At 35.7% G+C, this 144179-nt stretch overlaps 9 protein-coding genes and 2 non-coding genes across 13 annotated transcripts; 3 read left to right on the forward strand and 8 right to left on the reverse strand.

Moving 5' to 3' along the window:
• Positions 1 to 27881: 27881 nt before the first annotated feature.
• On the reverse strand, positions 27882 to 31162 carry LOC132314362 (protein NRT1/ PTR FAMILY 5.6-like). The gene is made up of 5 exons (XM_059813238.1): positions 31138 to 31162; positions 30783 to 30923; positions 29606 to 29823; positions 28964 to 29508; positions 27882 to 28755 (listed from the first exon to the last, which is right to left on the reverse strand). Exons 1-5 carry the CDS (start codon positions 31160 to 31162, stop codon positions 27882 to 27884), a joined length of 1803 nt encoding a protein of 600 aa, XP_059669221.1.
• A 2624-nt stretch (positions 31163 to 33786) lies between these two features.
• LOC132312097 (ras-related protein Rab2BV-like) lies at positions 33787 to 37164 on the reverse strand. The gene is made up of 3 exons (XM_059810348.1): positions 36982 to 37164; positions 36591 to 36783; positions 33787 to 34637 (listed from the first exon to the last, which is right to left on the reverse strand). Exons 2-3 carry the CDS (start codon positions 36753 to 36755, stop codon positions 34149 to 34151), a joined length of 654 nt encoding a protein of 217 aa, XP_059666331.1. The 5' UTR covers positions 36756 to 36783; positions 36982 to 37164; the 3' UTR covers positions 33787 to 34148.
• Positions 37165 to 49402: 12238 nt separating this feature from the next.
• On the forward strand, positions 49403 to 51688 carry LOC132312100 (uncharacterized). Its single transcript, XM_059810351.1, has 6 exons — positions 49403 to 49966; positions 50223 to 50301; positions 50528 to 50700; positions 50934 to 51009; positions 51155 to 51211; positions 51449 to 51688. The coding sequence occupies exons 1-5, from the start codon at positions 49832 to 49834 to the stop codon at positions 51169 to 51171; spliced, it is 480 nt and encodes a 159-aa protein (XP_059666334.1). The 5' UTR covers positions 49403 to 49831; the 3' UTR covers positions 51172 to 51211; positions 51449 to 51688.
• Positions 51689 to 52028: 340 nt separating this feature from the next.
• Positions 52029 to 52679, reverse strand: LOC132312102 (non-specific lipid transfer protein GPI-anchored 21-like). The gene is made up of 2 exons (XM_059810352.1): positions 52312 to 52679; positions 52029 to 52196 (listed from the first exon to the last, which is right to left on the reverse strand). Exons 1-2 carry the CDS (start codon positions 52667 to 52669, stop codon positions 52180 to 52182), a joined length of 375 nt encoding a protein of 124 aa, XP_059666335.1. The 5' UTR covers positions 52670 to 52679; the 3' UTR covers positions 52029 to 52179.
• An 85-nt stretch (positions 52680 to 52764) lies between these two features.
• Positions 52765 to 54634, reverse strand: LOC132312099 (uncharacterized). The gene has a single exon (XM_059810350.1). The coding sequence runs from the start codon at positions 54240 to 54242 to the stop codon at positions 53703 to 53705; it is 540 nt and encodes a 179-aa protein (XP_059666333.1). The 5' UTR covers positions 54243 to 54634; the 3' UTR covers positions 52765 to 53702.
• Positions 54635 to 55639: 1005 nt separating this feature from the next.
• On the reverse strand, positions 55640 to 56495 carry LOC132312098 (uncharacterized). Its single transcript, XM_059810349.1, has one exon. The coding sequence runs from the start codon at positions 56332 to 56334 to the stop codon at positions 55759 to 55761; it is 576 nt and encodes a 191-aa protein (XP_059666332.1). The 5' UTR covers positions 56335 to 56495; the 3' UTR covers positions 55640 to 55758.
• Positions 56496 to 57686: 1191 nt separating this feature from the next.
• On the reverse strand, positions 57687 to 57758 carry TRNAD-GUC (transfer RNA aspartic acid (anticodon GUC)). Its single transcript has one exon. It is a non-coding gene; the product is annotated as a tRNA-Asp (tRNA).
• Positions 57759 to 57841: 83 nt separating this feature from the next.
• Positions 57842 to 57913, reverse strand: TRNAD-GUC (transfer RNA aspartic acid (anticodon GUC)). The gene has a single exon. It is a non-coding gene; the product is annotated as a tRNA-Asp (tRNA).
• Positions 57914 to 58666: 753 nt separating this feature from the next.
• LOC132312103 (rop guanine nucleotide exchange factor 5-like) lies at positions 58667 to 62623 on the reverse strand. Its single transcript, XM_059810353.1, has 7 exons — positions 61924 to 62623; positions 61607 to 61723; positions 61334 to 61488; positions 60772 to 60846; positions 60391 to 60681; positions 59490 to 59846; positions 58667 to 59385 (listed from the first exon to the last, which is right to left on the reverse strand). The coding sequence occupies exons 1-7, from the start codon at positions 62207 to 62209 to the stop codon at positions 58867 to 58869; spliced, it is 1800 nt and encodes a 599-aa protein (XP_059666336.1). The 5' UTR covers positions 62210 to 62623; the 3' UTR covers positions 58667 to 58866.
• Positions 62624 to 69467: 6844 nt separating this feature from the next.
• On the forward strand, positions 69468 to 87996 carry LOC132312104 (guanylyl cyclase 1). Of its 3 annotated transcripts, none has more exons than XM_059810356.1 (10): positions 69468 to 69579; positions 76063 to 76477; positions 76687 to 76811; positions 77919 to 78030; positions 79596 to 79670; positions 82825 to 82913; positions 83164 to 83225; positions 85121 to 85193; positions 86262 to 86386; positions 87616 to 87996. In XM_059810356.1, exons 2-9 carry the CDS (start codon positions 76310 to 76312, stop codon positions 86362 to 86364), a joined length of 807 nt encoding a protein of 268 aa, XP_059666339.1. In that variant the 5' UTR covers positions 69468 to 69579; positions 76063 to 76309; the 3' UTR covers positions 86365 to 86386; positions 87616 to 87996. The 3 variants fall into 3 exon arrangements, with proteins under 3 accessions (XP_059666339.1, XP_059666337.1, XP_059666340.1); XM_059810354.1 differs by having other exon boundaries at positions 86262 to 86345; XM_059810357.1 differs by having other exon boundaries at positions 86262 to 86337.
• Positions 87997 to 91310: 3314 nt separating this feature from the next.
• On the forward strand, positions 91311 to 91865 carry LOC132314363 (uncharacterized). Its single transcript, XM_059813239.1, has one exon. The coding sequence runs from the start codon at positions 91311 to 91313 to the stop codon at positions 91863 to 91865; it is 555 nt and encodes a 184-aa protein (XP_059669222.1).
• Positions 91866 to 144179: the final 52314 nt, after the last annotated feature.

The following is a 144179-nucleotide window of genomic DNA, read 5'->3' on the forward strand; positions in this document are numbered from 1 at the left end:
CGACAAGGTCGCAGAGATAGCTTCCGGAGAGGTTCCATTCTACTATGTTGGGGCTGATGGAGGTTTAAGGTACAAGGGACGGTTAGTGGTACCTTCTGCTGATAATTTGAGAAAATATGTGATGACTGAGACTCATCACTCTGAGTTCTCTGTTCATCCAGGAGGCGATAAGATGTATCAAAATATGAAGCGGCAGTTTTGGTGGGTAGGTATGAAGAGGGATATTGCTCTTTTTGTTTCTCAATGTAGTACTTGTCAGATGGTTAAGATTGATCATCAGAGGCCGCCAGGAGCTCTACAGCCACTACCAATTTCGGAGTGGAAATGGGAGAGCATATCTATGGATTTTGTGGAAGGGTTGCCAAATTCTTTCAAGGGGCATAATTCCATATGGGTCATTGTGGATAGGTTGACCGAGTTAGCTCATTTCTTACCTATTTGCACTGACTACACTTCGGAGCAGTTGGCGAGGCTTTACATTTCAGAGATTGTGAAGCTACATGGCATTCCATTGTCTATTATATCGGACAGGGATTCGAGCTTTGTATCTGAATTTTGGAAGAGTTTTCAGCAGGCTTTAGGTACGGAGTTACACCTTAGTACTGCTTATCATCCTCAGACTGACGGACAGACTGAGAGGGTGAATCAGATTATGGAAGATATGCTTCGGTCGTGTGTTCTGGATTTCAAGGGCCACTGGGAGGAATATTTGCCACTTGTAGAGTTTGCTTATAACAATAGTTTCCAGAAGACTATTGGTATGGCACCATTTGAGGCATTGTACGGTCGACCGTGTCGGTCACCTGTTTGGTGGATGGAGGTTAGAGAGAATCGATTCTTAGGTCCTGAGTTCATCAAGGATACCTCTGAAAAGATTGCTCTTATTCGAGATCGCATGCGTACTGCCCAAAGTAGGCAAAAGAGCTATGCTGATCGTCGTACTCGGGCTTTGGAGTTTCAAGTTGGGGATCAGGTTATACTCAAAGTGTCTCCTATGAAGGGTGTTATGCGCTTTGGGAAGAAAGGGAAGTTGTCACCGCGATTTGTTGGTCCATTCATGATTGCGGATCGCATTAGAGCTGTTGCTTATCGGTTGGCACTTCCGGATACTTTGGATCGCATCCACAACGTGTTTCATGTTTCCATGTTGCGGAAATTTCTTCGAGATGAGGATCGGTATCAGCATATCGATGTTGGGGAGATTGCGTTGCAGCCGGATGCAACTTATTTAGAGCCACCGTGTCGTATTGTCGATCGACAAGATCAGATTCTTCGTAATAAGGTTATCTTTTTGGTTCGTGTTCACTGGAGTCATCACAATGAGTCTGAGTCCACTTGGGAACGAGAGGATGTCATTCGCTCACGGTTTCCTGAAATATTGGAAGAAGGTAAGAGTGAATTCCGAGGACGGAATTCCTTTTGTTAAGGGGGAAGAATGTAATACCCCTAATTTTAAAAAGGATATTCCTGGTATTTAATGGTATTTAATTTATTATTTAAGTGCATTTTATTTGATTATATGTCATTATTTTTTTATTAGGTGCTTAATTATTTCTTTTGTTGTGATTTAATGTATTTAAATGATATTTATTTTTAGTTATTTGATTGGAATTACTTGTTAGTATTTTAATTATTTAATTGGCATTAATGGTTTAAGTGTAATTGGTTTAATTATTCTATGTATGTCTTATTTTATGTGTGTCTTATTTGGTTTAATTAGGTTTACTAATTATTATTTTGTTCAATTAGATTATTTGTTAAGTATTTAATGGTGAATAGGGTAATTAGGTAAATAAATCTAACTAGGGTTTTAATTACAGTATAAATTAGGGTTTTATATTATAGCCGTCGTAGGTTTCTACGTTAATTGGATGGGCCGGTTAGGATTGTGAGTTGGACTTAAATGAACCTAGGGTTTAGGAAAACTCTATAAGTATAAGGTAGACGTCTGTGTAGGGTTTTTTTTAAACAAAGCACACGTTTTGTGGAAGTGGAGAAGGAAAAACGCAGTTTTTCACATTCTGCCAAGGTTTGATCAAAGCTCCGATTCCGCTTCGTCCGTGGTCCGATCGAGCTGAATTTTGGAGGAGAGGTTCACGACTCAGTGACGCACAATCTGAACGGTGCAGATCAGAGTTTGACCTCGGGAATAGTGTTTCGTACCCGTGAACAGCAACCTGGTTTTGGAACTCACCAGGATTTTTTAAGAGGACGACGTTGAAACTTTGAACAAAAGTTTCTGAGGCAAGATTGACCTCATCTCATATATCTGAGAAACCAAAATTTGATTTGATTCCCCCACCTGAGACCTTACTTCACCGATCTGTGCTTTCTGGGCATCAATTTTCTGTATAATCGATTCCAGTACCCGACCCAAAGGAAGATCGGATGGAATAGATGAGTCGGCATCATCACCAACGCCGAGTTGCTGGTTCTCCTCGTTAGCATTGTCACCTGTAGTCACACCTTTCGAATTTCTTAGCTTTGGAGGCATCTTTACTATAATTTCTCACCTGATGGGTCCCACCGAGCGTGCCAAAAGTGTTAACCCTAAAATCGACTCCTAAGATCTGATCTTAAATTGATGGAAAATGAGCGTGCCAGAACCAATTGTATGGTTCGATTGTAAATTGTCAACTTGTAGTCTCTTTCAAGGGCTGACTTTCAGACGATGCGAGGATAAAGAGAATAGTGATACTCCTCTTAGAGTTCAAGAATTGCCTTAGTTAAAAAGACTTTTCAATGAATAAATTATAGTAAAAGATTAAGAGAATAGAAAAGGGAGGAAAACAGATATAGCAAGAAAAGAAAGGGAAAGAATGAGGATAGAGAGAGAGAGGAATAGATAAAAAGAGAGATTGAGAAATATAAAAGGAAAGAAAGAAGAAATAGCAAGGATGCTATTCTTGGAAAAGCTTGAGAAATCAAACAAATAATAATAAAGATTCTGAGGGTGCTGGACCACTAGTACAACATGCCTATTTGTTTATTTATAGAAAATATTGTAAACAAATTCCTACCAATTAGTATTCTAATTACAATAAAACTCTCACTAACTACTAAATTTAAACTCAAATTGAGATTCCTAGATAAAGATTAATTCCTAACTAAAATCTGGTAAACATATAAATCCTATCTAACATAAAGTGTCTCAAAAAATTTCAAAAAATTCCTATCCGATCAATAAGCCCTTGCGTGCAGCTTTGCCTTATGTAGAACCTGCCACATCACTGTTCCTTTATCTGTAATCCTTTCATGTATAACACTGGTAAGCCTTGTTTCAATTGAATTGTTGATCCGAATTACCTTCAGCCCAATCACGACCCAAATTCAGTGCTTTAAGGCCATACTTCCAAACCCGAACTAATCATTGCACCCTCAACCCAATTTTTATGCAACCCGAGTGCCTAAACATCATCATTCATCAGGCCCATGTACTCTTGGCCCATAATACTATGTTAATGTTTATCAAGCCCAATTAGAGCCCAGATCCAAATTACCAAAATGGGTGCCAACATACACAGACTCTCACCACTCCACTCAACATTCTCCGAAATGACTTTATGGATATTATTGCGGGTGTTTAATCCTTCCACTTAATCATTTAGACAGTAGTTAAGTCTTCACCACTGATAATGTATTCCATCCACGATTGATATGGATCAATAATAAAATATAATTAAAAAAAAATTAAAAATAAAATAAAATAAAAAACAAAACACATTCGTTTTTACTTATAAAGATTAATATTTTGATCTCACTAATGATAATGTATCACATCATCTCTAATTTTTTAGTAAAAGAAGGCCTGTTACGGTGAGGGGGAAGATTTAGAGTCCAAACTTCTAAACATAACAAGAGGAAATCACCTATAGAAATTTTTTTTAATAATTGCTCGGTGTATGTGCAATGAGGAACTCTATACGTTTAGTGATGTATCATGGAGTGCTTTAAGAAGTCTGACACTCCTATCAATATAAATTATATTCTAGTTGCTTAAAAACATGATCGTTCAAGAAAAAAAATACATTGAGATAGAGGAAATGGAGAAAATGATGAGTGCAACTGAGAATGGGAAGAGTGCAGAAAAGGTTGGAAGTTGATTGTGGATTATGAGAGAAAATTTTCATTTTCTTCTTTTAATGATGATCAGGCATTTAAGCAATGAGAGCATAACGTGGGAAACACCCACATTACCATGGAGCGACTGGTCTATTTTGACTTTTGAGGGCACTCGACTATATTAATATATATATATATATATACACCCCCAGTGCGACACTAACGTGATAGTAACTTGTAAATGTACTAACGAAATCCTATCCTATGGAGGCCGGTTATCTCTATTGATTCGACAACGTTTTAATCAGAGTGAGGTTTTGAGAATTTTTGGATAAAATGCCCAATTAATGTCATCATCAAATCATAATTTGATGATGGAATGATGAAGATTTGCAACCAGTGGCATTATAATGCTAGCGGATCATATACGGAGTAATACAATTGATTGTAAAAAACTTTTAGGTGAAAGCTAAAGGTTGTACAGGTAAGCACCAAGTCAACAAAAAGTGGTTCTTAGGGAGTGTCTGAAACTCCTGAAGGGTTTGGGGGCATCAGAGCATCTGGTGTGCTACAAAATTTTAATCTATCTATTTTTTAAAAGTAAATTACTATATAAGCTTTATTTTAATAAAAGGTGATGATATGGTATTTTATTTTTTGTTATCCAATATGTTCCACGGTTTGGAATTTAATTATTTTATTGTCTATTTATTATTTTATTAATTTAATTTAAAAAATAAATTTTTAAAAAAATAATGGTTGAAACTGAGATGGTTGGAAATGAAAAGGTTGGAATTGGGGATGTAAAAAGTAAGAGAAATAAGAGTATTGGGGTTGAGATGGATTTTCGGATTGAAAAAATAAAAATAAAAATACAAATTATAATTGAATTGTGGTGGTAATTCGGAGTTATGAGATTGGTTGAGATGGGGGCGAAAGAATGGAGGTGGAGGATTCATGGAGATGAATGTTAAAGAAATATTGAGAGAGATAATTGTTGAATATGAGAATTGTTAGTAAAGTTGAATTAGTATTTATAGGGTGTGTTTATTTTTTAAAAAATAAAAAAATAAATAAAAGAGCCGTTTGAGTAAATGATAAAAGAGCCGCTGAGATAAAAAAGCTGTTTGAGTAAATGATAAAAGAGCCGTTGAGGCAAAGGGTATAGTTGTTGTGCAAAGATATAAAAAAAAACAATGATGTCGAGAAAAGAGACAGATAGGAGTAGTGGAGCACATAGAATATTCTAAACAAATGGATAGAACATATCATATGATTCTCTATCAGTAGACAATAGGATAGATATAAGCAGGTGGGGGCCACAAAATTCATACTCCATCTTCTGCATATACCATCCTCTCTCTACTTTTCACAAATCTTATCTATTTTGAGCCGCACCCCAAATGCTCTCATAGTGTCATAGTTGAAATTGACAGCTGGCAACAATGAGGTTGCAAACTAGGGAATACTAGCCGAAATTGTGAACAAAGGACAGCAAATTTCGGTGGATGGTCTCGGTTAAAAGATTAGGAGTAATGCTATTACAAGAATCCATGAATTCTCCTTATTAATCAATGAACTAGGAAATTTATTAAATAACTCATTACTATTTTAATCGAATAATTAAAAAAGTAGAGTTTATTTATCTTATTATGAGAGGCTTTTATCCTCTTCATCTTACAATGCAATTCAATGTGTGCTTTCTGTGCCTCAATTCTCCTGAAGCTAACTCTTGCAATTTTTTAATTTTTTATTTATATCACATTTGGAAGGAGAAAAACAATTGAATCTTTCAAAACAAATCTCTACCTCCTTCCTGAACACACTCTGAAGGAATGTGATCGATGCAATTCGTCTTCGGCTCTTCTCTATCGAACGCTGTAATAAATTTTAAAAAAAAGAAGAAGCATATATATAGTTTGCTTGCCTATATAAAAGCCCAAATTGGCACATTTTAATGGCCCAACATGACCATATATAGTAAATGGCCCATTACCGTGGCTAAAAATAAAGTAGCCATTGGAGAAACAAACTTACCGATGAGTAATAGTTATACCATGATAATGGAAGCCAATCGATTGCTGGCTTCAGTTTCCCAGGCCATGGTGGTGGTCGGAGGCAAGAAGTTGGGATCTCCTATTCCTGAATTAACCTTCTGTTGATTGTCGTGTCTCAATTACATTGACAGCTTCTCTTTAACAACACTTAGAATTTGATAAAGAACTTATGATTGTATGGATGAATTGCCTGAGAAGAGCCTGGAGTATCGTTCACAACTGATATGATAGACACATGCTCTAAATGCAAGCTTGGATGTGAAATGCGTGGCCTTCGATTTCCAATGGAAGGAGGTCCAATTGACAAATGAATTCCAATTCATTGGTGGAGTAGTAAGATCCATAACGTGTTTGTAAAAATGACCAGATGGGCTATGAGAATTAATAAGCAAAGAATAGGTGATTGTGGTTTTCGGGGAGATTTGCTGACGGGGCAGATGTTACGTGATCTAAGAAAGACCGTAGAATATATATATATATATATATATATATATATATATCAAGGGTGGGAAGACTGTTATGGAAAGCAAGGTGGTCCCGATTGAGGACAGGGGCATTGGCTAGAAAATACGTAATTGTATGTTTAAGTGAGTGAGTTCTTTTTGGAAATGGGATCCAAATAATGGAGTCATTAATGAATGAATCAGGGCATGGATTGGTTAATAGTGATGGGTTAAGGTTGGGGATAGATGGTGGGAAAGACCAAGATGTACCAGTGATGAATTGTTCAACCTTTGCAAATCTATCAAGAGAAGAATCAATTACTTAGATAATTACAGAGAAGACCATCCTTAGGGATGTATAGGAAATACAATATTAACAGTTGGAAACTGTAGGGGTTGTTTTTTATCAAGCCAATAAACAAGTATATAATGGTGATATCAAAAGTACAACTGTGAATGAAATAAAGAGGTGCTTAGTGTAGGAGGAGGAGAAGAAGATCAATTGTCAAGATTGAGATGGTAGTAGGACAAATATATAGTATCTTATGACAACTCACTCTTCTGGTGCTTTATTCCTTCATGGGATAGTACTATTTATAGGCCCGGATTCCATTGGTCATTATCCAACGGTTTTTTCCATGCATGGTTTCTCGCATGCATTGCTCCCAGTCAGGATTACGTGGGTAATCTTGGGGGTTTAGGAGCCTGAAGAGTCTAATCCTTTCATCGAGCCTTGTACTTTGTTGCCATGTCACTTCTCCCTTAATTGGGGCATTAAATGTTGTTTAGCCGCCGGTTGGTCGAGCCTAACACAACATTAAATGTGATTTTAAGGTTTGCTGTCATAATGTGTATAATCCCATCATCTTGTTAATTGGGCATTGCTAAGAGCGGAGGCACTTCTTGACTTCTCATCCACCAATCCAAGATCTTCCTAAGTTTTCCAAATTTAGATTCTTTACAGCTGTGAAGGCCTTACCTTCGTTTCGTGCTATACATGAACCAATTAGTATCCTGATCGCGAGCCCTCTGGGGCTCCAATCTTTCGGATGCGTTACTTCCTGGCTTGATACCGAGGCTTGGGGTGCTCGAGGGTTAGTCCCTCAAGGCTTGATGGGCCTGGAGTGATACTAGGGCTTGGGGTGCTCGAGGGTTGGTCCCTCAAGGCTTAATGGGCCTAGAGCGATACCATGGCTTGAGGTGCTCGAGGGTTGGTCTCTCGAGGCTTAATGGGCCTGGAGCGATACCACGGCTTGGGGTGCTCGAGGGTTGGTCCCTCGAGGCTTGATAGGCTTGGAGCGATACCAAGGCTTGGGGTGCTCAAGAGTTAGTCCCTCGAGGCTTGATGGGCTTGGGATGTTCGAGGGTTGGTCCCTCGAGGCTTGATGGGCCTGAAGCGATACCAAGGCTTGGGGTGCTCAAGGGTTGATCCCTCAAGGTTTGATAGGCCTGAAGCCATGCTAGGGCTTAGGGTGCTCGAGGGTTGGTCCATCGAGGCTTGATGGGCCTGGAGTGATACCAGGGCTTGGGGTGCTCGAGGGTTGGTCCCTCGAGACTTGATGGGCCTGGAGCGATAACAGGGCTTAATGTGCTCCAGGGTTGGTCCTTCAAGGCTTTTGACTTTTCAAATCACTACAGGGGGTTTGGTTAGGGTCGTATTAACTTGTCAACGTGCCATGTTAGCCTTTAATAAGTGACACCCACATTTTGTCCCCCTGCACGTGCGATGATTTATGTATTGTTGCGCGTGCAAGTCTAAACTGTTAGGTCATTTATTCGTTCGAGGAAATTGAAAGGACGCGAGACCGAAAGGTTGCCTCGGGTCATTAATGATACGTCTGCTGCTGCTTTGATTGTGGGAGTTCCCAAGGTGAGGGAACTGTTTAAAAAAGGGCCAGGTGACGGTATGAGGGCCTATTGTGAAAAGGATTTATTTGAGAGGGGACTTAGCCACTGTGATCATTGCCTCCATTGTTTCCAGCTAAAGGAAAGCTTATAAAGTTAGAATTTGTTTTTTGTTTGTGCTTACTCCGTTTGTGGTAGTACCGTCATGGTGACTAAGAAATAAGAGTTAAATAAGAAAGATTATCCACCACCGAAGGTGCCAATGGACTCGGAATGGCGACGGGCACCATTTTTGGGAAAAAAATTATATGTTTTGGTACCGAGCAGTTTCTGGCGAGCCCTTAGAAGTTGTAGAGTTAATGGAAGAGGAGGTTGACATTCCTTCCTCTTCGTGCATCTCTGCAGACACTATTATGAGATTTAGTGTCGAGCAGGGGAGATACCCATGGTCTTATATGAAATTTACCAATTACATTAGCCCTGGGCATGGTTGGGAGGCTTGGACTGATGCGATTCTTACCAATCCGTTGTATAAGGCAATGTTGACCGCAACGAGTCTTTTACTTTGCATAAAATTGTTTCGCTAACTACACATCCCTTGCGATGTTGCTGGCTTATGGGAGCTGATCTCGCGCTGGAGCTCAAGCTAGCACACGTTTGTCACGGCGTAGGGGGAGTTTACGCCCACGATTGAGGATGTAAGTCAGTTGGTGGGTTTACCTTTCCAAGGTATAGAGAACCCGGGCTCATAGGTGTTTACAGAAAATGAGGAAGCGTTGAAGGAAGACCTCGAAATAGCCCTAGATAAGACCAAAAGCTTCTTTACCTTATAGGGAAAGGGAGGAGTTTGCAATACTGCCCGAGGTAAAGGTTTCGCGTAAAGCCACGATTGGGGCTCTGGTGCGCTACTACTTTAGGGATTTTCCCCTTTCGAAGAAGGACCTCTCTGATGAGAGTAGAGAAAGGATTCCTGGTCCTTGGGCTAACCATCCCTCTAGTCTCGCAGCCTATTTACTGTGTTGGCTGTCGAGATATGTGTTTGGAGGGTACCCCAGAAGATACTCCCCTACCACGCTTGGTGGACCTTGCAATGAAACTGGTGAGTGAGGTGAAAGTGGCGCTCACGCCACTATTTTTAGAAACGCTGTACCATCGCCTGGACATGGTGGTGGAGGATATGGTGCGCTCTGTGGAGTGTTATGTACATGGATCCTATGTTTCTACCTTATTTTTACAGATATTTCTGTATAAGAGATTTTAGTCCTACGCCCCGACACCTGCAGGCTTGGCTGTGGACGAGGAGGTTGTGCGAGGAATGAGGTGGCATGGGCGTGCCCTTCGAGGACGTTTGGGGTATGCATTGGACCAGAGTTTTCAGTTTGTTCCTCGCCCCTATGTTGCTATCTTGCCTAGGGCGTTGATTATGCCCATGGACTTTGACAATGATGAACATATTCCTGTAGGGGCTCAACGTCTGAATGCGAGTGAGGTGTTGATTTTTTTGCTATGCACCACTCTTGGCTATCTGCCCGCGATTTGGGAAGGTGGTCAATTGATGAAGACATACAACCCTCGCCGAGTGCCGCTGCAGTTTGGCTATCACAAAGGGGTTCCCTCGCAGTATATCTTTGCTGGGGATGAGGATTCATATGTGTGATACCCCTCGATTCTAGAACCACGGGTAATCAAGTTCGAGCACAGATCCGAGAGATATCAAACAATTAATATGTAAACAAGCAAGAAAAAACTGAATTAAGAATAAGATAATAATGCGCTGAAAGAAAACTAAAATGAAAATCCTCGAACCTTAAATAATAAATTAATATAATTTAAATCCGTACAACTCGGGAATTCACCTAGTGGACCCCTAATTCCAAAACTTTAAATAAATTGACAGAATTAAAATCCAAAACCAAAATAGAAAGGAAATCCTATGTAACCGGAAGAGTGAGTGTCTGTATCTGCATCAACACGATCAAACTCTAAGCCTGGTACTGGCGAATACCTGAAAAATAGAAGTGGGTCAAGCCCACATGCAAGTTCCAATCTACTACAATCCGTACATAAACTCGATACGCAGATACATCCTTGATAACTTGACAATATCTATAATAGTCCATATATATATATACACACTATAGGATGCTCACTAGCCTATAACATAGTTCAGCCTAGTAGAAGGTGACATATAAAACACGCTTTTCAGCGGCCAAGTACCTAGACTTATCAGGGAACATTAGCTATATCTAGCTACTCAACCTTTGCAATATACGCACCCTAACCATGATCAGGAGACTCAAGCTCGTATCACGGTACCATAAATATATATATAAATTCCCTTCTAATGCAGAAAGATAAAACAAACATCCGTTATGTCGTTCAACTGTTTTAGTTGACAGGACATGCATCCATGTAGGATTTAACTGTTTTAGTTAATCCATTCCATATGTATGAAGGGATAGGACTTAGCTTTTTGATCTAATCCATCCCTGATATGTCACCGTCCCATACCGGTACATATAATGCAAATGATCCACCAGTGATACACATTCATTAGAACATCAAGTATATCCATGAACCAGCATAATAGAAAACAGGTATTATTAAGATCCTATTATGCATCCAGTATATGATTATAATCATAAAACTCCTGTTAAATTGTTATAGTACTGTTAAACAATTTAAATTATCCACATCCATCCAATTGACAAAACAGAAACTAAATCAGTTCATCAATTAACAACCATAGCAAGATATAATGATTATCAGACTTATGAACTGAGCACAATATACCATTCAACCCAAACCATACCCTCATACTAGTTCATTTAAATCATTAAAACAAAGACTAGTAATGCAAACCTCTTTAACCCCCTGACGGCATAAAAATTTATGTTTGCATCATATGACGTCCTTTTAATCCTCCAACTTAAAACCTATGCTTGATATAGTATAACACAGAGAAGTCAAACTGTACCTCATATAAGTCCCCAATGGTACAATATACTAGCCCATTTAACTGGTGAAAACAACCCAGTAGTTAGAACATCCTCCACTCCTTACAGCATACAACTATATATATTTAAAATTACATGTCAACCACAACCATAACCCTCTTGAGACTCATATATATCCTAGATATCATTGCTATAAAATCCCAACAATATCCGTTATATCAGTTCATTGAATTTGCGGAAACAACTAACCTTTCCGTCTCCCTTCCTTTCTTCCGGACAGCATACACATTACTAATGTTTATGTTCATTATGCCCCTTAGAATTAAACCCTAGCATAAACCAACTGTTTAAAGGTTCTAATAGGTAAATTTTTAAGTATTTAGAACCCCCTTTATTTTCCAGAAACTCTGTTTAAGGCCCCAAGGTCAAAATAAATACCGAAAATACCCCCGAAGGGGTATCTGTTCAAGGGAGCCGGCTCCCCCCCATGGGAGCCGGCTCTTTATCTTCCAGAGCCGGCTCTCCCTCATGGAGAGTCGGCTCTACTTTAATGGGAGCCGGCTCCCTCACTTAGGGAGCCGGCTCTCTCCCCCTGAGAGCCGTCTCTACTCCATGCGTCTTCTCTGCTCCGTCCGGTTGCCTTCTGCGCTTCCGGCGAAGCTTCCAGCCCCTGTCCCAACACTTTTAACGTCCTTAGGGTCTAATTTAAATCTAAACAGTCCTAGAAACTCCTCACATTCCATTAGGAATTAAATTACAGAAGTTCAATACATAACCAAAATAGTTTATGCGTGAACCAATTTCAGTTATTTAAAACCGGCAAAATTGCAAGTCTCTGTCCGAATTGTTTTTAAATTTCTTAGGGTCTAATTTAAATCCAAACAGTCCTAGAAACTCTTTAAAGCCCTTATGAATTGATTAACAAAAACTTAACACGCTCGGAATAGTTTTAAGACCAAACCAGTTACAGTTTAAACAAAGGCAAACAACGGATTACAGTTTGATTTAATTATGCATAACACATCCATTTTTAATGTTTAATTAACGTCCTGGAGTCTATTTAGAATGCACAGAACACAAGTTTACAGGAAAGAGATAGACTGAAACTCGCCTTGAGATTTCGGTGTGAAACCTTAAGCGTCGTCTCTAAGTTTAAGTTTCAGGATTGTCCAAGTCTGTTTCCCCTCTGCTCTGCTCACAGTTCCATCCAGAAGCAATCCCTCTGTTCTTTCTCCAGTCTTCCTCTTCCTCCTTTAGCCTCCCAGATTATATTCCAAAACTCTCTTTATTTTCCTCTAAAAAAATACTATTTCGTGAATAGGATTTTTTTTCCTAACAGACGTAAAAGAACACACATATATATAGCCATCTATAATACCCTAACCCTATTTCCAATCCTAACATATGACGGCTAAAACTCACAAAAGAAAACCCTAAATTTACACTCTATATAAAACCAAAAACAAAATAATCCATTTAAACCATAAATTAATCAAATAATTAAATTAACTCACAAATAAAACAATTACAGTTAAAACCACAAATTAATCATATAATTTAAATTAAAACAATTTCAATTCAATAATTAAATTAAACACATAAATAATAATTAAGCAATTTAAATTAAATAAACACAACTAATAATCAAGCAACTGAGCAAATACATATAAAATAAAGTTCCCACATAAAACAATCAATTTAAACACCTAAGTCATATAATCAAATAAAAAAAATAAAATAAAAACCAAAATGCAAAATTAAATTCCCATTTTGTCCTTTTGAAAACTAGGGGTATTACAATATGACAGCAGTTTTGCAAGGTTTGTGGCCACGCATATTGGACTGCTAAAGAAAGGGGTTGGCACACTATTTATGCCAGGGAGGGATGGGGTCCCTATGTGTACAAAGGCAGTGCGCTCGCTTTGGGCTATTGAGCTTGCGAGTTGGAAGGATTTTTGTGCAAGTCCTACTCAGGAAGTAAAAGCTCAAGTAATATATGCGGGGGACTACTCGTTAAGACCCCCTATGGAGTTTGACAGGGGCACACGTTGTAGTTTCGCGCCTAAAAAGGGGAGTTCTCGCAACCTGCAATGGTAACGTCCGCTCCTGAGGCTAAAGCAGCTCCAACGCCTGCCCTTAGGCGTAAAATGAGAGCCACCTAGCGTGTGAATGCCAGACCCCCCAGAAAACAAGCAGCTGTGAGTACTGTAGTGCCGAGAGTTGCTACCGTGAAGGAGGAAAGTGTAAGGCCTCCAGCACCGAACACAGCTTGACCCATGACCTCTACTAGTAGGATTCCACTTATGGATGAGTTATTGAAAAATGTGGATACTGATACCTCTTCGGAGGATCATGGGGAACAACCTCTCACTAGAGAGCATGGCTCAATGGCCACTGTCTTTAGACCAAGTCGAGGTGGGGCGCGTAGGTTTCAGTATGTGCGAGATGGTGGAGTTGATGCCACTATACATGATGTAAGCTCTGGCAAAGTACTAGCTTCTGACAGTGAATTTCCTAACTTACCCACTTTTGACTTTATGGTAGCCTTAGGCGAGACTGCTCTAAATTGTTGTGCTTAGAATGATACATCAGCACAGGCGAGGGAAGAAGAAATTGAGAGTCTAGCACTGGACGTCTCGTCTCTTATTACTCTGCGAGATATGCTCATTCGTACCCATGCGGCTGCGGTGGCAGAAATGATGCGAGGGTATCACAGCACAACAGAATTACCTCATGATGATGTGGACACTGAGGAGAAGGTAGGTCATGCGAGGGAGGAGACAAATGCTGCTCGAGACGATACCCAATTAACTGAGGAAAGTAAGGGGTCCGAGTCCCCAACTCTCGAGGTGTCAAAATATTTGGGTGAGGACTCTTCTGAGGCAGTTATGGGCGAGAATGTAGAGATGTCCTCTCGAGATGTGCTAGGTCAAACTGAACAGGTAGAGGAGACCCAGACTTCTCCTTTGGGAGCACCAGAGCCCTTGCGTCCTGAAGAAATATAGGAAGTAGAGATACAGGGAATATAATAAGATTTCCCTGCGAACAAGGTAAATATGGGTGGGGAAGGGGGCAAACCTCGCCCCTGGGAGATCTGCAAGCCTCGCTGAACCTCTTGAGCCACAAACAGATATGCAAATGGGAGATGCAATCGAAGCTCAGAGGAAGCAGGTCTCGCCTCTTGGTGACGAGCAAACCTTTCGAGATCCATAGCTGCCAGAGAGTAATGAGGAAGAGCGAGTTGTTACAGCTAGCCTTGGGGCTCAGGGAAGGAATAGCGTAAAACGAGGTGTCGTTGGTGCAAAAGTGGAGTGGATGGGTATGCCATTCCCGCAAGCCTATGTGAATTTGCTAGAGGTAGCTCTGGCTTATCATCCTGAGGTGTTGTAGTTCCTATCTTTGTGTCATGCACTTGTGCATCAATCAATGTATTTATGCCTTGGCAAGATTTTAGAGATATTCGTTGAAATCGAGCAAGGTTTAACTAATGAAGATCTCGTGAAGGAGGCTGCACTCCTGCTAGAAAATGTTTTAAAGCTCAAGGTTCATGTTCCGTGGCTGCGAAGGAGACTAGTGGTGGCTGAAAAGTGCCTAAGGCAAAAATTTCTCGCACCACGTCTTCAGGAAACAAGAGCTCACATTGAGCAAATGAAAGGGGAGCTCGCACGAGAGCGAGAGAGCTTGACAGTGATGGTGGCACATTCACAAGAGCTTGATGATAACTATTTGCTGCTATCCTCTTACATAAACTAGGTTCTTTCTTTGTTTTTAAATGTTGTTTGTAACAGTCGAGGACTCAACAATTGTAATTGGAAATATTGAATGAAAAGGTTGTGATATTTCATTATCCCCTTTTTTTTTTTTTTTTTTTTTTTTGAATGAATAAAAAAAGAAAGAAAAATAAGTTATGAGGACAGAATCGTGTATGTGCCATTAAAGGGTTTTCTTGAAAATTTTGTTACAAACACTTAACAAGAGTAAAGTTTCAACCAGACATTGTTAATTAGGCTGTGATCAGAGCCTTTGAGAATGCAGTACCAACTATCGCTAGACGTTCTTACAATATAAGGGCCCTCCCAATTGGTTGTAAACTTTAGAGCTGAAAGGCCTTGCATGACGTGTGGGAGGCCTTAAGGATGAGCTCGCCTGGCCTGAATTATAGGGGCTGAACATGTCTGTTATATGCTCGCACTGTTGAAGATGTTGAAGGGTTGCTTCGCGTCTTTCGTTGAGGGCCTCCAACTCGCTATCTCGAGACATGTGAATCCCACTTCGCGAGGTTACCTGCGTTATGGGGATTGCGATGTCTACTGGTAATACGGCCTCAATTCCATAGACAAGGGAGAACGGGGTCTGGCTAGTAGAGCGTTTGCTAGAAGTGCGATAGGCCCAGAGTGCGAGGGGCAACTGATCGACCCATGTGGTGGGGCTTTCTTCAAGAGTTCAACTCAAGATTCGGAGGATGTTTTTGTTTGAGGCTTCGGCCTTACCATTACCTTGCGGGTAGTAAAGAGATGAGCACTTATGCTGGACATTGTATTGCGCGAGCAATCTTCTGACCTTACGGTTCACAAAAGGGATACCATTGTCAGTGAGGAGTCAATGAAGAATTCTAAAGCGGCAGATGATGTTTTCTTGTATGAAGACACTAATGGCCCTACCGGTTGCATGTTTGATGGGGATGGCCTCGATCCACTTAGTGAAGAACTCGGTTGCCACAAGGATCCACATGTGACCTCGCACTGATGGATGGATCGATCCAATGAGAGCATGTCCCCATGTGTGGAATGACCAGGGGGCCTCAATGGGATAAAAGGATGTTTCTAGAGTATGTATTTGAAGGTGGTGGTGCTGGCAAAGCTTACATTTCTGTACGTGAAACTTGGCATCGCGCTCCATGGTGGGCCAGTAAAATCCCTTGCGCAATAAATGCGCAAAAAGTTTGCGAACGCCTTAATGCTCCAGTTGGTGAGCCGTTTTGAGTGTTTTCATGGCCTCGCTCTCAGCCAAGCATTGCAAGTAAGCGTCATTGAGAGCTCAGCAGAAAAGCTCGCCTTCCCTAAGCTCGAATCGTACAGACTTTCTTTTTATTTTTGCTGCGGTTTGCTTGTCTTCAGGGAGAGCACCATGTGATAGGAACTCAATAAATGGGCGACGCCAATCAGTAACATCAATAACACAAGACTCAATCTCATCCATCATGGCTTGGCACTATAAGCAAGTGGGCTGAAAGGCGTTGGCCTGTATTGCCATGTCTGGCCAGTAATAACCTTGACGCTGGAGTCGGCGATACAATGCAAAGGGGTAGCACAGTGCTACTCATGAGTTGTCTTGAGGGTTATTTTTTCTTCTTAAGGGTCCAGACACCTAGCCAATGTTCCACATAGTAAACGGAAATATAGCAGCCCCTGCAAGAGTTGAAATGATTTCAATTGTGTGATGGGTAATGGTCCCGTCATGTACTTAAGTTGATTAATGATTGGGGTTCGCCAATCGTTACTCGGAATAAAGCTCGGTGACTGTGGCTGGACCAATATGCTTGGTGATATGGACTTGAGTCATATCATCTGCAATTGTTAGTTTAGAGGCCAACGTTGCGAGCACATCCGGATATCGATTACTGGAGCGAGGTACATAAGCAAAACAGATGAAAAGGAACCTAGCGAGAAGCCTCTAAATGATTGTACGGTAAAACGCGAGCGAAGGCTTGCGAATGGCATACTTGCCAGTTACCTGCTTGATAACTAATTTAGAGTCCCCACAAATGCATAGTTTTGAGATGCCCTTGTCTAAGGCTGCAAGGCATCCAAGAATCAGTGCCTCGTACTCAGCCTCGTTATTAAAGCAGCGAAAGGCGAGCTTGAAGGCCGCGGTGACTTGCTGAGTTGGAGATATGAGAACAATTCCCGCCCTTCCCCCCTTAGTAGTGGAGGACCCGTCGAAAGCAAGTTAACACTCACCTTGATTGTCTTGTATGACAACAACCTGGAGCTCGTCGAGGGGTAAGGTGTCATCTAGGGGTTCGTGCCTCTGCTTTGGGAACTGCGCCAGTAGATCAGCTAGAGCTTGGCTCTTGATACCTCGTGGTATGTAACATGTGATGTCAAACTCTGAGATGGCTAAGAGCCAGCGTGATGCTTTGCCAGAAATGATGGGCTTAGAAAGGAGGTGTCTGTACGGGTCACACCGTGTAATCAAATGGATGGGATGGGCAATGAAGTAATGCCTGAATTTTGTGTTACGCAGACAAGCGCGAGGCAGTGGCGCTCAATGGCTGAGTATCGAGCTTTAGCCTCACGGACGAGACGGCTAAGATAATAGATTGGGCGCTCCTGCCCTTTAACCATTTGCGAGAGAAGGGCACCAATAAACTTGTTAGTTGAGGTGAGGTAGAGTAACAGGGGCTACTCTCTGATAGGTGGGTGCATCGTGGTCGAGGAGGTAAAGATGGACTTGATCTTCTCAAAGGCTACTTGATGAGTTGCTGGCTAAATAAATTTGGCATTGCCTTTGATCAGGGAACTGAAAGGGTGAGAGACTTCTGCAAGTATTGGTATGAACCTGCGCAAATATGAAACCTTGCCTAAAAACTCTTGAGCTGGTTGAAAGAGTAAGAGCGGGGCATGTCTGTAATTGTGATACCCCTCGGATTCGAGACACGGGTTGATCAGGCCCAGGCCCAAACCCGAGGGAAAAATCAAACAATTAAAGTATTTCACAGCGAACACAGAATATAAAGATTTAAGAATTTAAATTACAAAACTAAAAGAATTAAGAAATATAAAATCCTCCAAATAAAACAAAATAATAATACTCCAAATCCAAAACCTTCATGAGTACAACTTGGGAATCCATCTAGTGGACCCCTAAATAAAAAAATGCCAACTGAACAGGAAAATAAAACTAAGCTAGATCATAAAGAGAAGTCCTACGTAATCCGATGAATGAGAAACTATCCTTAACCAGCACGATCAAGCTCTAAGGCTGGAACCGTCCTGTACCTGAAAAGAATAAAGGAGTGGGTCAGGCCCACGAACAAGTTCTAATCTAACTGCAATCTATACAATGACCCAATACGCAGATACACCCTAGATATCTCACAATATCTACTTAGTCCATATATATATATCCACACTAAGGGACATTCACTGGACTATAATAGGGGTCTCAACCTGAATAGAAGGTAACATACGAAAACGCACCCAAAGCTGGACATGAGTACCTAGACCTAACAAGGTACACCTCAACCTACTATATCCAGCTACGCATCCACTACATATACACACCCTAACCAACGAGCTTGAGACTCAAGCTCATCTCGTGGTACCATAATCATATATCTAAAGTCCGTCCAAATCCAGAGTATATCATTCCATTATTCGTTGAGGTGACATACGAAACATAGTCCAGTTAGACATTCAACTTATTCAGCTAATATGACTTAACTACAACCAACTAATTCAGGGAGTCACTCAACTTAGTCAGTTGATTTGACTCAAACACAAATAGGATTCAATATTTTACAATCCATTCCTTTAATCCGATAGGTTAGGTCTTAGCGTTTTGAGCTAAACCATCCCTAGTATGCCACCGTCCCATACCAGTGCATACAATCATCCATATCCATATAAATTACAGAACCAAGATAACAGTTCAACAACTTAAATCCAAATTCATAATCCAGCTACCAACCATAACTCTCAAGTAATTACATAATATGGTATAATATTTTAGCAAGTTCAGTTAAAAACATACTCCAGTTAATTGCAAAATAAGATTTACTATTTCAATAATTAAATTTCAAAACCATTATCCAAATCCGAAGTCCCGTTAATTGAAAAATAGTGTGTGACATTACAGCAATTAAATCCAAAGTATAATCCAGTTTAAAGAAAACCAAGTAAACTACAGAATTATGAACAGTAGCTTAGCAACCAAAGTCCAAAACATGCATAAGGCAAAAATAATAAATACATGACCCTATCATGCATTTAAAATAAGTTTTATAACATATTAAGTCCTATTAACTTGCTGAAATTTAATTAAGCAATTAGTCTATCTTTCATCCATTAACAGCATAGAGGGTTCGTTAATTCTTTACTATTTATCCCATTCACTTAGAGGTCATCCTAAATCAATTTAAGATCATAATGACACCCAAAACCAACTTCCTAGTCCCTCCGTGAAATCCTAGAACCATTAGAACAGTTCAATCCTCGCACAATTCAAAACAGTGCGTCAAAAACAACATCAGGAAGCAAATTTGAGAGAGAGCCTGCTCCAAGACTTTGGGCACAGGCTCTATTTAGCCTGGAGCCGGCTCCAAGGACCTGGAGCTAACTCTACATGTGTAGGAACCGGCTCCCATTTCTATAGAGCCGACTCTCACTGTAACAACCCACTCCACCACATGGTATGATATTGTCCATTTTGGGCCTGAGCCCGCACGGTTTTGCTCTTAGGTTTCACCCCAAAAAGCCTCATACCAATTGGAGATGATGCACTTACATATAAGCATTTCACCTTTCCTCTACCTAGGCGATGTGGGACTTGTGCACCCGTAGCTCGCCAGTGTGGTAGCTTGACAGTGTCTCTTGCACCCGCCCACGACACACCCGCCCACAAGGTCATCACAATCCACCCCCCTTGGAGGCTCGACATCCTCGTCGGCACACTTCCGGCTGGGTCTGGCTCTGATACCATTTATAACGACCCACTCCACCACATGGTATGATATTGTCCGCTTTGGGCCTAAGCCCGCACGGTTTTACTCTTGGGTTTCACCCCAAAAGGCCTCATACCAATTGGAGATGATGCACTTACATATAAGCACTTCACCTTTCCTCTACCCAGGCGATGTGGGACTTGTGCACCCGTAGCTCGCCAGTGTGGTAGCTTGACAGTGTCTCTTGCACCCGCCCACGGCACACCCGCCCACAAGGTCATCACAATCCACCCCCCTTGGAGGCCCGACGTCCCCGTCGGCACACTTCCGGCTGGGTCTGGATCTGATACCATTTGTAACAACCCACTCCACCACATGGTATGATATTATCCGCTTTGGGCCTGAGCCCGCACGGTTTTGCTCTTGGGTTTCACCCCAAAAGGCCTCATACCAATTGGAGATGATGCACTTACATATAAGCACTTCACCTTTCCTCTACCCAGGCGATGTGGGACTTGTGCACCCGTAGCTCGCCAGTATGGTAGCCTGACAGTGTCTCTTGCACCCGCCCACGGCACACCCGCCCACAAGGTCATCACACTCACCTCCTCTGAGAGCCGTCTTCAACCTCTGCAACTTCTGCGACCTTCTGCTTCGTCTTCGGTCGCTCCCAACCTGTCTATTTGGTTTTAAACTATTCCTAGGGGTCCTAACTGTGTTTAGTATAATCCACATGGTGTATTTACAGCAGTTGAAATCTAATATAAAAACTACAAGTTCTACAGACTAATCATGCTTTAAGAACACAACTGAAATCAAACATGCACGAACTATAATTGAACAGATTTTAACACATATATATCATCAATATAGCATCTAATGTACATGTAAAACTCAGTTAACGATTAAGTAAACCCTATAGACTATCTAGGTGCACAGAACACAGGCCAATGGGAAGGAGGAAGAAAAGAACTTACCTGTGATTTCAGTTATGAAATCTCGGCGTCGTGTCCACTGTTCTGACAACACAACAATACTGTCTAGCCTCTTATTACTTCTGCTCCTCCCTTCTCCTAGGTCTGATCTTGAAGCCTCAGTCGAATCCCTCACCGAACGTGCTCTGTTATCTCAAAACCTCTCTCTATATCTCTCTGTAGCTTTGATACGTGAATTGAGTTTTTTCCAACTCTTCCTACAGACTATAACCATATATATATAGGCACACGTATAACCTAATTCTAATGGTAATCCAAGATAGAAACCCTAATCCAAGTTAAACCCTAATCGGCCCATAGGATAAAACCCACGTTATAACCTTTGTCTTCCACCTACCGGACTTCTAACAGAAATCCTAATTATAAAAATACAAAACTTACCCAAATTTAACAATCGAATCATAAAACAGTGAATTACAAATAAAATAATGCAATTAACAATTGACGGAAAATAGCACACAACAATTAACAATTCAAATAAATTAACAATGCACATAAAACCATTAAATCAATTTAATTCAAAAAAATCAATTAATAAATGCAATTAAACAATTCAACAAACAAAAATAGCAATTAAACAAATAAAAAACCAATAAAATTAAAATTAAAATGCCGAGACTATCCTTTTAAAATTAGGGGTATTACAGTAATTGCGCATGCCTTGGTGGGTCGAGGTCGATCCCCTGACGATGCATTGAGAAACCCAGAAAATTGCCTCGACTTACCCCAAATGCACACTTAAGGGGATTCATACGTAGGTTGTACATGCGGCACCTTTCGAATACTTGGCGTACATCCTAGAGATGATCTTCTTGTTGCTTAGACTTCACCACTAATTCATCGACATAGTCTTCCATTGTGCGATGTAACATATCATGGAAAATGGCAGTCATAGCTCTGTGATATGTGGCACCTGCATTTTTTAACCCGAAAGGCATGACAGTGTAGTGGAAATTGCCAAGTGGTGTTCAAAATGCAGTTTTGTGGGCATCCTTTTCAGCCATCGGTATCTAATTATAGCCACTGTAACCATCCATGAAAGAAAAAAAAAAAAATGCCTTGCCGTTACGTCAACTAATGTATCAATGATTGGGAGGGGGAAATCATCTTTTGGGCATGCCTTGTTGAGATCAAGAAAATCAACACAAATACGGATTTGCCCATTTTTTTCTTTACAGGAAAAATATTTGCCAACCAAGTTGGGTGTAAGATTGGCCTAATGAAACCTGTGAGAAACAAGTTTTCAACCTTTGTTTTGATCAGAAGCTCGTGCTCTGGACGGTAAACTTGAGGTGCTAGTTTACTAGGGTGCGAGCCTGGCATGGTGCTGAGATGATATGTCACGAGCTGGGGGTCTAACCCTGGTATCTTTCTGTAAGTCCAAGCGAAGATGTCTAAAAACTCTTTCAAAAGACAAATGAGACTGTCTCGCAGTGACGGGTCCAATTGCGAGGAGATGAAAGTGGTCCGCGGTTCTTGTCCAACAAGAGCGAGATTGATTTCTTCGAGATCTGGAAGTTGTAGCCGCTCCACTTCCGTAGGTGTGGGCTCAACAACTGGGCTAACCGAAGCTAAGCCCATACACCATCATAAACGGTAGAGTATCACCCGTCCAGTAGCCGGACCCCGCTTGTATTCTCAAGGGGTAGTGACCTCTGTACAGCGGTGAGGGACTTATGGTTGTGGAGGGTAGAAGATTCCTTGTTATAACTCTTCCAACTTAGGCAGTAGGGTGCGAATGATGTTTGCCTTACCTTTTCCATCCTCATCTTCTAGCTCATCAAAGAAGAGTGCCTCAGCAAAGTGGGCCTCATGCTTAATAAATGGTTTATCTGAGCATGAGACATTGATGACTTTATTGCCTAATATGCCTTTGAAACACTGATGATAGGTTGAAACTACTATACCAAAGCAGTGCATCCACGCTAGCCCGAGGAGCACATGGTAAGAGGTGTCGGCCTTAATGACATGAAACTTGGTGGGAGCCTGAAACTTGTTGACTGCCAAATCGACATTCACATAACCGAGAGTCTGGTGGGACTCATTGTCGAACCCATATACCTCTATGGCTTCCTTGATAAGGCGATCATGGGGCAGACCAACCTTCAGGAAAGTTGTCCAAGGCATGACATTAATGGAAGATCCATTGTCAAAAAAAGCACGTCAGAACTCCATACCATTGACATATGCGGTGACATAAAGAGGACGATTGTGAGGAGTGGATATTCTCTTATCAAATTCAGAGAAGGAAATGGTCAAGGGAGCTCGCTGGGAAGTGGGTTGACTTGATAAAGCTGATGCATAGCACTCGTCCTCACTCTATCGTGTCTGAATCTGTGAATGCGGGGGATTAGTTTCTTTAATTTCATCATAGTAAGTGACCATGGCCACACTGTGGTGGCAAGGATAAAGATTGCGCCGCACATCCTTTGGCGTGGTCACCTCAAGGTCACCACCTTCAAGTTGTTGCTGAAAGATTTGCCTCAGAGTTCAGCAGGCATTTGTCGGATGCGTGGTGGCTTGATGAAAGACGCAGAAATTGAAACTGGCGCGATCTTGCGTGGTTGGCTCCTTATGAGGAATGGGTAGTGCGACCACACCGTGTTTAACCCACTGCTCAAGGGTGCTGGCAACTTCCTCCATGCGAACTGGGAATGGAAGAGGATCATTAGCTTGCTCTGTGCGAGGTCCTTTAACCTTGGTATCTGCTTCGCTGCGTTTATTGGCTTTGTCATTGCGAGAAGTGACTGGTGTGTCTTTACGAGTGGCCTATCTAGCGACTTCTACTTTGGGAGGTGCAAGGTCCTTGCAGTTATTCTGAATAGCTGTGGTGAGGTTGCTGAAGCTGTTAAGTCCCAAACTAACCAAGTGTACCCTGTAAGTTCTGCTCATGCCTTGTATGCAGATGTCAACCAGATCTCTCTCGCTTCTACCCTCAAAACATTCCCTCACACAGGCTTGGAACGGGGAGATGAACTTAAGGGGTTCTTCGTGGGACTTTTGTGTTTCTTTGGTGAGGGAGAGGGTAGTGACCTGCTTGATGGCTTGGCAAACTTGGCATGGAAATTTTGGGAAAGCTGCTGCCACGTGGTGATCGAGTCTGGCTCGAGACTCCTAAATCACCTGTAGGCGAGCCCCGTGAGGGACTTGGAGAATTCTCTAAGACGTAGGACCTCATTGAGGCTCTACTGACCTAAAGACTCTATGAATCTCTGTAGATGCTCGTCAGCATCTCCTTTGACACAGTCATACTTGGGGAACTTTGGGATGATGTACCCTTGTGCATATAGAGTCTGAGCAAGACTTTTTAGGTATGGTAGCTCGGAGCATAGTACCAACGCGCGCGCAGCAGACGGGGCATACTTCATAAAGAAGTCCCACAACATGGATTCAGTGATGTACTCTGGAAAGGGGTTGACCGGAGGCACAACTTGCACCGGGGTAGGCTTTGGGGCTGTCTAACCCTGCGTCGGTGGGTACCACAGTGGTGGTACATGAGTGGATGAACTGGCTAGTTGGTCATGTTCAAGCAGGGTTGTTCTGGAGAGAGAAGTGGTTCTGACCCGTGCACTTTCCATGATCATGGTTTCCAGTCTATCAAGGCGCTCATTGAGATTACGGTTGGACTGCAACAGTTTCTCATGGATGGAAGGGGCTGCTGAGCTCTCCAACAGTGTGATGTGAGGTGCACAAACGTTGAAGGCACGTGATGGCGCTTAAAACTAGAGGGGAACGTTACTACCTCCCCCAACGGAGGGCTCTGAATGGTGAGTCGGCATATCATGTGATTCCATCTGCTTGTACTGATATCCCCAGCAGAGTCGCCAAAATGTAGAGGTTCTTTTTTATCAAGCCAATAAACAAGTATATAATGGTGATATCAGAAGTACAACTGTGAAGAAATATAGGAGGTACTCAGTGTAGGAGGAGGAGAAGAAGACCAATTGTCAAGATTGAGATGGTGGTAGGGCAAATTTATAGTATCTTATGACAACTCACTCTTTTGGTGCTTTATTCCTTCATGGGATAATACTATTTATAGGCCCGGATTCCATTGGTCATTATCCAACAGTCTCTTCCATGCATGATTTCTCGCATGCTGATAAGTGCTTAAATGTTGCACATTTCAGCACCTAAGCTAGGGTATTTCAGTCTTTGTATCTATCTTAATTTCATGTTTTAGTCCTAATTTATGTTTATGTGTATTTCAGGGCAATAAAGTTAAAATGAGCTAAGAACGGTCCATTAAAGCCTTTTTAGAGTCAAGCAAAGATATTCAGAAAAAGCTCAGAAAATGGCAAAAAGGAGGTCGCAGCCCATTGCTCGTATAGTGTGTTTATTCTTCAAAAACGGTCAATCTCAGGCCTTTGATGATGTTCCCAAAGATGAAGAAGCAAACTAATGAGCTCGGGGCTAAAATGGAGCTAAATAGGGCTTAAAGGAAATTTCCAACTCTGGAAGGATCGATCCCCCAGGACTTGACAATATTACAGATTTTTTTTATTGCTTGGGCTTATTTTGTGAACTATTAGGCTTTAATAGGGTTGTTACTTAAGGTCCAATGAGCTATTAGATTAGGGTTGGTATTTATTTTATTTAGGTGAATATTATTAGAAGGATTAAGTTTTTTTTAATTATTATTCTGTATCGTTTTTTTTTCTCTCTGGAAAAACACGGGAAAGAGGAGAAAAAGTAAGAACAGGCTAGGGTTTTGAGAAGAAGCTCAGAGATGATGAATCCAAGGATGGAGATTGTTCTGTCTTCAACTCCATCAATCATGAGTGGCTAATTCTCCTACTTAGGGTTGGATAAACCCTAAGCATGTAACCTATTCTCTCTCTATTTTCATACTTTTTGGGGATTTATTTATGTAATTGATGTATAAGCTTGAATAACATGATTTAATTCTTTCAATTGTTTATTCGTATTAATCTCATGTTGTCTTATGTGTTATTGATGAATAAACAAGCTATACACTTGAATTCCTTGTAAATTGATTTTTGTGATGTCTATGCATGTGGTTAATTAGTTGTAATCGTGTTCAAATTGATGGAAAATTACTTTTATTTGATGGATGGCACTACATGTTTAGGTTAATTTATTGTCTAATTAGTTTTAAATTCATGTTTAATTAGTTTAATGTAAGATTAATTAATTTAATTGCAATTCAATTATTAGATAAGTAGACCATCCATACTTATGTTTGAATTCTATACTTTCTGTCACAATTGCATTATCTTCTAGATTAATGTAAGCTAGAATTGTAACTTGAATTGATGGACCATTCTTTGGATTAGTGAATTGCACTACACTTAGTTTATTTGTCATTAGGTATGCAATTCAAGCTTGAAATTGATGCTTCATACTTTTCTTTGCAAGTATTAGCTACATTAGAATTACATTTAATTATTTCCCCAATTAGTTGAAAGTGAGTGAGTTAAGGAATGTGCTTAGTGGTGAATCCTACACCCTAAGTCTCTTTCCAATCTTTTATACTCTACTCTTTATTTGCATTATTAAGTTTAAAATTAGTCTAATCACAAAACCAAACCTTTTTAGTAATCACATAAGCACTAAAGTAGAATTCAATTATGAAAAACTTATAATTGTTTAGATCTCTTGGGACGATCCATGTTCACTTCATACTCCATAGTATAAGTGTTTAGTGGTTTTATAAATTTTAAAATATGGTACCCACTTGACATTATTTCTAAACCTAAAGTATTGTGCATTATTTTGTGCACACGCTTGGTCGCACTACATGCATTGCTCCCAGTCAAGATTATGTGGATAATCCTGGGGGTTTAGGAGCCTAAAGAGTCTAATCCTCTCATCAAGCCTTGCACTATGTTGCCATGTCACTTCTCCCTTAATTGGGGCATTTAATGTTGCTTGGCCACCGATTGGTCGAGCCTGATATAGCATTAAATGTGATTTTAAGGTTTGTTGTCATAATGTGTATAATCCCATCATCTTGTTACTTGGGCCTTGCTAAGAGCGAAGGCATTTCTTGACTTCTCATCCACCAATCCAAGATCCTCCTAGGTTTCCCAAATTTAGATTCCTTACAGCTACGAAGGCCCTACCTTCGTTTCGTGCTATACATGAACCTATTAGTATCTTGGTGGCGAGCCCTCTGGGGCTCTAATCTTTCGATGCGTTACTTCCTGGCATAATTCTAAGGCTTGGGGTGCTCAAGGGTTAGTCCCTCGAGGATTGATGAGCCTGGAATGATACCAGGGATTGGGGTGCTCGAGGGTTAGTCCATCAAGGCTTAATGGGCCTGGAGCGATGCCAGGGCTTGAGGTGCTCGAGGGTTGGTCTCTCGAGGCTTGATGGGCCTGGAACGATACCAGGGCTTGGGGTGCTTGAGGGTTGGTCCCTCGAGGCTTGATGGGCCTGGAGCGATGCTAGGGCTTGGGGTGCTTAAGGGTTGGTCCCTCGAGGCTTGATGGGCCTGGAGCGATGCTAGGGCTTGGGGTGCTCGAATGTTGGTCCCTCGAGGCTTTATGGGACTGGAGCGATACTAGGGCTTGGGGTGCTCGAGGGTTGGTCCCTCGAGGCTTGATGGGCCTGGAGCGATAACAAGGCTTGATGTGCTCGAGGGTTGGTCCTTCGAGGCTTTTGACTCTTCAAATCACCACGAGGGATTTGGTTAGGGTCGTATCAACTTGTCAACGTGCCATGTCAGCCTTTAATAAGTGACACCAACAGAAACTAAACAATCCTACTTTTGGAAAGGTTTGCATTCTGATTTTAAATTTTTTTCACATTCCCAAACATCTTCCACATTCTTAGTCCAGAAAACAGACTTCACCCATCACTAGAATTTTTTTCCTGAATGTACTTGAGAAATCTCAAGCCACAGAATCCATTTCATCACCTATATGGGTATCGGCTACGTTCACACCCCTCTGCACATTCTTGTAAGAGTACCTCCTTGCCAACAACACAAACACACAAATGTTCAACCCATTCATGGCTGCCAACAACCAGTAGAAATTATCGATACGGCTGGTATTCAAGTCCTTGCCAAACCAGCTAGTCCCGCTGGACTTCTCAGTGATATTGTTCACAACAGTTATCAGGAAACTGCTCAAGAAATTTCCAACGCCCATCACACTGAGATAGAATGCTATGCCCAAACTTCTCATTGAATCAGGCACTTGGTCATAGAAATACTCCTGCAAGCCAACAAGAGTAAATGCATCTCCAACACCAAGAAGAAGGAATTGGGGTGCTAGCCAAAACACACTCATAGGGACAGGCCCTATATTCCCTAGACTAATTTCATTGTGTGCAATGCTTAGCCTCTTCCTCTCGATTAGTGCTGCAATTCCCATGGATAGAACTGAAAATATCATGCCGAAACCAATCCTTTTGAGGATATTTAGGCCTCTTTCATTGCCTGTAGCTCTTCTTAGTGCCGGAACTAGGACCTTGTCATAGATGGCGACAGCAATAATCATTCCAACCGCGGTGAGAGAGAATATAGTAGCCGGTGGGATCTCAAAATGGTGACCTATCTTTCGGTTCATTGTGCTGCTTTGCTTGATGAAGAATGTTCCACTCTGTGCTACACATGTCCCGTATGCTAAGGAAGTTAACCATATGGGGATCATGTTAAGGATGAGTTTCAACTCTTCGACTTTTGTCACTCTTGCTAGTTTCCAGGGACTTGGTATTTTCTCATCCTCATTCCCTTCAGTTATTGCTGCTTTGTCAAGAAATCTGCAGATTGAAATGCAATACCAAGTCATTTCAAAAGCTGATTAATTTTCAAATAACGTAAATTTATCCTCTAGAATAAAAGCTACAATTCGAAAAAGATTATCCTAGAATGATCCTCTATGCAATCAGGAAAAGATAGACTCATTTCAAACTATATGAAGAAGCAAATTTCAATCTATAATCTTGTACATTATATATATATCCATACCTGAGATTATTTGTATGACATAGGAGCCTTCCTTTGGGCTTTTGTGACTTGGGAGCTTCATATAACAAACTAGTGTTGGATGGATAAGGCATACTTCTTTTCTTTATGGCTGCAACCAAAACCTGCAACATGGGTGTCAAAGGGCTGCCCTCTGGCACCCTATATCGATAAAACGACTTTCCGAAATAGTAGATTAAGATAGTAATTGCCATAGCTATTGTGAGCATAAGATCTGCAACACCCCAGCCGACATGCTCTTGCACGTAGACAACCAATGTCACGCCAAGCACAAGCCCAGAACAAAGAGAAAAGTTCCACCAGTTGAAATAGGACATCTTCTTTTTCCTTTCTTCAGGGTGATCGTCGTCGAATTGATCAGCTCCAAAGCTCTGTAAGCAGGGCTTGTATCCTCCAGTTGCTACAGAGATACAGTACATTGCAAGAAAGAAGATTACTTCATGAGCCTTGCTAGGATGTTGGCATGAGTCTGTGTCACATGGCTTTAGGCTCGGGATGTACCGGGACATGACCAAGAGACCTAAACCCTGAATTCCATATTAAAAAAAAAAATGCACACATATTAAACTTGACCATGGTAAGTGTTAATTTACATTTTACAGTTAAAAGATGAAATATATATACCATAAGGTATATGGTTGATGAAAGCAAGATCATAGGAAATCGGCCAGTGTAGGCATCAGCTAGGAACCCTCCAATTAGAGGCATGATTGTGGTCACTCCTGCCCAATAGTTGACATTCTTTGCTGCTGTCCTGAGGTCTTGCTGGATGACTTTGGTGAGGTATGTGATGAGGCTTGTTGAAAGTCCAAAGAAGCACAGCCTCTCGCTAAACTCAATTGCTATTTATACCAAAATTTAGAAAAGAAATCAATTAGTAAAAAGTCCATCCATTGTGGAGTATGGGGAGGGTGAAATGCACAGTCTTACTTTCATGTGAAAAGGTTGTTTTCGATTTCAAATCCGTAACCTCCAAGACACAATGAAGCAACCCTTGTAAGTTTTTCTTAAAGAGTTCATCACACATATTTTTCAAATCGATATGTTTACTCCCCACCTTAAACTAGGATTCCATAGGCCAAATTGAGTCCCACAGATTGTTTTAATGACCATATTCAGTAGCAAAACACTGGCATCTGAGAAACCCTGATATGTTTATTTCAAAGCCATTTCTTTGTGGAAAGTGTGCCTGCCCTAATCCTTTTCCTTATTCCACCATTTCGACAAAAGATGTTGCTCGTGCTCATTTATAATCTCAACTCCAAACTCATAAAACACCACTTTATACAGGAAACAAATTACAAGCTATTGCCTTCAATAAATTACAAGCTGTTCAAAGTAGCTGTCTAGTGACAATGGATGCTTGTTGGGGGACAATTCTTGTCTTTTAATTTATTTTATTTTTTATTTTTAACCAAAACAAAGAAATTTCATTGACTCTCTTTTTTTTACTTCACCGAGTGTTGTGCTGAACCGTAAATTCGGATATCCAAATTCCCAAAAATATTTCGGTTAAAACGATGTGTGTGATTTGCAGGTGATTGTACATATCCAAAGGTTGTAAATCATCAGAGAATTTGAAGTGGCTACCGAATGGGTTGATTCTTCATTGTAAAAAAAAAAATGAGGGAAGAAATAAATAACACTCAACTCAATCCAAAAGAAAAAAATAGGAGTAACTTTGATGATATGACTTATTAGCTATATTGTACATGTATTACTTGGTAGCATATATAAGTTACATATAAATACAAAACAACAAACACACACACACACACACACGTATTGATTCTAGACTTACTAATGATAAAGAGGGCTGCTTTCCACACTCCAGTTGAAGCTCGGCGAGGAACTCTTCCTTTATGATCAACAGAAGAATCATACACCCATTTCTCTCCGTCACCTTCTCTTGATACAATTTCTTGCTCCATTTTTAATTTCACTACTTTTGAAATATTATAATTCTTAATTTTTGTACAGAGATGGAGAGGTCTGTGGAGATCAGAAGTTGGCTTCCCTTACAGTGCTTTTATAATGTTATAAAGGTTTCGTGCTTGGGTCACTAGGGATAGGATTTCCATATCATGGGATGAAAAAAATACTAGTTAATTTGACCTTTAGATTAAGAGAGAAGTAAAAATGTTAAAAGAATTGACCTTCAACTGAGTGGACCCCAGTCATAAGGTGTGCCTTTTTTAAAAATGAAAACTTTTTTTTTATCATGTACAAGCATGTTAGATTAGAATTTAGATATGTGAAAGATACTTTACGACACTGTAAATTATCTCACAGAATTGATGGTGATCCCATACACTGTAGTGAGATATTCATCGCATTATGAAACACCGAACAAGTATTGTATATCATCGCTCTTCTCAAAGCGATACACTTTTTCATTTTATAAGATTGTAACACTTGGTCCATATGTGTTTTGTAAAAATATTTCAAAATTACAAAATGGATGTATACAATAATACATGGGGCAATTGTGTGACGAAATAGTGGAAGATCAGATCTCACATGTTGTCGGTCCATCAACAAGTGTGAGTAGATGCATGCTCAAATTCAACATTAAGTCATGTTCATGTTTGGTTTTGGTGCAACGATAATATTATTTCATTAAGAATGTCATAATATTTTGTACACAAAAGTTTCAAAATTTTATTACAGTGCACAGACTCTTTGTCATAGCTTATTTCTGTTTATATCCTCAACAAAAGAATGATAAAATAGAAAAGAAACCAATCATTATAACCGCGAAAAACTAAACAATTCTATGTTCGGTCTATCTAAACCTTAATAAATTGAAAATTCAATCCAAGAATCTACACTTTTGATGGCTTATTCAATAATCAAATACAACTTTTCTAGTTATATAAAAATTTCTTTGGTTAGGCTTACAACTTAAGAACAATGTTAATACCTTCATTAGTCCCAATCAAATTACCAGAGGTTAAAAGGTACCATTGATATGATCTACCAGGGGTTAAAGTTTTGAATCTTATTGTAGACGAGTAATGAGTGTATATTTGCTTTAACTTCCAAAATAAAGAGGAAAAAATTTTAAATAAACAAATAAAAAATAAAAAGAATTCTCATTTAAAAATTTATAATTTTACTTTGTTGACGTAATTAGATTTTGTCCTTTTTGAGAGTTTTACGAGTCTTCAAATAAACATTTGAACTCTAAATTTAACTAATTTCTTCAAACAAAGCATGATCAATTAAGAGAAGTTATTGTTGGATTGCGGGAGTGTTGGTTGCGGGCAAATCAGCATTAATTGAACCAGTTTCGTTTTTTTTGCCCCATTTTCTTGCAACAAATGATGAGATAAGAAAATCTAAAAGTCTGTCAACGAAGGCCCCAATGTTGTTGTGACACACAACACATTAACAATGATTGTTTACAAAGCGAGCTATTGTGGAATGTTGGAAGTGGTTAGGGTGCGTTACACCGTGAGTGGTGAATGAAAAGGATTCCAATTATTGATAGAGTTAATGGACAGCCCCGTATGGAATGGACAAAAAAAAATATTATATATATATATATATAGATATATACACACACTACCATAATACGGAGTATAAGTTTTGGGTCCTCAAGTATTGGAGCATTATTGCTCAGATTGTCACTCTGTTGATTCGTTTGAATTGGAGTGGGATTTGGATAAAACAACTTGAATGCCATCATGAAATCAAAGTTTGATTATAAAAAGATGAAATTTTGATTTTTTTTTTTTTCTTTTCAATAATAATAGTAAAAAAAAACCCCATCCTAGCCAAGGCACGCACTATAAACAATACTGGACCACATAATACAGATTGATTTAAAGGAGGACTTTCGGTGAAAGCTAAAGGTTGTAATAGTAGCTCCAAATCAACAAAAAACTGAGAAGGTTCAAGATATAGGTGCAGCACAAACAATGACTGGTTTTTTATGCGACTCCAATAACTCTCTTATTAAGAATATGTGTTTTATCACATTTAAGAGTAATGATACTTGTATCATTTGTTGCAGTGAATTATCAAATCGAATGTTTTTGATTGGTTATTTATGCATAATACATGTAAGTGGAAGGCTTTACTTCTTTATTTACGCAATTTGTTGTAGTGAATTATCAGACCTTTTTCTTTTAATTGGTTTATTTATGCATAAATAAAAAAATGGGCCCTACACTTATATCTATTGTGCATAAATAACCAATCAAAAGCATTCGGTTAGATAATTCACTGCAACAAATTAGTGCAAGTATCATTACTCCCTCTTTAAATATTTCATGTCCTAAAGTTTTGACCCAATGATCAATCCATGCCATCAATCCACCTTTAAACAACCTTCCTTTTGGGAGTTCCATAAAATGAAAATGGTTTGATTACTAAACCAAATAAAAGAATCTAAGGAATTAAAGTCTTAATTTTTGTTTTTTTTTTTTTTATATAATCGGGGTGTTCGGGGTTTTGTCCCGACTAATCAGGTAAAACTCAGACTATATCCGTGAGCGTAGCCCCTAAGAAATTGTTTGCTTTTAAGAAGAATCGATCCTGAGGTCTGATGTTTCGTAAGACACCAAGACCTAAATCTTTTTCAACTAAGCCAACCCCTTGGGATTAATTAAAGCCCTGACTTGGCCATCCAGATATCACACTTTAAAATGCCTTTTAACACTCCATCTCATCTTAAAGCCCTGACTTGGCCATCCAGATATCACACTTTAAAATGCCTTTTAACAGTCCATCTCATCTTAAAGCTACACAGCACCACTCAAACATTTATTACATTTTTAAATACAATGTCAAAAGCAATCTGAAAGCTTGAATTTAATTCGTGCTAATAAAAAAATGAACAGAAAAGTTGATTGAAAGATTGAAAAATACTGATGATCTTAACAATAATATAAAAGTAAAACTACAATTACAAGGTTTTGTTTTTGTATACCTGCCTATAATGTGACACAAAATTTCGAAACATTCTTCTTTGTTCCAGTGAAGTAGATGATTAACATTGTGATATCTAGCTCAACAGTGGTTCTTAGCAGCAATTGGTGTTCCCTCACATGATCACTATTCAAAAAATTGCTAAAGAAGGCGGCACATATCCCACATTTTCTATTGCGGTTGAACAAAATTTGTCTTTGTCACGCTGGCACTTCTTTCATGTCTGCCAGTGTCAATTAGAACAACAAGCTTTCTTTCCCGAATTACCTGAATAATCCCCAACATTAATGGTGGTGCCTTGACCGGGAAGCCCAGAAGTACCAGCTGCCTCCTGAGCTGCCAATGCCTTCCTGCTTATTATCTGATAAATCTCCAACAAGATTGTCTGGAATGCTTTTTCCACATTAATTGCTTCCAATGCTGAAGTCTCGAGGAATGACAACCCTTCCTTCTCAGCCAATGATTTAGCATCGTGTTCGGGGATTGCTCTAAGGTGATTCAGGTCGGACTTGTTTCCAGCCATCATGATGACAATGTTGGAGTCGGCATGGTCCCTCAGTTCATTGAGCCACCTCTGGACATTCTCGAACGTTTGCCTCTTGGTTATGTCATAGACCATGAGTGCACCAACTGCACCTCTATAATAAGCACTTGTGATGGCTCGGTATCTCTCCTGACCAGCCGTGTCCCATATTTGTGCCTTCACCGTCTTGCCCTCTACCTGAACCAAAATGTTTTAAGCTAAATTGGCAAGAAATATCATCAGACGCATGCAGAGTAATGCTTGCAAACACATACATAAATGGATATCTAAATGGATGGGCTCTCTCATATTCTTAGGCATAGAAGAGACCTAGGGTCCTAGATAAAGCAAGTGGCAAACACTCGATGGCTCTATAAAAAGAATCTTCCTGATCAGTAAGCAGATCAATGAGTAACTGCTGAAACATAAGATACAAATTGATATAAACCTCCAACATTGCTTTTATTGATCATTTTACTTTGATTTATGCTTGTAATTCTAGAGGCTGTTGAATAAATTTTACGGATTCTTTCATTTCACCGATTTGTACTAAATAACGAGCAAATGAATCCCCCTCTTTTTGCCATTGGACTTCCCAGTCAAATTGATCTTAACACTCATAATGAGCAACTCTGCAAAGATCCCATTGTATTCCGCAAGCTCGCAGAATTAGTCTTGATAAACCCCAATCCAAAGGAAAGCTCAATATTTACCACAAACACCTACTTTAAAGGTAAAAAATAGAGGTCAGATTGTAAATGAAAAATCACTCCATTTCACCATATTACTTCAACAGTTCAGGGTAAAAGTACATCAGGTTGTTCACTTTTCATCCGCAAAACTCTTGAACTGAAAAAAAATACTATCCATGATATTCTAGAATGGATCAATTCATCCCGTCCAAAAATATGTAACATGCAAATTCATGAAACAGAGAGAGCATATTAGATTTATGAATACTGTTTAAATGGACGGTATAAGCAATAATTTACATTGCTATCAAAATGAGGCATGGAGTTAAATTTATGTAAAATTCTCATACATGTTCTTAGCATTGTAGAAAAAAAGGAAAGAAAAAAAAAATTTTGATTCTCATGGGTGATTTTGAGCAAGAAAAAAAAATTAAAACTAAAAAAAAGGTCAAGAGAGGCCAAAGTTTTGCTCTATATGGACTAAATAAAAGAAGTGTGATCCATATCTCAACAAAAGAAGTCAACAACATTTTTTATGCCAATCCCACTTTCTGCACCTTTTCATTAACACAAATTTCCCGTCAATATGCCAGCCACTGTTATATTAACATTCCATGATTCATCATCATCCAACCAGTTAAACCAATGAGCAAGTCAACTGGCATCCAATTGACTGAAAGATTGATGGTTCCTCAGTGAACATCAAAAAACAACCCATTCCAAACAACTCATTTTTACGGGCAAATGGGACAGCAAGTCCACCTATTGTAAAGTCCCCCATGGTAGCACATCCAAATGGACTCCTCTTTTTCTCTCACACATGCATATGGTGATAATGAGACCTTAATATCCTAAATAATTAGACCATACCAAACTAAATTATTGTATTTGCTTCTTCATTGATCGAGATGGTTCTATACGTGTTCCAATCACATAAGTGAAGTTAAAAATTTTGGTACAGATAAATCTATACCTCATTTGGTTTCTAACATTTCTTGACCAATTTAATTCCAAATTTAAACTGTCAAACAATGCCATTCAAACAGAAAAGAATTCAAATGCGTTCCTATTATAAAAGCATAGAAAATTAAAAGTAAACAACAAAGACAAGATAGATATCAATTAATCACATACAAACAAATAATACATACCAATTCCATTTACATCATAGTGCATAAACAATTTATTAAAAGAACAATTAACTGACTAGTTAATGCTGCATTTGGTAACATTCATGTTTCTATTCACTGATTTTAGAAGTTTTCTCTTCTCTTCATTGTAACTTTTATTCAAACACCTAGCTTACATTTCATTCAAAAATTGCAATTTCTCAATTGTTACAATTATTTTTCCAAAAAGGTTTCTAAATCAAATAGGTCAAAGGATCTACAAGTCCCAATAAACTGAAACTACATAAAATACAACCAAAAAATTGGAGATCATAGACATTGAAATTGACCTGAAGTGTTCTGGTAGCGAATTCGACACCAATGGTGGATTTAGATTCCAAGGAGAACTCATTCCGCGTAAACCTGGAAAGAATGTTGGATTTTCCCACACCCGAATCTCCAATTAAGACGATCTTGAATAGATAATCGTACTCGTGATCAACCTTGTATGCCATTGATTCTTCTCTTCACTCCCCTACAAACCTATCAAGATCCAATTACAATCAATTAACAAAAAAAGTGTATCAATTCACACAATGCTATAAAGCAGAAACCAAATCAAAGAAAACAAAAATCAACCCAATCTTTCGTTTGTTTCTAAGGAAATCAAAGATGGGTTCCCTTGTTAGCATTTTCTTTTTTTATTTTCCTGGGAAGGTGAGAGAAACAGAACAAACTAACCATAAACAGATGGATGATTTGAAAGATGAAAAAACACACGGTAATGGAGATTTTCGGTGCCGAGAATTGCAGAGAATTTTAGGGGGAAGAGAATGAAGAAAGGGAGAGAGCATTTGCAAATCCAGAATAACCGACGGAACAGGAACTAAACGGTCATTCAGTGGATACAATCAGCAAAACTCGGAAATTTCAAAAAATAAAAAAAATGTATATGTACATATATTATATATTTTTAATATATGTGGAATTTTCTCATCTTCTTTTATGAAAATTATTATTATTATTTTTTATTTTATTATTATTATTATTTTATGTTCGAACCTTTATTTGGTAGTCAATTGCAATCCTATGCGATATGTTTTCGGGCCTAATCTGTACACAATTCAAGGTTTTTATAAGAATGGGTATTGGTACATTTTTTATGCGTGTCGTAAACTTGGTACATGCCCATTGTATTGTGGATACAGGCCTATAATGTTGTCCATATTAGAAACCGGCCCAATAATGTTCGCAAGAGCATGCCTAACGAAGAGTGAGACAGTAGCCCATTTGGTATAATTTCTCTTCCCTCCAACGGAACTAAAGAGAGTGAGGGTGCAAGTCCCGAATATTTGTGGACTCATATAAGATATGAATGACTATTTACTCCCAAAAAAATCATACATTTTAATGGTCAAATAGTCTGTTGTGATAATCATGTTGTCTCACATTATATTCAAATGGTGGACTTGGACATACATGAATGGGTAGACAACATTCCCTTCTAGTTTAAGTTTTTGAGTTATAGGGCAAACACCCGGCTCATTACAAGTGGTATCAAAGTTAGACCACATCCTTGATACTTGTTATACCTAATGCCCAACTAAGTGGAGTCCGAGTATAGGTCATTACTGGGTCCTCCCGTCATTACGAGTAAGATTAATAATTTCTTTACTCTAAAGGGTAACTAATTTTTTTTTAGTCATAGGATCGATTGCTACTAAGTGCAAACAATTTCTTGGAGGAAGTGTGTGAGAACCAACTATTAAAAAAAAAAAAAAAACTCATTTTTTTCCAAATTTTTCCACTCAAAATTTAATTATTTTTTTAAATATATATATAAGTCAAATAAACATTCATTCAAATCAAATTAACCAAATAACATTAACATCTGTGATGTTGTGGCCCGAATTTAGTACCGGGTCATGTTGCGACCACCTTACAATCCGATAATTAGTTTGTTGAGCTTTTTGTGAGTCGTGTATCCTAAGTAGTACTTTCTTGTAACCCAATATATAAGGGCGTTTAGAGTTTAGAGTTAAGAGTGAAAGAGACTTAAATTCATACAGAATTTAGAGTAGGGTTGGAATTTTTAAATACGTGGTTCTGACACTCAAGTTTTGTCGAAATGCATATAAATCTTTATATTTTTTATACGGTGTATTTATTTTTCTATCATGTTTCGTAATTATTACTTAATTCGTCTGCATTTACCGTAACAACATTAATTTTTTTTAAAGAATATTAACATTGATAAATTTGAAACTTTCTAACATATCAAAGTAAATTATTCAAAACAATTTTAAATGGAGCAAGGTGGACGAGTGCAAATTGTTTTGACTTTTAGTTCCTTCACATACCGACATTGAAAAAAGCTGGCACTGTGACAATTTGTTCCCTCTCATCAAAACGTAATACTTATTGGCGTCAGAAAAAGATGCAAAGAATGTAATCTTTAAAGAAAACTACAAAATGGAAAAACAAAATCTCCTTTTTTGACTATTTTGGAAACTCGAGTGAAATTCTATGCATCCCCCCAATCTAATCCAAAATTTTCCATGGAATAATGGCCATGTTCAAACAATCTGTGTGTTTGGATCTCTCAAAGTGGTCTCAATGTATGAACAAAGAATAAATATTTGATAAAGCTAGAAGTTTCCCTAGTCACAGTACATGCACTCTAGAATCTTGAAAATTCTGTTTGGATTCCTCTTTATTTTCCATTCTCTCCTTGAAATTCCTTTCTTCCTTGACTATGAAGGAAGTCATCATTCCCTTACCTGGAATCATTCGGACTTTATCTGTTCCATTAACATGGTCCAACCCGTTCACGGTAGCAAAGTCTCAATTCTATTACATGTTCATATCCTTTACTGTAAACAAGTCTATAGTTTCTAGAATAAGTTTAATTTTTTTGGTATTATATTCTAAGAATGACAAGACATTATACTTGATTATAGTAATTTTTATCCCTTCATCCCAGTCTTCCAGACTTTACATTGGAATATCGATGAGATATTCATTTAAAAGAAAAAAAAAAAAAAAAGGACTAGGGGTTGGAGCAACAAGGATTGTCTCACACTAGTGGTGTATTGCAGAAGATTCATGCTCAATAAGAAGTTTTTGCGTAAAAATAATAATAATAATAATAATAATAAATTAATTAAAATTAAATTCAATGTCAAAATCTGAATATAATGATTCAACGGCTCCTATTGTCCCGGTACATATCCCCAAAGTATTTAATACTTTCTTTCGGTTTAGACTGCTTAAAGAGCTAAATAAGGGAAGAGGCATGTTAAGGACAGTTACTCTTCTCATTGGCTACTTTAACTCTCATTAATTACTCTTTCTCTATTATCGAGAAATGTGAAAAATATAACTTATTTTAAAACAAAACTCACTTTTTAAAGACAAAACTACCCTTTAAATCTCTTCTCATTACCTTTTTGTATCTCCTCCCTCAATCCATATACGTGTATATAGATATATTTTTTACTGTCTTTATTTATTTCCTTTTTATTTCAATTGTGGCCACTAGTTATTTTTTTCCTTCCTTTTTTTCTTTATTTCCTTTTTTTTTTCTAAATTGTTGCCATTAGCCTTTTTTCTATCCTTCCTTTCATTTTTTTTTTTTTTAAACCAGAACAAATAAGACAGGGGAATGTTCACCAAATTTAGAAAAAAATTATTAAATTTAAGAACAGGGGAATGCTCACCAAATTTGTTATTAAATCAGAGCAATTTAGAAAGAAAAAAAATGAAAGGAAGGACAGGAAAAAGGGCTAATGGTAACAATTTAAAAAAGGAGGAGGTGGAAAAAAATAAGTAGTGGCAATAATTGAAATAAAAAGGAAAGAAATAAAGGTAGTAAACACGTATATGGGTTGAGGGGGGAGATACAAGAAAGGTAATGAAAAATGAGTTAAAGAGTAATTTTGTCTTTAAAAGGTGAGTTTTATTTTAAAGTAGGTTATATTTTTCACGGTCCTTGAGAAATGAGAAAGAGTAATTAATGAGAGTTAAAGTAGCCAATGAGAAGAGCAACTGTCCTTAACATTCCTCATAAGGGAAGAAGATGGCATGTTTTTCAATGCAATTTGGCAGATCTATTTTAATTTGTGGAAATTAAAAATTAGAGTAATGAATGTTTTTGATTGATTATTTATGCATAGTACATGTAATTAAAACGCTCCACTTTTTTTATTTATGCGACTTGTTTGTAATGAATTGTTAGACCTATTTCTTTTAATCGATCCATTTATACATAAATAAAGATGTGGGATCCTCCATTTACATATACTATGCATAAATACCCAATCAGAAACATTCGGTGCAACAAATGGGTGCAAGTATCATTACTCTAAAAATTATTAGATGGTGTTAAACCATTGACATTTTGTGATTTATTTCAATTAATAGACTCTCGTTATGAAACATGAAGTCGTGAACTACGTTAAAAAAAATTAAAAAAATAAAAAATAACAATAATCGACTAATTTTTAGATTTTTTTTGTAAAATCCTGCTACAATAAACAATAACTGACTTCAGAAAAATAGTACTTTTAACAATAACCGACTCAGATTTCCACTTTCGATTCTCACAACAGTGGTTCAGAACAATTTAATAATTTATTAGTAAAAATTATTTTTTCATGATTTAGGGCCAATTTTTTTTTGCCTTTTTTCAGTAGGATATGAAGACAATCAATTTTTTTTTTTTTTTTTTGTTTTTTAAGACCAAAATGTGGGGTTCCAATTGATGATTGTTTTGTAGTTATCTTATTTTAGTCCTTCGAAACTCTTTTTTCTATTTTTTTACCCTAATTTTTAGACTTCCAAATTGAATAGTCCTTCGAAACTCTTTTTTCTATTTTTTTACCCTAATTTTTAGACTTCCAAATTGAATTGTTTTAAAATTCTCTTGCAGTCTTGCCCATATAAACAATGTTTATGGTAGCCGACATAATAGTTTATTCACTCACATATAGTTTCCGCTTTGTAAAAATTAAAACAGAAAATTTGAATTTCAAACATGTGGAATTATCAAATATGAATCGGATATAATTAAATTATGGTGACATTGTCAATAACAATCATGTGAAAGCAAATCCAAAATCAAATCAAATTAAAACTATATTAATGAAGACAAAATAATATTAAACATTATTCTTCATTTCCCATAAACTTCTCTCTGGTGGGTCCACATAAAACTTACGGAGTAATTACTACAACAAATCAGCAGCCTACTGGACCCCACACCTAAAAGACTAAAAAGACTTCATAGAGGTGCAAACGCGTGGCATGTCACTCCACCTCTGGAGTCTTGTTCTAGAAAGCTCACACAGTTCAAAGAGAAACACCCACATTTCATCATTTTAAAACTAGCCTTCTTTGTCCTGCGTTTCCAATACAACAACAATACATTTTTGTATCTACTTATATAGCAGAAGAGAATATGAATATGCCCAAGCATTTTGAACTCCTTATCTTGCTCTTGATGATTGTCACCATATCTCATTGCCCAAAAGGTGTTGAAGCAATGCCTATAACATCCCAAGATTCACAGAGTAAGCACTCTCTCTCTCTCATCTTCAATTAATTATGCAAGAATTGTGATATAGAATCCGAAAGTCGGACACATTTATCTATCGGACTGCTTAACTGATCTCGAAATAACGATGATCTTCTTATTTGATTATAATAGGGTATGAGAAGCTGTTTGCTACTCTTGGTATGGTGTGCAAGTGTTGTGATGGTGTGAATGATGAATGCAGACAAGCATGGGAAGGAACTTGCTCTAAGCTCCAATGTCTTCCATGGAAGAATTATTGATCATTAATCCATTTGCGAACGTGGTTTTTAGAATGGCATATTTCTAATATATATTTCTACGATATGATTATAATTAAATCGCAAGACTTTGCATAATAAAAGACATTTTGCTTTATTATGTTTTATATCAAGGTTTAGTGATTTATCATATATGTATGTTTGTTCTTATTTCCTGGTATGAACTATGAACCACGGTGCTTATTAAGAATTGCTGTTTCTCTCATAGAGTTCGCTACTGATAGTTCACTTCTGTTTCTAAAAAAAAAAAAAAAAAAAATTTAATTTTAATACAAATTATACAAAACCATGGTCAACTTTATTGATGGTTGATTTGAAATAAATCGAGGAATTTATTAAAAAAAATATATATACTTAACTTTTCACATATCTCAAAACTTATTTCAATTTAGTGATTAATTAAGGGAGAGTTTTTAAAAATATGAGGTAAGATAGACCAACAAATCTAAAAAACATGTGGTCTAGTATAAATCATTATTCATTAATGAACGTGTCACAGGGCTAACAGAATGATGCATGCATTGCCCCCATAAGGCCAGTACACTCCTTATATATATATAATAGTAAACTATTCTATATATGTAAGGGTGTGCGCTTAGTTTGATTTATTTTTTATCATTTTATTTTTTTCACATGAATGTGTATTTATTGATAAAGTCATGCAATGATAATTGCTACAAGTTCACGAACGAGAAAGTATATAGTTGTGAATCATAGGTTAGTTGGTAGTCCAATCAAAATTCAAGATCAAGTTTCTTTCTTGTAGATTTATTGCTTCATAGTTAAGCAGTTTGATTGAACAAGATTATATAGTTCAGAACTATTTAATATTTTTGTAAAATAAAAGAAAATAGAAATAAAAATAGTTATTGCATTAGATATAAACTACTCCTAACAAAATGATTGTCTGAATTGCATGCATTTCTTAATCAACATGCCTTTTTTTTCCCTTTCTTACCGTGCAAAAAGCCTGAAAATTTTATGTGAAGTGTACATATTGCAAATTTGCAATGTATTAATAATTTTCTATTATTCTTCATTCAAAAATAATATATATATACATATAATCTTGATCTAGCTCTTGTTCCTAGACGAAATCACTCACACCCTATTTTTAGTTTCTATATTTAATTTTACCATACCATCTATGTAGCAATAAAAAGTAAGGAGATAATATTCGCATTCCACTTTTCTACAATTGCACTACATTTACCTTTTTTCTTTTAAAAAAAATGATAAGAAGGTCCTTGAATTTATTAATACTCTATTCTTAAATTTATAATGTCATAACTACCATTTATACAACTTTAACATTTTTTTTTTTTTTTTTTTTTTTTTTTTTACTTTCTTTACTTTATTTACTATTTTTTTTCCTTTCTATTTGTTTTTTCCAGAGCTCCTCTCAAATAAAATAATTTATTCTATACTAATAATTTATTCCATAATGACTTTTTTTTAATTTATATATATATATATATATATATATATATATATATATATGTATATTACAATTGAAAGGGATATTTATTTAACAAAGTTAACTTTTTTTCAGTTAAAAGAGGTAACTTTTTTTTATAATTTTTTATGGATCCTGTCAAAAGAAATAATTTAATAGCTAGATAAAAATAACCTCTCTATTTTTTGGGTATTATCAAAAGAGATAATTTATTCAATATAGATAAAAAAAATTTAAAAAAAATTTAATCCTCTTCTTTTCATACTTTTTTTTTTCTCTTTTGGGGATTTGACAAAAATAATAATTTCTTCAATAAATATTTTTTTTCACGTCAAAAGACATAATTTTTTTAATGGTTAATTTTTAATTTTTTTTTTCCAACCAAAAGAGTCAATTTATTCAACATAAATTTTTATTTCTTGGTCCCATAAAAAAAATTTTATTCAATTAATTTTTTGTCTTAACCGAAAATAATATTAAATATTAGAGTTAAGGGGAGGAAATTTAAAAGGATAGTTTTGTCATTTAAAAAATTATTATTATTTACTTGTAAAGTTAGAGTTAGAATTGTCATTTCATTTAATAATTATAGTGTAAACGTTGAAAAGTGAAGTGCCCCCCCTAAAAATAATACTTGTATATACTACTAAATTTTTGTTTTACTGTAGATGTTTCTTTGAAAGAAATATAGAAACACAGTATATATTACTAAAATTGTGTGTATCTTTCAATTTTACAACAACGGTATAATATTAGAGCTTTTTCCTAAGAAACAACAATATTTACCAACAAATATATTGTAATGTTGTTTTCTCTAGTATAAAAGTATGTGGTCTTTTTTACACTTGCACATACTATAATTCAAATAAATATACTTCTCTAGTATGGTAAATTTTTGTAAATTTACCAACAAATATAGTGTAATGTTGTATTTTGGAATATTAATTTGATACATTAGAATTGAAATTGGAAAAAAATTTCATTTAAAGTTTGAACAAAATTTCTTTCTATTTCAATTTTAAGACGTCTCCGTGTTCCCAAACTAGCGTTTGGCACAAATTCTCTTGTTGAATTTTCTTACCTTGTATTCAAAGATATAAAACAAATAATCTCTCTTTATCTTTTCTCAAGTGAACCATCTAAGGCTTGTGTAATTCAATCAAAGAAAGAAAATACACATACATATATATATATATATATAAAGAAAGTGTGGATTAATTTTTTAACTTTATAGAAAGCAAGAGATTAGAACTATATATATATAAATATTATATTTAGTAGTATTATAGTATACAATCGTATGACCCACAAATTAGAAGATTGAATGATAGAGTGACTTGGTTGGACGGTTGTGACTGCGCGACTATTCTAAGAGAGTGCAAGCGAGACCCATGTCACATAGTCTAGGAAATCGGATAGTTGTGATTGTTCCTAGCACTTTCTGGCTCTAGAAATGATAACATCCCACAATTGAGTGTTGAGTGTCTCCCAAAATTATGAGATTCACGATAATTGTTGTGATGTAAGCCCGATAATACTTTATGAAACACTCAATTAGTCGGCACCGTTACAAAAGCCGTGTTCATTTCAAAGAAGTGGTTGAGTGAAAGAAATGCGCATCCATGTCGACTGTTTGAGCTGATAAATGAGCTCACCATACTCTTTACAAATTTGTTAATAAACAATTATATTATAAAAACTCGAATGTTCTATGGTTAGGAAGTGTCAAACATAGTATAATAGCAAATCTTCCTTTAATTGAGATTTAGTTTTCTATATAAAGCCGTGGTGCAGTACACGTAATTAATTAACACACCCAAACTTGTCCATGATTACATATAAAGCATATCATGAAATTAACTTTATGTCATAGCAAAGCATATTCGGTAAGACACTCTCTTAATTAAATTGGTAATCATCCTACACAAAATTAACTAGATTCATCGTTTCAATCCTTTAGTGAGAACCTCATCAAGAAGAGATCATCTTCATCTAGATCTTTTTAACAATCTTCTTGTCAATATTTAATATTGAAAAATACAAACAAATCACTCTATATAAAATAACAAGTATCTTATCAATGTAGACAATGATCTTATCTTGATTCCATCAATAATCATGAAAATAATTCTTTTAATAAACAACAAGAAGTATGTGTTACCACGTCAAATTTTTAAAAAATTTGAACACAGGATGCTCAATATATCCATGATTACATATTAAACATATCAATCATGATTATACATAGGGAGCTGATATTGGCGCTCCCACAAAGTCCTTAGGTGCTCCACTTTAATTCTTATATTAATAAAATGACAAAAGTAACCCTAAACCAGATTGTATCTCTATCGACTTCTATTTCTGGTCTCTTTTCATCCACAAAGCCGACACCAGACTGGATCATTAAAAAATCTACCGTGTGTGTAATTGAAACGAAGGTAAAAACTATAGCCCAAAATATTAGCAAGATCAAATCATTGAATTCACTGAAGTAGCATTATTGTTGTGTTCGTAGTCCACCACTTCTTCCTCGTAATACTGCTTTCCTGCAATCATCCTCAAACGTGATAATATAACTCAGCTTCGAAAGCTTTGATTTAAGCTCAACTTTCACGAATTTTTTGGATGAGTTATGAACTTATGGTAGCAAAATCTTAATTTCATCCCTTCGAATGGATACAAATGCATTGATCGAGTTGACTCGCTGAGAAGATCACAAGAGCACTAAGGCGGTGGAGCCTTGGAGGTTGCGACAGTGGTCGCCATAGGCGGTTGTGACAAGATGTGGTTGTAGCCCATGTATTTCCCTATCGCTAAGGCTGGGTGGTTGGCAAAGATTTTTTGTGAAACATTCTTCCACCGCGGACAGGGATGACACCTCTCAAACTTGTCTTCAATCCATTCGGGATCTTTTTTGGTTTTTGTCATGAATTTGATTTTGCTAAACCAGGCTATAGTTTTTACTTTTTGCATTACACACATGTAGATTTTCTAATGATCCAGTTTAGTGTGATGGTGGAGAAGTAGTAGATAAAAGACGGTTATGGGTGAGTAGATAAAGAGTAAGGCTCCATTTGATTGGACGTTATTTTTTAGTATTATGTTGTCGTAAAATATTTATAAAAAAATATATATATAAATTATCACTAAAATTTAACAAAAGTAAATGATTCATCAATTTTGGACAAGTTATTTAATATGTTCCACCACTACCAGATGGATTTGTCAAACACCGACAAAATAAAAGTAAAAGAATATTTTACCCAAAAAATATATATATTTTCTAAAAAAAATATTTTACGTCAAAATAAACTAAGCTTAAGTGGGGTTTAAGAATATTTTTGTAATTTTATTAATATGGGAATAAAGATGAAGTGCCTAATATTTTTTTGGAGTGCAAATATCAACTCCGTATATATATTAAGCATATCACGATAGCTTAACCTTAATGTCATCTACTAGCAAATCATATTTATTCATTCCAATCTTTATATCATATTTCATTTTTTTAACTATTCAATTTAAAAACTTTTAGAGTTTCTTAATTCAATTTTCTAAAAGCAGATAACTTAAAAAAATAAAAATAAAAATTATTTTTAAATAAGTATAAAAGATGATTATTTAAAAACTGTATTTTTTAACTGAGCTTTCAAAAATAAATTTACTTTTGTACAATATTTTTATTTTAATTCTCAAAAATAAATTACTCAAATCATGTTGCAATGACCTTTAAATGATGAATATTGATACTTTCTGGGGAAAAAAAATAAAAATAAAAAAAGGTTTGTACTAGCCAAATTGAGCTGTCCCTTACAAACATCCTTGTCTTACAAGTTTGTTTTTTTTTATTTTAATTAACTTTCAGTTGGTCCCTTTTAATTTTCTTGTAAGATTTTATAATAATAATGTGGAATTGACAGCTGGTATAGTGGTATTGCTATACCCACAAGAACAGTGTTTTCTTATAATATTATTTATACAAATATAGCAATGGACTACTATAATGTGATTGGTGCCGACATGTCAAAATGGATCATCATAAGAAATTGAACCCCATTAGTCGACCCGATTAAAATATCATCACCATTTTACTTATAATGCCACTCTTCTAGAAACACATCATAATGATTTATAATTTCATATACACATAAATACATTAGGATGACAATTTCTTCTCACTCGGCGGGTTTTTGCTCCCACTCCGTCCCTGACGGGTGAATTTGGTAGCCTCTAATTGGGTTTGGAAGAAGTATGGTAAAATCATTGAAAATCTGAAGTGAGCTTGGGACGGAGGCGGATTTAATAATGACCCAGTCCCATTTAGATATGTACCTTTAAAAATTATATATATATAATATATATTTAATATTTTTAAGGCTCTTGTTACTTTGCGTAAAGTGTATTTAATATATTAATATTTACTTGTTTGTAATTTAAAAGTCAGGCCAACTTATTTATCAGTCTAATTTGATCACATTAGGCTAAAAAAATTTGTACTAAATAATAAAAGTGGCATAATTTGCCCGGTTCCGTAATTTAACCAACTATGCGAACAGTAGTACTTTGTCTATCAAAAAAGGAAAAAAAATAATATACCAATTACAAACTCGTTTCAAAGTAAAAACAAAATTAATATTACGAATTTTTTTAACAAAACAAAATAAAACTTAGTCAAACCCAACCCAACTTTGCCAGTTGCAGTCCCTAAATTGATAGTATCAAATATGTAAGCAATACATGTGTGTGTGAGAGAAATTGTGAAAATGTAAATGTGCCTCTCTGTGTGCGCGTAACTCTCACCTCTTTCAAAAAGGAAAAGTTATATGTCACCCAATTTAACAAAATGATAGTAGTATTCTTTTAATTTAATCTATATGAGAATTTAAATAATAATAATAATATTGACTAAACGAAGGAACCAATCATTCAAATGAAGAGGCCAAAGTCTCTCCATTAGACAACTTGCACCATTTTAGGGGTGATTTCAGCCACTCTATTTAGAAAGATATGATTCCTTTCAAATGAGTGACACTTTCGTTATCATCATGCCAGTTTTTATCATTAAATATATGTTATCAAAACCTCAATTTTCATTCACATAGAATAATTTAATTATTGGTCATATTATTGTTCTTATTTGAATGACAGGTGCCGTTTTTATATCATTGCTGTGATAGAATGTATGAGATGATTTTGTAAGCATGTCAATCCAATCTTTTACCTTTCAGCCTCCTGGTATAAAAATAAGAGAGAGGAGAAGCAGAAAAAAAGTTTCAAATATGCTAAAAGTGTGCTCGGTTATATGAAATTAGAATTTATAAAATTTTAAAAAAATAATTAAGAAAGTTGAATCAAAAAAATTTCAAATTTTATCAATTTTAATTCGAGCACACTGTAAACATAAATAATATCCTCAAGCTCATTGTTTCAACTCAAATTTAGATTTTATTTTTGAGAAATGAATGACATGTTGACTTTAATGTAGCAACTAAAAATTAGTTCTGCTCCTCCAAATTAAGAAAAAGAACGATTATTCTTTGGTCACATGTTTATATCTCCTTCTACAAAATCAAATATTCCATCGATGCTCAGATTCTTGCAAGTAATATAAGCAAGAACATCTTCCATTAATTCGATCCTGGTATCTATATCTATCTAGCTCTGTTTTTTGCTAGGCAAATAGAGGAATAACCATTGTCAACTTTTTGGTTAAAGACCACCATATCCGAATAAGCTCAACTTGAGAGAGAAAGAGACGTCCTTATCCATTAACTTATCTTCTCACTTGTAAGATTATACCCTACCATATCCATGGTCTCTCTCTCTCTCTCTCTCTCTCTCTCTCTCTCTCTAAGTTAGTAAGTTGGACATGGAGAGTCTACAGAGAGAGAAGGAAGAAAAGGGTTGTTGACACGTGGTGAGAAGGGTTTGTAATAGGCAACATGTCCACTTGGCTGCCACTGGTGAACCCATGTGTAGAGAGAGAAAGAGAGACATTGAATGTAGAGAGAGAAACAGGGTGTAAGGGAGCTCTGAATGGCTTCACATGGGGGCCTATAAATAGCAGAGACCGTTTCATTTTTTTTTTACAGTAAAACATACTGCGAACTTCACGTGCTCTGCCTCCTCTGTCTCTGCCTCTCTGTTTCATCCATATCTGTGTTTCTCAAAATCTTATCCATTTGTCTGTTTTTTTGGTCGTCTCTTAGTCAGTTGATCTTTAAAATCCAAGGTAGTTAATATTGTTAGTTGTGTGCCAAAAGGAAAGTGATCATAATACAAATGGAAAACACAAAGAAGCAACAAGTGGGTGGTTCATCTTCGTCCTTTACAGTGGATCTCTTTGGTCCCAAGGACGTCTCGCCATCTTCTTCCTCCACTGGGCTTTTCGATTCTGTTTTTGGCCCACCATCGACGGTACTATATTGACCATGCATTTTGTTATTGAACTTGTCACATATTAATTTCGAACTTGTGCATTTTTTTTTTTTTTTTTTTTTTTTTTTTTTGTTAATCTTTGGATAAATATTTTGTCTATATATCGCAAATCTTGAGCTTTGAGCTAGACAATCTTTGTATATTTTTGCATGTTCAATTGTAACATATTAAATCCCGTGCATATATGTAACTTTTAATATCGTAATGTTTATGAAAATTTATTTTCTGATTTTAGGGGCTAGGAAGAGACTCTTCTCACTTGAGAAACCAGGATTTGGGAAGTCAATATGGCAATGCCAAACATGGACCACCAGGTTTGTAAACTTTTCTTTAGTCACAATTTCTACTACCAACTTTAGAGGTTTAATTACCAAAAATAAATAAATAAATGTGTCTGTGTTCATCTTTACATGTTATGTATGTGACTAGTTTGTAAAGAAGGGACTCAAATGGGATGTTTGGGGTTAAAATTGTGGAATAAGAGCTTCTGCATACATGGACAATACTGTTATGTGACCACCATTTGTTTGTCTTTTGTAGCCAATGCTTCTCAGAGAGGCAAGGGTGAAAGTAGTGGCATGTATTCCGGCAAGAACTCGAGCTCTGTTTATCAGAATGAGACAGTAGAACCGTGCTGTTACAGCTCATCCATCTACTATGGTGGCCAAGAAGTTTATTCGCCGAACAGCAAAACCACCACTTCTCAGCATATAGTAAGTATCACATCTCCATTCAATTTGTTCATGAGACTAAATATATATATATATATATATATATATATATATATTCCTAGTTGATACTAACCCACACGTCTATCTTTTGAGACTTGAACCCTGACCTCTCTTTGAAAAGTAAGAGGCTGATGCCGCTAGACCATTGGCCCGTTGGTAATATCTATATATATATCTATATAAATTTCTGATGTGACATTTTCTAACTTGATTAGATCAAGAAAGATGGGGGAGATGATGATCCGAATGGAAGCAACTTAAACAGCGCTTCAAGAGGAAATTGGTGGCAGGGTATGATTGTTATGAAATTACAGTTAACATTCTACTAAATTTTCTCCGGTTCCAATTTCAAGACCCCGAGTGATGTTTAGGGTGCCTCTGTTTTGGGCCTTTTGGCAATACCCAAAATTTAATCCATCCGATTCTGTTTATGCAGGTTCACTCTATTACTAAAAGCGACCCTCTACAACATGCAAATTCTCCATCTTCAAAGGTATCTCGATGTTGAATCCTCTCGAGGATCGGTTTTAGGGTTTTTAATCGTGTGTGTTTGTCTTTAATTGAGTTCTTCCAGGGACGGACTTAAAGTCCCCCTCAAACTTTTTTTTAACACTAAATATTTAAAAAAAATTCCATAATACAATTATATAGCAATGAAATTTTAGTGTCGCGCCCCTAAAATTATAAAAACATTTCAAATGTTAATTGTTGAACATTGAACATGTTGCAGGGATGGTAACATTAGCGATCTACTTTTACGTTATGGGAACACGGGATGGTAGCCAAGCAAAGCCACGGTTGTAACATGGAGCGTGTTTTTTTCCTTTGCAGTTTCGTGTTTTTGGTTAATTTTCAAACAATCTTGTCAAGTATATGAGCTGATCTTGTTTAACAAGAGTTGAATATATATAAAACTCTTCCTACATGTAGCTCTGTTCTATGTAATGAAAGTTGTTTTTGGTTTTCGCAATTACACCTTTTAAGGTCTCATTTCTTTCTGATCATCTTTGGAGCACCTTAAAATAATTCACATGTATGTATATATATGTGTGTGCGCGCGCCCCCTAACCAAAGGTTGTAGTCTAGTTTTACTTCCTCGCCTTCAAAAGTAAAAAGGTTGAGTGTTCAAGTATTATATATATATATATATATATATATATATGCCCTAACTCAATCAAGAGACATACCTCATAGCCACTCAATCCAACAGTTAGATGACCAACACAAACTTACTACACAAATTATAAACCAAATTCATCCACACACAATCCCTCGTCAGCTACAATAACAAGCACCTCATTATCCAAACATGATAAAAACACACTAATTTTATTTATTCATTAGCTTGGATGACAGAATTTATTAGCCAGATAAACTAGGTAACCTACAACTTAAGCAAGACTTGCGTACTGGTGAGACATACTCCATATCCACAACGCCATCCATAGCGGTATTCGGTCGTCAAGGTAGTGTATAAGCTGCAAAACAGAATGCAGAGTTTAACAAGTGAAGGTGGTAAAAACTAAAAACGAAAAACAAAATTGAAAAGAATAGAGGGTGATAAAAAGAAACGAGAGCGAGAAGCTAACATACCTCCACACTTGTAACCAACAGGACGGTCAGCAAGGTTGCAGCGTTTGGGAATGGTTATGGCAATTTCTGGGTTGACTCCGGAACTTTTAGCAGTGTTGGAAAGCATAACAGCACAGAGGCATTTAGGGCTCTGCCCCAACTTCTTCACCTGAAGGCAGCAGCTGCTAGAAACTGCAGCATCCTCACTCTGTGCCGCTGAGGCACAAGGAGCTAACTTAAAAGCTTCCATATCAGGGGATGATTTTCCACATTCACCAGCCCCATCAACCTCATTGAACCTAGCAATCCCCAAAAACACAACGATCACGAGAACCAAAATGTACTTCAATGGAGTTCCCATTTCTTCACTGCAATGCATGAACACACACACCTCCACATGATTTATATACTGGAACAAGACAAACAAGTATCTAACACGTAAAACCCACGATGACAAAGTGGAGGAAGCACTAGAGGGAACTCATTTTGCCTATTGCAGCACTCACTCCATTATAAAGACTATCACTATAATTCCATTGCCTTTTCAGAGTTGGAGATGAAAGAAGGTTTTAAGTAACCATTTACAAATCCTACCACTGAACTCTCCACAACACTCATCCCATCCCATCTCACCAACCCACTGACAAGAAAGCAAAAAATCTAGCAAGAATCCAAAAACACAGACCTAGTCATAAAATCCAAGAATTGAGTATTGCAAGATTTGTATGCTGTTACACCTCAGCCCGAAATCTGTGTATTAATCGAAAGTTTATCGAATCTTCCATCAAGGACAATGGAAAATGTAGGTGTTCCATTCACATCCTCTGGCAATTTCTGATGTGTAGTTTTTTGAGAGAGGAACTTCGAAGATTCAGAAAACGAAGATAAAAGAAGAAGGGAAATGAGTTATGTACAGAAACAAAACAGAGGTGAATGTTGCCATGTGGTGTGTTCTCAATAAATTTATGTAACATAGTCGGGTGACCCTATTCATATAGAATTAAGGCAGGGATAATGATCTATAGATATTACATTGATGTAAACAGTTCATGTGCACTTCTATAAGCACACTTAGAACATTTTGGAACCTAAATTTCTCAAATGCTGCTAAATTTTCTTCAAGTGACGAAAATTCTAGAAACAATTTTGAACTTCCGCACACAAATACTTTCGTTTAGGCTTTAGAAAGTTCAATGGTAGGTTACAACATGCTTAGACCAAGAGACCTCTAAATCAGAACCATTCCAGCTACATCAAGCTCGCCAAATGACTCAAACAAACAACTGGATCATTAACCATAAAAATTTGTTGTTTAGAAAAATAATATGATCTCATTTCATTAGTATTGTCCAATCATAAACTAAAAACAAATTGAATAATTCAAATTCAACCCAATAACGATTACACAAACCCTAGCAAGCAAAAGCATGCAAAACAAAGCACACATATATGGAAAGCCCACAAGGAACTAAGACCATGAGAGGAACAATAGCACCATAGCTAAGAGAACTCCCACACGACAGCGTCCCGAGCTTGATCTGAACCACATCCACCAACGCCATCATCAAGAACAGGCACCCGGATACCGAACCCGCCGCGGACACCAGGTACCCGACCCGAAGCGCGGTCTTGTTGACGTGGGCCATGTCCAACGTGAAGACGTGCAAATGGGTGGTTTGGACCATCCGGAGGGCCTGCTTGAGGCCCAACGCGACGAGGCTGGAGAAGAGGAAGGAGCTGAAGGAGAAGACGTGGAAGGTGATGAGGTCGGCGGCGACGTCGTTGCCGGCGGCGCAGAGCGGATCCTCGACGAGGCGGTTGTTGGGGTCGCTGGGGTCCCAGGCGAGGCCGACGAAGACTGCTAACGTGAACAGGGAGTTCACGTGTACGATGCCGTCGAGGGCCGCGATGTGGATGCTCGTGTGGAACTTGGTCGGAGGCTTGTCGCCCATTTCCGGTTACCGGTGAGAACGTAAACGTGTTTTTTTTTAGCTATAAGAGGATCGGATCCGTGGATTGCGTGTTATGGGTTTTTCGATTTGTGGTGTTAAAAAATAAAAACAGGTGTTTGAAGAGGCATTATTATTCGATGCGTAGAGTGCGTAATGTCCATAGCACTGAGGTGCATCATTGGACATGGCATTGTAACTTGTAAGTCGAGCTTAAAGCAGTGGAGCCTGAACCAAGATTTCAATTCTGATTTAAAGAATTAAAATCCCATCCTGGCTTAATCAATGGTAATATAAGAATACACAATTTTTTCGAAGTAAACTCAAATTCGTCAATGGGAGAACAGGAGGATTATTTTAATTTTTCCTTTTCCAATCTAATTCCATTTTGACGGGGATTGTTTGTTGAAAGCTCTAACTTCGTAACAGTTTACGAAGTGGACAACTATATTGAAACGGAGTAAGTAGCAATTTGGTTCTTTATCTCCGAAACCCAAGTAAAATTATCCAGGCATATCTCATTATGAGATGTAATCTATCTACAAGCTGTTCTTGAAAGTCCTTGTAAACCGATGGAAGATCCTCTTTCCTAATCTAATTTCTGAAATCTTGATGTGACCAAGGCATACCACCATGTGAAATGTGATTTCTTAGATTGAATGTTGAGGAAATTGGTTTTTGAATGCATTCTGTTGAGGATTGGAAACTTAGACAAGGAGACCCCTTACCTCCACATTGCTCAAGAAAGCAAAGAGGAAGAAGCAGATTAAAGGACTTTCTTTATTAAATCCAAATTTCAACACATTTATTGTAGACTGCAACAAATGCGTTATGTGTTGAAATCATTAACAATTGTATTGAAATCTAATTGTAATATGTTAAACATCATTATTTTTAGTTTTAACACACTTAGATTGTGTTGAAACGGGATGTAATGTGCGTTTGGAATGGAAATGCAGTCTTATAAGTCTTTTATTTATTTGGGAGGATGCTCCATTGTTTTGTAAGGCCAATGTCGGGCTAATTTTGAGAAAACTGGTCTTTATTTTAGCTCCTGATCAAAACATTCAATAGAAATATCAGATTCATAGATATTTGAAAATTAAAAAAAAAAAAAAATGTGGGTTGGATTAATAAAGTTGGGAAATCTAAAACTAATTATTGTTATGCAATTATCATCTAAGATTTTGTCAAAAAAATTATCATCTAAAGTGATGACTCAAGTAAGCACTAAATCAGAACCAACTTTAAGTACCACTCAAACCAACCATTCCATCTACATCAACCTCACCTAATGATGATTCAAGCAAACAACTGGATCCTATTACTATGTTAAATAAATTTCTTTGAAATTTTTTTATTCTATATTATAATTAATCAGACTCGTCAGAGCACCACTGTATTCACACACTATCTGCTTAAATTTTAACATAATTACTGCATACAAACATCTACAAATATTCTCAAATCATACAAAAAAAACCATCTTGAATTATTTTAGTTTTTCAACACACAAACCCTAGCGAGTAAAAGCATACAAAACAGAGCACACATAAATGAAAAGCCCAGAGGGAACCAAGATGACAAGAGGAACAACAGCACCATAGCTAATATGAGAATTCGCACACGACAGCGTCCCCAGCTTGATCTGAACCACATTCACCAAAGCCAACATCAAGCACACGCACCCGGATACCGAACCCGCCGCCGACACCAGGTACCCGACCCGAAGCGCCGTCTGGTTGATAACGGCCAAGTCGAAAGTCAATAGGGTCCGATAACGGGACATGATGCCCAACTTGATGGCCTGCTTGAGGGCCATTGCGATGAGGCTTGAGAAGAGGAAGGAGCTGAAGGAGTACACGTGGAAGGAGACAAGGTCCTCGGTGACCTTGGGGCCGGCGATGCAGAGTGGGTCGTTCAAGAGCCGGTTGTTGATGTCGCGGGGGTCCCAGGTGAGGCCGACGAAGACTGCTAACGTGAACAGGGAGTTCACGTTTATGATTCCGTCCAGCGCTGTTATTTGGATCTTCGTGCCGAACTTAATCGGAGTTTCCGTGTCGTCTCTGATTTCCGTAACCGGCGAGGATTCCATCGGACGGCGAGGATGTGGACGGATTTTAGCTCGGAGGATCAGATCTGCCGGTGGCGTGTTTATGGGTTTTCGATTTGGGGCATTAAAGTATTAAAGTCAAGTAAAGTGAGCTACGCTTTTTATATAAAAATGAGAAAAGCAGGTGGTAAGCACGCTTTATTCGATGCGCGGAGTGCGTAATGCGCATACTGCGATGAACGTTTGAACTAACTGATAAAGTGAGTGGTGTGAAATCAAGGAGAAGCCCCAAACTAATGTTTGGTATGGACTACGTAAAATGGGCTTTAGAAAATAGGGAGTTGGATCTTGTTTGGGATATTGGGCCTAGCGGCTTATGGCATTTTTGTTGATCTTGTTTGTATTGCAATTGGCTTTATGAATTAATCTATTTTTTGTTGGCTTAAAAAAAGAAAAACTAAAAGTCATTCATAGAGTTGTAAATTAACCATGTTTTTCATGAACAATTCCCTCCACCTTGTTCATCAAATAAACAACTTGACCTTGATGTCGGCTAGTTGTAGTCTTGTAGATGAGTCAATTTTAAAAATTGTTAGGCTCGCAATGCTAAGTTCATGTAGGACTTCAATGGGTTCATGATCAAACTCATAAACATAGGCTAGTATAAAGTTCATGAACGAGTCAAATTCATTTAAACAGAAGGTTAAATCGAGTCCAAATGACTTTTTATTATTAAATGGATCGAATTAGAGTTTTTTAAAATAATGATGAGTTGAACAAATTGAAACTCAGCCGGCACAACTTAGATTTTTTGTAACTCTATATGGAGTGCAATGGTGGAGCCAAAAATATTCATTTGGGTGAGGTGGAGAACTAGTAATATGAAATTAAAATTTAAAAATAAAATAATTGCAATAATTTTTCTTTCAGTGCATTTTTAGTGTATATTTCTTGAAAGCATGTCTATGAGAAGAAAATTTTGGATAAAATAGTAGGTGACAGCTAATAAATCAAATTGCCTTTGAACTTTTTTTATTCAATTTGAATTTCAAAAGAAAAATTAAAAAAGTTCATTGGATTTGAAAGAAGGAACCAAAAGTAATTTCTTTTGCAAACCACATCTAATAACCATAGATTAGATAATAGTAAATAAGAATTAAAAAAAAAAAAAAAAAAAGAGAAGAAGAAGAAGAATGGACGACTTAACTTTAATTTTCATATATAAAATCACCATAAATAGAGTTTTAAAAAAATGAAAAAAAAAATTGGGGACCTTCATGATGATTGATGAGCTCACCATAGCAAAAAATGGCAAACAAATATACGCAATTAGCTCGAATGATACGGTGGCGTTTGATGGTTGAATCAGGTGGTAAAGGACAAAAATAAGATAACGCCGTTGCCGGGGATCGAACCCGGGTCACCCGCGTGACAGGCGGGAATACTTACCACTATACTACAACGACTTGCTTGTCCAAAGAATCGCCCTAATATCTAACACTCATAGCATGATTTGATGATTAAATTTTAAAAAAATAGAAAAAGCTTACGCCGTTGCCGGGGATCGAACCCGGGTCACCCGCGTGACAGGCGGGAATACTTACCACTATACTACAACGACCTGCTTGTCCTTTTAATTGCTCTAATTATCTAAACCTTATAACATGATTTGATAATTATATTTAACAAAAATAGAATGCATATATCTGGCACAAGAGTTGTTTGGGAGAAAAATTTTAACTTTCACAAATCTTAACATGAACCAATATTTGGGAATACAAAATATTAAAACTAGAAGAACTAGACCGGTCCACGAAATTCTTCAAGGGTTAGATTAGATGTACACAAATTTTCGTTTGCAAATAAGTTATTTTTTTGTTTTGAACTCATGATACAATGAAATAATTTTCCCATTGCGCCAAACTTCATCGCACAAAAAATTAAAAATGAGATTAAAAACTATTGTCATATTTGTCATGGTTAACTTAGAAATAATGAATTCCTTTCTCTCCTTAAACCATGCTCAAGATGAGGTTAAATTCAACCTACATTTCTGGAGAGTTGGCATTGACTGCTTTGGAAAAGCGTCTCCTGTGTCCTGTCTAATATAGTAGTTTATTTAATTGCAGCTATATAACTATATGTGATATGGATTCAATACACCAACTACTATGCCTGATTCTATAATGACACCACCCAAATTATTCAATGCATTGGCGCCCAGCTCATAAGTCATACAACCACTAAGAGGCATTTTGTTCTTTCTTCTCCTGGAATTCTAAATTTGCTGTGACCAGTTGAATTAACAAAATGTTCATAGTTTCTATATGGTTGTTGCCTATTGAAGTGAACACATGAATTTTATATAGTCCTCTTGTCTTACCAAAATACTGGTAGATCTGAATAATACTAACAAGACACCACAAAATCAAGCAATAAATTAAATTCTGAACTCATTATAATATAAAACATAATCAATTACAACTAAGAAAGTCAACAGTAAATTTTTGTATTGAGGTATCTTTTCTCTATATGTCTTCAACCTCAATGCCACTGGATTAAGCAACAGAATTCTCAGCGATCAATTTGCCGCAACCTATTCCCATTTTGGTGGGCTGATGTCTCCTTTTGATGCTCCAGAACTTCCATGCCAGTTTGAGATGTAGGGACTTCAATGTTTTTGTTTGGAACTGAACCTGACCCTTCTATTAGATATCCACAGTTTTTTACTTTTGCTTCAACACCAAGATAATTAGTCAAGACCTTTTTTACCCCAAATCCACGGCGAGGAGGCTTGTTGCTATTGCCATGGAGGAACGGTGTTCTCTCCCCCCTTGCAGGGCTAATCAATGGTGCAGGTGAATAGTTCGGTGTGGCAGAAGCAGTTTTATATGGAGTGCTCGAGATAGGCACTGAATATGGGATTGAAACCCTCTTGTGAGCAATTACACTGACTGTAGAAACTGATGAGAGCTTACCAGAATGTGTTGTCAAGTCATCAACATAGAGAAGATCATCGATACGTGCCACAATATTAAATGCCAGGCTCTCCAAAATTCTTGAGTAGCCCTCCAAAATTGATTTTCCAACATCCTGAGAGGTTGCAAAAAATAACAAAGAAAGTAGTCAAAATCAATGATAGGGGAAAAAAGAAGCACTTGGAAGAACAACATTTTTTAATGTAAGGAAAAGTTGACCTTGTTGAACTGAATCTTGCTGGTATCCAGGGTAGTTTGGGTTAATCCAGGGAACCGTTGTTTCAAGCAAATGAGGAGGCTTTCAGCTCTTTCTGCAAGCAATTCCCTTTTATCCACATCAACCATTAGATCCTTGACCATCTCCCATGATGACTTAGCAGCAGATCGGCTTGGATTAATTATGGGTTTCGAGTGCATTCTTTTACGCCATACATATATTGATGCCTCCACACGGTTTGCTATCTCTAGAGCAACATGTTCTGAAGACAGGTCCAGGAAATCAAGCAAGCACTCCGAGGAGAATTGATCTGAAGTGATATACCGGTATACAACATCTCCTAGACAGGCTCTCCCATTCTAAAAGTTGGAAAAACAGTTCCATGTTAAGATCTCTTATGTGTAATGATAAATTCAGGATTGAAAATATTTTGAACAAAGTTTGAAAGAAAAAGTTACATTCAGTGCCAAAAAGATTGCATTTTAACTACAGAACATGTGCAGTCCTTTTGAGCTAATCAGTATAATACAATAATCTTTTGCAAAATTTAGCAGCACAGGATCACATTTAACTAAATGCATTTCAGCAAAATGTATGAATAGTGATGCTTTACGCGAGAGGTTTCTTGTGATGTTCCTTCAAGCACATGATATTAAAATTTTAGTGCCATATTGGAAATATCATGAATAATTTTAAAAGGAACCAATTTTGAATTTGTTCGGCAAAAAGTATAATCAGCATAATCAAGAATCCTTTTGCAAAATTCCGTGATCAAGTACCAAGTACAGGACAACATTAAATCCGATAATTTTCAACAAAAAGTTCGGATTGTTGGACAATTTTGTCGCAATGTTGTTTTGATCGTCTAAAATTATAAAATCATGCCATGTTGGAATTTCAAACCTTTGGAAGACCTTCCAAGTATGATTCAGGTACTTCCATTTCGGCCAAAGCATTGCTGTTGATTGCCATGGCAGCTTTTAATATTTGATTTGTGCATTCACGCTTGTGATGCAATTGCTTCCTTGTTTTTTCATTGAGACCGCCAGCAGGAACACGAGGCACTGGAAGCCACCACTTCTCCTCTTGCCGCTGAAGGGGTTTAATTAAAGTGGCTGATCCATCAGCTCCTGGGGCTACAATCCCTTGATCAACATACCAAAATTCTGTATCGCTGAAACTATCTAATATTTCCTGAGATAGAAACAAAAGGGGCTTTAAACTTCAAAAAGGACTTTCAGACTAGTGTGGGTGGATAACAAAAGAAACCAAGTTGAATCTTACAAGTAGCATGTTGTCTAGCTTCCGGAGAGCTGGGAGGTTGACAAAAATATCAGATCGCGGTCTGCAAGTCATAACCTAAGGAGTAAATTGGAACATATTGTGAGACATGTAACATATATAATAAATCACAAAAGATCCAACTCCTTATACAAATTCTATTTTCGGGAGTTTTCGCCCACCTTTTCTTTACTGATATTAAATCGCCAAATATCTAACTCCTTGTAAAATTTTATTTTTTATTTTGTGGGGGGGGGGGGGGGGGGGGGATTCACTGATCAAAATGGTGAATTGGTTACACAAATTACATAATTGGTAAGACTTTCAATAAGTTTAAGCTTCCACACTATCAGAGTATCCAAATGAGATGCGAACACCAAATTGTGTGTGACAACTAAAATATCAGAATAAATCTGTACAAGTGAAGAGATTTAATAGACCATGTAAATTTGATTAGCTTCAAGCTTACTATCATTGGGCATATGAATCATACAAATGCAGAATTTTTTTATGAAAATTTAAACTTAAGTAATGAAATGTTCTTTGAAACTAGGTTTGTAATTACCTCAAGCTTGTTTCCGTCAGGAAAGTTTTGAAAAGAGGGTATTAATTCAATGATGTGATCACTAACACAAACAAGACATTCCATTTCTCTTCGCCACATTGATTTTTTCTCAGGAGGCAAAGGTTCCAATCTCCAAAGTTGGCCAAAAACAGTAGCTGCAAATGACATTGACATAGCACAAAAAACCATTAGAATAGTATCAAAAAGAAATAATTGCAAACACAAAAATAGCAATTTTTCACCAAACCCTAAAGTCACAGAGAGAGAGAGTACCACAGAGATTAGTAATGGCGTTTGAAATCGCCAATGCTGTGCAAACCCCTTTACCACTTCCTGACATGTCTTCACCAAGCAACAACTTCGCAAACCTCTGTTTCATCATCTCAATTTCTGTTCACAAATTAAAGAAGAGCTGTTAAACTACAACACCCCAAATTGCTTTAACCAAAAACACTAAAAATTACCCAAAATTGAAATAGTAACAGCCATACAGAAAGGAAAAACAGAACATCTGTTATTATTTGTTTGTGCTTTGCTGAACTTTCTCAGCAACCAAACGGAGGTTCAAAACCCAAAAGACCATGACTCACCTGAAATTTCCGAACCCAATTTCTTCTTCCTCGAATCATCCAAACGGGGTTTGTGTTCATCTTCAGACAGATCAGAAATCAAACATTTGGACACTTTGGCCTTTCGAATAGGCCAACCCAATGGAGGAGGAGATGAACATTTCGTAACCTTGGCTTCGTCTACGGAAGCATCGGAGCTGGATTTACTCGAACTTGTGCTGCTGTCTCTGCACTCGGCAGCCGAATCGGTGACATCAGACGACTCAGACCCATCTTTTCTCTTACTCTTCTCAGCTGAACTTTCCATCTTTCAACTATTTTCCTAGAAAATCAATCGAGGGCTTGAAGAATATTTTTGAAACGCAAAAACCCCAGAAAAGAAAATGGGGTTTGATAATCAGATATGGTAGATTAAGCTGAACTTCTGATCTGTTCTTCGTTTATCTTCTCTCACCATCAATGAGGGTTGAAGTCCAGACATGTCTAATGTAGAGAAGGCAAATTTGAAATACCAGGGACTCATATAAGGTTTAATTTTTCAAATATACACACGAGAAGAGTGAAGATGGCGATGATTGCTAGAGGTGGTCTCACATGATTTCTGAGAACGAAGGGCGGCTTCTCTCTCTCTCCCCCCTCTCTCTCTCTCTCTCTCTCTCTCTCTTTTTCTCTCTCTAAATTTGATTTTCAAGTTTAAGGTAGTGTTTGGCTGATGCCAACGTCTCTCTCTCTATCTCCATCCAAGATTCTACGCCCATTCAAAAAAAATTTAATAAAATAATGCAATGTAGCCGTAGGGGGACGGGTACGTCAACAGCATGAAGTTACAAGTTTACCCTGCTGCAGATTGATGTTTATAATCCTCTACTGTGATGTGATTTAGGGAGATTAGGGAGGTTTAGGTAAATTATTTGAGTTTTTTCAATCCAATTAGATAGATTTGGACATCGCGATGATAGTTACAATTTTTTGTTTTATATCTTTTTTCTTTTCTTTTTTTTTTTTTTTTTTTTTTTTTCAGACGCACCCTTCGAAACAGAAATATATTAAATAGTTAAAAGTACCATTCGTAAAAACTTACATTCTAATTCTGTCAACGTCACTATACCTAAACTTCTTTTTTATAGTTAAAACTATCATCTATAATTACTACTAATTTCTCTTTGTTTACTTTCATTTTCAACTTCTATAACTACTAAATAGAGCATTTATGTTGTGTGAATGTACTTTAAAAGCTCCATTAATACATGCATGAATAAACACATGTGGTGAAGAAGTATTTCTTCTCGTTCCCAAGAGGAATGTGTAGAGTTCAAATTTTCTCAAAACCTTATTCGCTAAGAATAAGAAAAATATATTATTTTCAAATAAAAAAAGAATAAGAAAAATATATACAATAACTTTAAAATTGTGTCTGCATAGCAATATTGTGTATCAGGTATGCAATTCGACAATTAGATAGGGATACGACTTTAACGGATGTATAGAACAACAAATTGGAATCTCAATTTCAACAAGTTCAATAATTTATTTATTAATTTTTGCAAGTACCGCATTGTCCAAATGACTGACCTACTTTTCGTGTTTGGGCATTTGTACTTGAACCCAAGTTAAATTTGATAAGTTTATATTAATGAGATACAAATTTAACTTGAGGGCCGTAACATGATCCAAACTTACTCAATAATCGCCAACGTTGTTGCATTCATATTGCACCTTACTTTATATTTTTAATATGCGAAAAATTATTTTCACACTTTTAAGTTTCTTTGCTTGAACTGTATTTTGATTGTTTATTTGGCCTTTACAAAAAACTCAATCATCACCCTTTGGGATATCCCTAATATTCTATTGTGAATAATTTATATTCACAAGTAAAAAAAGTTACTTATACTTTACTTTAAAAAGTAAGTATTTATTTTCTCATTTTTTTGGTTCTTTTTCTTTTTTTTAGAATGATGAGGATAAAATGGTAAATGTAACATTTAGGTTACGTAAAGTTTGACAGAGATATTTTGGATGGGTTTGCATTTGGTACGTGCAGCCCCTTTAAATTAACAAGTGAGAGTGCAAGTAAATGATACGGTAAAGGCTTGTTTAATTTATCGTTTTTTCGATAATTAAAAGATTGTTTAATTTTTCATAATGCCAAGCCCCAACAAAATAAAGGCCCATTTAATTGGGCTACCCACCTTTTAAATGGTTCAGAGCTAATTTTTGTCAGAGAGACTAGATCATAGCCTAAAGGCCGAATTGTATGCAAAATAAAGTCTCAAAGGAAGTAATCGCACTGTCTCACCTTCTTTTTTTCTTTTTTTTTTTTCCGTTTTCCCTTTTTTTTTTCACGAGTCTCACCTTCTTTTTCTTTTTTCTTTTTTCTCGAGAAAAAAGTTCAATTAAACTCGTACGAAAGATTTAACAAATGTCTCGATAGTCCAATAAATTAATGTTTTTGATGGACTTTGGAACGCCAAGTTTTAACTCTCTACATCTACTAACACGATAAAGAAGCAAAATATTTATTTCTTTTTTAAATTTATATTTTTCATCTAAGTCTAAGGAAATTCACGCAAACCATATTATGTCCCCATCTGTACTTGGACACTCAATTTCTCCTTTTAAAAATGAGTTTAGATCATCCAAAGTAGAGCTTATGGGCCAAATATGTAATTTTTCATAATCTCCTTTAAGGTACCAGTGAAGAAGTACAAAATTGAATCATTCACAAAGAGATGGTTTAAAATTAAGTGGTCCTCTGCCCATATGCACCTACCCGTGACATAAAATTTTGATTGTATTGACGGAGAAGGGTATGCACTGTATGTTCAAAAGTGACATTAGTAAGGGCAATTAGGTCATTTACTATTTTTTTTTTTCCTTGGTCTGAATGCTTCAGTGGGCCTTTTTGCCAACCATTAGTTAATTGCATTTAAGTATAAGTGGTCTGAGGAAAAAGAGTTAGTTGAACCCAAAAAGGTTGTTTGCATTGGGTGACATTAATTCATCATTTTGAACCTAACGAGGCCCATTAGCCGTTTTAGGGCTATAGCCTATACGATATCATTATTATCAGTCAGCAAAATGACTAACCTTATACAGTACTTATGTTACCTTACTCTTCCCTGAAAACAAGGCTCTTTACCAGAATTTTGTAGAGGGGTATTTTAGTAACAAAAAAGTGGGCTTTGGAAACTGCTGGATTGTAGACTTTAGGACATATAATGGAACTGTTTTTGGCCAAAAAAATATATTATTATATGATCAGAGTCAAAAGAATTCTAAAATTGTTTTATATTATTGGGTTAATATTTAGTGTAATTGAAGTTATTGTTGTAATCATTGTTTGTTGGATTATTATTTAGTGTAGTTGAAGTTATTATTGTAATCATTGTTTGTATATGCATATTGTTTGATGGAAAAGACCAAACACACATACAAACACACACACATATATATATATAACCCTAAGTAAGTTACCTGCCAAATACTACTACCTAGTGTTGGTTTTTGCCATGTAACCATGTAGGTGTGGAGAAGGAATACTATAGAAGAACTTCAATACATTCTTTAACCAGGGGAAAAAAAATAATCTTATAACAAGTTAAATTGGGAGGCATTATCTCGGTTAAAGGAAAAAAAATGAACATTTACTAAAAAAATAAAAATATTTTTTACCACCAACAAATCAGTAGTCTAACGGTACCGACTCCTACTTCTCAAAAAAAAATTAAGAATTCAAACCTCCATAAGTGTGACTATCAACTATCAAAAAAAAAAAAAATCTGTTCACCAAACAATTTTTTTTTTTAAAAATCAGGTAAAGACTTTCTTTAGGAATGATTAGTCAAAATTTGAAATTCATAGAAGTTTTGTGCAACAAGACCAATTTTGTTGTTTCATCAACTTGATTTGAAAACTATTGTGAGTGTGACGGATGTGGTCCCACCTTCACACCAAACATTTGAAATAGGATAGCGGGTGTACACATAATTCCAATTCAAACAACTCTTTCCCTTACGACCTTACCAAAACAAAACTATTTCCAGTACCTCCTAATCACCTTATATGAGGAAAAAAATGTATTACATGCCCTAAACTTATTCATTACGATTCATGAAGGAACATGATTAATGTCATGAAACTTGCAACTTAACGGAGAATCGAACTGTTTCCCATCCACGGAATGGGAGAAGTGAAATTTATGTTTAGATTCCACGTACACAATCCAATGAATAAGAAGTCGTTCGACGTGTGAATCCTCTATGAATTTCGTATAAGGTCTCTTTATTTTTTCTTTTGTGCTTTATGTTCATGCATGTTAGGTTTCAGGTAACTTCCAACTAGAAAAAGGAAATGCAAAAAGGGCGAGCAACGGCTAGTAAACTTTTTGTCTAAAACACTATTTCAAAGTGAAGCAACTAAAGCAAACGCAGGTTTCTTTTTCCAACAAAAGCCATACACCCTTGACTTTTTTCCTGTCTAAATTGTGCCTCTTTTTTCAAACTTTATTTACTTCTTCTCCATCATCTTTCACCTTTTTTACTATTCATATATCTTTTGAGTTTTGTTATTATAAACGGTGATTGCATTAGATTTTCATGCAACGAGGGCAAAAATTCAAAATGCAATGTCCGCAAGTTTGATTTGTCACCTTTTGAATTCAGTGGCATGAAAGTTCAGTGCCTTGATGGGTCACTGAAGAACTTTCGGTTTGATTTTTGAAACAGGACACAAAAAGAGATGGGCTTCAGCATGGAAGAAAAAGCGTTCTATGTTCATTTTCCTTTAAATTGGGCTAAGGAATGGGCTGAGGTCCATTTCTGTACCTCTTTGCAAGTTATGGAATTATAGCCACCAAATTGACATTGGGATGACAAAATGTGGTCCGTGAGGGTTTAAGCCGAATGGTATCATATTTATAGCTGATTGCATTTGCGTGTGCATTAGGGCAATAAAAAGGTTGAATAGTTAATACTATGACAATTTGAGTGCTACTTCTGCATGGATATTGAATAAGGTATGCGGTGTGTTTAGTGCATCAGACTCATCAGAGCTATCCGTGCACAATACGTATGAGAATGGATGACTCTAATAGTCTGGTGCACAATGCACTAGACACACCGAATATATTTTTCACAAAGAATTAAAAAAAAAAATTCACTTAAAAGGCAATAAAATTAGCTACATAATTATACTAAGGTTGTTGTCTTGAATGCTACCCCTAACCAACCACACCTACATACAGGTACAGGGGAGCCAAGATTTCAGTTTAGGGGGCAGTGTTAAGGAGGAAAAAAAAAAAAAAAAAAAAAAAAAAAAGAAACAGAAGAAGAATTTAAAGAAGTAGAAGGGAAAGGAAAAAAAGGGATGAAAAAATGACATAACTTAGAAGGGAAAAAATTAAAGTTTAATTTAAGAAGGAAAACTTAAACTTTTTGTTTTTAAAGGAATTTAAAGAGTAATAGAGAAAAGGAGGAGAAAATTAATAGATAATTTTAAAAACTAATTATTTTAGGGAAACATTATATTAAAATTTTCATATATGTATACATATATATATGTGTGTGTGTGTGTGTGTGTGTGTAAAAAATAAACCATGGGCATAAACAGGCTCCACTACCTACCTACATACATACATACACAGCAATAAATATTAGCAACCACTCAAATATTGAGAAAGTACTTAGTATTCTGGGTACCAAACACAGAACCTGTCCAATAGTTAGTTGTTAAATTTTTTTTTTTTTTTTTTTTTTTATCAAAATAAATACTCCGTAGTGAATATTGATTATTCAATATTTTTCCCCGATAAAAGATCAATTACATTACAATTTTACTTTTTATTCTCTTTGGTTGTACATATATGACTAAAGTTAGAAGTATGAGAGATCAAGCTTCAAGCTTGAGAACCCATTTGATTAGTGAGGAAGTAGTAACTTAATTTATGCCATGTTAGATATGTAACTAGTCTAACCTTTTGTTACCGTGATAATACTGGAAACAAATAATTACTCGAGGTAAAAATAGTTACTACGTATAACGGTTATAAGCATATGCAAATTCAAAGAAGGCTTTTATCATTATTACCTGAAGTTCATAAACTTTTGAATTTGAATTAGACCCATCTTGTTTGGATCTTAGGCCCACCCTTTCCTCCTCTGCGTGGGATGATGGACTTTTGGGACCATGAATGATCCATCTTCTCAAAGACTCATGACATCTAATAATATTTCTTCAGACCAGTTATGTTCAACATCATGGGTCTGTCGTTGTCTTTTACTACTGATTTTTACCAATGTAAATTTAAATTTCAGGAGTTATTATCTATTCCATGAGCACAGCAATTGCTAGTTTTGAACATAGGGCTTGGACCATCATCAATCCAGTAACATTGGGCTTGCATCTACAGGCCTGAGTCCACAACAACACTGGGTTGGTAAGAAGATATTTAGATCACACTCGGTTTAGGGTCCACATACACAAGTAATCTGAATGGAGTGAGGTTTTTTTTTTTACTTTGGCCTGTTACCAAAGTAGCATTTATCATGAACACCATCACATGGCTCAAGCAAATAAAAAATGAGTAAAGTCTGTTTGGTTTCTCACTCATAAAATGATTATTTAAAAATCAAAAAGTTATACAAAAACTCTGTTTGATTCAATTTTTTTAAAATTTAGATATAAAGGTCCGTTTTTAGAGAAATATCTTTGGATGGTGAGGATTCGAGTCTCCAAATAAACAAAGTGTGTGTGTGAGTGTTGCATGAAGTCTAATTCTGTTTAGTTCAATTTTTTTTAAAAATAAAATTTGCAGCATATAAAAGTTTTAAGACATACAAACACTAAGGTTGGATCGAATTAAGAGGCAAGTGTTGCATGAGAACCCTTAAAATTTTGTTAGGCAGACATGCAAGCAAGCTTAAGTAAAGAAGGATTAGGAAGGTCATGGTTATAGCATTGGGGAGGGAGTCTTATACTAAACAATATGCATACATTGTTTTCCTTTTATTTTTTTGTTTGCTCCCTAAATAAACATGCATTTATTGTTACGATATTTAATACCAGTTTAAATTAAATCAGAACCAAACCAATCTCAAAATCACAACTGTTGAGACTTTAAACCCAACCAATTGCGTTTCAAACCACAATTCTCACTTGATAATTATTTTTAAATAAATGATTGTTGCACTGAATAATTGTATTGAATGGTTAAACTTATTTTTTTAATTAATCAATTATATAACAAATAAAAAAATAGAGTCAGTATTTTATATAAATAATTTATTTTTACTTCTATTAGAATAAATTGATAAGTACGGAATATTTTCTAAAATATATTTTTCTTATAATGGCTTCATCTGTCAATAAATACTGTAATCCTTTTTAAACAGGACTCGTGAGCTGTAGACAACAATGATTAATCTCCAGTTTCCATTTCGACCCAGTCTCTTTCAGACGCGTGTCATCGAGGCTTTTGGTCTTCCATTGACCAATGCATATATGCATCAGTCTCACAAAACATCAAAGTCTAGGGGCCCACGTGAAGGGGGAGTACATTAAGCCGATAAACCTTACGTCCATCGTATAAAAGCTCTGCACATTCAACAACCGCGAAAGTAAAGGCAACGAAGACCTTCTCCGACAACTGCCTCTTAAACTTTCCGATCCAACCCAAAGGTACCTTCTCTCTCTCATCAACCTTTTCATCTCAAACAGCTGATTCAAAAAATTTTTTTTCTTCCTTTTCCATTTTTTTTTTTTTGTCTATGTATATATGGGTTGTGTTCATATGATTAAAAAATTTTATTGTGCAATAATTGTTGATTCTTTTTCTTATTGCTTTATTAAATGCCTTGTAAAGATTTTTTCGCATTTTCTTTTTTTTATTATTATCGATACATCGTCTAATTAAAATGTTTAAACTGTTCAATTTTCTCTGATGGTATTTATCAAATCATGTTTTGTGCCACTATTATTGCATCTGTAATGGCTCATATGTTCCTCGATGTCATATTATGATCTAATTGTTTTTGCAGATTAGGTTTAATTGATTACTATCCTTTTAATGATTAATTTTGAAAGAGTTCATAAACTGAGTCAGACAAATGTGTAGCTCAGACAATCACTGCATCAGATCACCAATAGTATAAATTTTATAACAGATTAGGTTATATATTAGAAGTCTGTAATTTCAGCAGAAGGCATACTTTATCTGTAATGTGATCGTTGAAGAATTAATGTGATCGCAATGTTGTGTTCATTGCCCTGAATTTGTTGAGATCTGGTCTGGTTTTAGACAAGGACTACCTATACATACCTCAATTTACAAACACTTGATTGATGGTTCATCTGGGATGTGATTTTTGGTCCTACTAACAAATAAATTAAAAGGAAAATTAAGAAGACAGTTAAAAGTCAACTATCTTATAAGGAGAGAATGTTGTGTTAAAAAAAAACACAAGAACAATGCATTCATGTAGCTGAAATGAGAATGTTGTGATGTATGACGGGAGTGACTAGAAGAGATAAATTTACAAATCAAAGCATAAGGGAGAGAGTAGGAATATCACCTAGTATTGGCAAAAGAAAGAAAGCAGGCTTAAAGTTGTATGGACACCTACACGTAAACTACAGATGCACCCATAAGAAAATGGAGATTAGTTACATAGAAGGTAATAGATAATGAGGCCAACCAACACTAAGTTAGGATGAAATAACTAAAAGCGACTTAAAAAATAAATATAAGAGGAGACATTATGTGTACTATAATATATTGGAAAAAGAAAATTCACGTGGTCGATCCCATTCGTTATAAAGGCAAGGAGGAGGATGACGATGGCAACAAACCAGTACCCAAAATGTTTGTAGTCATCTAAGGGTTATATAATTCTAACTATAGTTGTTAAAGACTCAAGGCGCACTGAGGGGCCAAAGGCCTTCTGGAGCCTAATGTCACGCCCCGCCTATGGAGGTTATGCCACGCAGGCGACACGCAGACGCTGAGGAGGACGCTGAGGAGGACGCTGCATGGCAACTGCATGGCAAGTGGAGTTTCTAGAGTCTTCCGGAATAGTCTAGAGTTATGTGGAAGTTTCTAGATATGTGTAGAAATGTGTAGAAGTGTGTGGAAGGTTCTAGAGTTCTCCAGAGTTGTGTGGAGTAGTATGGAGAATTCTAGAATGTTGTAGATACTAGTAGATAAGTATGGAAGTGTGAAGAAGGTGGGAGAAGATTCTAGATAATCAATCTCCACCGTTGGTTAGAATGCATCCTAGCCGTCCATTAGGGATGGGGATGCCTATAAATAGAGGTAGGACTTCATTTTGTAGGCAACAAGTCCTAGAGTGAGTCTTGAGAGCCTTGTAGAGAGCTTGAGTGCTAGCCTTGTACAAAGCATTCTTTGAAGTAATAGAAGTGTTCTTTCCTTGCCAACTTAAGTGCCTTAGTGTGTGTGAGTGTGCAAGCCAGGTGAGGTGAGGAGAGGGCGAGGGCAACTACAACACTAGTAAGCGCACGAGGGGAGTGTGTTGGCTAAGGTGTGCACGGGAGTTAGGCTGACCAAGTACTTGCGAGAGTGAAAGCAACGTCTTGGTGCCGCACGGGAGCAGCTAGAGTGGTACTGAAACTCTAAGCCCGTGACAGTTGGTATCAGAGCAGGTTCGTCAAGGGAGCTTTGTTGGAGTAGACATGGCTAGCGGAGGAGACCACCAAGTCCACATCTTAGAGCAGAGCTTGGAGGAGAAGCTTGCCACACACTTGGTCTACACGGAGACTAAGTTTAATAGGCTCGAGAGAAGGATGGCGGAGCTCTACGAGCTGATTGATGGCATCGCCAACAAGGCGCAAGAGAAAGAAAGGGACTTGCATGATCGGGTAGACGACTTGCGCATGGAGATTGCCGAGTGCAAGAAGGAGTTCTCTCAGGCGCGCGAGGTCGTAGTGAAGCCAAGGAAGAAGAAGGCGCCGGAGCCCAAGGAGTACGATGGGGCAAGGAAAGCGCGCCAGATTGACAACTTCTTCTGGCACGTGGAGCGGTACTTCGAGTGCATGGAGATCGAGGATGATGAGGAGAAGGTGCAGACAGGCACTATGTACCTCACGGACACTGCCGCTCTATGGTGGAGGCAGCGCTTCACCGGTAGAGGCGCAAGAGCAGTTGACACATGGGAGGAGTTTAAGAGGCAGCTCAAGAGGCAGTTCTATCCCGAGTGCGTTGAGGACCTCGCCATGATCAACCTAAGGCGCCTGAAGCAGAAGGGGAGCATAAGGGAGTATGTGAAGGAGTACTCCAACTTGATGCTGGAGATCCCAGAGATGCCGGAGCGGCAACGTGTATGCTTGTTCATTGATGGGCTGCAGTCTTGGGTGGCCACGGAGCTAAGGAGGAGGGAGCCTAGAGACTTGGCATCCGCAATGGCTATAGCGGAGCGCCTCGAAGACTTTAGGCGCGATGACAAGAGGGCCACGTCTCCCAAGAGGGACCACGGCAAAGGTGGGGGAGACCGGCGCTTCAAGAAACGGGGCTCGCCCAAGTCTAGCGATGATGAGCACAGCGATGAGGAGAGACGCCCACGCCATGATAAAGGTAAGGACCATGGAGAGAGGTCTAAGGCTAGTGGCAAAGGGGAGCGCCGCGATAAGGGCAAGTGGGAGCCGAAGTGCTACTTGTGCGAAGGGCCGCACATATTGCGACACTGCCCCAACAAGAAGACCATGAGCGCCCTTGTGAAGGATAAGGGCAAGGGCAGGGTGGACGATGCGGGCAGCGATGAAGATAGGTGCATGGGGGCTATGCAGATGCTGAGTAGCATGGCTCATGACACCAAGAAGAAGGGCAAGGCAAAGAAGGTAGCTGGGGTGCGCTATGTGGATGCGCAGGTTGGTGGCAAAGCCGTGCAAGCGTTGGTAGACACGGGTGCTACACACAACTTCATTACCCCGGAGGAGGCGCAACGACTTGGCTTGGAGATGCGCAAGACGGAGGGCTGGATCAAGGCCGTCAACTCCGAGGAGGCACGCGTGAGTAGAGTGTGCAAGGAGGTGGAGCTATGCATGCAAGGATGGAAGGGCAAGGCTGACTTCCAAGTTGCGGAGATGGACGACCACGACATGGTGCTGGGGCTGGAGTTCATGGACAGGAACAACGCCGCGCCACTACCATGCCTTGGTGCGTTGATGATACTTGGAGGCGAGGAAGGCAAGGCCGCATGCATGGTGCCGCTCGTGGGCAGGAAGGAGAGTCCAGAGGTGGCATTCAACACGATGGAGCTCGTGAGGACTTCACATCTCCCGAAGGGCGCTCGTACGTTTGGGCCAAGGACATATGCGCAAGTGCTGATGACCTATGAGAGGCTGGGTCAGCTGAAGAAACCGTGACGAGGGCGTCACGGAAATGGGTGGGGGAGAATGTCACGCCCCGCCTATGGAGGTTATGCCACGCAGGCGACACACAGACGCTGAGGAGGACGCTGAGGAGGACGCTGCATGGCAACTGCATGGCAAGTGGAGTTTCTAGAGTCTTCCGGAATAGTCTAGAGTTATGTGGAAGTTTCTAGATATGTGTAGAAATGTGTAGAAGTGTGTGGAAGGTTCTAGAGTTCTCCAGAGTTGTGTGGAGTAGTATGGAGAATTCTAGAATGTTGTAGATACTAGTAGATAAGTATGGAAGTGTGAAGAAGGTGGGAGAAGATTCTAGATAATCAATCTCCACCGTTGGTTAGAATGCATCCTAGCCGTCCATTAGGGATGGGGATGCCTATAAATAGAGGTAGGACTTCATTTTGTAGGCAACAAGTCCTAGAGTGAGTCTTGAGAGCCTTGTAGAGAGCTTGAGTGCTAGCCTTGTACAAAGCATTCTTTGAAGTAATAGAAGTGTTCTTTCCTTGCCAACTTAAGTGCCTTAGTGTGTGTGAGTGTGCAAGCCAGGTGAGGAGAGGGCGAGGGCAACTACAACACTAGTAAGCGCACGAGGGGAGTGTGTTGGCTAAGGTGTGCACGGGAGTTAGGCTGACCAAGTACTTGCGAGAGTGAAAGCAACGTCTTGGTGCCGCACGGGAGCAGCTAGAGTGGTACTGAAACTCTAAGCCCGTGACACTAAGCTCAAGATGTAATATAAGGTGCAAGCCTGATCGAAGTAAGGTGCATATGTAATAATATTGCATATTTGAGCATATATTATTCTATATATTCATAATCAAGCTATAACTACAATTAATGTATGTAATGAACTATAAATTTATTAATTTTGTCAAATATTTAATAAGGTTAAACAATACGATATATGATATAGAAAATTTTAATTTAATTGCCATTAAATAAAAAAATGATTAAAAAATACAAGGTGCATGGAGCCTACTATAAAGCGTGAGCTTGGTTGAAGGAGTTTAGTTAACGGGCTAGGTGTGTCGTGGTCCGACCCAAAAGTTTAAGCTATTAGGTGGTGCTAACACCTAACCCATGTATACCCATTTTACTTCCCATTCGAATCCGATGAGGGTTCAAGATCCCACCTTGTAACATTCTCCCCCACCTGAACTCGCAACGCCCTCATAACAATAGGGCCACCTTGCCTACCCAAGCAGCAGGGGCGGAGCCAGGATCTTGAGGTTGGGGGGGCCAAAATTATAAGCAACATTACTTAGCTAGAACTTTTGAGGAAAAAATAAAAAAATATTACGTGGGCAAAAATATTTTACGATTTATTATATTCATACAAAAATATATCTATCTAAATTTAACAAAGGTAAAAAAAAAAAAAAAAAAAAAAATAGACACACCCCCACACAAAAATACGTATATACATACAAAATCTATATAGGGAGAGGAACAAAAAAAACTTTGAGATTAATCTGGATTGTAATGTGCATAAAAATTATCTACATCAATGAGAAAGAAGTGATTTCTTAGGTCAAACTTTGTTTTTTTTTTTTTTTTGTGCAGAAGTTGCATTGAAATAACTTAATAAGAAATTGTAAGGATATAATCTTTCTTTGTGTGTCAAACTTGTCTTTCTGTAGTCTCCTAAAAAAAACAAAAATAACTTTAAAAAAAAAAGTAACAATTGAAAATTTAACAAAACAATAATTATGATAAAAAAAAAAATAAAAAAAATAAAAAAAAAAAAACACACACAAACAAATTAATAAAATAAGAATTTAGATTCTTCAATCATCGATTTTTATTGATTTTCAGAACTTCAAATGAAGATTTTGTTCTAGATTTTGTAAAAAATAATTTCTTATAGAATTCTTATAAAAGGATTCCAATAAAAATAAATAAATAAAAGTGGAAAGAATCATGTATGAAATGGAATTTTAGGATAATAAGGTTATGGTAAGAATCGTGATTGATTTGGAAGGTTTTTAAGATAGTAACATTATGGAAACAACTGTGTTTGAGTTGAAATTTTAAGATAGTCACATTAAATTTTTGTATGAGTCAGTTTTTATCGGGATTCTATAGTCGTCATTTAAATCATTTTCCTTTAGATTATATATAAATTATCTTTTAAATGCTAATTAAAGAAAGAATTTGTTTTTTTTTTCCTTAGGGGGCCAAGTATAGATTTTATGTCATATATGCTATATTATTTTTATTTTTACCTATACAAAAAAAAAAAATCCAAAAAATTAGGTGGGGGCCATGGGCCCCCCAGCCCCCCCTTGGCTCCGCCCCTGCCGAGTAGCCCACCTGGACACCTCCAGACTAGGCGCTTGGCATGACACCAGATCATAGACCAGGTCTTACTTTGATACCAATTGTAACGGGCTGGGTGTTTCGCGGTTCGACCCAAAAGCTTAAGCTATTAGGTGGTGCTAACACCCAACCCATATATACCTATTTCACTTCCCATCCAGATCTGATGCGGGACAAGACCCCCCTGTAACATTTGGCCTATACTAGGTTGAGGCGCTCTACCCTTGGGGCTTTTTTGGAGCCTAGGCGGGCCTTTAACAACTATACTTCTAACTTGTACGAAAAACAAAAATGTATAGTGTTACATCTCTATGTGATTGAGTGCCTTGTTATGCTGCTTTATAATTAATGTTATTTGATCTGAACATGTAAAGCACTTGTGGCTAGTTATGTTACTAAATATCAAACACATAGAATTATAATTTTTTGTTCAATTTCACTTATTATTGGTTATATTTAAATCAGGTAGGAGATATAGGACTCTTGGAATAGTTTTGGACAGCTACAAGGCAAGGATTACTGCATATACTATCGGTCAGACCGTTTTTATGTCTGAATTGGTTGTATTTACATCAGATAGGAGATATGGGACACTTGGGATAGTTTTGGACAGCTACAAGGCAAGACGTACTGCATATACAATCGGTCAGACCATTTTTATGCCTGGAGTGCAGTATTCGAGTAAGATATCTTGGTTATATTTTGGTCACTAATGTGGCCTTTGTATGTTCTCTTCAACAAATTTTTGAAAGCGGAAGAAGAAAATGCTCATCGATCAATTGGAGATGAATTGAGTTTGGTTGAATCCTACCCATTTGGGCAGTCGTTGAGTAATGAGAAAAGCAATTGTTCATTCTTGCACCGCTCACACTTTGTTGAAGTAAGTCCATTCTGGTACTACTCGTAATTTGTATTTTATTTGCAGTATTGTTAGTTTTAACCTTTTCCAATCAATAATCATTTAGAGATATAAAATAGAAAGAGATTTTTTATTTAATCATAGATATTCTGTTGGATAAGTTCATCCATTTAATTACTTTATTGGGGTTCCTTGTTCTTTGAATCCATTGAGGAGTGTTGTGCTTATAGGTCCCGCACATAAACCAGCTACAAACTTGGGATTGTGGTCTTGCTTGTGTTTTGATGGTTTTGAGAACCCTCGGCATCAACAACTGTAATATTCAGGAACTGGGGGACCTATGCTGTACAACTAGGTGCCTTTCTTCATCACAAAGTTTGGTGTTTAGCTCCTTGCCATATTGCTAAGTTACTTTGAATGTGAAATTGTATGATGGGATTGTTTATTCTTACTTGAGAACTTGGTCTCTTTTTGTCATCTCAATTGTTTTTACACTACATTGAATTGTTAATGATGCATAGCCTACTCGAGTGGTGATGAAACATAGTTTTATTTGAGAACTTTCTCATTTTGTCAACTCAGTTGTTTTTCATAAGGTATGTTAATGCTAGTTACACTATTTTGGCTGTGATGGAACAATTCTCCTATGATCCGATTCTATTTAAATTAGTATGAATCAAATGATAGTACACGGTTTGTGTAGGTTGTCACAAACATAGCAACAATGTGCAATTAGGTTAAATCTCATAGTTTGTGTAGGCTTTCCACCTTTTTGTTTTCCCCCATAGAGATCCATGGCTAAGCATTTTATTTTTATAATCGTTTTATATATTGTGTGTGTTGGGCCTTTAGTATGAAGAAAAAGAAGTCAGAAAGAAGAAGAGAATGTCATAGACCTGTTGCAAAATTATGGCCTTTTTATTTATTTATAAGTAGTGTTTTTATGTAACTTAATTTATGTTAAAATAAGGTTATTTTAAGTAATTTCTTTTGTCTTACGAAGGATAATGTCTTTATATATTAAACAAGGGAAAATTGGTATTCTAAAATTGACGGCATCAGCAAAAACCGCCGTTGACCATTAATGGAGGAGTTTATTTTATAAAATCATGTCAGAATTAATGGAGGGGGTTATATTTTATAAAATCATGTCAGACAAGGGAGGTCAGTGTTATTTTTTGGTCTGCAAGCTTGATTATTGTTTTTGTGAGATATATATATATATATATATATATATATATTATATCATGTAAGTGACTGGGAACTGATGTTGATTATTATATGGATGCTCAGCAAAAACACACACCAAACACACTGAGAGAGAGATTATCTTATGTATGTTTGCCATATTTCACCTTACAAAAGGTTGCCTGTGGTACTTAAAGATTCATCATTCATATAAAAACATTGGCTGATCGATCAATTTTCATAATCATTTTTTGGTGGCATTTTTTTTTGGCAGTATTTGGACGGTTGATCTGGCGTATTTGCTGCAGAGATTTTCTGTTAATTTTTCTTACTTCACTGTAACTTTAGGAGCAAACCCAAACTTTTCTGTGGAGTCATTTTATAAGGTGATGTCCTGTCTCCTAAACGGATATGTTCTTATTGAACTCCCTGTTTGTATTATGATGTAACTCTTACTTGTTGGGGGTTGCACATAATTCAGGTACTAATTTGGTTATGAGTATGTCTTATTGCAATATTAGCTGTATGACTCCTGTTGTTTAACTACTATTCTGTTTATGTTTTATTGCAATATTAGGTGTATAATTTCTATTGTTTAGTTACTATTGTGTTTATTTGAGTACTTATCAGCATAATGTTAGTTATATGATTTATTCATGTATTGTTTTATGTAAAGCATGGAGGACTTATTGTGTAAGAAGTTACCATGTCCCAGACTCCCAGCAATGCTATCTATTTTTTGTAATTCACACTTGCGTGAAATTTAAAATGTATTGCCTATGTTTTTGTGATTTTTATATATTTTGTCACATAATAATTTATAGTTTTTGTTAATATGCAGGAGGTATTAGTATTTCTTCGTATGAACTATTAGAGTAGACTTTTAGATTTTATGAATGCTCAGTTCGGTGAAAAATGGGTGTGCCTCTATTGTAAAGTGTCAGACTTTAGTTTCTAACGTTGTCGTTTCTATTTATCCAGAGGGTTATTTTAAAATTTATGAGACCTCATACATAATTTAACATGTGCTCTTTAAATTATTTAGGCACACTTAAGTGTAATTTCTCATGCTTTTGAATGAGGATTAGTTGTTAATGAAGCAAGATTTCATTTCACTGAACTCATTGTTTAACTGTCAAAATGTTGAGGTTGTGTTTGGGTTATTCAAACCAATTTTGATGATTATATATAATTGACTAAGATTTATATAATTTGGTAAAAATCATGTTTTATTAATGCACATCAAAAAATCAGTTCCTTCTGAATTTTCAGACTCTATCTCCAAGCATGCCTCTACTTTAAATTCAATCAATTTAAGACCTGATTATGGGTAATCATTTTTTTATATAATCGATCATGCATAATCTTTTTCATTCTGCTAAACAAACTAGTTTTTTTTTCAAACCAAAATGTTGTTGAATCAGTGAAAATATAAAAACCCAACATAGCCTCTATATTTATGGTAATTTTAATTTATTTTTAAGGTCTGAGACTCTGAGTGAGATGTGGAATTGGAGCTAGAGTCACAAATTGTAATTCAAATTCCAATTGTCAAAATATGAATTATACTAGAATTATGATTATTTTGTGTGGAAGACACAAGAAATCAAAACAGAAAACTGAATTAATGAAATTCACGAGTGATTGGCTACCATATACGACCTCTCATTCTAGCAACAAACTCTTACAATTCTCCTCTTGCATTTTGTGTGTTTGTTTTTGAGTTGCATTTTGTAGATGCAAGAATGTGATCTGAATAACATAAAGCATGTTCATTCAGTTAATCTAACATTGTAGATGTGAGGCTTTATATATTGTATATAGTTTGCTTAATGTGTTCAGACTGTTTTGGACTTGCCAGGATTTGTATGCTTCTCTTGTTAAATACAGTCCCTAGTTATTTTGTCACTTATAATATAATACTCATAGAAGTTCTGTTCAAATTGTATAGGAGCAATTGCCTAATGATCTAGTGCGAGTAGATATGCTATTTCAGAAAGCACTGGAAGCTGGAATAGATATACAGGTACAATCTTGTCATTTGAGTGTGCATATCTTTGAGGATCATCTGAAAAAGAACTAGTGGTCAATGGTCATTGAGGAGGGGCATTGCTACATTAATATTCCTAAGTAGAGGAACTTATTATTTCATTTATTAGATATAAGTATCAACCTTTGTGTTCATGAAATCTCTTTAATTGTCAAAGTTCTTACTCTGCAAATTACATTGCATTAAGGCTGTGTTTGTTTCACTGTAAAAACATTTTCCAGAAATCATTTTCCCCATTTTCTGGTGTTGGGGAGAATTCAAAGACGGTAAATCATTTTCCTCCGTCTTGTCTCTCTCTCTCTATATATACATGTATATGTATAAATTGTATAATCTAGTTTGATCTGTTCGTTCTTTCTAAATTCACAGATCTTGGCCAATGTTTGTCTGCGTGTATAACGTTTCATCTGCTTGTATATATTTATAAATAATATACAGTTTGATTTTTTTTCTTATTCTTTTGTGTTGAATTCATCCTCTTTTATTCTAGTTTATCCGACAACTGTTTGATCAAATATCTCAACTAAACAACTAATTTCAAGATGAAAGCTATGTATAAATTTGTGTACTTGAGGAAAATACTATGAAAATGTTTTACAAAATATATATATATATATATATATATATATAGATAGATATATATATTTTGAATCAAACGGAGACTAAGTTGCCAAGTGACCAGAGTTGCGAAAACAAGACTCTGACTTGGTTAACTATTTTCTTGAGTGTAATATGTGTGGCTTGCAATTAGAGTAATTGGATTTTTTTCATGATCGTGCGCTATTTTTTTTTTTCTCCAATTATATCTTAGCAGTGGTTATGGTATTATTTCCAATAGATAAAACAAAAAGTATGACAGATCATGCCTATAAAAATTACACAAAGGCTAAAATGATGTGGGTCATGTGGCGAAAAAGACACGATGACCTTTAATTTTATGTGAGTTGATGCCCCATGTAGAGCTGAAATTGAGGAAAAGGATTTATAGCTGAAGTCAGGTTGTTGGCGTAAAAGTTTTTTGTTGAGTTCTTTTTAGCTTGGAGGAGCCTTTGCACTGCAAACAGAGTAAATCCTGAAACTCATGATAAACAAAGTAGTTAATTGTGTCTGCCTTGTAATGCCAGAATGCACAGTGATCTTCAAGGAGGGCACATAAAGGACCTTCTACGTTAAGTACCAAAGGTGGGAAATAATGACAGATGCACCTGTTGTGATGATTTTGGGGTTAATTCTCTCCCAAACCATCTTTAGATCAGCTTGGAAGCCCCAATCAGAGTAGGATTTGGTAATCAAAATGTTGGAGATACCAATAATTGTACAGATATGCTTCCGCTGTTTTTCTAAAGAGCTATTTAACTATATTTCCACTCTGCTTCTTTTGTAGCTATTATCTGATTAGTGAGTTATTGCCCATGAGCAAGGAGAAACTTCAAAGATAGAATGGGTCCAGTAGGAAAACATGTTTGAAATACTAAGTAGATATCTAATACGAACCAAGGTTGCAGATGGCTTTTTCAGATTGTTCAGGTCCACAAAATTGACTCTATTTTGAGTCTAAAGTATGGAAATGGAACCGTGAATATTACACAACAGCCATATCTAGCATCTTTAAGTTCATCTTTTACAGAGAGTGGAAGGAACTTGGATTGATTTTGGACTTATATTCCCTGTACTCCAGTTTAAGCTCTAATGCAAACACATAGGGGGGATATGCATGGTCCTTTTGCAATTATGTTTAACAAAAATGGGCCTAGTCACTATGCGGCCACCTTTTAACTGAAGTGCTTTTTGTGCACAAGGTTGATTCTCTAGTGTTAAATTATTGGATGAATTGTAATCTCTATTCACTGGTGATAAATAATTATTGGAGGACCAAACTTTGTTCCAAAGTGGTGTAATAATAATTCTATTAAGTGATAAATTTTCCAAAAAAAATTTATTGTTATTTTCTGTTGTAGATGTGTGTGTGGGTGTGTGAAAGCACTACCAAGTATACAAGATAAAAAGTGATTAGGTAAGATGATGTTTACACCTGTGGTGCTTCCACAGCCAAGATCTTCTCTATTCAGAATGCAAGAATGATTATAGATAATACTAATAATAATAATAATGAAGATTTACTTATAAAATAATAATAATAATAATAATAATAATGAAGATTTAATAGTCCTTTGATACCACTAAACAATTAGGTATCATGGTGAGCAAAACCAAAAAAAAAAAAATAAACAAAGGAAATGATTTTGTGAGGTGTGCAATTTTTTTTAATTTAATTATTTTTTTTTTAAAGGGTGGAATAACAAATTTTTTTGATAAACTGTGCTACAACAGCTTTGCAGTTAGAGCGAAGCTTATCAATTCTCTTGAGCCTACAGACAAAACGAGCTCAACTTTCTCCAATTCTTCAAATTATCTAGAGTTCTTGGTGTCTTGGAACAGAATTAATATACATCTTATAAAAAATATAAGGGAATACCTGAAGCAATATGCAAGTTCATCTTCCAACACGGTAAATTGTTACCTTCAGGGAAGCTTTTGTGAACGGAATTTAGAAAATCTTTTTTTATCTGATAATTCTATTAATAACAGAATTATGTCTCTCTTGATTATCATTCTTAGTTAGGCAGTTATATTGGCATACAAAATTTTGTCAGTCAACTGCTTGGTTAGTCTGGCATGTAGGATCGAAAGCTGACTCACGATCTCACTGTATATATTATTTAAGGTTGATTCTTGAGGATAGTTTAATTTTCAGTTCTTTTTGGTTAAATATTATAACATTAGTGTCCCCCATTTGTGCAAATTTTAAGCTGGTTATAATTCCGGTAGCAGTAGGTGGCAATTTCGGATAATTTGTAGATCTATCACTCTTTTCTTCTTCTTTTTATTTTCTTCTTTTTTCCGAGGAAAAGATGTGAGAAAGTGTCTTGTTTAACTTCATATATTCCAACAGAGGGTCTGAATAAGATCTTATTTAGTTGTTGCTTACTTCCTGCCCCTAAATAAGATTTTATGTACATGTTAATTTTTCTTATTCCCTGAGATGATGAATGCACAGCTTTCTGCGTAAAAAATAAAAAGAAAAAGAAGACAGAGGAAAGAAAATTCACCTTCTTCTTTTTTCCTGCAGTGCAGGTCAATCAGTGGAGAAGACATATCTTTATTGATCTTGTCAGGCAAATATATTGCGATTGCTTTAGTTGACCAGTTTAAATTGGGGTATATTCTTGATTTCATCTTTGCAGTGATTTTTTTTTTTTTTGGGCACATTCTCAATTCTTATTACTAATTTTCATATACTGCTTTTTCTTTGGCGGGTTAAAACTAAATTATACTCCTGCTTCCAGATTTTTTATTTTTTATTGGTGTAAATGTTTTAGTATTAAATTTAATGTTTCTTCCTTCTTCTTCTTTTCTTTTTATTTTTTATTTTATTTTTTCCTCTCTTTTAAATGTCTGTTTGATACAGTCGATCTTGGCTAGGGGATGTTTGTGTTTCAGACTTCTCTGGTGGCAGCTCGGGCTACACTGGTGAGGGATGATGCTTTTATCTGTTCTTTTGCCCTTACCAATTGGCAATATTACTTTGTTTTCAAAAGTAATTTTATCATCCTCAAACATGCAATAAAGTATGTAATGAAGTAGATTGCTCACTTTGCCTAGTCAAGATTTATTGAATAAAAGTGTTATTTAAAATATCAAACTAAGCTCTACTCATTAATATTGGTCTCCCAATCCTATTGGGTGGAATTAGTAACTCCATTTCCTGTTAATCCAATTGCTGATAGTATAGTTCAAACAAATATTGGTTGGTTCACTGGTTTTTTCAATAAAATGGCACGTGAAGTATGTGGAATTCACTGCCTATCCACTTCACTAGCTGCTTTTGTTTCTGCAAAATGCTATGGAAACTTTATCTGATGTCCTCTTCACAGGATCCTCTGCTAATTTTATGTTTAATGTTTTAGGCCCCATGGAAGGAGTGAATATTTGGCTTACTGTTAGCTGTTCCTCCATTTCATAACAATTGTCAAAGTTGAAACATAGAGTTTTAAATTTTTGAGTACATATCATTGTAGAAAAATTTCTCAGATAAGTGTAAAAATCTACTGCATGAACACATAATTTTTTTTTTTTTTTTCCTAGTTGGTACTCACACAACCCCCTCCAAGGAATTGTTTGCACCAAAGAGGAGTTAAACCTTAGACTTGATGCTTCCTGAGGCACCAGGGCAAAGTGACTTACCCACTTGAGCCAACCCCTTAGGGTTTACACTCATAATCTGATGATGAGGAGGGCAAAAAAACAAAGAAAAGAAAAAGAAAAACAAGAAAGTCACATATGTGGGTGTATGAAAGTATTTACTAGCTAAATGATTATTTCTAGAATTTGTGGATTTAAAACTGCATTCAAGCATATATTCTAAAATTATTAGTAAACAAGAGTAATAAAACTACGTTCAATGCTTGTTTCAAACTAAATATCCTATTTGGTCTAACCATCTAAAGAGTACACAATCATTAAAGTTTGAAACAGACAGTGATGGAGAAACTTATATTACCAATCTATTGTCTGTAATGAGTGTCAAAAAAAGTTGCGTAGACCGTGTAGGTGCACATATTTGTGTGGGCGAGATGCCTGCAAGGGGGGACAGGGTAGAGCATTTTGGATTTAGATTGGAGTTGGAGGCTTGGAGCTTGCTGTTGGAGTTGGACTAAAGAGCTTCTACCTTACCTTAAACAGCTGTTGTGGCCATAGGGTAAACAGTATAAAATAAATGTAGGATTCAGAACTCAATCAAGATATTGAAAACTTTGCTCATCAGTTTTTGAAGTTGATCTCGATCTAATATTTGTGACTGCACTGATATCACAATGTATCAGTTGACATCTTGCAAATATAAAATCCTTTCAAAAACATTTCCTGATATGACCACCTTTCATTGGTATTTATATCACCAATGGACACAGTGTAAGGGCAGGTGGTACCTAGTTAGACTCTCAACCTTATGTCGGGCTTAAGTCCCATGTTGTCTTCAAAGACTACTTAATGATGATGAGCCTTGCTTGAAGATTGGTCTTCAAACTTGTAAATTAGCTTCCAGAGGGTCTTTTTGACCTTTAATGTGACTTCTTTGTCACTGTCGCATAAGATTATTATGAAAAGTTAAAAAATATGTTAGTGGTATTAGGCCTACTAAATGGTTAGAGATCTCGTTAAGCAACTTGTGTGCACAAAGCACAAAAAAGGAAATATATTCCAATTGATAAAGATATTTGATACATCCTCTAAATTATTTATTTCTGATCCTCACAAATTCACTGAGGGTATATTGTTCTCATCTTTGAATATGCGGCTTGTGACCTTGTGTTTGTGTTAATGGCCACGTGTACTTGTTCTTCAACTAAATTGATTTTTTTTAATAGGTCATTATGTTGTAATATGTGGCTATGATGCCATTACAGATGAGTTTGAGATTAGAGATCCAGCCAGCTCCAGGTATTATATTCATTTTCTATCTCCTCCTTAATTTCCTTTATGTTGAGAGCTTTTACCAACTAGAAGAAGTTGGCATTATCATCGTTTTTTTAGTGCCTTAGAAGATGTTAGCATTATCATCGTATTTTTAGAGCCTTAGAAGAAGTTAGCATTATCATCTTCTTATTAGTGTCTTTGGGGTCATCAACACTAATGCTTTGATCTTTCAATGCATTCAGATAATGCATAATGGTGATGAACTAAGAGTTAAGCAATTATTAGATCATGGTCCGAGAGAATACTTATGAATTCTAATTAGTAGCTTTGTGAGAAAGGTTTAGAAATACTAGAATTCATGGACTAATTTGAAAAATTGGGAAAAAGGTTAGAAAGCATCAAGCTTGCATGCTAACCGGATTTATTAGAAGGATTAAGAGATAAAGATTCTTAAGAAGTTAAGATCAAAAGGTCAATAGGTGAAAGAGTATGCATCATCAATACGAGAATTCAAAGTTTTGAACTTTCTAAGTTTCACAATGAATTGTCATCCCAATTATTGTACTTAAAAACATACAATAATTACCTACCTCATGTAGGACTCATAACAATTAAGTCTTAACTATAACATTATAATATATAAAAATATAAAAATTCAAGATGCGTCAAAATTTAGTTTAAAAAGCATGCAAATAAAAGTTGAAAAGAAAAATAAAATAAATGAGTTAAAATAAAATGAAATAAAAATACTTAAAATCATCAAATAATAAAGAGGTAGAATAAAACATACATATGTTTTACAAATATAGGTTGCAAATATATATTGATAAAATTTAATAGAAAATCACTTTATTTGTAAATAACTCTCTTAAACTTCCAAAAAAAAAAAATGATTTGCCTCGATGCAAAATTAGAAATAAATTTGGTTGATTTACCTACAATTTCTTAACTTCTAACTATAAACAAATTTATGCAAGATTCGACCATAAAAGGGTGAAAAATAGAAAATATACAGTTTACCACTAACCAATTGAATGAAATATTCTATCCTTTACTCCATTTGCATGGACTTTTAAAGCTGGTGTTGTGCAGGGAACGTGAGTGCATCACATCAAAGTGTCTACAGGATGCCCGCAAATCCTTTGGTACAGATGAGGATCTTCTCTTGGTAATCAAGTACATCTTTACCAATTAATCATCCATTGTGTATCTCATAAGTATGGGACCTATCTCTGCATAGCCAGCATTTAGAGGTTTTGCCTGTTACATTTTGTTTGCCTACATAGACAATGCTCGAGTATATGGACCTTTCTTTATATGAATTTATTTGTGTTTTCTCAATGCACACCACCAGTGTTAATCCCTTTCTCTTCCGCCATTATTGACTAGAAATTAAAGTATGTAGGAGAAGTGAATTATTTCGTGTGCCCATCCATCACGCCAGTGTAGTTTTTTTCACCATATCATCATCATCATCCCATATGAAGGGTTCAACCGTATGAATTCTCTTTTTCTACTCTTTTTAATTACAACGCATTTTCCTATAATATTTTAAGTTTTTTTTTTTTTTTTTTTTTTTTTTTTATTCATTTCTAATTTTTTCATCACATCTTAACTTCAGTCTTTGTCTCTTACCTTCTATACAAATTAGTCTCACTCTTCTTACTGGAGCATTTATAGATCTTCTAGTTTGTGCACCAAATGACCACATTAGTTTCTAATTCAAGGAAAACAACTGTTTGATCGACTCTAGTCGCCATTGCACTGTGGTCCCATCATTTAATGATATTTCTGCTGCGACCCCATTACATGATATACCCTTTTGGGAGCAATTCATTTAGTGCCCGTCTGGCAACCACAGTTGCTTTGTGCTTTTGCTTTGACTCGAAGCAGAAGCAATGTTTTTGCTTTAGAGTGTGTTCAACATTGTTTCGAAGCTTGTTTGGTAACATAAATTTGTTACAAGATTTTCTAAAGCAAAAACATGAGAGCATGTTTGGTAAAAAGTGTAGCAAGTTTAAAATTTTGAATGGCTAGTTAAAAATGTTAATTTAGAAAGGACAAAAAAAAAAAAAAAAAAAAAAAAAATATATATATATATATATATTTAAAAAAATTATTTTGAACAGTGCTTTGTTACAGTGCGGAAGCAAACAAAATCATCATTTTGATGCTTCTGATTTTGGCCTCAATTTTGAAAACGTTTCGGTACTATTCAAATGACAACAAACGTTATCAAAGATATTTCGTGTTTTTGCTTTGCTACAGTACACTAGCAAGAGCAAAAAATACGAAGCAAAAGCATTAGCCAAACAGACCCTTAGTGTGGTTTTGTTCTACGAGCAATGTTTTTGGCTGCGGAAAATTGCATAAATAACTAGCAAGTAAAATATCTTCATATTTTGGGTCTGATTGAATGTTTTTTTGGTTCGAATGGTCCATGCAGATATCTTTGGAACGAGAATGAATTAGGACGGCCTTTCTGAACAACACTCCCAACATGTTGCTATTTATACTCAGCATTCTTTCTTGTTTTGATCGGCTAGTCGGATCATGTCTTCCCTGTATTAATGTTTATTATTTTGTATATAATATGGGGCAATATTAGTGTGAAATGTTGATAATACCTGTATTGATCACTAGATGTGGTGGTAATGCAAGGCTCAATTCATGTGTATTCAATTTATACATCATTGGAATAGTATTGTGTATAGAAGTTTTCATATTTCAAGTTGGCACTTGAAATGTTGTATTGTCAAACAAATTTCAGAAGCTCGAACGAATTGCTCCACAAAAACAAAATCAAGATTATGATGAGTTGGTTTTCCTTGTGCTTTAGAATTCTGGTCTCCTGATTGCAATTAAACTAGAATATAATTATTGATTTATTCAACAGGTGTGTACAGTCCAACAATTTAAAGAAATCATACCATCTGAGTTAATGGCTATATATAGATTTGCTTATAAATTGATATAATAATGTCATGTATTTTCTAAGATGATAAAATTTAATAATCTTACAATGATCAGATGAAACAAAAAAAATAAAGAAGCATATAATAATGAAATCACACTGCAATTTTACATTGTTGATTTTGTCTGTACATTTTATCGCAGGAATTTAAAATACATTGTCTTCCTTAATAAACTGCTAATATATATATATATATATATATATATATATATATATATATATATTAGACATTGTGTATAAATGAATTTGCTGGCAAATGCCATTTATTCCTCCATTTTTGCTACCGAATGTTCTTAATAGGGCTGCAACTCGGGCTGGGCTAGCCCGAATTTACCCGAGCCCAGCCCGAAATTTTTAGGGCTTGGGCAGTGTTTTTATGTTTTAGGTCTGGGCTTGGGCTAGATATTCTGAGTCTGAATTAAATTCGGATTAGGCTTGGGTTGATATTATATAAAGCCCGAAGCCCAACTTGAGCCCGGAAAGGGTATATTTATTTTAAAATTATATTATTTCACAAGTGTATAATAACTTAGTTGGCAATGTTCGGAATTTTTCATGGAGGAATGCCGTTCGAGTCTTTGTAGCTGCACAAATTTTTTATTTTTTAGCTGCACATTTATACGTGTAAAGTTCATAAAAAGATCTTGGAACACGTGTAGTACAGACTTCAAACCTATTGTACAGTACAGTATGTATTTGCCTTGTAATGCCACGTCACCAAATAGATTTTGTTCATTGTTTAAACGATATGTCCTAATGAAATATTTGGACCGATTCTTAATATTACAGTATTTATAAAGTAATTGTTCTAATATTTGAATGGTTAAATATGAATTTTAATCATTTTATAAAGAAATCTAAGCAATAACATGCAATTAAATCCTTAGCTGTTTATATGAAGAGAAATAATGTGTGACATTATTTTCAAACTTTTTGTATTTACAATTAGTATTGTAATAAAAATCATGCATTTTTGTTGTGAACTGGTATGAAGTTACAAAGTGCAATGATTGTGTGCATATGATATGCACATTAATATGACATTTATATACTTATATTTTCCATAACTTACAATTAAGAACATAGAGTCTCAATTATTGTGATCAAGTTTATGTACTAGATCAATTACGTATAATTCTTAATTACAAACTGAGATAAAAATTAAAAATATTAATATAAAAATAATATGAAATATTATAATTCATTTCATATCAAATACTTTCTTCAAAAAAGTAATATAAGAGGAGTATATTTATTGATGTAAAACATGTCTCTAGAGAGAATTTTAGAATACTCTCTCTCTCTCTATATATATATAGAAGTATTTAGTGTACCAATAAACATGTGATGAAAAACTTCAAATACTCGGCATATTCATAATTTCATTATAATAAGAGAAAAAGAGAAACTTAAATCACCAATTTAAACATATAGAATAAAAAAAAACAAAGAATTTATCAATAAGACAATGTGCTAAATAATTTTGTGGCATGCCACTTATTGACTAAAGTAAGAAAGGAAATCAGAGGCTGAAAACCAAATTAAATGAAAAAGGAAATCAGGCTGAAAACCAAATTAATTAAGAACACAGTAAAATAAAATATTTTCTTCCCGAACTTGGTATATCACTTCTTGGATATTTCAAAAACCAGACAATGGTTGACTTCAGAAACCAAAAAATGGTTGACTATTTGTTTTAATTTCTGTATGTAATTTCTAATTTCATTAAATTCTATTTTATAATTGTATATATTTGATCGAGTAATTATAAGTTTTGGGTGTCAAGGAATTTAAAATCTTGCTTACTGAGTTTGAGTTTCTATGAAAAAGTGGGTGAGAGCATAGAGAGAAAGAGATGTAATAAATGAGTGGGCTTAATTTATCTATCCTAATTTAGAGATCTAGCATCTAAAAGAAGATGGCATCATCGTTCTTTTTAGTGCCTGTTGTTATAGATATTTTAATAAAACTATAAAAAATATTTAATATAATTATTTATTATATTTATAATGATGATTATTATTATATAAGTTAAGTAAATTTATGGTGTTTATTATATCAACCATAATTTTTATCATTATTAGTATATCTATCTGACAATTTGACCGTTACAACTTCAACATTATATATACATGTCATGTATCATTTGTTGTGGGTAAGAAAAGATATAAGGGTTAATTTCAGTTACACCCCATGAGATATGTCCTAACTTGAAAGAGATTCCCCTACGTTTGCAAAATTTCAGTCAGACCCCGTGTCAGACATTGTCGACTGACAAAAACAAATAAATAAATGAAATGACTAATTTACCCTTTTGTCATTTTCGTATATACACTTAACCAAACAGTCAATCTCTTGAACCAAACATGTTTTATAACTCTGAGTTAGCTTTATCTCTTGAACCAAACAGTCTATCTCTCTCATCTCTCATATCTCACTAGCAAAGTTAGGGTTACAAAAAACTGGGTTTGGCTCGCCGGAAAGCTCGTCGTCTACGAGCACCTCCATCACAACCGTATCCTTGCGTCACTGGTGCAGTTCATCTTCACTGTCGATTTGTAACGGCCGAGACAATCCATCATTAAAGAACACATTTGAGCCCTCTTGAGCCATTGCGCCAAACCTAGTTGCCTTCCAAAAACCAGATCTAGTGACTTTATTTGGTTCTATGCCATTCCTATATTTTCTGCCTCTTTTGCAGAAGAAATACCACTCATTTTCTCCCGCTGGACTACCTTCTGCCTTTTTTACAAACTAGTTTAGCACAAATCCATCAATATATATAGAGAGAGGGGGGGTTCACTGATATATAGCCAATAACCGTCCATATTTACTTTTTATGACTGATGTGGTGCAATGCTAATCAAAGAAATGGTGTCCTAAAGTAGAAGATTGATTTACTGATTTCGTACAAAGAAATGGAAAACAAAAAAGAGAATTTTTGTTTTTCCTTTTTATTTATTTATTTATTGTTTTCCTTGTATAACAACTAAAAATTATGTTCAATCATTTCACTGTTTCCGGCAAAAGAAGCCGTAGCAACCACCATCTTGTCTAGCCGGTGGAGCCACCTGTGGAGGTCCCTTCATCACCTCGATTTCGACCTCGTCCACGTCGAAGATGTGAACCTACTTGATTTAATTCCATTCCAGATCATTGAACACGTCATGTCGTCTCAAAGGACTAATCTCACCGTCTGCCGGATTTCTCACTCCCCGGAGGACTGGCCGTCGTTGGTTAAACTGATCATTCGCCTCAAAGTGAACAAATCCATAGAAGAGCTCCGACTCACTTGCATAGATGGTGGAACTGTACAGTATCTCGAGTCGTCCATCTTGCCGTTGAGTCTCTTCCGGTGTGGAACTCTCCGTGTCCTCCAACTCAACAAGTACCAACTCAGTGTTGACGACTCCATTGCTGCGGCTTTTGAAGGTTGTGTGAATCTGACAACTCTAAAACTCAACTCGGTCCGAGTAACCCCTGAGAGTCTTTTCAGAATCATATGTAACTGTGAGTTCATGGAGAATTTGAGCCTGTGTTCTTGTATTGGATTAGACTATATTAAGATTATTTCTAATCACAAGTACTTGAAGTTCTTGGAACTCCGGAATTTGGATCTTTATAAGATTGAAATATATCTCAAGGGTGTCACTGAACTAGTGCTTGATAATGTTCCATACTCCAAAAGATGTTATATTAACTGCCTAAACCTTCGAGGTTAGAGAGAGAAATGGGTTTGCAGAAAGACAAAGTTTAGAGAGAGAGAGTGAGTATGTGTGCGTTTTGAGGGGAGTGTTTGGTTAGATAGATAATATGTAGCCAAACATAACCGTTGAAGGGTAATTTGGGCATTAAAATCTCATTTTTTGCTGATGTCAGCAAAAAAATATCTCTGACCAGCTTTGACCGTTGACCGAGGGGGGAGACTGATGTGTGTCAGAAAAAGTAAGGGGTCTGACTGAAATTTTGCAAACGTGAGGGGGTCTCCTTGAAGTTAGGACATACCTCAGCAAAAAATATAATCATGTTTTTCATTCACATATTTCTTCTCTGAAAGTATTTTACATATTGTGTTTTTGGGCAACAAAATACATATAGATTTGGACATAGTTTTTCTATGGTCGTGTGCATGGAGGAGACGCATCTCCGAGCTGATTGAGTTGTATCTTGAAACTGACTAGTTTCACCAATATTCGCACGAATAATAGGATTATCAATTTTAAGTCAATGTGTATGACTTTACCATCAAACCATTTCTTTTTTAAATTGTATTTTATCTATTAATTAATTCTTATTATGTATTCTCTCTATTCCAATTTAAATGTCACTTTTGGGGAGTAAAAATTTTTAAGGGGACATGTGGGACATGCCTTGTCTTCCTGAAAAGTTACTAATTTGTCCTTATATTCAAGTTTGAAATTTTAAACTCCAATGACATATATGGAAAGATGTAAAATATATTGTATGAAAAAGGAAAATGGACAATTATTTTGGAACATACCAAAAAGAAAAGCATGACATTTTTTTTTTAGACTGAGGGAGTATTTCATTACATGTGTTTTATATATCCTTAATTTATATATAAATTACTAGTATGATTCATGTTATAAATTTGTCCTAAAGATCTGTTCTACTTTATTATAAATTTTGTATTTCTAATATTGTTATATGGAAAATGATTCTCATACCGATTACTTAAAGTGAATTGCCTAACCTACAAGTTTTGATTGGTTACGTATGTAAAATATAAGGAAGTGTGATCCTCTACTTTTTTATATTTGATAAAGATGACCAATTAAAACTTGTAGGTCATACAATTCACTTTGAGAATTCGGCCCAAGTATCACAACTCTTGTTATATTCATATTATTCAAGAGATATATTGTTCCTTTGTGTTTTCTATAAAATATGAATTTTCATAACACATTTGAGCTCATCAACACTGATACTTTGATATTTTAGAGCATGCTCGCTATTAGGAAATTGAGTTTTTATTGTGAAATATATATTTTGGGAAGATTGTGAAAAATATATATATTGTATATTGGCTAATTTCATTGTCCAAACAAGTCCGATCGAGTTGTAATATTTAAGTTCGAAATTTCAAGGTTGAAGATTGGATGCGGATTTGAAGATGTTCAAGTGTTCATAGTTTATTACATTCCGAGATGATGAGAACAATGATTTAGGAAGGTATGTGAGTGAGTGAGAACACTTCAGGGAGTTTAGAATGTTGAAGGAAACAAAGATTTCACTTCTGCCTCTTGGGAATCGGTAGGAGGATTCTTGAACTGGTAGCTAACTATAGGTTGAAGAAGAATTCTTCACTGCCCTTCTTGAATCGGTACCACATTTCGGAACCAGTAGCCAAAATGCGTCGAAAAGGCTTCTAACCTTTGGGAACCTGTACCAAGATTTGGGAACCGGTTTCAGGAGTCCTGACAATATCAAAATTTCAGTTTCCTTATCCGTTTTGATTCCTTTTTGGACCAAACTTCCTTCCGAGTCCTATACACGAAAATTTATATATTTTCAGAGGGATTAAGACATTCTAAACTCTATATAAACCTTGATAGTCATCTAGGTTTATTCATGACTTTAAGGAATATCAATTCTATATTTTAAGAAAGCTTTTAGAGAGATATTTTTATGCATGGCTTTTGCATACAGTATTCAGATTTATTAGAGAGCCATCTTTGAGAGATTTTTATTCATTCAGAAAATCAATCTGATTTTTCTGATTTTATTTTTGAGAGCACGCACATAAACACAAGAGTGATTTAGTAGTATTGTTCTCTATCTCATCGGAATTGGAGCATAATTGAATATTCAAAAATTCCAAAAAAGTAAAATTCATTTGTTCTTCGTCAAATCTAGATCTAGAAGAAAACGGGTGAAGCGATCACACTTTGAAGGGGTCAGAGCATTCGTGGAGTGTTGTCTGATCTACCTGCAACTCTTCTACAGAGATCGAGAGTAAGCCTGAGGTCGAGAGCTGTTGGATGGGGGAGTCACAAAGGCAGGGATTGTCAGCAATTGGTTTTTGGTAGAATGATAGGGTGTGAGACTAAGTCAAAGTTCGGTATACTTTGCTTCAAACATAGTGGATCGTTTATCTCTGAAATTGCTTAGTTCAACAAAGTTTTTCCTGTTACAATTGGTTTATTCTACCAATTGGGATTTTCTCGCTAAAATCCTGGTGTCATCTCTCAAACTCCATTTACTTTACTTGCACTTTATTTTTACTTTGTGGTTTGATTTTAGTTTTATTTCAGTAAAATTAAAATAAGTAAAAATTGAATAAAAGAGTAAGTTAAATATATTTGTCATCATCTAGGTTATCTATTCATATTATATTCCATGTCCATTTCGCTGCACACAAACTCTCGACATTTATGAGGTATTATTTATTGGGATTTTGTATTCTCTTAAAAAGTACTTTTTACGGGATTCATAAGAGGCTCCTTATAATTGTTACAAGCTTTCACTGTTCTAATATGATCCTCATAAAAGAATATTATACAGGGTGTTAGAAGACATGTTAATATTTTTTTATATGAACGATGAGTAAAAACTTCTCCATAATAATGGCTAAGAATTAAACATTTAAGGGGTGTTTTTAGTCCCGTAGGTAAATAATAAAATTACTAAAATTTCTCGCCCCAAAATTCCCACTCTCGCTCCAAACAAAATTATCACTCAAACCCACACTCATGTTAAAATATATATATATATATATAAAATGATAAATAAATAAATAAAACTCACACACTCTCTCTCATTGCCAGAAGCTAAAACCACCAAAGGGATACTTTCTGTGTCACTCGACCAAAACCACCATCTACTTCGCCAAAGCCTTGCTCAAAATTGCTCTACAGGGTCACAATGCCCATAATTGATCTCTCAAATTCCCCATTTATTGATTTCTTTTTTCTCCATCAAAATCCCTACTCACATTGCTCCAGTCCTTAATCTTTGAGAGTAAGTTTAGCTTATTTCTTCGTCTCTTATGGTTTTATCTTTTCTCACCAAATCAAATCCTCTAATCTAAGTTATATTCATTAATATATATATATACACACACACAGAGTAGTGTTCAACTGCTCTACCATATTTTTAATTTGTCATTAATTACAATTGAGGTGAAATGATTATAATGAATAGTTTCTTGAATGGGAAAACAAATAATTTTCTTTAACCGGAAGTGCCACTGTACCACCACCACCTCCCTCACAATACCAATGCCGCCACCTACACAAACCAGTGGTAGATTTACAATAGCAGTTGACCCCTATTCTGGAATAGCAATTATCAGTAGTTTCAATCAATCAAAGTGGTTAAAAAAGTTTTTAGAATACCATAGACACGTGGCATTAGTGCTAAAGCACGTGGCAAAAGGTGCTGAAAAGAACAAGAAGTTGCATTTGAATTTGAATTCTATTTTAATTTAAATTTGGGTTTGAATTCAAATTGAGCAGTTGGTTTCAACCGCTTTGGAGTCCAAGTATAAATAATGTTGGAGCAGATTTGGAAAGAGGTCCTCGACCAACACATCAAATTTCTTTAATATCGATTATCACTAGTTTTAGTCTGTCAAAGTGGTTAACAAAGTTTTTAGAATACCATAGACACGTGTGTAAATTTCACATAATTTATAAACTAACACAAATACAATAAATCAATTCAACATTATAGAATAAAATAAAATAATAAATAATTCATTATTGAATAATACATGAATAACACTTTATAATAAAATGAATACAACAATATGAACAAAATGGATATAAAGATGAATAAGAATTTAACAATATAATAATTCTGCAATAGAAAATTAATATAATAATAGAAATTATAAAATGAAAATAATATTAAAATAGGTAAGAAAGTGTTGGCCTGATTGTTGAGGCATGTGTAAACACATTGACCTAAAGTTGATAGTTCTCCCCTTCGTGCGGTTATTGGTGAAACTAGTCAACTCCAAGATACAACCCAATCAGCTCTTATCGGAGTCTCCTCCATGTGCACGACCACAGGAAGACTAGATCCAAGTCTATACGTGTCCCGTTACCCATAAACTCAATATATAAAATAGTATGTAATAGAATTTAGAATACTTCTATATGAGTCTCACTCTTTCATATATCATCACTCATACATACAAACATTAGAAAGATAGAAAGAATATAATAGGAGTATATATTTCTCCATATTTTAGATCAATGTCTCTATCATATATCACTCTACAGCCTATCACTTTACCACCACTACCATACATATATATATAGATAATAAATATGTAACGTTTAAGATATATTATTACAGAAATAATGATTTAAATAATATACCCATAAATTTATGTTTTTTTTATATCAAAATATCTATAACATGACATTAGTGCTAAAGCACATAGCAAAAGGTGCTGAAGAGAACAAGAAGTTGCATTTGAATTTGAATGCAAGTTTGAATTCTATTTTAATTTAAATTTGAGTTTGAATTCAAATTTGAATTATATTTGAATTCAAATTCAGTAGTTGGTTTCGACCGCTTTGGAGTCCAAGTATAAATAATGCTGGAGCAGATTTGGAAAAAGGTCCTTGACCAACACATAAAATTTCTTTACAATGTAACCTTTTACATTGTTGCACTTGTATTTTACTGCCTTTCATAGAAGTAGTTCTAGTAGACACGCATTCGTTGTCCACTCCACTTTATTTTGTAAATTGTTCTTGGAGTAGATGAATGTCTAGACAGTTCGCTTGGTCCCATTCATTTGTTTCAAAATCTGGAATTTAAGAATGCTTGAACAATTCGTGTTATTCCCTTCTACCAATTCCAACCCTTATTTTATTTTGTCAAAAGTCTTCTTAATTGAAGCGTTGAAGAATCTGAATGAATGTATCATCCTTATCTTCTAACAACCACCTAATTTCATTTAGATGGCGATTTCATGATTCGGTCGTTGTTAAGAATAGTCCGTTTGAGTCGAAATAGACCTTGACACGGCCCTAAAAAAGTTTAAGGCCGAACAGTTGTTTGGTCTCAGAGCTTGATCGGGTTTTTGTAACTTTGTTTGATTGGTCTCTTATGTCCTAGTAAACTATAATGTCTATGGGTCGACTATCACTTGGGCTTGGGCTCACGTGTTAGTGTTTTGTGGGCTATATGCCTTGTAGTCTTTTGATCCATAATAGGTTTGTAAATTCTTTTCCATATTGAATATACTTATACTTACCTTAAAAAAATAATAATAATAATAGAACTAAATTCTAAAATACTATAAAATAATATCTAAAAAAAACCAAAATAACAAACGAAAGCAGAGGCTGAAAACCAAATTAAATAAGAAGATGGTAAAATAAGAATGTAGAGATCTGTGGACAATATTTCAAAATATTTTGTCAGTCTTTCACTCCTAACTATAACAAATGCATAATGCTGTAAATGAGTTGAGCTTGAGTATGTTATGGGTTAACTCATTCATTTAAAAGAATGAGATAGCGCATTTTGGATTGAAGTTGGTAGCTTGGAGCTTGTTGTTGGAGTTCGACTAGAGATCTTCTGCCCAATCTTAAACAGTTGTGGTGCCCCAATCAAAATGTTGAAAGTTAGCTTGACATATTTTGAAGTTTATAACGATTTAATATATGTTACCGCACTGATATCACAATGTATTAGTGGACATGTTGAAAATTTAAAATCCTTCAATCATCACAAGATGTGGTAATCCAATATTTGTGATAGAAAAGTTGTTGAAGTTTTAGCTTGATATTTAAAATTATTGTTTGCAGTTTCAGTATTAGTTGCAATCGCAGTATAAATGATTCGGACGAATATCATCATAAACCAAACAAATTTATCGATTCATAAAGATGTATAATAATATCGAATCCTTAAAAAAATATATATAATTAAGAATTCTTATAGTTTTCTATCAACACATGCAAAAGTCCCTGAATTTTTTCGGTAGGTATTTAGGCAATTTAGTTACTACTATTGTCGCTTAAATGCATTATTGTGTCAACATCCATAATATGCTATCTAGTATTAGATGCAATGAGGGACCATAGGCACCTGGCAATGCTTTGATTGATTAGATATTTTTTGCTAAGATCAAACTCGAAGTGGCCATTTGATTGACTAAACTTGATGTAAGTTTATTGTTGGACCTATTTCACCAGCTATTTCTGCGGCCTAAAACACTTGCTTGGAGTAGATGCGTGAGAGAAGCGATGAGTCTACTTACATAACGTAATTATGATATCATATAATGGGACTTGTTATTGATGGATAGCGTGGAGCTTGATAGATTAAGACTCAACGCTACTGTTCTAATTTTGCGGTAAGTTGACAGAGAGCTCTACCCCCTGCCTGAAGGTGGAGGTTTGGGGGCTTGGCCCCGATCCAAATTTTTTGAAAGGTATTTTAATAGTTTATACACTTGTTATGTTACCTTAATGCGAAGGTCTATACTCATTCTGAACTCTCTGTATCCGTTGTTGTTTCTTATCATTATAATAAAATCCTTACAACTCTTGAACGTAGTCCTAAATGTGTATTCTTGTATGTGTTTGATATATTTCTTGTAATTTTTGTTTAATTTCGCAACAATTACCATACTAACATAAATTAATTTCGATGACTATTAAATTTTGTTCTTAAATCATTATTCGTAATTTTATTTTTGAGTTCATATAACAGGCATGGTCATGTAAAATAATGTACTACTTATATATCAAAGTGCCATTAGACATGAAAGATTTGTGCTGTCGATGTATTATTGTATGTTGAGCAGTGTGGCGGCGGCATGGGCGAAACATAGAGAGAATGAATGTTCGTAGTGGAGGACAGTCCAACAATCTAAGGGGGGGTTTTGTCTTAACATTATTGCCTCTGTCTCTCCAAACACAGACCCCATAACTTGGTAGAATGTGTTTAATTGTACTTCTCACTCCCTTTACATAAAATAGTCCTATTTTAAATTCTTCAGCTCTTTTAAAGAGATGGGCATTTAACAAGTATATAGAATGCTAACAATTTATTATTGTTATTATTATTATTATTATTATTATTAAAGTTCAACAAGTACATCCCTGGGTTTGAAGACTTCCCTCGGAAAGAAGAGATCATAACATCACAATTAAAAATACCATAGATAATTAAATATTATAATAAAGTCGTTACACTCCCCAAAACCCGCGGCCTCAGTGCAATTTCACATCCTTGGTTAAGCCTCAACATTTTGTAAAGGGACGTTGCAATGACAACTTGTTAAAGAATTAACAATCTTTAACTAGTAATTTTAATAGTGTAGAAACGTGACCACGAAAACAACCTATTTTACTAGGTTTTTCTTAAAGAATTAACAATTTTGGTAAGGCCATTCACATACATATTCATGTATTTACATGTAATTAATGATCTTGAAAGAGATCTCTCACCATGAAATTTTCATTTTAACTAATGAATTCAATAATGTATTAACTGATTCATTTGAAATTTCATAAATGATAAAAATAAAAAATAAAAAATAAAAATAAAAAAATTGTCTTAATTTAGTAGTTAAAAAATGAAGACCTCGTGACTCTTATTATTTGAGAGTTCTCTTGATTGCATTACTCATGTTCTTATGCGTGACCTACTTCTTAACTTATCTACACTAATTAATTAACTTACACTTTACTTATGATAAATGATCATTTTCGTGAAGGAATTAGAGCTTTTTCGCTTAAGAGTTTCAGAAATATTTTATGCATTTGGCGGGCTTATTATCATTACTATAGTTTGATTTGTGTCCATGCCACATGTTAAGAATTTTTGTAAGCCTTGTGAAACCTTTTAAGAAATTGATGACCTCCATTAATCTACAAAGTTCTATACAGATTAAGAGATTGATGTACCTCCATTAATCTACAAAGTTCTTTATTCTTTTTAATGTTCCATTATGGATTGTAGCATATATATATATATATATGGCCAACTGAACATGGTTACAAGATTCAAAAGCAGAACTAAGCACGTGCATGGTTACAAGATTCAAAAGAAGAACTAAGCATGTGCATCCACTTCTACACGTACACATGCACCATATATACATGTACGGACACTATACAACATATCTATATATATATATACACACACACAAACATACACACAGACATCATACAACAAATGGAGCGCATAAATCTGGTTGTATTAGATTGAGACATGATTGCACCATATTAGAATCTCTCTCTTTTATAATATTAGCCATTACTATTGTGTCGCGGTGCTGGTGATTGGCCTTTAGCTAGCAAATATAAATCGGAGAAAGTTGCTAGTTTTAAAGTAAGGGTCCACATTAAACGTAAGTAGTACTCCACGAAAATCTGTGTGTCTCATTCTCCATCCAATTCTTTGTTTTTTCGGTTTTAATTGATTTTCTTTAAACGAGACCACTTGATCCAAGCTTCTTGTGTGATTTAGCTTCCAAATAATTGGCTTTTAGCCCTCCCTCTTGGACATTTAGATCTCAAATAAGGACCAAATTCATTGGATCTGTGGAACCCATTTGATTGTCTGTATATGGGATGGCATCCAAACCCTCGCAAGTTCAAGTTTAATAAATTTTTTGGCTTCGTGCAAGCATAGTTTTAAATGATATTTGACTTCAAATTCCATCACTTGATCATGTTCTCAATAGGTATGAATAAAGTGTGAATTTCATATGAGGAGATAGCAAATTAATTCAACTTGGGTATTTCAAATGAAGTTGAAATGAGGAATGAGGATTTCAAACCAATTCTAAAATTGACATTTCTTATGAATTCTAGTTTCTTTTTCTTCTTCTTTTTACGACAAGTTTAAGAACCTCATAATCGAAAACAAAATAAAATACATGTTCACTTGAATTTTTTTAAAAGTATCAAAGCGAGACACTAATTTAGCAAGTAATCGGATATAAAATGAATAGTGAGGTCATTTAGGAGGGAAAATAGTGAGATCGGTCCAATGTCAAATATTTCTTACTTTTTTTTTTCATAAATATTTCTTACTCTTCATATCAAGTTTACAAAAGTTAACTACTTTAAATAAACTTGATATTTTTTAATATTTGTTAGAGTAGTCGAATTTAATTTGATATTTTTTAATATGTGATTCAATAGGGCTATTTGATTAGTCATTCCAACCCTCATTGTTGATATTGAAGTGATAGAAATTTAGGAGAATTAGACTATATGCCACTAATGTACTCACATTTAGGGGAATTTTTTTTTTTACTACATATAAAGCTAAAATGGTTGTTTTGCTCACTTGAAAGCATTTCAATTAGGTGTAAAAAAGAAGTTTAATGTGATTGTGTAAAAACAGAAGTTTAATGTGACTGTGTTTTCAGTGAATAATTAAGCACTACATTTCCAAAATAATTTATTACACCATACTGATAATGCTCACATGAACCCACTAGTGGCATGATGTTGTCCAGCTTGTCCTTACATTTTAATTGCAATTAGAAAAATTTATAAGAATTAAGTATAGAACCAACCAATCTATAGAATCCAATGCCCATGTGATCGTGGGACCTGCATGAAAGTTAAAATTTTGAAATCTTGGAAAATTTTCAAAACACATGCATGAGGGATGAGACGTGGAATGCTATTTTTGTGTAGATAACGTGGGCCACAGTTGATCCAACCAAAACAAAAGAAATTATTAAATGTGTTGGGACCATCTGGTATGCGGTGGATTCTATTGTTGAGATAACTTTGTAATATATTAAGGAGTAATATATTTTTGTAGGGTTATTTTCTTAATCGAAGTGTTTGAATTGAATCAATTGACTGAGACCATTTAATAATTTCTTCAAAAATATAATCTCGCAAACTAACTCACAAGATTCACAACCGATCTCAGGGATACTACTCGGTGAGTATAGAAGACAATCCTGCATGATACACGAGAGTGGAGTTCTAGAGTTGTTTATTATTATTTTTTATAATCGTAGAACCTCCTAAGGCAAGACCTTTTGACTCACGCCTAGAAGATAAACTACGGGGATACTGGAGAGACCCGAATACCAACCCCTGAGTAAGTCACGAACAATTTAGAAAGAATGTTGCCTGTAATATACCTTTCGAGTGTCAAATTAGACAGCATCTATCTCACGTCTCTACTCCACTAAACTAACCCATGTGAGTCCTTGGAGTTCTAGAATTGTGTAGAAGATTATGTATTGTGAATGTTATAATAAAGAGAGTGGAGTTTTAGAGCCTTGTAGAAAATTGTAAAGTCAAAAAGAGTTTTTTTTATTTTTTATCTTTTATTTTTTATATCAGAAGTCAAAAAAAGTTGGAAAATTCTGAATGATGGATAAAAATAAGAGATTTTAAAGTGTATGGAGTTATATAATGTTGTCTATGAAGCATGGACACCCCTCCAAGGAGTCCTGTACCAGTGTCCGACACGTGTTCGACACGGACACGCTTGTCCGAGGCTCGGACACGTGTCCGACACTTCTGTGAAGTGTCCAGAAATTATTTTTTATTGGACACAGGGTGGACATGGCTGGGACATGGGATGGACATGACTGGGACACGCGGAGGACACGTACCAGACACGGCAGGGTATAATTTGTAATTTTTTATAAGAAAAATGGGGTACTTAATGTAATTTTAGAAGTTTAACTTTTTTGACTATTTTGTCTGAAATTCTGAACTTCTACTTTTATTAAATGTTATGATTCCATTATGTTTATTTTTGAATTTGATTCATTCATCTCAATACTGGAATTAAATAAACTTTTAGACCGCAGTAAGAAAAACTTAGAGAAATCAGAACAATTATATTTGTAGATAAGTGTAAAATGTAAACTGTAAAGTTGTTATAACTTTGCTTTATATATATATATATATATAGGCGTATCCCCGCAATATTCGTGTCTTATTTTTTTTTTTTGAAATTTGTCGTGTTGTCGTATCCGTGACCTGTGTCCTGTGTCCCATGTCCATATTCGTGCTTCATAAAGTGTTGTAGATATATTTGTAGGGGACCTGAAATGTGATTTCTAAATCCTAGTATATATATAAAGGACAAGTCTAGGGTGGAGCCAAAAATTAAATTTAGGGAGGGGTACAGTATAAAAAAATAAAATAAAATTAACAAATATGACAATAAATATGGATTCTTCAAATCAAGATGTAAAGGGAAAAAAAAATATATTTTTATATTATTTTATTTTATTGTAAAATAAATATATTGAAAACTAAATTTTTTTTTTCCTTTTTAAAAAGTATTAACATGCTTGTAAAATTTGTTTGGATTAATCTCATGTGATACTCTAATACCAAGAGTTTAACCTCACATTATAGAGATTGAGAGTTTGAATTTTGTTCAAGACGTTTTAAATAGTACACTTTTGATAATTGCAGGGGCGATGAAAATTACTCCCTAGGTGGATTAAGAATAGAGCAGTGCTACACGACCCAATTACTATTCACCCGACACTCACCGACTGTCATACGTGGCTGCCAACATGTTATTTTTTTTTTTTTTGTTGAACCGATGCCCCTTCTCCTCTCTCCCTACTCTCTCTCTCTCTAGCAATCGGCAACGAACCCATCTTTCCGGCGAACATCCGCAACCACCATTTTCTTCGTCAAACATGCCGCTGCCACCTCCCCTACCACCATGAACACTACTCATCCACCGCCCAGTTCCATCACCCACCACCCACCGCCCAACTCCACCCCAGTTCGCAAACCCCACACTACCAAAGTCTGTATCATTTAAATATAACCAAACCACCACAAAACCCACTAACCCGACACCACTCACAGAACCAAAATCATAACCACAGACCACCATCCAAACGACTCCTAACTGCTGCCACTCATCACCGCCTATACAAATTACAACCAAGTTCACCATATTTGTTGAACAACCCCACAATCAATTTTTCCAAGCTAAAAAGCACAAAAAACCAGCCCCCGTTTAAGTTCTAAAACACCAACCTGAACCATCAATTTAATGTTTCACCGCAAATAATTCAAGCAAATAAAGGATGTTTTTCTCAAGTCAGAACTTTATGGGGTGAAAGCTGATGAGCTGAATGGGAATCTTGGCTATCCAGACTTACCAACAAATTTAAAAAAGTGCATGAAGATAAAGCTTATTGTTCTGTTGATGATAAAGCTGGGTGGTGTTGTCCCATAATTTTTTCTCACTGTTAATCCAGATTTACTCATGCAATTACTTAACTATGTGCATTGGGCAAGCCAACTGGGCTTGCTTTGATCGCCGGTCGCAGATCATCCACACTGGCGCAGCGAGGAGGGACTCTTGGCTTTCATGATGTCCACTGCGATGATGAGGACGGTGTCCTTATGGAGCGACACCGGAGACCAAAGCATCACAGCTTCGGTCAGATAAGGACGGCGGCGACCAAAGCTTCACAGCCGCCGACCCCTGTTACCTGCTCCTAATGAGGACGATTGTGGCCTACTCCTCGCCTGCGCATGGTTCTTCGGCCAGATGAGGACGGCGGCGACCAAAGCTTCACAACCACCAACCACCAGCAATTAACGAACTGGGGTAGAGCTGGGCGGTGGGAGATGAGAGGATTGAAAAAGATAGATAGATGAGAGAGTAAAGCTGAGACGAAGAAAGGGGAACCACCTATGCGCTAGTTGGACCAATCCAGTATTGACACGTACGGTCGGTTTTTGTTGGGTGAACAATAGTCAGGTCATTTAGCATTTCTCTTATGAATATTGTTTTAAAAGTTTGGATACATTGTACCACCATTGATAAAATAAATACGTAGTATATAAATATAAAAAATACTTCCCCCATCTCGCAAAAAGTGTCGCTTTTGAGAAATACAACTTTGTAAAAGTGTTATTTTTTATGATTTTTTTATAGTAGTATAAGATGAATTTTCTAGGGAAAATTACATATAAATGGAGTCAAAGTTCCATATTTACTTAGAGGCTGGGTCAAAGTTCCATATTTCTCTAAAATGGATTGCTGAGGTGGCACATGGTTTTTTACTGTTTAGAAAATTGTGATGCCTAAAATGCCCTTCCCTAACAAAAAAGTAGTACCTTCAGTGCAAAAAAGTAGTACCTTCAGTTCAAAAAAGTAGTACCTTCGGAGAAAAAGTAGTATCTTCGTGGGTGTTTAAAAAATATGGTACCTGGACGCCAAAAAGTAGTACCTTCAGTTCAAAAAAGTAGTACCTTCGAAGAAAAAGTAGTACCTTCGCAGAAGGGTATTTTAGGCACCACAATTTCTAAACAGTAAAAAACCATGTGACACATCAGCAATCCATTTTAGAGAAATATGGAACTTTGACTCAGCCTCTAAGTAAATATGGAACTTTAACTCCATTTATATGTAATTTTCCCAATTTTCTAACATGCCCTTTTTATGAGTACGGTGCAAAAATTGTTTGTTTTCACCCAATCACTTATGTTACGTTTGATCTGCAGGAATGAAATAGAATGGAATGGTAATTCCAACTATTCCTTTGTTTGATATACAACTTAAAGTGGGAATGGCCATTCTATTGGAATGAAAATCCATTCCACAACTAAACCTATGGAATGGCCATTCCATTCTCAAGTAATTTATTTTAAAAAATCGACTTCCCAAAACACCCTTATATTCTAAGTCCAAAAACCACCATTACCTTCCACCACAATCATCTCCGCCTTTCACCACCACCACCACTACCACTACCTTCCACCACCACCGACTTTCACCATCACCCACCACTTTCCACCACCACCACCGCCTTTCACCACCGCTACCGTCACCGTTTGCCGCAACCACCACCACCACCTCTCACCACTGCTATCACCATCACCTTCCACCACCACCTTTCACTACCACCGCCGCCATCGCCTTTCACCACTACCACCATCTTCCACCACCACTGCTACCACCTTTCACTACCACCACCACCGTCACCGCCATAGCCCTAGACCACCGCCGCCGCGTTCCACAACCACCAACGCCGCCGCCATCGCCTTCTACCACTTTCCATCACCACCTTCCACCACAACCACCGCCACCACTGCTGCCACTTTCCACCACCACCACCACCATTGTCACCACCTTCCACCACCATCGCCGCCGCCACTTCCACCACCTTCCACCACCACCATAGTCACACATCTATCTCCTTCCAGCACAACCACCACACTACTTCCACCACCTTCCACCAACACCACTGCCACCTTCCACCACCACTGTTGCCACCAATTTCCACCATTGCCACTGCCACCGCCTTCCAACACCACCACCTACACTACTACCGCTTTCCACCATCCACCACCGCCACTGCCACCATTTATTTTTAAAAAATTATTAGAGAATATCATTTTGCTATTTTAATTTAATTTATTTATTACTAAGAGGAATATTTTGGAGAATTCAATTAGAAATTTATTCCATTCTAAATTTTAAATTGGTCCAACCAAACATTAGAATGGTTATTATTATTCCATTCCTACACATTTCATATTTATAACCAAACAGTAGAATGAGAATGACCATTCCATTTCCATTCTTATTCCATTCTCATTTGCATTCCATTCCATTCCTGCACACCAAACGTAGCATTAATGTAATGAACTTTCACATTTGAATAGTGGAGTCCACAATAGCTTTTTTAGAAGTTTTAATTATTTTTATAATCTCAAAACAAAGGGTATATTAGAAATATTAAAAAAATAGTGTATTGGATTTTAAAGTATGGCACTTATTTTGGAATAATTAAAACACGAAAGTAGGATAATTATTTTGGAAAAGAGGGAATAAATAAATAATAAATGAATAAACCATTAAATTATGGGATCAAATTTTGGTGGGAAATTTCGTGTCAAACAATGGGCTTCGTCTCCTAGTGGGAAACAGTTGCCAAAGAAAGGTGACCGTTGAGTTCAAGTTTCGAATGAAGAGAAAATGAAGTGTGGGATAAGACATCAACGTTTTAATGTTTGAAAATGACGGTTGAATTGGCGGGAGATTCAAAAAAAAAATCGCGGGAAAAGACAATTTGCATTGTATGTTACTGATGTACTACTACCTAAAGGGCTTAAAACAAACAAAGCCAGACGAAGTAATATCTGCACAGGCATTGCAGCAGTGAAGAGACCCCACCACATGTGTGTGTATCGCTGTACACAAGATATCTGTTCCACAACAAAATTTCAGTATTCACCAACTCTATTGTTTGTTTGGTTGTATCATTAATATGTGATTGTACTTAGTCTTTACTCTCTATAGTACATGCTTTGATCTATGTGTATATTATAGTTTGATCTCAATAACATTACCATTTAACCAAGTTAGAGAAAAGAAAGGATTTACACCAAAGTTTGGTCAAATATTAAAAGGCAAAACGCGAGGAAAAAAAAAAACCTCTTGAATTATAAAAAGTTTTCAAATAAGACATTTTAGTCTGTCACATGTCGTACAATATGAAAATGAAAAAAGAAAGTACTCCAGTAATATACTATTTTGTAAATAACAGAGATTGTCCAAAATTGAACTAAATCTCTAGCATGTCTTCCTAAAAAAACGTAAGGTTCATTCGTCAATTTGATAGTTCAAAGAGTCATTAGCATATTTGTGAGAGTGCAATTGTGCTTTTTTGCATTTTGCGTTATTAAAAATTACAAAGATTCTTTTGTTTAAGGTTATAGATGAAAGGGATAAAGGAAATATTATGGACATTAAATTTATGAAAGGGTAAAATGCAAGAAAACCTCTTGAGCTATTGGTAAATTTGCAAGATATCCTCTTGAACTACAAAAGTTACAATTAACCCCCTGAACTATTGAAATTTGTTGCTAATTGCCCCATTCGACCACCGTTCGGCGATTTATGACCATTAGAATAACATGTGTTTTGTCACATGAGAATTTCTGGACAATGATGCCCTTACAAGATTTAAATAATCAAATTGCCCCTTTAAGTAACCGTTAGAGCCAAACAGCTCTTTAAATGTTTATATATATACGCCCAACTGCACAGTTACAGAAATCCTAAACCATTTTGAGAAAATCGCATAATTAAAAGCCCAAATCAACCTTATTCCTTTCAATACCTCTCAATATTGGTTCGTACTGGACGTACCTCCTTAATTTTGATTCTTGCTTGAACAACTTGTATCACTCTCGTCGTGGTGTACCCACTCTGTGACCTTGGTGAGGTGGTGGCAGGGTGGGGTGGTCACAGTGGTTTATGTGATTCGATTGTGTTTAACGACGTGCGGTTGATTTTCCATCGTGGTTGGATTGGTTGATGTTGCGGTGGCGCTGATGGATGTGATCGGGGTAGCGATAATGGTGGCAATGGAGGCGGCGATGTGGTAGTGGGCTTATGGGTTCGATTTGGTTTGACGGTGTTTAGTGGTGTATGTTTCAGTATGAATTCTTTGAGTTTCCAAATGGTTGTTCATTGGTTCACATTGAGCGATCGGTGATGGTGCTGTTGGTGGAAGTGGGGGAGGTAATTCCAATGAGTTTCAGTCTGACGAGCTTCCCTTCGCTTCAGACCGGTGTGGTCCAATTTAGTTCAGGTGAACTATTTCTAGTGTGCTCTAGTTCTTTTGCAACTTTGCAAATTAGCTTTCGGTTATGGATCTTTAACAATGGAGTTACGTCCATGTGTTTTGGAAAATATATGCTTCAAATAACATTTAAGATATAACTAACTTTATACTAATATGCAATGAGATAATTAATAATATGCTAAAAATAATTAATTAAATATTCAACTCGATATTTAATTAACATGCAAATTAAAGCAATAAAATAATAATAAATAAATAAATAATCTGGACCCAGACTAGTATTCGATACTATGTTCTTAAGACAATTTACGTCCCGTATGGTGCTGACGGACTCAACGGCGTTTATCTCCTAGGATACAACGGTGTACATCCACCAGTAGCAGCACTTCAAACTCGTAGATACGTCGAACCTCCTTCGTGTAATACTCTCTTTAACTCAAAAATGGATCTATACTATATAAATAATGAATTGGGTGCAATTCAAACCAAATGGCTCGAACCAATTTTAATATGGCTCATTCATATTGTTCTTGGGTCTAAATGGTTCGGACCACTTAACCTATGGATTGACCTACTTGGGTTTGGTTCAAGTCTAGAAAGGGAGATAAAAGAAAATAAATGAACGAATTGTAAATGGCAGTCCCAGGGGGTATTTATATAATTATAAGTGCCTTTTCGGATTGGGTATGTCTCTTCATCACGAGACACAACCTTTTATATGTGTCTATTCATCACTGAACACAACCATTTATAAGTTTATATTCATCACCAGACACACCCACTGCAATAGGTTGCAATGGTTCACATTGAATAGGTTATGTCTGTTGGTTTTGAGTTGCATCTTTTCATCACACAACCAATCAGTGACTACACCTGTTCAATCCAACGCATCTATTGATGACTAATCAAACAATTTCCATTCACAATTTCTAACAATGTGCTAGCCTTCAATTAGACATCAGTGGTCGCGTCGATTGGGTGCTTCGTGGTGTTGGTTTGGGGTCAATGATGATCAAAACAACCATCCAAGTCATAAGCATAACCGCATATAGTTTGTTGGCTTCCACTTCTACGTATTTAGGTGTATGCTGATTAAGGTGGCGGGAGAAGGTTTTGTAGTTCAATTAGGTTTCACAATTTGGTTCAACATCAATTGTTTGAGTTTTTATTGCTTTGGTTCTGGTTATGGGGGGGTTTGGGGTGGCTGCAGTGAATTTGTGTGGTTACATTTGATGATGGAGGTTACGTGGTGGCAAAAGTGGGGTGGTGGTAGTGAGTTTGTGGTTTTGACTGGGTTTCATGGTGTGTGTGGTCTCGGCATGAATTGTTTGAGTTTCTAAGAGCATCCAACCTGAGGGGCAATGATGGTGCTTATGGTGGAAGTAGGGGAGGTGATGGCAATTGACCGCCGGTGGTTTGATTTGTGTAAATGTTCACTCATGAAGAATTTGTACAATGTGATTCCCTCAACCTACCTAAAAGTTTGTCTTTTTTTTGAAAAAAATTAAAAAAAATGGTGAGATCTTATTTGTTACGTTAGCAACTGCTTTTATGATAAGGGCAAAGTTATCTTTTTCCTTTTTCAGTGACCAACAAAATAATATTTTAGGGGAATATATTGCAAAACCCCAATAGTTCGGGTTTTTTTTTTTTTTTTTTTTTTTTTTTTTTTTTTTTTTTTTTAAGTTTAAATGGTTTAATTTTTCATAAACAATGTTGAAAAGTCAAATTGAATTATAGGTTTTGAGTTATGGGGTTGTTAAGTACGCACTATATCGATGCTTCATTTGATAAGATGGGAAGGATGATGGAAGGAACAAAGAGAGGAATGGTAGAGCAGGTCTCCACTGTTTGGTAAGAAGGAGAATTGGAAAGTAAGATGAGTCATCATCTTCTTCCATCAATTTTCATTCCTTTAGCCCAGTTTGGTACAATAAAAATGAAAGGAAAACAAAAGAATGGTAATAGAGATAAATGAGAAATTGCATTATAGTTGTGATTAGAATTAGTTGGGTCTTGACAAATTTTATGCATTTTTAAAGATAAGTAATTGGGTTTTGACAATGGAGTCCAGAAAAGGAGCATATTATAATTTCTAAGGCAATAGATGTCATTTTCAGCTCCAATTACACTCCGTATTTGTTTGGTGTGTGAAAACGACAAGAAAGAATAAACTAGAAAGAAACAAATATAGAAGTCGGATTCGAGAAAGCACTCTTGGCTTTTAAGAGAAATAATAAATATTTAAAAATAAAAAAATTGATTCAAAAACTTTAAATTAAAAATTGAAAATTCTTCCCGCTATTTTAACTAACGTCCCATGTCCATTTCTGCAGGTCAAACTCCGTCCCTACCACTTTCCTCTCTTCTGTTTTTTTTATGTACAGTATATAACGGAGTATGGAGCACATACGTAACAGTTCCTTCATATGCGTTTGTTTTATTATAATTATATAACTGCTCAATTTGGCGGGAATTATCATTGAATTCAATTGAAACTAGGTTCGGCGTCCAGCGGTCATTGATTTGGCAATTTTGGCTGTTTCCAGATTGCAACTGGAAATTAAACACCGCGTCTTTATGCTAATATACAAGGCTTTATTTGGTTTATGTTTTGTTTTAATCAAAAATAAAATATGTTGTAGAGTGGTTTGCATAATCAGAATCATGTTTTGTAACATTCAGTTATTGTAAAAATTTTGAGGCAAAAGCATTAAAATGTATTTTGTAAAAAAATATTACAAGTTTGAAATATAAAAGTTAGATTAAAAATTGTTACTACTTCTATTCAAAAAATGACATCCTTTATCAAATATACTTTGTGAGTAACGCTTCTCGAAACAGGACATCCTTTTTTGAGACATAGAAAGCACTATTTAAGAATTTTTATTTTTTATTATTTATGGTTATAGTACCCGTTGCTATTGTGGTGAAACAAATAAAAAACATCAAATTGATATTTCGATTTTTGGCCACTGTTCATAAAACATTTTAATACTGTGCAAAACAAAACATTTTTTTATCAAATAAATTTTTTTCATTGTTCACTGCAGTAGTTGACAAAAACAAAAAGAACAATGTTTGCCTTCGGCCGCATAAGTCGGAATGTCCTTCGAATGCTGATATGAATCAATAAAAATATGACATGTATAAAAAAAAAATTTAAAATAATTAATAAAAATTGTTTGGATCTTTTTAAGATCATTCAAAAGGAAAGATTTTTCTTCCCTCATGCGTTTGAGATTTTCTATTCCAAACATTTCATATTGCAATTTGTTACTAAAGAAACTAAATAATTAGCCCAAACATGATAAATTAACCATAATTGTAAGACTCCAATTATCAATGGAATTTAAAGAAATCAAATTTTTTTCAGATTGCAACATTTAGTGATAAATCTCAAAATTTTGGATGCCACTAGAGTTATGTGTATTTATTAATTGGTCGGCTTCGAGTCATTCTAGAGATGGGGTTGCAATTGAGATGGCATGCAACAAATGTGGCGGCTTGAATCACCTCTAAAGATTGGATATAAAATATTAGGGGTTGGGAATGGAGGAAGTGGCAAGCAGTGGAGGTGGTTGAGGTCGGTTGGTGGAAGAGAGGATTAATATGGAGGTTTCAGAATTGGGGAGATGGTAGGTATCAATGGGAATTTGGTAGGAAGAGAGAAGGAATCGCGAGTTAAAGAGAGGGAGAGCCAGCTACTAAGTTTTACACACGCCTGGGAGAAAATTCTCTTCCTTTTTAGATAACCCGTGAAAAGATCCGAATGATTTAGATTTTTTTTTTTTTTTTTTTACTTGTCATATTGTTATTAGTTCATATCAACATCATAAGGAGAGTCGTGCTTATGCGGCCTGAGTAACCGTTGTGTATATATATATATATTTTTATGAAAATCTAATGTATCATAATAGATTTACACAAATAATTTGTTTTATGCATTTTGTGTAAAAATATATCCCCCAATAACAACCAACTAGTATCATACTTGGACCCCAACCTACTTAATATAGAGTTGATTAGTTAATAGAATGAAAATAGAGGGAAGAGAAAGGAAATATACTGATGTGGTTGTATAAAAAGATTGTGTAAAATACACAATAATTCTATACATTGGCGACGTGACAGTGGATCTTAACAGACGACTGGAGATAAAATTTTTTTTTATAAAAGATGCTCTAAGATAAACTTTCTTCAAAACATATCAAAAACAAAATGAGTACCAAATATACTCTAAATAATTGTGATAGAAATACCTAAACTTTTTAATTCTACTTCCAAATATTAATGGAGAGCCATCTAAAATTTTCTCAAAATACAAAAGGATGAGAATATGCATGTGATGCCACGTCACCCACTACCTAGATTAGGTGAAAGTGATATTTCAAGGATATGCATAACACCAAGTTTAATTGAGGGCAAATAACACCATGTTGTCTTATTCAATATATTTTAATTTTTTTGTCTCAAAAAGAGAGTTTTTTTTTTTTTTTTGGGAGAATCATGCCTATTACAAATTAAAGAGTCAAAGTTCTACGAAAGAAACACTCTTTTTGATTGGAAGGAAATATCACTTTTTATCTCCAAACATAAATTTAATGGTTAAAATAACACCCCGTCACTATTTTTGTTTAGATTAACTTGCGTATAAAATAATAAAAGAGTGAGTATACAAGTAATAAATAACAATATGACACATTTTCGTATAATTAGAAAATAATACTTAGGTTCTTATTAGTGAGGATCTACACCATCCTTACCAGTGATGCTACACCATCCTTACCAGTGATGTGGATCAATAATAAATAGATATACCATCTTTAATTACTAAATTTAATATGATAGGTAAATATCCACTTATCAAATCACAGATTTGGTGATTTATTGTTGGTCCATATCACTAGTGAAGATAGTGTAAATTCTCACTAGTGATGACCTAAGCATTGCTCATAATTAGACATGAATCGGAGATGTTTGGAGAAAAAAAAAAAAAAAAAAACATTGAAGAGGATCCGAAAAGAGGAATTTAGAATTATGCAGCTATTTCCTAAAAAGTGTATGTTGTTTACTAGAATTACTTTCTTGCATTTATTACTCATTATTGATTTTGTTTAAGTCAGATATTCAATTTGATATTCTAATATTTTGAATTGCCAAATATAAATATTAACAATCTTATGAAGAAGTTTTAGGAATTGTAAATAAATCTCTTCTTATTTATTTAATAGTGCGACATCATTTTCATTTTTCTTATTTTTAGAATTATTATTAAATGTAATAAAAGGGATCGAAATATTTTAAGAAGTTGGAGTGAGAGAGTAAAAAGGTTTCAAATTACATAAGATAGTTATTTGTATTTCTAAAAAATAAATCCAATATCTATTAATTATTGGATTTAGAAAGGCTTCCTGACAAATATTTTATTAGTTATAAAATAATATGAAAAATAAAATGCCATTGATATATATATTTAAGCATGAAACTCCATATATTTTATTTGTTCTAATTTAAATTTTTTTTTTTCCCCATAGTTAACGGAATACCTCTTCTTCTTTGTTTTTTTTTTTTTTCTTTGTTTTTTTTTTTTTTTAACTCTTTCACTAAATAGCAACATTGTCTTTATTGTCATATTTGAAAAAGTAAAAATGACTTCTTCTCTTTCTTTTTTTTCTTTCCCTTGCTTTAATGGGTTCTGTATTTCCTTAGACTTCAAGTAAAGTGTCCTCCTTCGACACCTTCTTTCCCACTCAGCCTTCCGTTCACATGGCATGTATTTGCAAGTTCTTTTATTATTATTATTATTATTTTATTTTTTATTAATTAAGAATTAAGTTCATTAAGGCACTTGTTAGTTAGTTTAAACTCTCGAATGGTTTGCAACTAAATACACAAAATCGTTTGTAAATCACGCGCATTATTTAAAATCAGTATCAGGTCTCAATGCGTCTCAAACAACTTGAGAGAATTAGTCTGAGAAGCCTCACTCTCTACAAATTTTGTATAAAACTTGAAGAGAGAGAGAGATTGTTAATTAGTATAATTGTAAGATGTAAAGTGGATAAAGCAATTAAGGACATACTTAATTTGTCACTCAGAAAATAATTTTTAAGAACTTAAAAAATAAATAATTATTTTTAAAATAATTATAAAACAGACTTTTTATAAATGTGTTTTTAAAAATTTGAACCAAGCACATATTTTTTAATTTTTTGTATAACTTTCCTTTCTCGGTTTTGTCTTCTTTTTTTCCCCCTCTTCCGTACTTCTTTTCTTTTCTACTTTTTATTTTTACTTTCTTTCTTTTCTCCTTTTTATTTTTAGTTTTAACTCCACAGGTACCCAATTATGAGTTTGAAAATTATTTGAAGGGGCTCGGAGGAACCATGAAAAAGACATATCTCGGAAAAAAAAAAAAAAAAACAATTTACAATTGCATTAATATATTTTTTAAAACTCGTGAAAATGAATAATAAGAAGGAAATGAATTATTAATATCGTATAATTTTTAACAAATAAAGTTGCTTTCCAAAAGACTTGTCACGAATAGAATGGAGTGGAAACATATTATTCATGAAAGGAATCCATGTTGTTGGAAAAAGAGACTTGATTGTTCTTGTGATGGTCTCATTCATTGACAGGTAGTACACAAATGTGAGATGATCTCTTGGGACGAAAATACTTAGACATGTCATGTTAAAACGATTTCAACACAATATGAAATAAGTTAATTTAATTGGGTTTAATCGTGTTGACTTCTATTAACTTGTTTAAATAATATGTCAAATAAATGTACAGTGTTAGTGTTAGAAATGACCATTTAAGTAAGAAAAGTGATAGATCTTCCGACCTTAATTGCCGATTACTTCTTCAAATATAACGTGATTGGAAATGAGTCGGAGAGAAAGAGATATTTACGAAATTTTTTTTAAGAGTTTCAACGGAATCTAACCACATTGTATTAAGAGGAAGAGTTGACAATTAAGGTCGAAAGACCTATCTTTTCCTTTTTAAGTAAATGTGTTTGATAAATATATTTTATTCATGTTAAAAAGACATGTTTAATTAAAGGTATCAAAAACATGTCTTGTCAAATCTTATCATATTTGTATTAATTTATATATTATAATAAAATATTTTTTTTCTAATTGGGACTTACAAACACGGTCCCCGCTGAATTTGAATCCCTAACCTCCCTTTAAAAAATAGGAGTTTTATACCGCTAGACCACGAGCCTTGGTATTATAATAAAATATTCATTTTATGGCACAATACGAATGGGACATGCCAACACAAATTGTCAATCCTTGACATCATCTCCGATCTCCCCACGCTGCCATTAAGATATATTAAGTGGGTGATAATTTAGGGATGACAATTTATACTGTCCCACCGGAACCCCGCCCCTAATAGCACTAGTATAGGAACTGTTTATGTATCATAAAGGCAGGCATAGATTTAGATTTTAAATTCGTTGCGGGATACTGGACAGGTATAGGTTTTGAAAAACATCCGCCCCAGGCTCGCTCTTTGTACTTTAATTTTTTTTTTTTTTTAAGTTATATATATGTATATATGTGTTATAAATATGTATGCACATTATTGTATTCATATATTCATATATATATATATATATATATATATATTATTTACATTATATAGAATTTATATTTTATCAAACCCCCCCACCCAAAAAAAAAAAGGGAATAGGTACACGTATATAGGCATGGCAAAATCCTGCCCCGGCGCGCCCCGTTTAAGGTGAGTTTGGGAACCATTTTATGCAAATGGGAATGGGAATGAGGGTAGTTTTTGAAACAGGGCGGGGCGGGGAAGGGGATAGGATAAACCCGCCCCGCCCCGCTCTGCTCTATTTGGGATGTACATTTATTATAATACTCTTATATATTATGATATATTATCAAATTAGATTAAGTATAGATAAACACAAGTAAAAAAAAATTATAACTCGGTTGCTTTGAATCTTGAAATTTGAGAATAAAAAAATTTATAGTGTGGATTAATCGTTATGGAATTGGAGTTGGGGATGGGAATGAAAAAATTCACCTAAGTACGGAAATGAATAAGATTTTCATCCCGTCCTGCCCATTAGCATCCCTACGAGTATATTTATTTCTTAATAAGACGAATATTGATTGTGAAATTAAAACTCATCACAATTTCACAGATATAGACGGGGTATAAATTTATCAATAATTAAACAGAGCAGGTAAATTCGTTCCATACGCGTCTGTTGCCATCCCAAGGTGATGTGCACGCTCCATCTACCAGCGTGGTATAAATGGTAGCATAGGGGAAGAGAAATAGTGAATCTTTGAGTCATGTCATGTCAGTCAATAGAAGGTAAGGATGTTTGACCATGGGATGGCCCACCAGTTAAAACCAAAGTAATAATAATTACAACAATAATTCGATGAGATGCCTTCCTAATCATTGTGTTTTGCTTTTAATAGGGACCACAATCAGCGGTGAATTAGGCGGTAATGTAATTAAATGACACAAGGTCAAATGGCAACACACTAATCAAATCAGGTGCGGGACTCTATGCAATTTAATATGCAGCCGTAAATCACAAGCAAAGCAGACGATTATCATGACACTGATTTGTTACATAGTAATTTTTTTCTGAAGTAAAATGATAAATTAATTTTAAAATATTATTTAAGAGTTTTTTTAAAGTAAATTTATTTTTTATTATTAATCCCTAGAGTCCTTGTTATTATAGTGCTAAAATATGTTTTAAAAAAAATATTTCAATTTTTGATCATTATTCATCAACCGTTTCAGTACTATATAAAATAAAATATTTTTTACGAAATATATATTTTCTAGTATTTACTGCTACAGTACCGACAAAAACAAAATTATAAAATTGAAACACGTTACAAACAAAAATTTGATAAATAAATTGCTGTCAATCTACTCATTAATAAATAATTTGTCAACAATATTCTTATTATTCTGTTTTCAAGCCAATGTAATTAATAACAATGCTATCATCAAAGTGTTTTCGGGTAAATTTATGTTCTAATTGGTTGGATTAAGTCTTACGTTAAATTAAAACTTTAGAGATGTTTTTTTGAACGTGAGGAGTGTGATATATAATATAAGTATATTTTAGGAGTGTTTTCTGCACTTGACCTAAATTACAATGTTAAAAATTGAACAAATAGATTTTATATTCAGGACTCTAATTTATGAATTCAAATGAAATTTTTTATATTGTGGTTGGTGTGTATGAATGGAAAGGAATGTAATATCCATTCCAATCATTTCTTTTCTTATTTATTTCTATTTAACCAAACGAAGCCCAAACGCTTCAGCACTATACAAAATAAAATATTTTTTACTAAATATATATTTTTTACTATTTATTGCTACAGTACCGACCAAAAAAAAACAAAAAATCAAACACGCACCAAACAAAAATTTAATAAATAAATTGCTGACAATCTTCTTATTCTTCTGTTTTCAAGCCAAAGTAATTACTATTACCCTACTTTGTAGTCTTTTCATATAATATGTAATTACAATGCTATCATGAAAGTGTTTTCGGGTAAATTCATGTTCTAATTGGTTGGATTAAGTGTTATGTTAAATAATATGTTTAAATTGTTTAATTGCACGAATAAGAGGGGGGCAATCTCATTGTGAGACAATCCTCAGTCATATCATTGATGTACAGTGATTAAATTGTTTAACTTAATTAACCTTTTGATCAGTAAATAAAAGAACTTTTTTTTGGTGTAATGGTAAAAATTCATTCAACAAAAAATATCTTAAGAATCATTCTCATCTTGAATAGTTGTTGATACAAAATATTCTATGGGTTAATAACTTCAAACGATTTGAGAGTTGAAGAGATTGGATAAATTACAAGTGACAACGATAAATACAATTATTCTTTTTTTTGACTATTTAATTACGTGATTAAAAAGTCAAATGGAATTAATTCTCTAAGTGAATACTACCTACCATTAACGCTTTTATAAAAGAAAAGTCGGACAACTCAAAAGGTACTACATAAATTCCTAAATCATTTCACATTCCTTCTATCCACTAACCTTAAGCCCATTTATTTTTCTTTTTATTTTTTATTTTTTTCAAGTGCTGCAAAATCTTGCATCATCTGTTATTTATTTCTATTTTAGATTATATTGGCTTCTATCATTTAAAAACAAAAAAAAAAAAAAGTTATGCAAGATATCAAGACTAATTTATATTTGAAATGATTAAGGCCTTTAATAGGAGTAGATACTCTAGATGGACCAAGTAGACGAGAGTTGATTACAAGAGGAAATAATTGGCTGGTGAACGTGTTAGTTGAATTTAAAAGTAGAACATCCGAGAAGGTGACGGTTAGTAACATATATTATGAGTATTGAATATTGAGAGATAACAAAAATTAATGTATATATTGTAATAGTAGTAGTAAGTATAGAGAGGGATCTCTACAATATGATCAAATGGAGATAATAAATTGCTGGCCAGATTGAGTAGTACAAGTAAATTTACGGGTAGGATTGTTTAAAAAAATTATATATCAACGAAAATTCATTTAGTATGCTTGACCAACTACATAAATATAAATATTTCAATTTTCACTAAAATTTTGATTTCTACCACAAAATCCATTGAATTTACACAGAGATAATAATATTGATTAATATTCACATATGAATATTTTATAACAAATTTTCAAGGTAGAAGAATTCGCCACCATGGATAAATATAAGTAAATTTTTATTTTTCTTATGTAATTTTTTTTCCTTCTTATAAGCAATTTATTTTACCAGTCCAATTACAACTTGAAAAAATGAAGGAAAATTACAGTGTTAAAGAACACTTGCTTATATATGAGTGAACAATTTTTTAATTTAATGTGATATATCTTTGCTAAATAGAAATAGACATTCTCCGAATTACCATTACTAGGCAAAAATGATGAATTCTCCTTCTATTTTTTTCAATCTAAGAATATTGAATAAAAGAACATTCATAAGAGGGACACTTACACAAGAAATAAAAGAGATCTACTTAAATTTTAGCCATGGTGGCTTCATCACTCCCCTGAGAGGAGTGGTTTAAGGTAGCATACTTATAAAAAAAATAAAACATAAAAATATATAAAACAACTCTTCATTGATGAGAAAAATAAATTACAAGGAAAAAAGAAAAGAAAAGAATGCACAACAATAAAAATCTCTAGCTTCTACATTATTTTCTCGCACTATTTCGTAGCTCTTCTCCTCTTCTGAGCATCACTATTTATAGAGTTTAGAATAGAACACTCGGGAGGGAAAATGAAATTTTCAAAACTTAAATTATAGGAAGAAATAAAATAAAATACATTAAAATCTTCCTAAGATCAAAATAGAGCAATTGTGCTTCACTCAAGACCTCTTAAAAGCTGGTTAAGTACTGGATCATTTCTCCTATAAGGCTTCTAATGTTCTTTTTTAGTAATAAATAAACTCTTATCCTTTTGCAGCCATAATATCTCACATTTTTGCCTCTTTTCTTCTCATTCAAAATCAACCCTATAAAATATGAAAAATATGGATAAAAACATTTATTTAATAAAAAATTTAATTAAGCATTTCTTATTGAGTATAAAATAGTAAATTTTGTGCACTTATCTAATATTCATTGTGACTTTACATTTTTGAAAAATGACAGCTTCTATGAAACTTTTATCATAAAAGAAGTTACAAATTTCTTTAGTAGCCTCATAATTTCATTTCAATCACATGGATCATTTGAACTAAAAGGAGGTCAACTGAACATAGATTATGCCAATTTTAATATAATTATAAACTATTTCACTTCTCAATCTCTACGGTTAAATTTCAAGGGACAAGTGCAGAAAACACTCCTAAAATATATTTCACATAGCATTTTTATCTCCTATTTGAAATAGTGCACAAAAACATCCATAATCTTTTCACATTGTGCAAAAATATCTCATCTGACATAAATTAGTGTTGTAATAACCGTTTTGCCCTTTTACTCTTCCGAAAATATCCAAGGGGGTATATATGCTACTAATTTCATAGTATAAGGGTGTTATGTGCACATTACCTTATATATATATATTTTGAAACTTTTTTCTCTATAAATATATCTAAACATTTTTTTTAAAAAAAAACTTTGACAATTTGAATTTTTTGACATTCCAATTTAATCTTTTTTACTATTTTTTTTTTCTTTATTTTACTTTTTTTGGTACCAATATTGTTAAACCAAAAAAAAAAAAAAATCTCAATATCAGTGTGCACTAGTTTTCGGAGTTTGAAAATTTTTTGTTTTCTTTAGCTTGCACTTTATTTTTATTTTTTATTTTCTATTTTTATCTTAACTTTTTTTTATACTTTCATTTTTATTTTATATTTTTATCTTTACTTGTCTATTGCTGACATCCTCCAATAGTGTCATTTTTGGTCATTTTATAAAATTATTTATTTTTATATATTTTATAAAATTATTCAGTAAGGGTAATTTAGTCAACTTATGATTTAAATATGTTTGGGGGACCTATTTGCACTAGATTAAAACTTTAGAGGTGTTTTTTGCACGAGAGGGGCATCCTCCAATAGTGTTATTTTCGGTTATTTTACAAAATTATTTATTTTTATATATTTTATAAAATGGTTAAGTAAGGGTAATTTAGTCAACTTAGGGTTTAAATTTGTTAGAGAGACCTATTTGCACCAAATTGAAACTTTATGGATGTTTTTTGTATGTGAGGGGTGTAATATGCACTGCAAGCATATTTTAAAGGTGTTTTTGTGCACTTAACCCAAATTTCAATGTTAAAAATTGAACAAATAGAATTGATATTCAGGACTTTAAATTATGAATTCAAGTAAAATCTTTTATGCTGCGCTTGGTGTGTATGAATGGAATGGAATGAAATTCCCATTCCAATTATTTCTTTGTTTGATATGCAATTTAAAGTGCGAATGGTCATTCCATTGGAATGAAAATTTATTTCACAACTAAACCTATAAATAGGTTATTCCTTCCCATTTAAATTTTTTTTTTATTTTTTAAAAAAACAATTTCTCAAAAACCATCATGTTCCAAGTCCAAAAACCACCACTACCTTCCATCACAACCACCCCGGTCTTTCACCACCACCGACTTCCACCTCTACCACCACCAATGACTTTCACGAACGCCTACAATTTTCTACCACTACCACTACCACTTCCACCGCTACCGCCACCTTCTTCCATCACCGCCACAGCTATCTTCCACCACTGCACCACCTTCCACCACCACTACTGCCTTTCACTACTACCACTGCCACTGCTTTCACCATCGCCACTGCCTTCTACCACCACCACATTCACCTCTATTCGCTTTCATCATTGCCACCTACGCCACTATCTCCCTCCATCAACACCACCGCCACACTATTGTCATCACTTCCTACCAACACCACTTAATGAATTCAAAACAACCCTTATTCGAGTTATCAAACTTTATTGTTACCGAACTCTTTAGCGGTGTCATTCAATTCTTTACACAGGGGGCTCAAATGGTTTCACTTTCTGAACCAAGTTACCGTACATCTTCTTTGAGGCGTGTCAGCACTCGGGTAGCCTAGAATTGTCCTTTATGGTCTCGCCTAGCTGACTCACCAACGCGTCCATCGTAACAGTATGTATCACCAATTAGAGTTCCACAAAAGCCCATGAGAATTGAATATTTTGGAGTAATTAAGATAGACCCGATAAGAGAAATGCTTAATTTTGATGTTTTTTGTTGGACAAATCAACTCACCAATTTGGGTATGACAAAACCCTTCAAGGGCTGAAAAACACAAAAATATAGGATTTTGGGGAGTAATTTTATAAACCCATTTTTTGATTCATTGATTATTTGGAGTCTTGGTGAGTAGATCTGGGAATGAGGTAGCTATTTATGCTATTGAGTGATATATATAGAACTTTGTAATATAGGTATGGTCACCGGGAAATGTAGTTTTTATTATGATGCAATTAGGGTTCGAGACATCTTCTTATTTTTCTTCTTCCATAGTCATGACTCTGGATGAGAAGATTCAAGGAATGGGCTCCTCTTATTTAACTCTATGTGGTGGAACCAACAATTAGGGTTGAGAGAGAAAAATTAGAAGAAAGATAAATGGAAAATACTGCAATTTTGGAGACATGTAGATACATATGAGAGTTAAGATACAAAGAAAGGTGTTTGAACGATGCCCAAGTAAAAAGATGGATATGATTGTTTTGCTGACATAAATTGATGATGTGGCGACCATGTATTTTTAAAGGGCAAACATGTCTTTTTAAATAAATGGGTTGATCACATGGCAAGATACCTCTACTATATTGTCGAAACAATGACAGTCAGGGTTTTACAAAAAACAAAATAGTTTAAAGGGTTAATTGTAAAAATAAATTTTCAATGGGGTTTTTGTGAGATAAAAGTATATAGTTCAGGTTTTTTTTTTTTTAAATTTTTAATTATTTCACTTTACCCATTTTTCATTATCTTCGAACCTATAGACAAAAGTGTTATAGAACATATAATACCCCTAATTTTAAAAGGATAGTCTCGGTAGTTTATTTTGAGGTTTTATTGTAATTTTTGTATTTTATGTGGTTATTTGGTTATTTCCTTGGTTATTTGCATTAATTGTTATTATTTTATTTATTTACATTATTTGGATTATTTGATTTAAGTGACTTATTTAAATTGATTGATTAATTGTATTTTAGTTTTCAGTGAATTAATTAATGGTTTAATTGGTGTAATACATAAGTGGAATTAAATTAGGGTTTTGGTTATTTTTCTTCACCTTATAGCCGACCTAGTTTTCCCGTCTAGTATTAGGACTAGAACTGGGTTAACTTATGGGCTATAAATACATGTATTACGGTTCTGCCTAGGGTTTTAGAACCCTATTCACGACTGCGGAGGCAGAGAGAGAACAGGGGAGGGATTACAGCAGGAATCACCAGAAAACTTAAGAGGGTGACGGTGCAAGGCTAAAGGCAAGTTCTAATCCTTACTCTTTTCCTTTGGCTCGTATTCTTTGCATTCTTAACACAACTTCAGGAGTAAAGGAATATAAACATTAATCTGTTTTGCATGTCTTATGTATTTAAGTCAGTATGTGTTTTCCTGTATCGTAAACTTGATTGTTTGAATTTTTTCTTGCTTAATTCATGATTTTAAACAGACGTTGAATTATTGAATAAGGAACTGAACTAACTCTGGAACACGTTGGGGAAACCTTAAAATAAGTCTGGGTTTCATGGTTGATTTGTTTAAGCCGTGAACGTTGATGTACTGTAAGTTGCTCGGTTTGAATCCTTATTGTATAGTTCGGGTTTTTAATTGTTGTCGATTAATAAATAAAGGGTTTAATGGTTTCTGGAACACAAGGGACTTAATTTACACATTTAGATGTCTTAGGAATGGAGGACAGACCGTCGGAGAACCGCCAGAGTTGACAGAGACAAATAATAGAAGGAGAGCCAGCTCCCGTTAGAGGGGAGCAAGCTCCCCAAATGAAAGAGCAGGCTCCCTCTAGGGTCCATGGAGGGGGTTCCCCATGGTGGGAGTCGGCTCCAAGCTTGAGGGAGGCGGCTCCCTGTTTAAGGGAGCAGTCTCTCTCCAGTTTTGCATTTTTCTGGGTTTTTCGGCGATTGTTTCGGCTATGGTGCTTGGATTTTGGGATTTTCAGGTTCTAGTAAGAGCAGTATTGAGGTGTTTGGAGATGTTCTAGGCTGGATTAAAATCTCTGATAGAAGATTTATGTAGAATAAAGCAACCTTGTGTTTAGTTCGTCAGTAGACATGGTTGAAATAAATTAGTTACTGTCTCTGGATGAAAGAACTTTGAGTTGCTTAAATTTTAGAATAGAAATCTAAAGTAATATTTTTCACCGTTAATCCTACCTCTGTGTTATAAAAATAAGCTTGTGAATTTTTATATTCTAGTATGCTTATTTGGGATTAAGTTGGTTTATTGTTTCTGGGAGAAAAGGATTTTAAATTGCTACATTATAGGATAGCAATTCTCATTGATGGTTTCTTTTAAAAAAATCAATTATGTTCCACTGTTATGAAAACTAAGCCTGTGAAGTTATATACTCTGTTGTGCTTACTTGGAATAAATTGGTTTACATGTATGTCATGTTGAATCAATTATTGGACTTTGCGAAACAGTATGGAATAAGCCTGTTAATTTATATAATTGTATCTTGCTTAATATGAAACAGTTGATGTTTGTATTTAATATTTTGCCATCAATTGTTGGATATATGAAATAGTTGATAATTACATTTATTACTTGTTTTATCAACTGCTGGATGTTGGATTACATGCGCCGGTATGAGACGGTGGCTTATCTAGGTTTGGATTAGTTTCAAAATACTAAATCCTACCTACACGGAATAAGGGAATGGATTATAAAATAAATCATACTTATACTTAAGTCAAAGAAGTTGCACAAGCTAAATGATTAACTGGATTACTGGTTATCTATGTTAAGTCAAAGAAGCTACACAAGCTGAATGACTAACTAGATTTCTTATGGATGGATAGGATAGGACTTTAAATATATTTTTATGGTACCGCGATATGAGCTTGAGTCTCAGAGTCGTCGGTTAGGGAGCGTATATGCAGTAGGATGCGTAGCTGGATATGCTAGGTTGAGGTATACCCTGTTAGGCTTAAGTACTCATGCCCACTTAGGTGCACTTTGCATGTTGCCTTCTATTCAAGTTGAAATCCCCTGCACAGTCCAGTGAGAGTCCTGTAGTGTGGATATATAAATATATACGGATTATATGGATATTGTTGAGTTGGTTAGAATGTATATGCGTATCGAGTCTCTGCTTGGATTGTAGTAGGATATAACTTGTTCATCGGCCTGACCCACTTCAATTTTCAAGTACTCGTCAGTTCCAGACTTAGACCTGATCATGCTGAGCAGAGATTTCTACTCACTCTTCCGACGACGTAGGACTTCTCTCCATGGTTTTCATTTTAGATGTTCTTTTAGCTATTTATATTTCAGTTTGGATTTTTGGTATTAGGGGTCCAATGGATGGATTCCCGAGTTGTTTAACAGTTAGAGGTTTTGGACTTTAAGTATTTAGTTTTTAAAGGATTCTATTTTAGTTTTCTTCCAGCAAGGAATTGTTTATTTCATATCCAATTTTGTAATCTGTGTTCATTTAAAATACTTTAATTATTTGATATTCCCTCGGGAATGGGCCTGGGCCTGATCAACCCGTGTCTTAGATCCGAGGGGTATCACAGAACAATACTAAACTAAATGTAAAGGGTCGGGTCTTTCAATTTGCCTACTCGAGGGTGTTTATCCTAACACCTTTGGGGCACCTTGCCATCTGCGGTGCTCACCCGAACGCTTAGCATGGCATCGGACCAAGGCAGGGACGGAGCCAGGAATTTGTTTCAGGGGGCGCCATATTAAAGATGATAAATTATATTTTTTTCAAGCTAAAAGTTGTGATACCCCTCGATTCTAGAGTTACGGGTGATTAAGTCCGAGCACAGATCCGAATGATACCAAACAATTAATATGTAAACAAGCAGAACTAAAAAACTGAACTAAGAATAAATTAATAATATGCTGAAAGAAATCTAAAATAAGAATCCTCAAACTTGAAATAATAAATTAATATAATTTAAAACCGTACAACTCGGGAATCCACCTAATGGACCCCTAACCCCAGATCCATGAATAAATTTACAGAATTAAAACCCAAAAATTAAAATAGAAAGGAAATCCTATGTAACCGGAAGAGCGAGTGTCTGTATCTGCACCAACACGATCAAGCTCTACGCCTGGTACTGTCGAACACCTAAAAAATAATAGAGTGGGTCAGGCCCACATGCAAGTCCTGATCTACTACGATCCAAATAGTAATCCAATACGCAGATACATCCTAAAAAGACTCAACAATATCTAGAGTAGTCCATATATGTATATATAGTACACACTATAGGACGCTCGCTAGTCTAGTAGGTCTGTCTCAGCCTGAATAGAAGGCAACATACAAATATGCACCCTAAGGTGGACATGAGTACCTAAACCTACCAGGGAACAACACTTATGTCCAGTTATCCATCCTAGGCGATATACGCGCCCTAACCATGGTCCTGAGACTCAGGCTCATACCATGGCACATAAAATATATATATAAAGTCCGTACTCCCAATACAAAGTATCAGCCATCTTTGTAGTGGTCTGATATATGTAAACACTCCATCCTGAAACCGTAGTAAGTCTTTCAATTCACAATTGATATGACACATGTAGATGATGGACTTAACCTTTATGGTTAATCCATACCTTAATCCAATTTAGGTAGGTCTTAGTATTTTGAGCTAAGCCATCCCCAATATGACACCGTCCCATACCAGTTCATATATATACGTCTATATAAGTAGGACTTAACCTTTTTTTTTTGTTAATCCAACTCATTCCAAATTAGGTAGAATTTAATGTTTGAAATAATTCATACCTAGTATGTCACCGTCCCATACCGGTACATACAATCCTCCAGTTAACACAGTTGACCATAAAATATTAAGTAGTCATCAACCACACTCCAGAATATGCACAAGATAAATTTAATGAATATACATAAATATCAGGCATTCCTTACTGGCCTAAAATCTAATTCTAATAATGTAAAGTGTTACAATAAATTCATGCATTCACATACTCCACCTTAGTCCACGAATTGATACAGTGAGTAAATATTTTAAGTATCAATTTCACCCAAGCCAAGCATAGATAAATTTAGTTAATTCACTATACTTACAATACTATGGACATATGATTTATTATATATATTCAAATCATAATTAACAATCTTGTTAAGCTTCAATATCTAAAACTAGCAAATCCTCCAATATAACATAGTTACTAAAACAACACTATATAATTAACTTCCATCCTCCAAACTATGCACCAATATGAATTCATACATACATATCAACATTAGGTATTCACTTCAGAACCTAATTATTACACTCCAATAATTTAAATAGCTAAAATATTTCATAGTATTTAAATTCTACATACAGTGCATAAACTGATACCTTTTAACAGCCCTTAAGTACCAAATTCATTCCAAACCACTCATAGTTGAACTTACAGATAATTCACTACGTTCATTACATGGTGTAAATATAATTAACTCATATACCAACAATTTGCTAGGTTCCGGTAATTAAATTCCTTAGCCAAACAGTACAACATATGGACGTTTCTTTGAGCTGTTAATTACTTCTTTCCTTAATCCATTATTGTACAAAAGGTTTTCAATATTTAATTAAGTCCCTAACATTTAGTTACACCTTACCATAGCATTTAAACAGCTTTAGAAAACACTGCACAGCCCAAACAGCCCCTAAAGCTCATTACTGTGCGATGCAAGAAAGAGCAGGCTCAACAAAAACATTGAGCCTGCTCCACTTTTGACTTAGAGCCGGCTCCTTCAACATTGAGCCGGCTCCAAGTCTCTAATAGAGCCGACTCTATCATCTTTGAGCCGTTGCTCGTTCCAGCTTCGTCTTCTCTAACTCCGGTGATTACAGAGCCTTTGTGGTATGTTCTAATTCTTATTTTAGCTTCAATCTTAGTCCTAAATAAGTTTAAACCACTGAGATCCAATCCTAACATATGTAGGAACACAAATATTAAAGCAACAATTACAACACCTCTGTTAACCAATTTTAAGTAAGCTGCGACAGATTTAATTCAGATTAATTTGATGCAATTAAATACTGTTCTAAGCACCTGTTCTAGAGTTCAAACTCAGTCCTAGATTAATTACTAGGCAACCATATGAATCGTTGATCTCAATTAAACAAGAAAATAAACATGTTACAGTAGAAACCAACTAACAGAAACCTAAAGAATTTTGGTATAACAGTTCCATGCAACGAAGTTAATTATTAGTTTAAACATGCATAATAGATTGTTTAAGCATTAGTTTAATCTCTGGAGTCTTCCTAAGCATGCACAGAACACGAATTAACGGGAAAGAATAGAACAGAACTTGCCTGCAATTTCAGAGTTTGAAATTGTAAACCACCGTCTCTGAGGTTTTCCGACCACCTTCTAAACTGTCGTTCCATGCCTCTGCTACTCTTGGTTAAACCCAGAAGCAACCTCGTTCCTTTCTCCTTGGACCTCTCTATTAAACTCTCAAGGTTTACTCTCTGTTTTTCCAAAAATTCCTCTCTATTGCACTCTGTATTTTCTCTCTGTTTCTTAGGTACGTGAGAAGAACCTTGTGTATTCTCTAAAACCCTAAACCCACATAACTATATATTTATAGAACCAAAATCTTAAACTAATTTTAATTCGTTTACAAACAGGAAAACAAAACCCTAACATTCATTCCCTAATATGTCGGCGACATCCATGTAAAATAAAACCCTAAGTTACCATAAAGAAAATACAGTACATTAATTAAATAAAACAATTAAATCAGTATTAAAAATTAATCAAGTAATATATCATTAAAACAATCTCAATTAACATGTAAATTAAATACACCCAAATATTAATTAAATCAATTAAGCAACCACAATTAATCACTTAAGAAAACAAAACAACTAAGTCACATAACTAAATCAATTAATCAATGAAAAATAAAATAAAATTTTCAATTCTATCATTTTGAAAACTAGGGGTATTACATTCTTCCCCCCTAACAAAAGGAATTCCGTCCTCGGAATTCACAAAACTCTGAATTAATGACTTTACCAAATTCATTTCCGTTTTCGTGTGGCACAACTTCATTAGATGAGCTCCACCAAATTCCACCATATCCTACAATATACCATGTATAAAAAAAATAGCAGATTTGTACAACTCCTAGATTGTATCTATCAACGATCCAATCGTACCCAATATTTAGCGAAGGGTAATGATCACTATTCTTCCATGTTCCATAGAACAGACGCATAGAATTCTTATACATGCAGCGCTTTAACAAGTTGGTAACGCTATAGTATAAGCAACTGCCTAACTCGATTATCCAAATCTGTGAAAAGGCAGTGTAATACAGAAAACCAACCTTTCTCCAAAACAACCATTTCCTGATAGAGAACTGTTATGTACGAGTTCAACTATCTACAAAATCCGATTGCCGCCTCCAAACCATACACACTCCTTACTAAAAGAGAGTATGTTTCTCCAATGTATCCTTACATAAAGTCAAGGTATTATCATATAACCTCGCTTCCAGGCCGGACCAACCAGTGAGAGATCGACACCACCTACTATCCAAAATCCCAGACATTGTTGCATGAACCCCCTTGTGCTAACAATAGCACAGATAATATCTGAAAAGCTAAGTAACGCTTCCAATTACCTATGCCAACCTAGGGTAAATCCTAAGCATATTTGCCGTGATTTAAATATAATATCACGATCACATATCCCGTCTAGAGATGCGAAGCATAGTTGTTACTCCAACACCTTCAGAAAACTCCTTGGACACATCACCGGTTATCTTCTATATTGAATAACCACATGTTATAACTTCGTTATCAACGCAATGGAGAACGGATAAGAAGCGCCAAAGTAAACACCACTAAAGTGTAGTCCTTAAGCGAACTTGCTCTATCCTTTATTCTTAAACCATATGGAATTAAAATTCCAACTAATGTTGGTAACTTTCACCAACCATCCCTTCCTGTTTAGTCCTACTCCCATCTCGATATAGGAAATGGCTAAAACCTCCAGTAATATCCAAGTATTAATTTTCCACCTTGTTAGCAGATGATACATTTAGAAACAGTGACATACCTGTCTCTATCCGTACCGGCTCACCAAGACGAACCTGATAAGTCGTACTATACTCCTATCCATTTAACTGTAATGTATAATTTATGAATTTTACACCTCAGTCACTCCGACCTTACTAGAATCAGAAAGACAACTACTACACCTCCTTCAGTACCCTAAACTCATCGGAGTAAATTACTACCTCCTATGGGGTCAGCCCAAACATTCCAAGTTGATCGCCTCTATTTTCCTGGTAATAGCAAGTGTTATTATTTCCACATGCGTAAACTTAACTGACTTTCAAAATAACCACCGAAGGTTTAATTACCCTAGCGGTTTCTAAAATCAGCCTTCTCCTTACCACTTGCACTAGACGCAACTTAATGCAAAGTGTGAATCACCACACTTGTCCATCTAAGCCGTCCCGTGATCCGTGCTATTCTTAGGAACTGATATCTTACCAGTTCTAAAATAGACAACACAAAGCTGATTTAATTGTATCAGTCACCCAGAATCCTGTCCCTTGTGTAGAATCAGCAATCTCTCATCTAGATCCGTGGAAACTACTCTGTCTGGCCCGCTCTAGCATGAGAAATGGCCACAAGGATCTAATGATTTCTGACAGTCCATCTAGATTATTTACTAGATATTAGAATTTGCGACAAAGCATTATGTCCCTCCTCCTATCTGTCTCCCAAACATCTGTTTCCTTTTTCGAAGCATCAGGTCTCCTCCGAGACCAATTAAAGAACTAAGAGTTGTTAACCTCAGTCCTTACATCCTCCTCCCAATTTGTCTAACGACAGTATCCCTAGTCTGGTAACACCATCTTCCATATTTAGATATTCGATCTCACCCTTAGGAACCAAATTCTTGATTAAGGATAGACTGACGAATAGTTAATCTTGTCTACTACCCTCAATTGGTGACGTTCCTACAAGTACCTAAACCAGTACCAAAATCCTCCTGCTGACATGGAAACACCCGCTTAAAGTTTCCAAGAAGATATTCAACCAAGTCTTTTCCTCCAATAAATGTTACAGTCTATCAAATGATTCTTTATCATTTGCCTCGAACCACTGGTTTACCTATCCCATCCTGAAAACGTACTATAACTACGCATGTCTAAGTTTGGCAAAAGTTAGATATACCTACCAAATCCTATGACCCCGTGCCCCAAAATCCTAGCGTACTCAACGTTATTTCTCCAAAACGGTAATTGACTGATTACCCTTTTGTGTCCCCAACCAAACCGTATTCCCGATCCTGAATAATTAACAAAAAAAAAAAAAACACATAAAGCACGCACAAAAAAAACACAATCAAACACGGTAGAACCCTACGTAAAACATCGTTCCTCCTAGCAAAGAAAATCTCCTTTTAGAAATCAACTTTACCTGATTGGTTCACAATCTCCTTTCTACAGTTTCAGAGGTAATCATCCAACCTCGAAACATAGCTCAAAACAAAATCCATTTGTCTCAGCAAATGCCAAAGGCTTAACCTTTATCCTTTTTATACGCGGAATGCCAACTGTCCAAAGTAGCTTTGTAAAATAACTTAGAACGTCCCAACCTAATCCCCCTACTCTTCGGAACGTGATATAAAATCTTCGCTTCGGCCTGAGAAGAACTCCATCTGATCCTAAACTTCTAAAGAGTTCACTTTATCTACCTTTTCTAAAAGTAATCCCAAAGGTTAACCATCCGTAGGTCGATCCATGCCAACTCGACTAGCATCGTTCACTATACTATTAACGAACTAGATCACACTCGCGTGATCCTTGCTTTCCAAGATTCACTACCCTCTTTTTTGAGTATATTGAAAACTCCTTCCCTAGAGTCCTTTTTGGACTCCTATTCCTCGGTTGTCTCCTTTATGAGAACAACTAAACTCATGTTGGTCCCTTCATACGGTGACCTAAAACACACTCCCAAATCCTTCATTGGCTTGTACTTCTAAAAGTAGCACCAAATGGAATTAAACCTTCGATTCTGAGTTCTACTTCTGATAGAGAACACGATAACGTACTCCTCTACTCCGTCGGTTTGATTCGCTGTCGCCGCTGACCCCATCCTCCTTTTAGTGTCAATTATTCTATAATTAGGGAATATAATTGACATTAGCTGCTCCTCCTAACGAACCGTAAAAGAGTACAACGAATCCTAATATGGCTCTAAGTTTTTTTTTTTTAAGAGACGCAACGCGAAAAACTTTTAACGAAAGACACTCCTAAGGACACTAGAACCTGGAGTGCTCTGATACCAACTGTGATATCCCTCGATTCTAGAGCCACGGGTGATCAAGTCCGAGCACAGATCCGAGGGATACCAAACAATTAATATGTAAACAAGCAGAACTAAAAAACTGAACTAAGAATAAATTAATAATATGCTGAAAGAAATCTAAAATAAGAATCCTCAAACTTGAAATAATAAATTAATATAATTTAAAACCGTACAACTCGGGAATCCACCTAGTGGACCCCTAACCCAAAATTAAATTTACAGAATTAAAACCCAAAAATTAAAATAGAAAGGAAATCCTATGTAACCGGAAGAGCGAGTGTCTGTATCTACACCAACACGATCAAGCTCTACGCCTGGTACTGTCGAACACCAGAAAAATAATAGAGTGGGTCAGGCCCACATGCAAGTCCTGATCTACTACGATCCAAACAGTAATCCGATACGCAGATACATCCTAAAAAGACTCAATAATATCCAGAGTAGTCCATATATGTATATATAGTACACACTATAGGACGCTCGCTAGTCCAGTAGGTCTGTCTCAGCCTGAATAGAAGGCAACATGCAAATAAGCACCCTAAGGTCGACATGAGTACCTAGACCTACCAGGGAACAACACCTATGTCCAGTTATCCATCCTAGGCGATATACGCGCCCTAACCATGGTCCTGAGCCTCAGGCTCATACCATGGCACATAAAATATATATATAAAGTCCGTACTCCCAATACAAAATATCAGCCATCTTTGTAGTGGTCTGATATATGTAAACACTCCATCCTAAAACCGTAGTAAGTCTTTCAATTCACAATTGATATGACACATGTCGATGATGGACTTAACCTTTATGGTTAATCTATACCTTAATCCAATTTAGGTAGGTCTTAGTATTTTGAGCTAAGCCATCCCCAATATGACACCGTCCCATACCGGTTCATATATATACGTCCATATAAGTATGACTTAACCTTTTTTTTTTGTTAATTCAACTCATTCCAAATTAGGTAGAATTTAATGTTTGAAATAATTCATACCTAGTATGTCACCATCCCATACCGGTACATACAATCCTCCAGTTAACACAATTGACCATACAATATTAAGTAGTCTTCAACCACACTCCAGAATATGCACAAGATAAATTTAATGCATATACATAAATATTAGGCATTCCTTATGGGCCTAAAATTTAATTCCAATAATGTAAAGTGCTACAATAAATTCAAGCATTCACATACTCCACCATAGTCCACGAATTGATACAGTGAGTAAATATTTTAAGTATTAATTTCACCCAAGCCAAGCACAGATAAATTTAGTTAATTCACTATACTTACAATACTATGGACATATGATTTATTATATATATTCAAATCATAATTAACAACCTTGTTAAGCTCCAATATCTAAAACTAGCAAATCCTCCAACATAAAATAGTTACTAAAACAATACTATATAATTAACTGCCATCCTCCAAACTATGCACCAATATGAATTCAAACATATATATCAACATTAGGTATTCACTTCAGAACCTAATTATTATACTCCAATAATTTAAATAGCTAAAATATTTCATAGTATTTAAATTCTACATACAGTGCATAAACTGATACCTTTTAACAGCCCTTAAGTACCAAATTCATTCCAAAGCACTCATAGTTGAACTTACAGATAATTCACTACGTTTATTACATGGTGGAAAATATGATTAAATATAATTAACTCATATACCAACAATTTGCTAAGTTCTGGTAATTAAATTCCTTAGCCAAACAGTGCAACATATGGATGTTTCTTTGAGCTGTTAATTACTTCTTTCCTTAATCCATTATTGTACTAAAGGTTTTCAATATTTAATTAAGTCCATAACATTTAATTACACCTTACCATAGTATTTAAACAGCTTTAGAAAACACTGCACAGCCCAAACAGCCCCTAAAGCTCATTACTGTGCGATGCAACCTCGTTCCTTTCTCTTTGGACCTCTCTATTAAACTCTCAAGGTTTACTCTCTGTTTTTCCAAAAATTCCTCTCTATTGCACTCTGTATTTTCTCTCTGTTTCTTAGGTACGTGAGAAGAACCTTGTGTATTCTCTAAAACCCTAAACCCATATAACTATATATTTATAGAATCAAAATCTTAAACTAATTTTAATTCATTTACAAACAGGAAAACAAAACCCTAACATTCATTCCCTAATATGTCGGCGACATCCGTGTAAAATAAAACCCTAAGTTACCATAAAGAAAATACAGTACATTAATTAAATAAAACAATTAAATCAGTATTAAAAATTAATCAAGTAATATATCATTAAAACAATCTCAATTAACATGTAAATTAAATACACCCAAATATTAATTAAATCAATTAAGCAACCACAATTAATCACTTAAGAAAACAAAACAACTAAGTCACATAACTAAATCAATTAATCAATGAAAAATAAAATTAAATTTTCAATTCTATCATTTTGAAAACTAGGGGTATTCCAAAAGTGATGCAAGAGAATAAATCAAAAAATAAAACTGTACTAATGGTGGAATAATAGCATTTAATAATTTAAAAAATAATATTTTAAAAAAATAGGAACATAAAAATACCGACCTTAAGGCAACCAATTTAATTACCAAACTTTGAAGAGAAAAAAAAAATAGTTTGAATAAAGGAATGCAACTTTTTTTAAAAGAGAATATAAAGAAGAAGAAGAAGAAGAAGAAGAGGAGGAGGAGTAAGAATGGAAAAAAGGAAAAATTAAAGATATTTTTTAAAAATAATTATTTTAGTGGTCATTTTTGTAAAATTTTATAAATTACAGGCCTATTTGCAATAAAAATTAATTGTCCCAAGGGTAAATAATTATTTTAGGGGGCATTTTTCAATTTTTTTTATAAATTATTGGCCTATGTGTAGGAAAAATTAATGGCCATTTTCTTAAAATAAATTATTTCCGGGGGGGGTGCATTTTGAAAACTTTTATAAATTATAGGCCATTTTGTAATTAAAACTAATGGGCCGGCATGGGCCCCTCTGGGCCTATGCTGGCTCCGCCCCTGGACCAAGGAGTAGGCCAAACTTTGATACCAACTGTAATAAGTAGGGTGCTTCACAATTCAACCAAAAAGGTTATGTTATTAGATGGAGGTAACGCCCAACTCATTTATACCCATTTCACTTCTCATTTGGATCTGATGTGGGGCAAGGCTCCCCTTGTAACAATAGACCACTGGGTAATGCCAAAACCACACTAAATAAATAGGTTGAAATGATTAGAAAAGTACTATCATTGCTCCATATTAGTTGTCTATTCTTAATATTATAGTAACTTTCTATGGGGATATGAAATTAATGCATTGTCCATTTTTAAAATTATCACGTTACCCTTCTAAGTTTAAATGTGTATATTATCAAGTTAGGAATTTTTAAATATTTAAATGGTCGGGAAGGCTCTCACGCAGTCTAAAACAACGAACTTTTCAACGGAGCAAAAGTCAATTAGGAAAATAACATTTTATTACTTTATCAAACCTAACCATCTCAACTACTACTGCCATATCCATACCATCATAACCACCATCTTCACTACTACAGCCACAACACAACTACCATACTAATTCTCTAAAATCAAATCGAAGTCACTCTCTATTTTGATTTATTTATTTTTTATTTTTATCTTTCTCTCTTCATGGCCTGACTGTTGCTCTCTTATTTATTTATTATTTATTATTTTTTTCGTCGTCCCATTATTCCACACTTCATGAATAAGCTTCCTTTTTTTTTTTCCCCCCAAAGGATACCAATTTTTTAAGATTCATGAATAAGCAAAACTTCCAATAATTGAGTCTCAAACAAAAAACATATATTGCTTAATCCTGCCATGAAAATAATAAAAGGTCTCTAAATTTAGGTTTTTTGGAACTCCATAGCTCAATACTGAGACAGAAATAAAAAAATCCCCAAATTCTGGCAATTTATTGGCTCTAGATATAGAAGTACTTGCGTTTAATAATTGTGACCTGGATCCAATTTTGAAAATTGAATATGGTAGTTGTGTTGTGGTTGTAGTGGTGAAGATGGTGGTTGTGATAGTGTGGATATAGCGGTATTGGTTGAGATTGCAAGGACGATAAAAGATGTGAGATATAATTTTATTTTTGGCAATTTTCGTATAAAAAATAAGTCCATGTCGAGTTGTAATTTCTGTTACTTGTACGGTAAGTTATCAAGATCGACGGCGACTACGAAATTGGAAAGGTTGTTCAAAGTTACCACATTGAGATCATTTGAAGAAAAAGGTAAAAACAACACATTAGGAAGGAATTTTAAAAGGTTAGGACATATACTACACTTGGTAATTATTCCAAATTTACCAAATAGTGTTTTCAGGCTGAAAAGAACCAAGTTTCAAGTTCTGGTCAACTTGAACCGGTTCAGCCCCTTTAAACCGGTTCAAGGCTTCAAGTTGGTCTCAAAATAACTAACTGCCAAATTTAAACCGGTTCAGCTCCTCTGAACTGATTCAAGGAATCCTGTTCACAATACAGTTTACAGTTTCCTTTTCCTGATTTCTTTCCTAGTTGGTCTAAAACTGTACCAAGTCCTATGCACGAATTTTTTCACATTTTCAGAGGGATTAGGACATTTTAAACTCTATATAAACCTTGTCATACACATAGGTTTATTCACGTCTTTTGTATTATCAGTTTATTATTCTTAAAAAGCCTTAGGAAGATTTTTGTCTCAGAAATTCTTGGAGAATTTTCTGTTTGTCTTTCTAGAACACAAACACATAGTGAGTTTAGAGTTGTGGTGTTCAAATCATGATCGTAATCACACAGTTGTATCTACATCAATCAGCAAAAGCAAATCTACTTTTACATCAAATTCAGATGATTGAAGAACAGAAGTAAAAGTGATCACACTTTGAAAGGGTTGGAGCATTCGAGGAGTGTTGTCTAATCTACCTGTTACTCTTTTACAAAGATCAAGCATAAGCATGAGGTCAAGTTGCTATTGGACGGGGAGTTGTAAAGACAGTGGATTGTCAGCAATTGATGTTTGGTAGAACAATAGGGTGTGAGCCAGAATCAAAGTTCAGTGTACTTTGTTTCAAGCATAGTGGATCGGTTTACTTTAGACTGCACAGGCCACGAGATTTTTCCCACGCAAGCAGTTGACGTATTTTATCAACTGGGGTTTCCTCGCTAAAATTCTGGTGTCATCTCTAACTTTACTTTGCTTTATTTTACATTGCATGATATTAATTTATTAATTGTTAAAATAAAGAAAGTTAAAAAAAAAAATAAAAGATCTGTTTTTAAAATAATCAAAACTTTCAAAATATTCCGCTGCGTACGACTCACAGAAGAGATTAAAGAGAGAGAGATTGAATAAAGGTATTGGCTAATTATGGTAAATTAACTATGGTTAGGTCTCATAAAGTAATAAAGTGTAATTTTCCTAATTCGCTTTTGGTCTGTTGAAAATTCCGTTGTTTTGGACCACATGAGAGCCTTCCTATTTAAAGGGTACTTATGAAAAAATTATATATATATATATATATATATATATATATATATATATATATATATATATATATATATATTTCTTTTGACTTGTCAGATTAGAAAATTAATTTAAAACAAAGGATACTACTAGGGATGGTAAAATTCCCATACCCGGCGAGTCCCCGCCCCTGTTATGACAGGTTTGGGGACCCATTTATGTAAATGGGGAGGGGATGGATATTGTATTTGAAACTGGCGGGGGACGGGACGTGGCGGGAGGGGGAGGGTAACCCCGCCCCTCCCTGCCCCGTTTATAGTGCATTTTTACAAAACTGCCCTTACATGTTATAAAATATTACTAAATTACATAACTATATATATAATATATTCACTTCTGAAACCCTAGATTCATTCCCTTGCAGCATAGTCGTTGTTAGAAAAATATTATTTGTTTTGATTGATCATGTTGAAAATTTCCAGACTATTCCAAAAAATGTTATATGTGGTTTTGTTATAAGTTTGATCGGGTTGAAATGATATGTTTTAAATTGTTATAATTGTTGTGGAGGGAAAAATTCCCCTCCAATGAAGGTCATTCACGTGACTATAATTGAAACTTTGTTTTTATTTTCTTGATGGGTTGCAAGAATCCAGCCTTGTTCAAGCCCGGAAAAAGACATCAACAGCCTATGGGCGCTAATACTGAACTTCTGGCCGACTGGACCAAGCTACATTTAGCCCAACTTCATTTAAAGGCGGACCAGTCCTGCTAGACAAAGGATTCAACAAAGAAGGCAAGTTCTATGCAAGGAAAGTTTGGCATGGAAAGAATTGTAAAAAAGAAAGAATTATGATTGTAAATAATGTTGTATATGGAATAAATTGGAGGACAAGCTAGGCAAGTCCTACCATAATTTAACCACCTTGTTTCATTTAAATAGAGGTCTAGACCTCTAATAAGAGGATCGAGCAATATACACTTTTCTCTGAGTATTATAATTGCTTATTTTGAGTGAGTTGTATTTTTCTTTTTATTTCTTTTAATAAAGAGAAATTTTGCACCTACACTTTGGCGCCGTCTGTGGGAAACGTATAGAAATATGCTCTCACTATTGTTTCAAATCGTTTCTATTACTGCGATCTGGAATGTTGAACGGAGGATCTGCAACAGCGGCTGATCAGCAGATGGAGTTGATGCAAAAGATGCGAGAAGAATTCTTGCACTAGTTCGAAATGCTTCGTCAGGCGAACGAAGCCAGCGTAGCCCAGATTGCATTGCTTCAACAGCAAAACGACACCCTTCAAACGGCGATAGCTCAGTTGAAACCATAGCCCTACCAGTTGATATGGCAGCACAGCCCAACCAAAATGCTCCTCCAATTAACGAACTTGAGGTCAATGGGGCGCGGCCTAATGTGAATCGGCTCAATAAAGTTTAACAAGAGCAGATGACAAGGTCCGAGGCAGTTGCTTTGGATAATCTTCTTTGTCACACACCAGACGAACAGGCCCAGTCTAGCCGTAAACTTACAGTATGGTCTAATGGAATTTTAGATGGCACAGGCGTACGGGAGGCCTTTGACTAAAAAAGATTCCTGAGGATTCAGACACCCGCTGAGATGGCCAGAGAGCATAAGAACTTTCTAGTGAAGATTCCCTTCACCGTTGATATATACCTTGTTGACAGACCTAAGAAATTCACTATGCCTTCCTTTACCCAGTTCGATGGTACGGGAGATCCTTCTCGTCACCTCGATCACTATACACAAAAGATGGCTCTGGACGATCACAATGATTCGTTCATGTGTAATGTTTTTTCGACTAGCCTCCATATTAAATCAGGAGCAGGCCACACAAATCTGTCCCGGGCTACGAAACTCTTTGCACTATGTTCCTAGCACAGTACTGCGGAAACAAGAAGTAAAAGAAGAGTATCGCTAGCCTCTTCACCATCAAACAAAAGAAAGGAGAAACGTTACAGGATTTCTTGTCTAGATTTAATATAGAGGCCTCGAAAATAGCAGATTGTCATCCTGCGACTGCAATAGAAACGTTCAAGCTTGCAATGATTCAGGGAACCAAGTTCCATACCTCCTTAGTCAAATATTCCCCTCCAGATATGCAGACTCTTAATGCTAGGGCACAGATCTACACCCGACTAGAAGAGAATGTAGCCCACCGAGCGCAGTATGCCACCCTCGCCACAGTGGAGAATAAGCCTCGGGAAAGGGTGTCAAATTCAAAAAGTTAGAAAAGCCAGCACGCCTCAGCACTGGTCACTCAGGTACCTGAGAATAGGCAAAGGACAGAGGAAAAGTTCATACCTCTTCGCACCACATTGGCTCGACTATTCCAAGAAAACAAGATGAAGTTCACAGCCTCTAAGCCAATGAAGCAACCCTTGGAGCAGAGGGACAAAAACAAGCACTGCGCCTACCATAGAGATTATGGGCATACAACCAATGATTACAGATTACAGATCCCTTAGGCGGCAAGTGGAGAATTTGATAATCAGGGGTGAGCTGGCAGACTACCTCACAACAAACGAGTACGTGAAGCCTAAGGAGGTCAATCCTCGGAGAGTATAAGGTAATCAGGTAAAGGTCATCCATGCAATACATGGGAGATCAGAGGACGACCAAGAATCAGAAGAAGTATATAGATTTGGGTTGAAGACAGCCCATAAGCTAAGAAAGTTGTCTTCGGTGAACACTATCGCCTCGGGCAGTATCAGTATTGGGTTCGGCGATACAGATTTATCTAAAGTTCAACTCCCCCACGAGGATCCACTAGTCATCAGCCTTCTGGTGGCAAACTGCATGATCAAAAGGGTTCTGATAAACCCGAGTAGCAGCGCCAATATTATCACTAAAGCGGTCTTTGAGTAGCTGGAAATCCCGCCATCATCAATTCGGCCCACTTCTAGTCCCTTAATGGGGTTTGATGGCACGGAGGTAGACCCCCTTGGGGTGATTGATTTATCCGTCACTGCGGCAAAAAGGACATTGAAAAAGAACTTTGTTCTAATAGAGATCCATCATTCTTATAGTCTCATTATGGGAAGAGGCTGGATCCACCGAATGAACGGGGTCCCGTCTACCCTTCATTAAGTGATGCGATGCTTGTCTGCGGACGGTAAAGAGGTTATTAATTTTTGGGGAGATCAAGTCGCTCCCAAAGAATGCTATATGTTGACATAGAATGAGGTAAAGAAGATAGTTAAACAGTCCTAACCAGTTGTGACTCCTGGATGTAAGTCCAAATAGCAATTACGGAGCCCTCTGCCCAAGTATTTGAAAGTGGAAGATGAAGCTGAAGCTACGAAGTCTACTGAGGAATCTATCGAGGCTATTGAAGTAATCCTCGGCGATCCCCAGAAAGTCACCTATATAGGCTCTTCCCCCACAGCCAAAGAAAAGGAAGCGTTAATTGATTTCATTCGACAGAATGCAGATGCATTTGCTTGGGATCATTCAGATATGGTAGGTATCAATCCTTCAGTCTCATGCCATAGCCTGAAGGTGGATCTGGCATTCAAGCCAGTCAAGCAAAGACACATAAGGTTCGCTCCTGAGCACAATCGAATTATTGCTGAAGAAGTAAACAAATTACTTTAGGCAGGCTTCATCCGAGAAGTGCACTATCCACAATGGCTCTCTAATATGGTAGTGGTTCAGAAGAAGAATGGAAAATGGAGGGTGTGCATAGATTTTACCAATCTCAACAAAGTTTGTCCCAAAGATAGTTTTTCACTATCTAAAATAGATCAGATGGTTAACGCTACCACTGGTTTTCAGAGACTCACATTTCTCGATGCGTATTCCGGCTATAACCAAATCCCTATGAATCCAGAAGATGAAGAGAAAACTGCCTTCATAACAGAAAAATGCACCTACTGTTATAGAGTCATGCCCTTCGGACTCAAGAATGCTGAAGCAACTTACCAACGCCTTGTTAACAAGATCTTCGATGGGATGTTGGGAAAGACGGTCGAGACTTACATCGATGACATGGTGGTTAAAAGTATGAAGAAGGAAGAACATCCCAAGCACCTCCAAGAAGTCTTTGACACTTTGAGAAAGTATAACATGAAGCTGAACCCTTCGAAGTCCTCCTTTGCAGTTTTTTCAGGGTAGTTCCTCAACCATATTGTCAACAAGAGGGAAATCGAGGTAAGTCCGGCTCAGGCTCAAGCCCTAATACAAAATCAGGAACCAAAAACTCTTAGGGAGGTATAGGTTTTGACTGGACGAATTGCAGCTCTTAGTCGCTTCATCTCTCAGTTATTAGACAAATGCAAACCGTTCTTTGATGCAATAAGATCCAAGAATAAAGATATACGGGGACCTCAACAACAAGTTGCTCTCAATCAATTGAAATGTTAGATGGCTGAACCTTTAATTCTGTCAGCTCCGAAGCCTTGTGAGATTCTTATTATGTATTTAGCAATCTCCTACATAGCCACAAGTGTTGTACTGTTCAGAGAAAAATGGAAGAATCAGTATCCAGTCTTCTACACAAGTAAGACAATGACAGATACTGAAACATGGTACAATAAAACAGAGAAGATCATACTAGCATTGGTGTACGCAAAGAGAAAGCTTCGACACTATTTTGAGTCACATAACATCATAGTTCTAACCAACTATCCCATGTGAGTTATTCTTTCCAAGCCAGATTTGTTCAGAAGAATAACTAAGTGGGCAATCGAACTCAGTTCCTTCAATATATCTTATGAGCCAAAGGTGTTACACAAAGGACAGGCATTGGCTAACTTCCTCCTTGAGTATGAAGATAAGACCGAAGAGCTAGGCCCTCTTGAACCACAATGGGATCTTCGGATAGACAGTTCCTCGAACCTAACTAGCGCTGGGGCCGGAGTCATTATCACAACCCCTGAAGGCACCAAGTTGCAGCAATCAATCTGTTTGACTTTTCCTGCTACTAACAACGAAGCCGAGTATGAGGCCTTGCTCGCAGGGCTTCAGTTGGCAAACCAGCTTCAGGTAAGGTGTCAAAAGGTTTTTAGTGACTCCCAACTTATTGTGAATCAGGTGATAGACAAATATCAGCCCAAAGAGAAAAGAATGAAAGCATACAAGGAGGCTGTGGAGAGTGTTAAATTGAATTCCACCAAGTACCTCGTGATGAGAACTCTGAAGCAGATCAGTTGGCCACAACAGCATCTTCTTCACACGAGGATTTGGTCAGGATAGTACCAATTGACATCCTAGACGAGCCTAGCATAAGCCTTCGGCAGGAGATAATAGTGATCCTAGAGATTCCACGAGAACCATGTTGGATGGATCCGCTGGAAGCTTACCTCATGCATGGAACACTTCCGAACCAGAAAGCTGAGGCGCGAAAACTCAGGCTCACCGCAACCAAATACTCTATCATCAATAATCAATTGTATTGGAAGTCATTCTCAGGTCCCTACCTGAAGTGTTTAAGTCCCACTGAGACCCTCGCTATTCTGAAACAGATTCATGATGGGCACTGTGGCAACCACTCCGACGGCAGATCCTTAGCACATAAGGTCCTAACTCAAGGTTATTTCTAGCCATACTTGGCTCGGAATACTGAACAATATGCCCAGAGATGTGACAAATGCCAGCGACATGGTCCAATGAAACACCTGCCAGTGGAAGACTTGCACGCAATGGCGAATCCATGGCCATTCGCATAATGGGGGATTGATATGGTTGGTCCATTACCCAAAACTGTGGAGCAAAAGGAATACATGTCGCTAGCCATAGATTACTTCACGAAATGAGTGGAGGCAGGGGCTTATTCAAGTATGACCCACGAGCAAGTAAAGAGTTTTTTATGGAACAACATAATCTGCCGATTTGGGGTGCCAAAGGTTATCATGATG

This window comes from Cornus florida, unplaced genomic scaffold (genome assembly GCF_030987335.1).
Source record: "Cornus florida cultivar Cherokee Brave unplaced genomic scaffold, ASM3098733v1 CherokeeBrave_3.0.0_Hap2_Chr06, whole genome shotgun sequence".
Lineage (NCBI taxonomy): Eukaryota > Viridiplantae > Streptophyta > Magnoliopsida > Cornales > Cornaceae > Cornus > Cornus florida.

Bases quoted from the DNA above. Each gene is read 5' to 3' on its own strand.
- LOC132314362 (XM_059813238.1), bottom strand. From the start codon at position 31,162: ATGACTGGGGTCCACTCAGTTGAAG. The intron at 30,924-31,137 runs GTCAATTCTTTT...TTTCAAAAGTAG, and splicing joins TGGGGTCCACTCAGTTGAAG to TGAAATTAAAAATGGAGCAA. The intron at 29,824-30,782 runs GTAAGTCTAGAA...TGGTATAAATAG, and splicing joins AGCAGCCCTCTTTATCATTA to CAATTGAGTTTAGCGAGAGG.
- LOC132312097 (XM_059810348.1), bottom strand. From the start codon at position 36,755: ATGGCATACAAGGTTGATCACGAGTACGATTATCTATTCAAGATCGTC. The intron at 34,638-36,590 runs GTCAATTTCAAT...ATTTTGGTTCAG, and splicing joins TCGCTACCAGAACACTTCAG to GTAGAGGGCAAGACGGTGAA.
- LOC132312100 (XM_059810351.1), top strand. From the start codon at position 49,832: ATGGAAAACACAAAGAAGCAACAAGTGGGTGGTTCATCTTCGTCCTTT. The intron at 49,967-50,222 runs GTACTATATTGA...TTCTGATTTTAG, and splicing joins TTTTTGGCCCACCATCGACG to GGGCTAGGAAGAGACTCTTC. The intron at 50,701-50,933 runs GTAAGTATCACA...TAACTTGATTAG, and splicing joins CCACCACTTCTCAGCATATA to ATCAAGAAAGATGGGGGAGA.
- LOC132312102 (XM_059810352.1), bottom strand. From the start codon at position 52,669: ATGCATTGCAGTGAAGAAATGGGAACTCCATTGAAGTACATTTTGGTT.
- LOC132312099 (XM_059810350.1), bottom strand. From the start codon at position 54,242: ATGGGCGACAAGCCTCCGACCAAGTTCCACACGAGCATCCACATCGCG.
- LOC132312098 (XM_059810349.1), bottom strand. From the start codon at position 56,334: ATGGAATCCTCGCCGGTTACGGAAATCAGAGACGACACGGAAACTCCG.
- LOC132312103 (XM_059810353.1), bottom strand. From the start codon at position 62,209: ATGGAAAGTTCAGCTGAGAAGAGTAAGAGAAAAGATGGGTCTGAGTCG. The intron at 60,847-61,333 runs GTAATTACAAAC...TTTACTCCTTAG, and splicing joins CTGACGGAAACAAGCTTGAG to GTTATGACTTGCAGACCGCG. The intron at 59,386-59,489 runs GTCAACTTTTCC...GCAACCTCTCAG, and splicing joins GCAAGATTCAGTTCAACAAG to GATGTTGGAAAATCAATTTT.
- LOC132312104 (XM_059810354.1), top strand. From the start codon at position 76,310: ATGTGGCCTTTGTATGTTCTCTTCAACAAATTTTTGAAAGCGGAAGAA. The intron at 78,031-79,595 runs GTGATGTCCTGT...CAAATTGTATAG, and splicing joins CTGTGGAGTCATTTTATAAG to GAGCAATTGCCTAATGATCT. The intron at 83,226-85,120 runs GTGAGGGATGAT...TTTTTTTAATAG, and splicing joins TGGCAGCTCGGGCTACACTG to GTCATTATGTTGTAATATGT.
- LOC132314363 (XM_059813239.1), top strand. From the start codon at position 91,311: ATGTCGTCTCAAAGGACTAATCTCACCGTCTGCCGGATTTCTCACTCC.